Below are 117,351 nucleotides of genomic sequence, written 5' to 3'. Positions count from 1 at the left end.
ATCATGTGAATAAGCCTAAATAAGCTGTTATTCTAACTTTGGAAAGCAAAGATTTGATGTCTTACATCTTAATTTTGAGTCATATAATAATCACTGTACTACCATGAAGTTATATAGCACTCCTTATTTCCAAGAATCCCGAAACACTTTTCATATCTATCACATTTTTCTTTACAGTAAATTAGAAGACAAATTATTTCCCCTCCAGTTTACAAACAAGGAAAATCAAAGATTAAATTACATCTCTGAGGTCACATGGCTAAACAATAGCAAAAGTGGTCATTCATTTTGTTACGAATTTAGTTTGTCTCTCATTAAAGAGAGAGGTTTTTATCATACATATCTGCCTGAAGTTGAAATGCATTAAATGTTAAGTCTGGACATACCTAAACAAGTTAGCAGAATTTCGGGAAGGTTAAAAAAGTATCATCCACATCTTTTGTTTTGCTGATGAGACCTCTGATGGTGCCTGAAAGGCCAGCGCTAAAGCATGCAGTTTGCTACTGTACACACTGGCAACGAGTCCTCACAGAAGGGATTAGGATCCTGACAGCTGCAGCTCAAAGCGTCCAGTTATACAGCATTGAGATTAGAACGCCCGTGAATAAGAGGTCTGAAGAACAGTAGGAATATTCCATGTGTCTCATGAACACAGCTAGGGTTAATAGGTGAGTATAAACCACTCTTGAAAGTGACTGAAGATTATTTGGGCAAAGTGATCAATTTTTATAGTTTTGATGCCAAGAGTTATTTAAGTCTCTTTAGCTATGACGTTCTGAGAGACGCAGATCATGTATTTTTCATGTCACCTGCCTGGGTGCAAGCAATGTTTTTAGATTCAGACAACCACACCAGAATGTTTTTAAATGTGTGAAATTGGGCTCTGAATGCAGGAATCACATTACCAAGATTCCTTCCTACTCAGAATAGGAAGACTGAGGGTTATGTCCACCTGTTCACCTGCACATGTGCATGTAGAAGAGCATCTAAGAGTAGGTATAAATGTCCCTGTTTTTTTTTCTTCTGGATGGTGACCATCATTTATTTTAATTTATTTTTTAAATTATACTTTATTGATCATGCTGTTACAGTTGTCCCATTTTTTCCCCCTTCTCCCTTCTCACTCAGCAACCCCCACTACCTCAGGTAATCCCCACATCGTTTTACATGTCACATGTTTAAGTTCTTTGGCTACTTCATTTCCTATAGTGTACTTTATATCCCCATGGCTTTTCTGTGACTACCAATTTGTACCTCTTAGTCCCCTCACCACTTCATCCATCCCTCTAAAATCCCCTCCCATTTGGCATCCATCAAACTGCTCTCTGTATCCATAGTTCCGTCTCTGTTCTTGTTTGCTTATTTTTTTTTTGTTTTCCTTTTTTAAATTCAATTATTTATTTATTTATAGTTATTTATTTTTTTAAGTATATGTTATTGATTATGCTATTACAGTTGTCCCAATTTTTTCTCCCCTTTATCCCCCTCTGCTCTGTACCCCCCCCACCCTTCAGTATCCTCCCCCATTTTAGTTAATGTCCATGTGTCATACATATAAGTTCTTCGGCTTCTCCATTTGCTTTACTATTCTTAACCTCCCCCCGTCTATTTTATGCCTACCAATTATGCTTCTTATTCCCTGTACCTTTTCCCTCCACTCTCCCCTTCCCCTTACCCACTGATAACCCTCCATGTGATATCCATTTCTGTGATTCTGATCCTGTTCTAGTTGTCTGCTTAGTTTTGTTTTTGTTTTTTAGGTTCAGTTGTTGATAGTTGAGAGTTTGTTGTCATTTTACTGTTCATAGTTTTTGATCTTCTAAGTTAAGTCCCTTTAACATTTCATATAATAAGGGCTTGGTGATGATGAACTCCCTTAACTTTACCTTATCTGGGAAGCAGTTTATCTGCCCTTCCATTCTAAATGGTAGCTTTGCTGGATAAAGTCATCTTGGATGTAGGTCCTTGCCTTTCATGACTTTGAATAGTTCTTTCCAGCCCCTTCTTGCCTGTGAAGTTTCTTTTGAGAAATCAGCTGAGTCTTATGGGAGCTCCCCTGTGGGTAACTAACTGCTTCTCTATTGCTACTTTTAAGATTCTCTCTTTATCTTTAATCTTTATCAATTTAATTATGATGTGTCTTGGAGTAGGTGCTCCTTTGGGGCCATTTTGTTTGGGACTCAGTGCACTTCCTGGATTTCCATATCTATTTCCTCCACCAAACTAGGGAAGTTTTCTTTCATTATTTTTTCATAGAGATTTCCAATTTCTTGCTCTTTCTCTTTTCATTCTGGCACCCCTTGTCCCGGGACTCCTTACACTATCCTTGGATTTTTGGATTCTTTTTTCTTCTTGCTGTTCTGAATGGTTGTTTTTTGTTTCCTTATGTTCTATACCATTGTATTGATTCTTGGCTTCATCCACTCTACTGTTGATTCCCTGTAAATTGTTCTTTATTTCAGTGAATCCTTCATTTCTGACTGCATCTTTTCTATGCTGTTGAGGTCCTGACTAAGTTCCTTGAGCATCCTTATAACCAGTGTTTTGAATTATGCATCTGACATATTGTTCATCTCCATTTTGTTTAGTTCTTTTTCTGGAGTTTTGATCTGTTCTTTCATTTGGGCTGTATTTCTTTGTCTCCTCATTTTGGCAGCCTCCCTGTTTGTTTCTATGTGTTAGGTAGAGCTGCTGTACCTCCCTGTCTTGATAACATGAACTAATGTAGTAGTTGTCCTGTAGGGTCAAGTGGCACAGCCTCCGCTATCATCCAAGCTGAGTACCCAAGGTGCACCCTCTGTGTGGGCTGAGTACGCCCTCCTCTTGTAGTTCAGTCTTGACTGCTGTTGGTAGGTGAATGGGAGGGATCTACCCAGGCCAGTCAGCTGCAAGGACTGGCTATGGCTACTGACCATGAACCTCCCCCCTCCATGGAGAATCAGCTGTGCAGGGGAAGGGTGGTGGTGCTCCAGCATGTCCTGTAGCTACCAACTGGGTATGCAGCGTCTGGGGTTTCCCAGGTGGTGCAGGCCAGGGTCAGCTACCACCTGTGTTCTGCCCAGGGCCACTCAGCATGGGCAACAAAGCAATCTACAGATGGCTGCTACTTGTGCTGGGCTTGGAGGTTCCCCAGTGAGCCAAACTGTGATTTAAAGCTGGCTGCTGCTTATGCCAGGCCTGGGGCTGTTTAGCCAGAGGTACAGGAGCTGGCTCTCACTGCACATATTTTTTTTTAATTAAATGTATTGGGGTAACATTGGTTAATATAATTTTCAGGCGCATACTGTAACTCACTATCTGTGCACTCTATTGCATGCTCACCACTTGAAGTTGTTTCATTGAGCTACCATATATTTGACCCCCTTTACCCACTTTGCCCTCCCCTTACCCTTTCCTCCCTGGTAACCACCATTCTGTTGTTTCTATGAGTTTTTTAAATTTAATTTGTTAGTTCGTTACTTTTTGTTTTATATTTCACAAGTAAAATCCTGTTTTTGTCCTTTTCCATCTGATTTATTTCATCATGATAGTTCTACTCTTTTTTTTTAAGATTTTATTTATTTATTGTAAAGAGTGGCAGGGTGAAAGAGAGGGAGAGAAATATCAATGTGTGGTTGCCTCTCACACGCCCCCTACCAGGGACCTGGTCTGCAACCCAGCAATGTGCCCTAGACTGGGGATTGAACAAGCAAGTCTTTGGTTCACAGGCCAGCACTCAATCCGCTGAGCCACACCAGCCAGCCTGGAAGTTCTATTCTTAATATCCTCAATAATAAGTAATCATAGGTAACAAAAATCAAACAACATTGTAAGGTGAAATAAACTCAGGACTGTAAATACAGCAGCTATTAAGAAATACTTTACATACCATAATGTATCCAAAGTTGAATTGAGGTCCAGTTGACATATTGGATGGGACTAGCAGTCTTGGTTACCCCTGTCAAAAATCAGTTTGTGATTTTATGTATTTATTTAGTGTGTTTCGTGCGTGGCTTCCTCACCTATAAAACAGAGATATAAAAGGCATATGATATATATTTGTGGGCTGAATACGGTGTGTAAAAAAAGTCTGGAAACTGCAAAATCCTAAACAATTAAAACATTCCTAGGCAGTTAATTCTGGGCAGAGGACACTCTTTGGCTTTTTTTACAAGAATAAAGACTCATTTGGGGAATAAAAATCATCTGTCTTTTTCAAGAAGGTATTTAGAAGATTATGAAAACTCATTGCTGGATTTCTTTGTTTTATAAAAAATTACACATAAGTTTGATATGTGACAAAAAAGGATCACTGATCAGTGCAAAAAAAGAATATACAATAAGTGATGCTATGATAAATTTGTATCTGTATCTCATAAATAAATTCCAATTGGATGTTATATGCAAAAATTGAGTTTTATAATGCCTAGAGTAAAATATAAAGAATTATAAAGAATATAAAACTGAAACTCACAGACACAGACAACAGTATGGTGGTTACCAGACGGAAGAAGTGGGGATTGGGTGCTAAGGGGAGCCAAATATTTGGTGATGGAAGGTGAGTTCTCTTTGGGTGGTGGACACAATGCAATATACAGATCATGCATCATAGGAATGTACACTTGAAATCTATATGATCCTATTAACCATTACCCTAGTAAATTTTATTTAAAAAGAAAATTATACATAAAGAATTATATGTAAAAAGGCACATTGGAAAAATAGTCATGTGAGTTACCTTAAAAGTCATGAGTTTTTAAAGTAAAAACTTAAAAAATGTTATTGTGGCAAAATATACATAACTTAAAACTTTAAGATTTTAGCCATTTTCAGTGGAATTCTGTATATTCACAATGTTATGTTCACCGCTATTTCCAGAACATTTTGATCATACCAAAAACTACCCAACAGGAAATAACTCTTCTTTCTCCTCTCTTCCCCAACCCTTTACTCTATTTTTTGTTTCTATGAATTTACATATTCTCTACCTTGTATTTGTCCTTTTGTGTCTGGCTCATTTCACTTAGCTTAATGATATCAAGGATAATCCATATTGTAGCAGCATATGTCAGGACTTCATTTTATGAAATAACATTATCCATTTGTATGTGCATATCACTTTTTGTTTATTCATCTGTTGATGGACACTTGTTTACCTTTAGTTATTGTGAATAACACTATGAACATTGGTGTACACTCATTGCTTGATTCCTTTAAGGGGGCGAGTCCCTAAATAAATAATCTAAACCAGCAATTTCCCATCTCTTTCATACCATGGCACACGTAAATCAATTACTGAGTTTTGCAGCATACCAAAAAAATTTTACAATTTTCCAATCTGACCAAAAAATAGGTATAATTTTGATTCATTCACACCAGACAGCTATCATTGTGTTGGCCGTTGTCTTTTTTTTTTTTTTTTTTTTACAATCTAAGAGAAAAGAGGTCAGTGCCCCTAACTAATCAGGTACTTCATGTTTTAAAAATACTGGTGGCACACCACTGAGCCACAGCACACTGGTTGAAAATCAGTTAACTGACATGATAATTTCAATTATATTGCACTTACTAAAAAGTACAGAGACTTCTGCCTGCAGCTTTATGTAGTTTATAACTCTGCTTACATTGAGAATTAGAAAAGCAGATTTTAAATATAGGCACAGGTGTGCGCAAACACTAGAGGGCATGAGAGCTGCTGAGACAGACATAAATTCCGTACTTTTGCTGATTATTGGTATAAAGAGGCTGAGAAGCCAAAGAGAGGACAACATGAAAGGATGCCAGCAGGGTTTTGGGCAATCACACAGAACTGGGAAGACAAAAGAAGTGTTCGGAGATGGCAAGGCAGCCAGGAACTGGGGGTCCCAGATTCTTAGAAAGAGAAGCCTGACATGTCACTCCAGACGTTTGCTCAGTAAGATGCATAGGAAAAGATGCTATTTTTCCAAGTATAAAATGGGTAAAAGCAAAGCTCAAAAGAGAAACACTTGGCTGTGAGTTGGTACCCCTCAAAAACTTTTTAGAAAATGGGGACAGGGACTAGATGGAGTCTTACAAAGACTGGTGACCAGGCTTGAATTCACTCAGTGCTGATCAGAGTGAGGTGATCTTTCCCTCTGCTCCCTGCCAGAATACCTTCTGGAATCCTCTCAAGTGAAAGATCCAGAACATCTACAAGTTTTAATACACAACGCCCAGCATTCTGTCAAAATCTACTCATCACAAGAAAGAGACCATAGAAACCAACTGGTAACCCAGATATTGGAGTTGTTTAACACAGACTTCAAAGTGATGGCAATTACCCTGACTGGTGTGGCTCGGTTGGTTAGGCGTCACCCCACAAAGCAAAGGGTTGCCAGTTGATTCCCTGTCAGGGCACATGCCTGGGTTGCATGTTTGGTCCCCAGTCAGGGCACATACAATATGCAACCAATCACTGTCTCTCTCCCTCTTTCTCACCCTTCCCCTCTGTCTAAAAAATAAATGTTTTTTAAAAAGCAATTGTGATTAAAATGTTCAAAAATTGATAAGAATTATACCAGACAACTGGAATCTGTAAAAGTGAGTCAAAAAGAACTGAAAATGCAATAGATGAAATTAAGTGCTCAACAGCAGAGCTCTTTAACAGCAAATGTGGAGATAAAATATTGAGCAAAATGATAGTTATAAAAATTGTATACAATGGTCAGCATCCTAAATAAGTTATACCTACTTGCTTTGACTGAGGATAAATTTGCTCTGCTACTGTTTTAAACGGGCAATTTATTTTAGAGGTAAAACACACCTTGAATTTCAAGTTAGAAGATTCAGGTTCAGGCTACATTTTCCTACCAGATGAGTGAATTTAGTAAAGCTGGTTAACATCTCTAAACTTGTTTCTCCCCTTGTAAAAGGATATACCTTGGTTATGGGGTTAAAAGAAAAAAAAAGGATATATCATCAAACTGTTCTATAAATACTATACATATGGCATAGGGTCCTAATAGTCCTGTATACTGCTTTTCCCCCTCTTCCTGGGTACATCACCGAGGTAGAAATGGCATTTTTGAGTATTTCTAGTATATTCTGAATATGCTCAGTCCAGGTCAACACAATGGGAGAAAAAGTTTTCTAGTCACCTTTAACATAAGATATTCTCCTTGCCCTGGACTTTGGTTCTTTCCTCTTCCAACATGTAGAAATGCAGATATAACAGTGACCCAGTACAGACCACTCAAGCAAGGCAGCTGCCTAAGTAATGACTGAACCTGAGACTTGAGTGACTCAAGGTACAGAAGTGTATTACCAGCGCAGATGGGCCAGACTGTTAAGTAAGGGATAAATAATGTTCCAGGTTATTCAGGCCACTGTATATGCACATCTCTTTGTTATAGCAATTTTGCCTTCATGCTAGCTATTACATAAAAAGCAAATGTAAATTACGGATCAAAGACAGCAAAATTAACTTCTTTAGCAAAACTATTACCTATTAACACATATGCAGAAAACTCAATTTAAGTAATTTTGAGAAAGGAAAATAACATAAAACCTAATTTCCCCCTCACCCCTTAGTGTTCTGCTTCAAATACTTCCAGAGAGAAAAAGCATTAAGATTTGAGTTTATTTATGTGGAAGTTACTGTTGACATTAGAAAGCTGCCAGAGAATAGAGAAATTAGAAATTAGAAATAATGAACAAAGAGAAACAGCAGCTGTAGTCTTAGTATTTGGGGAGTTGGGCTGAAAAGTAAACATAAACAAGAGCATATAAAAAGCATCCAAGAGTAAAACAAAGATTGTTGAAAGATATTTATTTGTATTTCGTTTTCACTGGTGAAGATTTTCAACTAGTATTCGAAGACTGAGGTAAGGAAATCAAGAAAGGTAGAAATACCAAAATGCCAAAAAGACACAGACGGGAAGAAAGAACCCAAAGGCCAAAGAACCCAAGCTCAAAGTAATTGGTAATACTATCCTCACACTGTTCTTAATTCTAAGTAAGCATGCACAACTCTGCATTCAGCTGGTACTTGTTACTGTTGAGAGATGTCAGCAGGAGGAATCACAAACTAACCTTAGCTGGGCTGCTCCATTAACAATAATCCACCTCCGGAAGCCACTCCTAAAGTTAACCCACCTACATCAGTTCAGCTACAGCCCTGAGACCTGTACACATTTTCACAGAAGTTGGCTTGGGACAACGAAAGTATTTTAAAAGCAGAACATTATGGTACAGAGGTTCCCATATAGTTAAAGCTCACAGGTGGAATTGTGCACTCCATTTACATATTCTAATCACAACAGACATACTTTTCAAGTATGCTGCAGCAGTGAGGTTCCCTCCTGCTATCCTTCTAAGCAGACCCTGAGTGAAAATGGGAAGCAGTGGGGGACAAGTTTATGTAGCTGGGTATAACTGCCACTGTTGTAAAATGAAAAGTAAGGGTTTTTTTCTGCACATCTATGTTGTAAAGTCAGAGGGGTGTGTATTGAGAGTGAGCACTGCAATATAAAGCCTTTCTCCCTTTGTTTAATGTCATCAGAAAACATCAGACACTGTACATTTTACAGTAACAGGAACATGAACAAGCCTGTGAATACAAGGAAATATTCAATGAGATAGAAAACAACAGAAAAAGGTAACACATTGAAAATAAATACATATCAGGTTAAGCATCCATATATTTTAAAAACCACACACTAAATTCAAAGACTGCGCACATACATTTTATTTCCTCAAAGAATTTATTACAAAATATTAGAGAATACACATGTTTAAACTAAGTTTTTCTCCTCCTTCTTATGCTTCCCAGTTTCCCCTTCTTCTTCCCAAACACAGATCTGGCAGTCACCAGGACGGGTTTTGTTTTCTCTCTGTCATCGTCACTAGAGCTGCTGCTTGTGGAGGCACCTCCGTCCCTTACAGGATCAGGTTTCACTGTGTTGTGCAACTCTGAGAAGCTGATGTTTGCTTCTCCAGCTGCTTTTCCCTGCTGCATATTCATTAAAGATAAACACTCAGCATCTTCACCTGAGGATGTATCAGATGATTGCCAGAGGTAGGCTTCCCCCATAAACCCACCACATTTACTTTCTCCTTTAGAGCCTGAAAGCCTTGTTCTTTTCAGGCTTGATGACTCTTTCCATTTATTTGCTATGCTTCTCTTCTGGGTCTTAACTTTTGCTTTATCAGGGAACTCAAATTCTTTCTCCATGGCAACAGAAACTGTTTCTCTTTGACCGGCTTCTTCTCTTTCTTTTCTCAGCATACATGTTACAGCTCTATTAAGTCTCTGGCTCTTAATACCCTTAGCATCTTGTTTCTCCTGTTGAGCTAATCTAAAAAAAGAATCAATTCGGAGCTGGGTCTAAAAAATAAAATAAAATAATAATAAATCAGACAAGTAAAGTTTCTAAAGCAAACCTGAGAGTTCCATCTTGCTTACTAGCCTTAAATGACCCCTTCACAGGACACTAATTCATTCTCTCAAAAGCCAGTTCTCTCCCAAATGAATCAATGACAGTAAATTTTAGTGTCTAGATCATACTTAATACAGTACTTGCACCACCTCTGTCAACTAAGTCTTCTGTCCACATCTCAAATAAGAAATCCTTTCCTTGGAACTCAAAAAAAGTTAAATTATTTTACAATAGCCAAATACATCATCATCTTTTGGAGGAACAAAATTTCATGGGGTCTGTTCCTAAATTCCACTAACCTCTTCTTTATAAAATATTATCATCATACAAAACCTTTAGGAGGCAAATTCATGGTACTATACAAAAAAATAAAATTAGTTTCATTTTGAAAAGTTATATGCCTAATGTGCATCACATTATTTATGAAAACCTGAAAATTAAAGGTCCACTAAATGAACTGAAAACCAAGTAAGTTAAATCTCTTTGATGAAATGTAATCTGGTCATTTGAAATAATGAAAATTATGCAACACAAAGAAAAAAACTTACATTAATAAGTGGGGGGTTAGATATATTGAATTGCACTTAAGTATGATAAATATATGTAGGAGAGGGGAAATAAAAAAACCTGAATGTTAACATCCTTATTAGAAGTAGATAATACGTAATTTTAATTTATTTTTTTACTTTCTAATTTTGAGGATATAAATTTATATTAACTTCTACAGTGAAAAAAGGAAAACACAGCACAACAAAATTTATCTTAAATTGCCCTGACTGACATGACACAGTGGGTTGGGTATAGTTTCACAAAGTGAAAGGCCCCCGTTTCAATTCTCAGTCAGGGCACATGAGTGGGTTGTGAGCCAGGTCTCTGGGTGGGGCATCCAAGATGCAACCAATCGATGTCTCTCTCACACACTGATATTTGTCTCCCTCTCTCTCTCCCTCTTTTCCCCTCTCTCTAAAAATAAATAAAATCTTTTAAAATTTTATTTTAAAATAAGGCGTAATCAATCACTAAGTCAATTACCCTTCTTTGTGTGCTGGCGTACAATGTTTCCAGTACACAAAATTATCAAACAAATAATGGAAAATGTTTTCTGGAAATGTTGTCTCAGTTTTATGTTTTTTCAAATTTAACTAAGCCTAATGGAAAAGGATTTAATTTAAATATATATCTTACAGGATACTACCTCATACATGCATGGCTTAGTTGTATGTATGTTTTCTGGGTTGTCTCTGGTGGGTCAAAGTTTTTGTATGGGTAGGAGCATACTCATGTGTAAAACAAGATATAGTTACCTACATAAGGGAACTGAGGACCATACTAAGGCCTCTTTTCTCCTCAAAAATGTCTCCTGCCAATATACTATAATGACTAAACTTCTACCTTTGATGATTCCTCCATAGACTTAAAGAGCATTAAGAATTAACAATGAGAATTGCTTTGTACTGGACACTTCCTAGACTCGTTAAAAAATAAAAATAGCTCTAAAAGGATAAAATATTTAATTAAAACCACCTCAGTGTGCAATCCATTATTACACTGTTTTTTTAAAAGTCAGAATGAGTCAAAAGGATGCCAAAGTCCAGCCCTATGGGTGACATTAGATATGAAGACAAAGTCCAATTTTTATTTTACTGTTTTCTTCTGTTCTCATTAAATTATTTTAAAATGTATGTTACATGCCCTACAATAAAATAGTAAGGCTTTATCCTGACCTTAGGAAAAGAGCTGCCATGATTACCTGCTGCACATTCAGTTGCTTTAACACTGGGAACAGAGAGTCATCTGTCTTTGTCCTATTCCAGCCAAAATACCGCTGACAAAACATGCAGGCAGTTAAGACTTATACACATTTCTAAAGATATTTAAACAAGTGATAAATAAAAAGGTACAAAAAAACTATCCTTGATTCCATTCCCCACATCTCCAAAGATTTTCATATTTACAAAGATTAAAAGCAGTAAAAGAAGAAGTAACAAATCACTGCAATATAATCATCTGACACTATGCTCTTTTCAACATCCTCTAAGATAAAACATATCCAACTCTCATTTAAGGACATCAAACACTCGTGACTATGAAAAAAGGTTAACCTAGAATAAAAACAAGTATCATACATATTTTTTTAAAAGAAAAAAATTGTAGTTAGATTAATCCTACTGTAAACTTTAGAACATCTAATGATTATTTAAATATGCAGAGGAACACAAGTAATTAAAAAAACTATCTTTCCATTCTTTCAGAATACTTAAGTATATGCTTATATCTATGAATGTTATCACTACTTATTTAAAATAAAGATCCTTTTTAAGACTAAGGATATTAATCACAAGAGCTAAAATGTGGAACTACCCAATTGTCCAAATATGGTATATACATATAACAGAATATTATTCAGCCTTCAAAAGAAACTCTGATACTTGCTACAATGTGTATGAACCTTGAGTATATTGTGCTCAGTGAAGCCAGACACAAAAGAAAAATGCTATATGATTCCACTTATATGAGGTACTTAAAATAAGTCAAAATCATAGAGCCAGAATGTAGAATGGTAATGGCCAGGGACTGGGCCAGGGAGGAAGGGGAGTTATTGTTTACTGGGTATAGAGTTTCAGTTTTACAAGATGAAAACAGTTATGCGGATGGATGGTGCTAATGGTTGTAAAACAATGTGAATGTTTTAATACCACTGAGTTGTACATTTAAATGGCTAAGAATGTAAATGTAAGTTTTATGTGTATTTTACCGTTAAAAAAACTGAGAAAAAGGAATATCTTAGACAAATGGAAGATTAAGAAAATCCTAGTTCATGTTCCATGTTTTAAACCAAAACACATTATTTGGCTCAATGTTCCTATGTTTGAGGTAAAAGGATATTCTCTAATTTTATCAAGATCAGGTTTCCCCCACAGAAACGATCCCTTGGAGTCATCTACCACAGGTTTGAGGTAAGCATCTGCAACAGCTGCATTAGGAAAGCCAGGTGGGAGTCGCAGTCTCCGTAACTTTTTTTTCACTTTAGTGTCATAAGGATTAGGTCTTATCTTCTTATTTTTTTGAGCTTCATGCCACCACTCTCTATAAGGCAAAGGAAATAAGTCTTTATAAAGCAATAACATTACGCTAGACGCAGTACAGATAAAGACCTAAACTTAAAGTTAGGAGACAGAAACTCAATTCCTAATTTCAAAACAAATCCTATGACCTACAGAATACAAACGTTATCATTTTTAGTGCTATTAACTGTAATATATAATGATGACACTGATTAAAGATAACACTGCTAACCCTAACTATTCTACACGCCAAATCATCACATGAGCACGGGCCTATCATTATCCTCACCTCACAGACAAGGCAACTGAATTCAAACAGAAGTCACTTACTCAAGATTTCACAGGTAGGGTTGGTACAGTCAGACCCTAACAATCTCCCTCCAGGGCCTATATTCATAAAAAAAGTCGCAACTTCTTTGGGTCTTCTTCTCAGAGGTAGAATGGAAGAAATAAACCTATCTGTACTATTCACCTTGAATTAGTTACAATAATGGACCCAAGAATATTTAATAAACTTAAAAATGCCAAGAACATGTTCAATTTTAAAAATGCAGAACATAATTCTACATAGAATATGATCCCAATTTTGGAAAAATGTATAAAGTGGAGAAAGAGAGGAAAAGTAAAGATATGTAAGCAACATTATTTCACTGTATACTAGGCAATGCTCTAAGCAAGAATACAGCTGTCTGTCCATTTTCTTCTTTATACTTTATTCATTTTTCAATTTTTCCATTATGAACATCAATTACTATGGCAAGTTAAAGATAGCCACACATTCTTTGACTCTTCTCCCTTCAGGCAGCTTAGTCTATGTCCCCTACCCTTGAGCCGGCAGACTCTGTGGCTGAAGAAGTGTCTTCATGGCAACTAGTTTCCACAACCTTTCCCTTGGATAATTTGCCTTGGAAGCAGCCAACATGCTCTAAGGAAGGCCCAGCTCATAAAGAGGTCCAGATAAAGAGGGTCCTAGGCCAATGGTCCACTTTTGCCTGAGCTTTTAGGTTACAGCACTACTTGCCAGCCATGTGTGTGAGCCATCTCAAGTGAATCCTCTAGTCCAGGTGAGCTGTCCCCTAACATACATGGAACAGAGACAACACATCTAGAAATAGCCTGACCAGACTGCACGTTCATGTGCAAAATCAATGACAATGCTATTTGAAGGTGGTTTATAATGTGCCAACAGATAACCAGAAAATTTATACAATTTGAAAATATGAAGGACATAAAAGTTAAAACATAAATATAACCTTCACTGATCTATACACTCAAAAGAACCTAAAAAAAACTCCTACATTACATGTTCCACTGCGTCACATACTTATCAGTGTTAGCAACTCAGATTTGCTAGCTCAGCCAGTTTCACTTCACTGATGCAGGAGTGCCATCTAGCTCTAAAAAAGGCTAACTACAGACTTCACTGTAGGATCAAAATGGAAAAATGGAAAAAGATCTTTCTTCATCTGTTTTACAATGTCGTTTTCAACAGTGCACTGAGAAGATACCAATATTTCTCCCCTACTCTGTTTGAATTTCATCTCTGACGCAGTCATCATAATTGTGAGCAAAGACAATCAGCACAACACGCTGTGAGCTCATCAGACAAAAAGGATCACCCCTCTTTAATGCAAAAGGGCCAGACACAACACAAAGATGAAAGATGTCATCTGCCATCAGCTGAGGCATGAGGAACACAATAGGGAGCTGGTAGTGCCAGTGATAAAACTGAAAAATTTGTACCCTGTTCAGCTGTTTTGGGGCTTATCTGGGATTTGGGACTAATATTTTCAGATCTCATTTTCCTCCAAGAAAAGCCAAAATTTTCTGTGAAGTTTCCCCAAATTTAAATGTTGGTAGCCAATCAAAATCAAAGACGAGCACACTGTGTAGGCCAAATGAAGCATACCTGGGCTGAATTCAGCCTGCAGGCCCAGAGAGGCTCTACATTTATTTATTTATTTTTTAATCCTTACTCAAAATGTTTACTGATTTTACACAGAGAGAAGAAAGGAGAGGGAGAGAGAAACAGAAACACCCACACGAGAAAGAAACATCAACCAGTTGCCTACCATACACTCCCCGGTTGGGCACCAAACCCACAACCTAGGTATGTTCCTGACCAGGAAATCAAACCTTTATGATGTGTGGGACAAAGCTCCAATCAACTGAGCCACCCAGCCAGGGCAAAGCTCTACGTTAAAGGGGGTGTGACTCACTAAAGTCTGGTTAGGAGAAGAAGAAAGCAGAGAAAAACACAAAGCAACAGTCTCAATTCTATTGCTTTTCTTGTTCTTTACCTCCATATTCATCCTAACCCTCCTGATCCATGTACTGCATAGGCTGCCCCTAACTGTCAATGAAGAGCTGGAAGACCAAAGGGAGAAACTGTTAAAGCTGACTCTAAAAATGTAGACCATTCAACTTGCAACAAAAGAGTAAAAACTACTGAAGAAAAACAGGCATAACAGGCTAGACACTAACCAGAAATGCAAATTGCCAATAAACATTTAAAAAAAGTCACTCTCATTAATTATTAGGACAACAAATGGAAAACTTACGTATCATTTTCACTTATCTGAAAATAATAATCAAATAAGAAAACAAGGATAAGAACACTCAAATCTATGTTGCTTTATACTTAAAAAAATAGAAATAACAATAAGCATTTGATTAAATTAACCATTATACCTCAAAAGACGACTATGTGGCCACTAAAGAAAATGATAGAAATCTACACATTGATATACCTTGTTCTATCACCAAATGATTTACAAATAACATAAAAAGTCTATAGCATCATCTGTGTAAAAAATAATAAACACACACACATGAGTATACATATACGTGTGTGTTTATGAGTGTGAGTTTATAGTTGACCCCTGAACAACATGGGAGTTAGCAGCACCGACCCACACAATCAAAAATCCACACATAACTTTGACTCCCCAAACATTTAACTACAGTTATCCCTCAGTATACAAGGGGACTGGTTCCAGGGTCCTCTGCAGATAACAAAATCTGTGGATACTCGGGTCCCTTATATAAAATGGCACAGAACAATGCATACAGTTGGCCCTCTGCAACTGTCAATTCCCAAACAGAGATCAAAAGTACTGTTTTCAGGGTAGCTGGGGTAGAGAGGACACAAGGCAATGCAGTGGCTGGAGGACTGAGTGGGCGAGGCAGTGGCTGGCAGTCCCACATTCACATGCAGATAAATGGGGAGGAACAATTAGGGAGTATGACCAACCATGCAACCCAGGGTTCCAGTGCAGAAAAATAAAGCCTCAAAACCTCAGGCTGTAAAAACCTGTGAAGGCTGAAGCAGCGGGAGAAACTCATGGTCTCATAGGAGAGTCCCTTGGAGGGGCTCATGGGGCCCTAGAACATATACAAACCCACCCACCTGGGGAATCAGCACCAGAAAGGACCAATTCATTTGTGGGTAGCAGGGCAAGCGACTGAAAGCATGGCGAGAGCCAGACAAGCAGCACTGTTATCTCTCTGACCCTTCCCCCACATACAGCGCCACAAAACAGGGAAATGGCGAGTAGCTAAGGTTCCATCCTTTTCAATGTGACAGGTGCACTGAGACAAAGAAATATGACCCAAATGAAAGAACAGATCAAAACTCCAGAAAAAGAACTAAGTGATGAACAGATAGCCAAGCTATCAGATGCAGAGTTCAAAACACTGGTAATCAGGAAGCTCATAGAAATGACTGAGTACAGATGTAAAATAAGAGGAATAAGTGAAGGCTATACAAAGAGAAATAAATAAAAATATACAGGGAACCAAGAGTGGAGAGAAGGAAACTGGGACTCAAATCAACAATTGGAAGCACAAGCAAGAATAAACATTCAACTGGAACAGAATGAAGAAACAAGAATTCCAAAAAATGAAGACAGGCTTAGGAACTTCTGGGACAACTTTAAACGTTCCAACCTCCAAATCATAAGGGTGCCAGAAGGAGAAGAGGAAGAGTAAGAAACTGAAAACTTATTTGAAAAAATAATGAAGGAAAACTTCACCAATCTGGCAAAGAAAATATACATGCAAATCCAGGAAGCTCAGAGTCCCAAAGAAGCTGGACCAAAGGAGGATCACACCAAGACACATCATAATTAAATTGCGAAAGATTAAACATAAAGAGAGAACCTTATAAGAAGCAAGAGAAAAGCAGAGAGTTATCTACAAAGGAGTTCCCATAAGACTCTGAGCTGATTTCTCAAAAGAAACTTCTCAGGAAAGAAGGGCTGGAAAGAACTATTCAAAGTCATGAAAGGCAAGGACCTACATCCAAAATGACTTTATCCAGCAAAGCTACCATTTAGAATGGAAGGGCAGGTAAAGTGCTTCCCAGATAAGGTAAAGTTAAGGGAGTTCATCATCACCAAGCCCTTATTATATGAAATGTTAAAGGGACTTATCTAAGAAAAGGATCAAAATCTGAACAGTAAAATGACAACAAACTCTCAACTATCAACAACTGAACCTAAAGAACAAAAACAAAAATTTGGCAAACAACTAGAACAAGAACAGAATCACAGAAATGGAGATCACATGGAGGATTGTCAGCAGGGAAGGAGAAGAAAGGAATGGGGGAAAAGGTACAGGGAATAAGCAGCATAATTGGTAGGTACAAAATAGACAGGGGGAGGTTAACAATAGTATAGGAAATAGAGAAGCCAAAGAACTTAGTACCAGTATTTGTTTCTCTGTCACCTCCAAGAGCTGGGCTGCTTGAGGGTACGGTCTGACTTAGTCCTCTTTTCTATCCCAGCCTAGTACAGTGTCTCACACAAAGCAGCTACTCAATAAATACTTGAATGAATGAAGCAGCAACTCTACACACCTAGGTAATCCCACAGAACTGGCTTTGTACCCTTTAATTAGGATAAGCCTGGCAACTATAAAAAAAAAAAAGTCTCTGATTTCATCATATTTCTAGAAAAGGGAAAACACACTTGCAACTCCAATCAATACCTCTTCCTGTTTTCTTAATGAACAATGATTTATAACAGTTCATAGTGTAAATAACAGCTCTGATTGGTAATCTGGGTATTTATATGAACATTTGGATTAAAGAAATGAAGAAAGAGTTTACGAAAATTTTAGTAGAGGTTCCAGGCCGTGTCCAGGGAATTCATTGAGAATTTCCATAGCTGTAACACAACCTACAGTTGGTATTCCTTCTGTGTAATCACTTCCAAGCAAATATGCCAAATTTATTAATTTGTTCCGGTCCAATCCTATAAGAGTAAAAATATTACATATTTTTAAATTTAAATTTTATTTTAGAAACATTGCATAACATTTATAGACATTTTATTACATGAACTATATATATGTATACACATTCTCATCCAACAGCCAAAGGCATATCTTATTTACTATTTGAAATAGATTCTTTTTTTAATTGGCATTTTGTTAAGAATTTTAAAGTTTCATCCATCTTCATAGCTTTTAATACCATCTATTGAATACCATCTATACTCTCATCCACAAATTCAGCTATCTAGCTGGAGTTCTCCTCTCAGCCACAGTCACACCTATTCAACAATCACCATAACATCTCCATTTGGATATATAATGGGCATCTGAGATGTAACAGATCCAAACCTGGATCTTCCTATCTCTTCTACTCCAACTGCTCCTTCCCTGGATTACCTCATCTCATTAATAGTGAGTCCATTCTACCAATTGCTCAGGACAAAGAGTCATCCTTGACTATTCTCCTCTTCTGAAATCACACACCTAATCCACCCAGAAATCCTTTCTATAGCAAACCCTACTTGGTTTTGGTTTCTTCCTTCTTCTCTAATATGAACTCTTGCCATTCATCTCCTCATCCACTCACACTGGCCTCTCTTCCTTAGTTTGCTCAAGCAGTCACAACGAAGTACCCACACTGAGTGGCTTAAACAACAGAAATTTATTTCCTCACAGTTCTGAGGGTTAGAAGTCTTAAGGTATTGACAGGGCTAGTTTCTTCTGAAGACGTCTCTCCTTGACTGGTAGATAGCTGTCTTCTCCTTGTGTCTTCCCTTTTCCCTCTATATCCCAATCTCCTCTTCTTATAAGGACACCGGTCAGACTGTATTAGGGCCCACACTAATGACCTCATTTAATAATTACCTCTTTAAACACTATATCCCCAAATACAGCCACATTCTGAGGTCCTTGGGGGGTTAAGACTACAACATAAGAATTCTGAAGGAACACAATTCAATACATAACAATCTCTTACTTCCCTAGAACATTATCAGCCAAGCTTTTGCTTGAAGGCCTTTGCACATGCTCATCCTCAAGAGACAATAGCTATAACACTGGCTTCTGCTTCTCTTTAGATCTCAGCCCAAAAGTTTCCTATTAGTAAAGCCTTTCCCAACCAAAACTCTGCATGAAACAGTACATGTACTTCCTGTAACTCTCTCTTTCACTGCTTTATTTTTCTATAAGGCACATACCCTTAACTGCAATTATGATTTGTTTTTTTTATCACCTGTTTCTATTAGACTGTTTTATTTTCTGCTGTTTCTCTATTGCCAAGAACAACAACTGACACATAGAACAACTAGAATGCTTGTTGGATAAATGGGAGAATGAAAGACTGCTAGTAACACCAGTACAGGATCATGAGGTTCATGATTCCAGTAGGAGAGACTCCCACCTGCCTCCTATCTCTACCTCTGGTTCATTCTTGAGATACAGGTATCCAAAGTCTAACCAGGTCAGATGATTAGATTGCAGGAAACACCTAAACATATTAAGATTTTAATATCTTCATTCTAATTTTAAAATCTTATTCCTCTAATAAGCAGATTACTTATATGAAAATTTGTATAGAGATATCATTCCCATTAATGTATCAAGTTAGTTCCTCAGAAAGAAAAAATTAATACAAATTCTGATAGTAAAGTTCAGAAAGTAATCATACTCTGAAGTCTTACCTAACTGGTTGTGAAAATCCACATATTGGTAATATTCTACAAACTTGTTTTTATTAAAAAAGTTTTTATAGACATGCCGTGCTCCAAACAACCAAATATCACTATCATCAGTGATTGTTCCAGAAGTTTGATCAGTTAGATCCAGAATGGCACACTGAGCCTCTGCTTCCATTGGAGCCTCAATGTAGGGAATTCCAAACAGGCGAAGAAGCTCCTAAAGAATTACAGATAAACAATGACCACTGCTTGGCCTTGAGCCAGACATGGCAGGAGTCTTAAACATCTCATTTAATACCTTCCCTCAGGGAATCTAGTTGAGTAAAAATATTAGTAGATGTTATTAAAAGAGGCCCAAGTTGGTATACCTACCTGGCTTTCCAAAAACATCTGACCTGTAACAGTAGCAGCAATCCGTTCTTGCTGCTGTTTTTGAGCTTTCAATGAATTCTCTTCTGTTAAAAGGTTGCTCTCCAGAGTTTCCAGTTCTGCCTACAAAATAATTTCATTTGTAGATGATTATAGTAATAATCCAATTAAATTCATTTGTTACAAAAGCCTGTATTTAGTCTTACTAAAAATCACCAATAAACTTTTCCCCTTATGAAGTTTTCCACCTAGATTTCTGAGTAAATCTATTATATCTTTAGGGTTCCCTCACTAAATCACAGGGAAAGTGGAGACTTTTCCAAACAACATACATAAAAAAGGAACCATCAGCAAGAACAAGAAGATGCATGCAAATAGCTAATAAATATTCATCCGGTAACTCCTTAAAACTCAAAAGCTACTTAACAGGGGGCTTCCTTAGCAATAAAGTGCAAAGTAACATTATTACCAAATTAATATCTTGCCATTCATTGAGCAAATCATCTGCATCTTTTTCACTTTCTTCATGTGGCTCAATACCCAAGGGCTCATTTTCAGAGTTGTCTCCTAGGAAGCCCTCAGAGTCACCAGTGTATTCTTCTTTCTTAGGTCCTATCAGTTCCTCTTCACCTTGTCCAGAGGGAGGCTTGGAAGCTTCTGCTAACTCAGTCTGAGGTTCGTCATCACTAATTACACTCTTTACTTCAATGAAACTTCCTGTACCAAAATAATAAGGTCACTTTATCTACAACTGAAACATTAAGTTTATCCTGAAATCATCAATAGCTTTCCAAAGTATTCTGAAAATTGTTTAACCTAAAGAGAAAATACCTAAATGTAATATAAAATATGTGACAGTAGCATATTACTATTAAATAAATTTAATAATAGAAACCTCTAACTTCAAAATAAACCTTTCAATTAAATAAACTGGCAATGTCTTTGAAATTAGGAACCAAGTGTTCAAAGATTTGTATATTAATTTTATACAAATATATTCTTTAACTATTACTGTTGTAAAATTCAAAAAGAAGACTTACTGGGATATATAAACAATCATGGAGGTTGCAAAAGAAGTTTTCATGCAATTTCTCTATGAACATAGCCAAGAATAAAGCTTTGACGTAGTGGGAAAAAATCCTGCATAAGTACTCAGGAGAAACAGCTATTCATCTTCCAGTTTCTTTCCCTTCTCTCCTGTGTCTTTTCTTTTAAAAAATGTATTGATTCCCTTCCTTCCCTTCAGGCAGACGGGGCTGGGTCTGAGAATATAATCAGGATGAAGGGGGCAGGGGCTCTCAGGGCCTGTAGCCTAGGGTAAGGAGACAGCCTAAGCCACAGAGGAGGCTATTCATCAGGAGATGGTTACAAATAGAGAGAAAATAAGCAATATTGTATATGTATTGAAGATAATGGAAGCAAGATTTCTCTCTATCATAAAGGGAAATTACAAAGAAGGCAGAGGCTAGAATGAAGTCTGAGATGTTAGAAGGGAAGTACTGATAGCAGTGTGAATTTATGGGTTTTAATATATAGATAGACGTGTGCAAATGTACATATGTATAAATATATATCCTGGCTGTGCTGCTAAGAGGGCCTGAAGGAATGATATCCCAGTAATAGTGGGTATACTCAGTGCCCAGATCTTGATTTCCAAACACCATGCCATTACGAGGAATCAGGGCAACTTGGCAAAATGGTTGGTTTCAAGGGGAGGGCAGGGAAAGTACAAGATATACCTGGAATATCTTGGCCAGGAAGTAATGAAATCCCCAAAACACAATGGGTAATTGTCAATTACCCATTGACAATTGAGGGGACTAGCCCCAGGCCAAAGCTGAGACAATTCAAGCAACTTACTTTACTCAAGTAAAGTATGCTGGTACCCTAACTCACTAAATAAAAATAGGAGTCCCTTGGTTTTAGACTGATACAAAAATAAATAAATAAATAAACAAATAAATGGGGAGAAGGGGAAGATCTTCCTTACAGTAGGATGCCAACTAACAAAAATATAAGAAATGGAATTAGAAAGTCACCATCTGGCAACCATCATAGCATAATTTATTTGGGTAAAAACCATCAGTGGATACTGAAACAGTTGGTGAAGGATTTTTTAGTGTACTTATATAGCCCCCGATATTCCTTTCCATAAAACACTTACTAATTACAAAGGCGAAATAGCAACTTTAAAGTGTAGAAACCTGGCAGACACCAGTAAAAAATTACCATGTACATGTGCAAGTGTGCAGGATGGGGGGAATGTGTGCACAGTCATTCCTTCTTATTTGCCGCAGTTATGTTCAATAAATAAAGTCACTGAAAACACTAAATATATGAACACTGAATCTTTGCACCTAGAGAAAATATATTTATAATATTAAATCCTAGAAACAATCCATCTTGGTAAATTCTATTTTCTTTATTTTACAAACAAGAAAACGAGGTTCAGGAGTGTTAAGAGACTTGCCTGAGGCCATCCTACAAACTGGTGCCCAAGTTGGGATTCAAACCCTATCCAATTGGCTCCAGAGCCAGAGCTTCTTGGTCTACACAGCATTGCTCCCTCCCATCTCCACCCTCTGGTCTTCTCTGTAGTACAGCAAAAACAAGAAGGCAGAGTGTCACCTTACTCAACATCAGCTGCCAACAGTGTGGCAACTCAAGTTTTTAGTTGCTCTACACATGTCCACAAATGACCAGAAAGACTGTGCCATAAGTATTAAATCTGGGGTTACAAATAAATTCTGCAAGTATGGAATCTGTAAACAATGATGATTGGCTGCATAAAATTATATACAGATATAGATATATAATATATATGTATACATATAGGAACAGACAAGCAAAGAGATATGATAAAACCAAAGTGGTAAAATGCTAGTCACCGAGATACTGGATGAAGAACCAGAATGTTTTATAATATTCTTTTAACTTTTTTAAGTGTGTAATTAATTCAAAATAAAAAGTTAAAAGAAGTGAAAAGAAACTAACCTTTATGTTCTCCAATTAGGGTATTCCCTACCTTTAAAAATAACAAAAAGAAAAGCAAAACAGGAAAGGTCAAGATTCCACCACTAGCTGTTTCCTTGGGAAAGTCATTTCACCTTTCTGGGTCTGTAGGTCATCACCTGACAGAGAGGGACCTGGACCATCTCCAGACAGAATAGAAACTTGGTTCCTACAACTGTGAAATCCCACCATTCTTAAGTCTAAAAGAGAATAAACACCTACCATCAGATTCACTTTCTTCAGAGTCAATTCCTATTGGTTCCATGAACTTTGGACATGAAATTAAATCCTGGCCTGCAGATTCCATTGTCTCACATTCTTGGATGGTTTTCAGGAAATTCTCATGTTCTTTAGGATTTTCTAAACTCTTTATTGTCTCTGAAGACACACTTAATATATTACTCACTTCTTGCAAACTGACAGTATCAGTAACTTCAGAAGCAGGACTTTTTTCACATTCTGTATCATCACTTGAAAGAACAGAAGAATCGTATTTATGCTCAGATGGACAAAGATCTTGTAGCTCAAGCACTTTGGTACATGTTTCATTCCTTGCTACAGAACTTGGATTTAAAGAAGGCATTGATGTCAGTTCTCTTCTACTTTGGAGCTCAGGTGCATTCACCTGTATTTCCACTGTGTTTTCCAAAAGATTTGGATCTTTCCTATCATTAACTGTAGGCTCATCACTTGTCTGAAAGGATTCCTTAACCATGTGAATAAATGACATTTGTTCCTTTGGAATGTTAGATTCACTGCCGTGACAAAAGATAGTACTTGACAAAGGAGCTGAGCTTGCCAGCTCTTCTTTATTATTAGTGCTGGTTACATGCTCCTCTGCAAAGTTCACACTGGTTGAATGAGGCACTCTTGTCAACAGCATTCCTTTTCCATCTCTGGTTTTAAATCCATCATCAGTTTCCTCATCAAAGCTGTTCAAAAACAGTCGTCTTGCTCCTGACCCTCCTGTCTGCACATCACTCCCAGAATGTACTTTCACATCTTCATCATCATCAAGAGCTTTCTGAATAGCCAAGAGAGTCATTGGTGATACAGTGCCTTCATCTACAGTAGCAGATACGTTCCTCTTATTGTACTGCCTTTGACTGTCACTCTCCAACTCCTCTTCGGAGCTACTTCCCAGCAGGGCAGCTTGCATAGCCAGTAAAGTTCTTGGAGAAGCAGGTATAGCATCAGGCTCATTCTCTGGCTTCAGTTTTTCACATAGAGATGATGACTTTAAGTCAAAAGACATGCTGTGCATTTTGCTGGAAGATGGAAAAGACTCTGAATCCACATCTTCAACTTTCTTAGCTTGTATACCTTAAGGAAAAGTAAAATGTTCTTACTATGTAGATTTACAGTATAGTAATATACTTTTAGTAACATGAATAAGAATATACTGGTTCTCATGAATGAAGTTATACATTTTCATTTAATCAGCAATTAAGAGTTAACACATTAGTTATTTTCAAAGTGGGTTGGTACAACCCATTAAAGTAGGTAATCCATTAATTGCTTTACACAATTGCTATTATTGGGTTGGCCAAGAAGTTCATTTGGATTTTTTCTGTAAGATAGCTTCAGTAGCACTTAGATGTCTTTAACTTCATTTGAAACAATTTTGTTAGACTGTATTGTGAGAGGTGTCATATCAGTGTGCATTTTTTTAAAAACTCATCAAAATTGGTGAATTTTTGTATAGTCATTTTAATATTGAAGATGAAAGAAAATATGCAACATTTTCAGCATATTATGCTTTATTATTTCAAGAAAGATATCCCTGGCTGGTGTGGCTCAGTGGACTGAGTGCCGGCCAGCGAAACAAAGGGTTGCTGGTTCGATTCCCAGTCAGGGCACATGCCTGGGTTGCAGACCAGGTCCCCAATAGGGGGCAAGCAAGAGGCAGCCACACACTGATGTTTCTCTCCCTCTCCCCCTCCCTCCCTCCCTCCCTTCCTTTCCCTCTGTCTAAAAATAAATAATAACATCTTTTGAAAAAAGAAAAAAAAAGGTAAAAACGCAACTGAAATGCAAAAAAGATTTGTGCAGTGCATGGAGAAGGTACTGTGACTGATCGAACAAGTTAAAAGTAGTTCGCAAAGTTTCATGCTGGAGATTTCTCACTGGATGACGCTCTATGGTCAGGGAGATCAGTTGAAGTTGATAGCATCAAACTGAGACATTAATTGAGAACAATCAACGTTATACCACTCAGGAGATAGCCGGCATACTCAAAATATCTAAATCAGCAAAGTTATTGGTGAAAATGAAAAATGTATCTTTTATGGAAAATCCTAAAAGGACTTTTTGGCCAGCCCAATACATAACTAGGACTTCATTAATATTTTTCAGGAGTGGTAGTTTATAGAATTCAAAGACACAATATATTTTTGGCTTTTAACTATCAAGTAAGTGCCCAATACCTTTTATCAAAATATAATGTGAAGTATCTTCAGAGACCACTCTTCTTGATTCTACCTCCTTCAAAAAGCCCCCTTCATCTTCATATTGCCTTTGGATTTGTCCTGAATGTTGCTGATTCATTTCCTTTTGAACATTTTCTATGTGTTTGTTTAGGTAATTTTTTTTAAGTAAGCCTTTGAGCTGGTACTGTGAAAAATCATTAGACTCCTAAAGCAAAATAGAGATAACTATTTTAAATACAGATAATATTACTATATATTCATCTCTTTCCCAAAAGGCAAAGAGCAAGTGATTTTTTTTTCATTGATGTTTCTGTATTATAACATAAGTGAAACTGAATACTTAGGAAAAAACTGTAACATTATAATCTTTAAGACAAAAAGAACTGGACAAAACAAAAGAAACCATAGGTACTGATCATTCATTTAAAAAACAAGGATTAAGCACATGATGCAAGGCAGACACTGTGACATTTTGATCATGGCTCAACAAATGAGACAACTTTTTTTTTTAATTATTTGATTTATTTATTTTTAGAGAGAGGGGAAAGGAGAAAGAAAGGGAGAGAAATATCAATGTGTGGATGCCTCTTGAGCGTCTCCTACTGGGGACCTGGCCTGCAACCTAGGCACGTGCCCTGACTGGAAATCAAACCAGCAACCCTTTGCTTCACAGGCCAGCACTCAATCCATTGAGCCACACCAGCCAGGGCTAAATGAGACAACTTTCAAGAATGCAATTAAAATGGCAAGTTAAGTGCCCAGCACAGTCCCTGACCCATAAAAGACCCACAATAAATCAGCAACCACAGTTATTAATAATAATTGTTAATATTTGCAAAATATTTCCTGTGTAACATATTCTTCTAAGTGCTTTTATACATATATCTCATTTTATTCTCAACCATCAACGAGACAAATATCACCTCCAATCTAGGAATGAAAAAAACTGAGACTTAAATAGGTTAAGTATCTTACCTAGAACCACATAACTTGTAACTGGTAGATCTGGAATCAAAAGCAGATCTTTTGACTAACCCTTATACATATTGCTTCTGTTACTCTTATGATTATTACTATTACTCTTCTTACCATCATTACTATTATCAATATTTCATTTGCCCAATGTACAAATGATATAATGGCCTTATCTGTATGATTCAAAACTTCCCTTAGCTGTGAGAATTACAGATCCAATGAGCTGCTGCACCATACTACCCAAGTCTGTAGATCCCAGAGGCTCTGCGGTGGCAGAAAGTGAAATAAGTGGAGTGAATCATTTGGGACTGTCTCTCTTTCTCTCATTCCTACCCATTGTTGTTTATATAATCCAAATTCTATTTCCTCAAAGCTCAGCCAAAGATCCTTTCACACACAAGAAAGAAAGTGCTTGATTGAAAGACTGAGCCTAGATTTTTCCCCTGAAAAAAAAAAAAAAAAACCTTATTTTTTTTAATTAAATTGAATATTCTGTCCATTTCATTTTACAATAACCTTACCACTTATTTCTGTACCATGTATTTTCAATTGCCTATTTAGTGAAAATTTTTTCAAAAACCTTTAATTGTGGGCTTGTTTTTAATTTAAATTATATCACTGAATTCAAGACCCCACCATAAAATGTGTTGCCAACAACCACTTCCCAAGCCCCTAAGTAAGTATTTTGGTGGCTAACTGCAACCCCAAGAAAACAGTCTTTTTAACTTCTATAACCTTAAAATGCCAATGTCAGCAAAAGATTTGTTTCCCACTATAAAAACAAACCCTAGAATCTTTAAGTTCCCATTTGACAACATTTTTACATGTGCAAAATTCCACTAAAATAAAAGTATTTCTCATTTGTCATTTCCATTCAGCATTTGTTAATTTTCAGGGATATTTTGCTGCATTGAATATCTGAGATTTTCCTGCCTATGTTCTCCTCTAGGACTTTTATGGTATTACAATTTATACTTAAGTCTTTTATCCATCTTGAATTTATTTTTGTGTATGGTGTAAGTTGGTGGTCGAATTTCATTTTTTTGCACGTAGCTGTCCAGATCTCCCAACACCATTTGTTGAAGAGGCTATTTTTACTCCATTTTATGCTTCTGCCTCATTTGTCAAATATTAATTGACTGTAGAGACATGAGTTTATTTCTGGGCTCTCTATTCTGTTTCATTGATCTATGTGTCTGTTCTAATGTCAGTTTAAAAAAAAAATTCAGGGATATAATTTCTAAAATTAGGGTAATCAAAATAGTAAATTTTCCTGCTTTCTACTTTGATGCTTTAACTTTCCTCCAACCTAAGTTATACAATTGTGGAGGATAAAATACTCAATATTTGACTCAAAGCATGGAAGAAATATATGTATTAGTCTCATCATTTGCCAATTAGGAAAGGTGTGATGCTTTCCACTGTTACCACAGAAAAGAATTAACAAAGTACTGTTTGATGAGGCCATTCCAGATGGTTTTAGAGAAGGAGCAAAGTAGGCAAGATACCATATATCCTAAACTTGTTTTCCCATGCAATTTACTCTCCCTGAATCACTAAGCTCGTTTAAATCTGTACCCAGCACAGAGGCCTCCCTTGGTCCTTTACTGGATATAGTATCCGGAAATCAATATCAGTTGATTTCCGGTTTGAGACAGAAGAATCGGCTTTAGCGCAATCTAACTGGTAAGGAGTGCGGTACAGACCTGAGAAGGTGGGCAGGGCGCCAACAGGTGGCAGTGCCAGAAGGATATTGAAATGGCCAGTGGGATCCCCCTGAGAAGAGTAGGGTCTAAATCAAAAGCAGGGATCTCTAGCCCACAGCACCAGAGTCCAGAAAGTACACAGAAAACAGCCAGCTGCGAAAAGTGGCAGGGTTGCTCTCTGCCAGAGACAGGTGGCTGGAGATGCAAAGAGCCTTTATAGCACTGATGCAAAATTTTTATTTGGAGCCACTTACCCTGGTCTCTGGCAAAGTGGGGGCGGAGTGGGCTACAGACACCTGAGGAGAGACTGGGGAAGGAGTCTTTGGGGAGAGAACTAAGGGAGTAGCTGGCCAGATCTCGGTCCGGACTCATACCCCATGAGGCAGCAGCCTTTTTGCTCAGGAAGAGACCACTCCCACTGAGTGACACCAGCATCAAAGAACCCAATGGCCTCGCCCCCTGGTGGGATTCCACCCCACCCTGTGCTGTTTAAGCCATCTGCTGAGTGCAGAGGGGCAGCCACAGACAGTAGATCCCTGGCTAAAGGAGGTACAGAGAGGTCAGGTGACACGAGGAAAGAATGGGGACAGAGGCTTTGGGGAGAGAATGGAGTAAGTAGCTGGTGGGATCCCCGTGTAGACTCCTCCCCCTTACAGCAGCAGCATGAAAGGACCCAATAACCCTGCCCTCAGGAGGGACTCTGCCCCACCCTGAGCTGTTTAAGATGCCCTGCTGAGTGCAGAGAGACTAGATTAACAGCTGAAGGAGACAGCCACAAACAGTAGATTCCTGGAAGTCTTGAAGAGACTGCCTAAGGTCAGACAGGATCAACATCTGATATCATCAAAGGCAGATCCAGAAGGTAAAAACAGTGGTCTCCAACCATAGAAGTTCACACCACAAAGTCAGAAAATCAAGACAGATCAACTTAAGAAGCAGAAGCAAAAGAGAAGAGTCTCACAAATAATGAGAAGACAAAGAAATACTCCCTACTCGAAGGGAAAGGAGGGATTCCCCACAAGGAGAACAAAATGAAATAGAGGCAAGTGAACTATCAGATACTGAGTTCCAAACAACGGTTCTAAGGAAGCTCAATGAGCTCAGTGAGCTCAGACAGAATGACAACAAACTGCAGGGAAACTATAAGGAACTTACTGCAAACTATATCAGCATAAAAAAGGACATAGAAACTCTCAATAAGAGGCAAGAGGAAATGAAGAATACAATTTCTGAATTGAAGAACACAGTAGAAGGAATCAAAAGCAGGCTAGGTGAAGCTGAGGGCCAAATCAGCAAGCTGGAGGACAAGGTAGCAAAAAGCTCCCAGAAAGAGCAAGAATATGAAAAAAGACTCAAAAACAATGAAGAGGCATTGAGAGGAATGCAGGACAACCTGAAACGCAATAATATCCATATAATAGGGATACTAGGAGAAGAGGATGAGGAAGGGATAGACAACCTGTTTGAAAAAGTCATGATGGAAAACTTCCCTCATTGGAGGAGAGAAAAAGTCACCCAAGTCCAGGAAGCACAGAGGGTCCTATTCAAGAGGAACCCAATGAGGCCCACTCCAAAACACATCATCATTCAAATGGCAAATAGCAAAGACAAACAGAGAATCCTAAAGCAAGCAAGAGAGAAAGAGGTAATAATATACAAGGGAGCCCTGATATGGCTGGCATCTGACTTCTCAACAGAAACACTACAAGCCAGACGGGAATGGCAAGAAATATTCCAAGTCATGAAAAGCAAAAGCCTGCAACCAAGACTGCTCTACCCAACAAGGTTCTCAATTAAAATGGAAGAGGAAATAAGGAGTTTCCTAGACAAAAGACGGCTAAAAGAATACAGCTCCACCAAACCAGCACTGCAAAATATGCTAAAGGGACTGCTTTAAGATAAAGGAAAAGTTTCTATGAATACCCAGTTCCTCTCAGAGTTGCCAATACTTGATATTACCAATATTTTTAATACTCATTAATCTGATTGTGACCATTTTGTTATTTTAATTGTTCCTTTACTATTTGTTGAAACTAAACCTGTTTTTGTATATTTCTTGCCTATTTCTATTTTTTTTAATAAAAAGCTTTAAATGACTTTTTGGTATTCTTTACCCATTTATTGATTAAAAGTTTGTAGAACTTTTTTCCCCTAAAAAAAAGAAACAAAACACCTATTAACCATGATTTAGATGTGTTGCAAATACTTTTCTATTCTGTTTCTTGTCCTTTAACTTTTTTTATATGTATATTACTATATAGCCTTAAATATTTAATATAGTCCTATTGTCAATATTTACTTTATAGCTTCTGGGGTTGAATATTTTACTTCAGATCATGAAAAATATTAGTTCTATTTTCTTCTAAAACTCCTTAGATTCTACATATTGATTTTTAACTCACCTGAATATTTCTTGTATAATGTGTGAAACAGGGTTCTATATTTGTTTAATTTAAAGTAAGAGTGGTCCATGCACCTTATTTGTTGAATAAGCCTTATTTTCCCCATTGATTTGAAATATCAACTTAATCATACATATATTAATCAGATATATACATTTTTCTCTAGAATGTTCATTATATTTCATTAATCTACTTGATTATTTCTGTGCTGGTGTCATGTTGGTTTAATTGCTGAGACTTCACCATGGTTTTAAATTTTTTTTAATATTTTATAATTAATTTTGACATTTAAAAGAAATAAATAAAATCAATCTACATTTACGAAAGAAAGAGAGAATATGGATGGAACTGGAGAATATTAAGCTAAGTGAAATAAGCCAGTTGATGAAAGACAATTACCATTTGATCTCACCTATAAGTGGATTCTATTCAACAAAATAAACTAACGAACAAAATAAACCACAGCACGGCAACATGGAGCAGACTGAAAGTGACCAGAGGGGAGGGGAAAGAGGACAATGGTGGAAAGAAGGAGAAAGGACTAGACAAAGAACATGTATGAATGACCCATGGACATGAACAACAGAGTGGGAATTGACTGTGGGCGTGAGGGGTAGGAGTGCAAGGGGTGGGGGGTAAAGGGGGAAAATTGAGACAACTGTAATAGAATAAACATGATTTATAAATTAAATAAATAAATAAATAAACTTGATCACAAAAAAAAATACTGGATTTCTCTGCACTACCAGATGTTGCTTCAGAACCTATTAGCTTTTTAATCTTAGCTGCCATTGTCATGAAAGACTGTTCTACATTGTTGTTCTTAGCACTGGTTTCCAAAATGAAATTCCAAGGGAATCAGCAAATACCTTTGCTACTGTGTAGTCTGCTACTTTCTTCCTGGTCAGATCATACTTGTTCCTTACCAACAGTTTGTAGACATTTTCACTGGCATAAAGATCGATTTCCTGCAGCCACTATTTAACATTATTGAAAGACTCCTGATCTGTCACATCATACATAACTATGATGTCATGTGCTCCTCTGTAATAGCTGGAGATGATTATTCGAAATCTTTCTTGGTCTGCTATGTCCCATAATTGAAGTTTGATTGTTCTCCCATCTAACTCTATAGTTCTTATTTTGAAATTCACACCAATAGTGCTAATATGGCTTTCTGTGTATGTATCATCTGCAAACCTAAGAAAGAGGCAAGACTTTCCAACTCCAGAGTCTCCAATCAGAAACAACTTGAATAATCATATTCAGAATTCATTCTGGACACGTCACTGCAGTTGTTGCTGCCACCATCGCCTTTGGTACTGCAGCAGCCACCCTGATTCTCCCCGCCACAACTAATGGAGAGGAATAAGACAGGCTTGTTCTGGGAGAGCAAACGTCTTCCCCTACTCTATCCACATAGGACACAATCAGCAGCCACAGCCTCTCAGCTATAGCTTCCATCCAAAATAAAAAGACTTCTGTCCTACTTCCTGTATTCACATTCTTCATGGAAAAATAGAAAGGAGTGATGGAAAAAGAAGTATCTTTTGCTTTTTCCATGTTTTGCTATCAATTTAAGAAATTTTCAAAAGTTTGTAGAAAAAAAAATCACATCCATTCATTAGGAATAATAAAGCTGCTAAAATTTATATTCTGCCTACAGAAAGTTAATGGAGTAGAAGGTTAGAAATAATAGGTGGTAGTAGGAGGTAGAGGAAGAAAAACAAAACTCATTTACCAACTAAAGACAGTAATAATTAATGGTGTAGCATTACTAGGAGACATGCTGAACAAAACCTGGCTCTGCATAAAACCCCACTCAAGGTTGCTATGGCTGAGGAGCCACTATCAGATGCTCTAATTTGAAAAATTCACCTCTGAATTCCCTACTACCACTTTCCAGAAAGAGGAAGAAGGAACATAAAGATACAACTGCATTCCTGGCCTTGCAGCACAGGAAATACAATACATGGAATTTCTAGTTAGAACAAACTTTTCCATTGTGATTAGGTTCTCTATTATTAGTAGTATTCTACAGTAAATAGTAATAACTTCAACGAACTAAACTAAGAATTGAACCACTAAGCACATACGGGCCACTTACTATGTCAAAGATACTGAGCTAGGTGCTGAAAATAGAGAGAAGAGCAAGATAGGCACATCAGAATTCTAAAAGCTATAAAGAGAAGTTATAGGATACTATGAGAACACAAAGCAGGAGATAAGAATTGATCTTGGGTGGCAAATCAAGAAGCACTTCTTTCAGTAATTATTTATAAGTTCAAGCTTACAAATGTATGATGCTTCACAGGATCTCTGAGATATACAAATGCATTTTATTGGAAACATATTGTATAAGTAATGCATATCAATTTTCTTTTTTCTAATAAAAAATGTGGCTGCAGTTCTCAATTCTACACATTAACATGCTGTTATATATTTTACCTCTGGCATTGCTTCAAATAATGTTCTTCTTCGCTTGGTAAATTCTTTCATATCAGTCAAGATTTCATGCTTTATTTCAGGAGGCAGGCTGCTGAAGTCTTCAGACTCAATATCTACTGCATGAGGATTCTGAAATAACTCTTCCTATAAATCGTAAAACATAACACCATGAAATTAACATTTCATACGCTTAATGCTATTCACCATGATAGATATTTTTTGTGCTTATCTCATAAACAGAGTTATATATAATCTACAATAGGCTAAACACAATTGTGCATAATCTGCAATAAACATCAAAGTGAATGGCAGATTAGGGAATGTATCCATCCACTCATTCATTCATTCAAAGGAAAATATGCTTACCAAGGCACATAAAATGTTCCAAGCACTGTTCTAGGTGCTAAGGTACTATAAAGACCATGCCAGACGAGGTTCCTACTCTTGTAAGTGAAGAAAGACATATAAATGAATAAACAAACAAGATAATGATGAAAAAATAAAGCAGGGTATTCTGATAAGTGAATTAGAATAGAAAGAAAAAAAACTTGATAGAGAAGACCCCCACTAAAAAAGTGACCTTGAACAAGGACCTTGGACAAAGTCAACAAAAAAGTCTTCTCAAGGACAGCATTACAGCCAGAGGGAACCAAGTGCAAAGGACTTGAGGTGGGGATGAGCCTTATGAGTTTAAACAATATTTATTATTTCCTTAATTAGATTAATTTTATTTTGCTCTTAGCCTAAAATTAAAATTGATAAATTTCATACAGAAAACTCTAAAACATTTCTAAATTTTAACTAATTACCAAAAGTACCTTAAAACTCTTCATCAGTAAAGAAAATAATGTAATTTGCTCTCCTGTATGTATATACTCCTATGTTGTAAACCAGTGAGCACTTAAAGCAGACCAGCCATTATGCTCAGAGCTTCCCATGCTTTCCCTCACTAATGCTCCCATCACCTCTATGAAGGCTTTGATATTATTTTGTTTATTAAAAAAGACAATAAAGTCTTGGAGAAGTTAATTTGTCTAGGACCAAACAGCTAGTGAACAGAACCAGGACTTAAATGAAGACCTCTCTGATCATGAGGTTCATGATCTCTACCAAGATTCCTATCAGTTGAGGAATCCCACAATTTTAGCTCAAAAGTCTTCATTCAGATGTATCAAAGTCATATGAACATACAAGAAACAGTAAACTTGGAAATCAAAGAATATTACCTGCTATTTTGAGAAGCTTGTAAAAAATGTCAAAAACTTGTATATATAGTAGCTCAATTTGTAAAGATGGTATTTATTAAAATATGTACGGTATTAAGACATATTTTAATACCACACATATTCTAAAACACGTCCACAGGTTCTCTGACCCACATCTTGTCTAATTTCCCTCACATTAAATATGGGCTGCCTTAACTAGACTGTGATGAACAAAATGTGGTAGAAGGGATGCTGCGCAACTTCCAAAGCTGACTAGAAAGGAAACGCATGTCCTGCCTGGCACTTCTTGGGATGCCTGCCCCTAGAACACAGCACCATCCTGTGGAAGAACTCAGGCCATGTAGAAATGCCACAGGCAGGTGTTCTGGCTGAAAACCAGCATCAACAGGTGGACAAGCAGACATGCAAGTGAGGAGGCCTTTCAAGAGACTCCACCCCCGGCTACCGTCTGACTGCACCTACAGAGGAGACGCTGAAAGGGAACTGCCTCAGTGAGTTCATCTACCCCCTAAACAGAAAGAGATGAATAATAAGTGATTGTTTTCCCACCACTAAGTTACAAAGCAATAGATAACTGGTGCATATAACATTAATGCACTGGCATACATTTACATAAATATACGAGGGAGGACCCAAAAGAACTGGAATTATTTTCTGGAGGGTGGGCCCCTTGTATTACAGGCTTACCCCTGCTAGGTGAGTGTTCTAGGAACCCATCTATATCAGTGTACCAGCTGGCATTGTTCTGAGACGCTGCATTCAGCTTCAGTCAATTTTTTTGAAGACTCTTTCAACGTGTTTGCCCATTTCATGATAGGTGATTTATGAATGCACCTGCCCACACTGCACTGAGTGTTTAGCAGTTTTTGACCAAAAACGGTATGACCCCTGTGTTCCACCCTCCCCAATCACCTGATTTCACCCTGAGCAACTTTTTTTGTTTCCCCAGATGAAAAAAGTCCTCAAAGGGAAATGTTTGCAGATGTGGAAGAGATGGGGGAAAAAAGGCAGAAGCACTAAAAGGTATCAAAATCAATGAGTTCAAAACTATTTTGAGCGGTGGAAAAAAAAGTCTCAGTAGGTATCTTGCATCAAATGGAGAGTACTTTGAAGGTGACTGAAGATTAAACATGTAAGAATAAATACACAACTTTTTATAATAAATTCTGGTGTTTTGGGGGTCCCCCCTCATATGTATACATGTACACATACCCATATACACACACACTCAACCATATCAACTACACAAGGGATAGTGGATGAACTAATATATACCGAAATGTTACTATAAGTTATTTGTGGGTGGTATGTGTTCTATATTTTATACAAAGCATGTATAACTCTTTATGTTTATTTATTGGCTGGTAAGTGTAAAAGAAAATGGCTTATTTTGAATTCTAGATATGCCTAATTCCATATATATGTGTATGCATGTGTGTTTTTTATATATACATACATACACATGAATGTATATATAACACACATACAAACACACACAAAAAAGACATCTATTATTATCAGAAACATGTCATAAATTCATACTACCTCATTAAAAGTATTCATTTTAATGCCATTCATTTCAAATAATAGCATAAATTTTGAATTTGAAAATTATTTAAATACCTGGAATGCTTGTTTTTGATTCATTCTTTCTTGCCATTCTTTTTCATCTTCCTCTTCTGAACTGAAAGTCAAATGTACATTTACAATACCTGTGATTTAATGACTACTTACAAAATATTTCTTGAGTTAGGGGCTACAGTGATGAATAAGAAGGCAAGATACATGTCATCACTGGTTTCACAGTCTGGTGGGGACACATGTAAGTAAGAAATCACAATATGATCTAAGAATTTCCATCACAAGGGAAGAGCAGGTAGCAAAAGTACGATAGTCACCTCACCCCAATTTGGGATGTCATGAAAGCGTTCTGGAATCTCCTGTAATTATACTGTTTAGAAACACATGTGACTAGATGGAGACCATGATGACAGCTGGGGGTGGCGGGGGGGGAGGTTAGAGGATGGAGAGATTGAGCAAAAAGGAAAAAGGAAGCATGGACATGGACATGGACAACAATGTGGTGCTTGCCGGGGGGTGGGGGTACACGGAGACTAAATGATAATGGAAATAAAAATACAATAAAGATTAAGTCAAGAAAAAAATGAAAAGAAAAGCACGTGATTAAAGTGTTGAAGTTTTATCCTAAGGAAAAAAAAAATGAGAAGCTAGGAAGTGTTTTAAGCAAGGAAATGACAATATCAGATTTGGGGTTTAACAGAGTCAACACCACAAAGCAGGGATTCGGCTTGGCAGAAAGGGGTTCCTAAAAAGGGTAAGGCTGGAGCCAGAGAAAGAAATTTGCAAGCCAGTACAGTAACCTACCGACAAGATTATGGTAGCAGTGATGAGATAAAGAGAACTGGGCTGAGCCCTGGCCAGTGTGGCTCAGTTGATTAGAGCATCATCCTATAAACCAGAAAGGAGAGGGGCCCAATTCCCAGTCAGGGCACATGTCTAGGTTGTGGGTTCAGTCCCTGGTCGGGATGCATACAAGAGGCAACTGAACAATGTTTCTCTCACATCAATGTTTCTTTCCTTCTCTCTTTCCCTCCCTTCCCCTCTCTCTAAAATCAATAATCATGTCCTCAGGTGAGGTTTAAAACAAACAAACAAAAAAAAGAACTGGGCTAATTCAAGTTACCTAGCCTCTCAGGAGCACCTACAGAAAGAAATGAAGCCGTAGAGAGGACATAGTCAAACTGGTCCTCTACCTGTACTTCAACCACAGAAGCTGCTGATGATTAACAGCCAACCAGAAAAAGTCCATAAGGAAGGCTGAAAAAGAGTGGCCAGAGAGGTTCTAAGCAGGCACCATGTTAAACTGAGAACTATAAATCATCTACCGTATTTAGCAAGAAAGTTGTTGTATGTGGTCTTTTAGTGTGGTGGTGTGAGATAGAAGACATAGGGCTGAGAAAGAGGTAGAGACAGCATGTGTAATCAAAGTGTAAGAAAAACAAAATTTACATCTTCATGAATTATAAGTCAACAGTCCTAGCACAAGCTCTTCAGAAATAAAAAAGAAACCATCACAAACCACAAAAACACCAAGATAAGTAACTAATAAAGAATTTAGTTTATGAAAAACATTCTAAATGGTGTCAAGAATGCTTATTTTAGATGCATTAATTCCCATATGCCTTAACATGTAGACAACACATAAAGGTTTAAATTTGTCTGAACACAGTGATAATAAATAAACACTTACCTATTTTTTCCTTCCTCTTGTAAAGGTGGCAAAGCATAGATGTCATCTTCTCTTTGAACTTGGGTAAGACTGGGTAGTGCTTCATCTCTAAAAAGTACAGACATGCTTAAACAGATGATAGGTAATAGTACTTTGAATCAACAGTGCTCCCCTACATTTCATATACCACACTAAGGAGGCAAGAAAGGGAAAAACAGAGGGGCAATGGGTTTCTCCCCTGCGGGCCTGGCTGCCCAAGCCACAGCTGTGAAAAGTACAGCCTTCAAAGAGGATTCTTGCTGCAATTCTTCCCTGCCTGGACCACAGCCTCAAGTGTAGGCACAAAATAATAGCATTATAAAAGTAAATGTAAGAATTTTTAAAAAGTAAAATGTGTATGCAATGCAACAGCATGGCTTTTCTTTCACTTTATCAAAGCTAATTCACACAGAACAGAGAATTTTCACAATTTCAAATTACTAAAGTGAAAGGGACATCCCACTTATTCTTCTCATTTCACCCTCTATTTTCTGCTGAGAGTTAAAACTAGGAAAAAGCAGCCACAGGAACCCAATGCCAAATGAAAAAGGCTTAAATTAATCTTTAAAATTAATGTAATTTCCCTCTTACCTTTTGCTTCGTAAGGCAGTTTTGATAGCTTGTCTTTTCAAAAATGTTTTCAAAAGCTTCTCTGTAGTTTTTTTTGAGTCATTGGTTGCCAAATCCTTTTTGTGCCTTCTCTTAGCCTGTGAAAAAAATGGGCACAAGATTTTACTTCAAGAGTACATTAAAAACATTTCTGTGATTTTTTTCCCCATAGAATTTGGTTTTATGGATTGTTAGACTACAGCTGTTTTATTCAATAGTATGTTCTGTAATTGCCATACCAGTGGATATCTTCAGGTTTCTCATATGTAAAGAACACCTAGTCTCTATCCAGCTATTACTTAATGGACTGGCTATTACACACTTGGAAAACTATTAATTTACTTTCAGTTTATTTTTAATGTCCTCAGGGAGCCTAAAACTTAATTAAATATAATTAAGTAAAGACTTCCCAAAAGGGATTTCATTAACTAACTTATTCTTTAAAATGCCAATGTTATACCAAAACCAATTTCTGATATTGGTTTTTATAAAAATACATTACTTATATGTCAACTCTGTCCTTCAATATTCAAGATTATGTCATAAGAAATCCTAAAATGTATTGGAATACCTTGTAAGAAATGTCCAAGTAGGGAAAAATGGAATAGTTTCCATGCTTATGGTTGAATATAAGGAAGAAATACAAAAACATCTTTTCCTTTTTTGAAATTGAGATTTAATTGACATGTAACATAGTTTAAGGTATACAATGTATTGGTTTGATACACCTATATATTGTAATGTGATTGTTAAAATAGAGCTAACTCCTTTATCAGAAGGTGGAGAATTGGAGATATGTTGTATAAAGGTACATACAAACCTGCAAGTAGCAGATAAGTAAATTCTGGAGTTCTTTTTTTCTTTTTTCTTTCCAATTCTTCCAAAGACTACCTGATACAGAGTACACCTTAAATAATTAACAACTGCAACATTCAGGTTTACACCTTTTACTGAGGCAACAAATGTCCCCAAGTAAGCACAAATCTTTACTTTCATCCTATGTCCTCACTTAGATAATTATCTGTCTGAAACAATTACAAGGTGATAAGCTTACATTTGCAACATAACAAGGTCATATATCCAATTACTCCAAAGTTCACAACATTGTTCAAACTTTTTAAACTAATTTCAGAATAAAGAAACTCATTCTCATTCTTTTATATATTCAAAGTTGGCAACACATAACATTGCTCACTCCTAAAATTCAATTCCCCTTTTAAAGAAGGCTATCATGGAGGATTTTCAATCTCAGATTCAAGAAGGCATTTCCCCTACAGGTTTTCTATAATGTTTCAGCAATAGCAACATAACTGGAACAAATGCAGAACACCTAAGAAGACACTCTAAAGGACACACTCTAAATTTTAGCTTTAGTTAAAATTTAGTTAAATTTTATCATTGTACTCATAATACAGTCTTATATATACACCTATTTTTATTTTTTTTTTATCCTCACATGAGGATATGCTTATTGATTTTAGAGAGGGGGGAGGGAGAAAGGGAGAAACATCAATGTGAAAGAGAAACATTGATGCCTCTCGTGCACACGCCAACCAGGAACTGAACCTTCAACCTAGGCATGTGCTGTGACTGGGGAATCAAACCCATGACCTTTCAGATCATGGGACAATACTCCAGCCAACTGAGCCACACCAACCAGGACATCATATACAAACCTTTTATAAATGAAAAAGTATTTATTTGTTCAATATAATTTAAATTAAATTGGATATATGACCAAAAAAGTCTTGGTTTCCAAATTTCTAAAAAGAAAATTAAAATTTTATCTGAACTTTCTTTCTAAGACCGTGCAAAGAAAAAAAAGTGATAACTCTTACCAAAGTCTGTTTCTTCAATAGTGGAGTGTCACCATCAAAAACAAAGATAGGACGAATTCGAAAAAATAATAGTTTGCAGAGCCGATGAAACAAAGTGAGAAGGTGAGCATTTTCTATTGAGTTCCCATGGCGATCTCGGACTCCTTTAAGCGCTTGGTTTAACCAAATGCTAATATCTAAAAGAACTGTTAATGAAAAACATTTTGGAATTTCCTTCCTTATCCTCCCAGTTTCAAATTCCTAATAACTGAGAATCATTCAAATGTTGAAACTAAAGATTCATCACAATTGGTTTGAAATTATAAAGTGTTTAGCTCTGACAGAATCTACATAAAACCAATTAATTTTACTTGAACCCTTATTACTATTCACATACTGAATTTTAAAATCTTACATAGACACACACGTATCCTTTAAAAAGTCTAACTGTAAAAAAATACTATTTTAGAAAAACTAATAATCTCTACAGAATTGTAGCAAATTAGCACAACTCTTTAGGAGAAAACCTTGGCAATTCATAGCAAAAAAACTTGTATTCTATTTTACCCAAAAATTCCACTTCCAGAAATTTATCCTCAGGAAATCATTATAGGTTTATAATAAGAGTTACTTATAAGAATTTTTTATAATAATAAAAATATTTTAAAATTTAAGGTTTCCAAATAGGTCTTTTTAATTAAATTATGATATACTCATTTACTGGAATACCAAGGAGCCCTTAAAGATAGAAGTTGCAGAAAACAGAATCAGAGACAGAAAGAAGGAGAGGGGAAGTAGGGGGTTGGGACTGGTTGAAAGGTGAAAAGATTAGGTAAAGAATGTATATGCATCACCCACGGACAAAACAATGGTATGGGGATTGGTTGTGGGAAAAGGGTAGGGGGCAGGAGGGAGAGGGACAGAGAGGGAAAAATTGGGACAAAAGTAATAGCATAAACAAAAAAAATTAAATTTAAAATGATGAAAGCTGCAGAAGCACATAGTGAAAAGACAGTTACAAAACATTATTAAAGGAAGTTAAACAGGTTCTGAAAGTATGGAAAATATAATTCCATTTATGTAACATGCATTGTTAACTATAAAAAACTAGAAATTTGGACATCGAAATATTAGGAGAACTTTCCTCTGCTGTGATTACATGTAATTTATGTTTCTTTCTTGGAGTTTTCTTGTATTTTGAAACTTTCCTAAAAAACTGCATTTTAACAAATTATTTTCTATTTGTCTATAAGACAAACAGAGGAACATGACACTGCTGGTTTTCCTGTTCTCAATCTCTTTGCCTGCTCTTCTAACTCACCATAAAAGTGTTGACTTCAGTAGCAATCTCTCTCAGGCATTCTCCTTTCCTCCCATCTACACTAGATACCAAGGCTACCTCAGCTACCAACACCACACCCTCTCCCCATGTGCAGGTCTGCCCCAGAGCTCTACCCTGACCCCAGAACAATAGTTTTGTTAACATCTCTATCTGATGTGTCACAGACAATTCAAACTGAAGAGAACATAAAATTTTGCTAACAGACTTCAATGAATTTTACAAATGTTAAGGCCCTTAAGAGACAAATGAAATTATTATTATTTGACACAGACATTTAGATTATACAAACAAACAGGAGATCCAAAATGGCAGAGGAGTGGAAGTTACACTAAACTCCTCCCAGGAACAATCTGGAATTACAACTAAAATGTGGAGAAATCACCCAGAACAAACAACTGAACAATAGTGAGACAGAAGCCATATGGCCTCGGACAGACTGAACAATCAGCTTCAGCACAACATGACTGGTAGGGAGTGAGGCAGAAATGTGAGAGGGTTGGCTGTGCGCCGACAGGTGGCAGCTGAAGGGCCGAAGGGATATTGAGGTTTCATCTACTTGAGAAGTGTGGGGTCTAAACTCTCAGCTAGGATCTCCAGCCTAGAGCACCAAAGCCTGAAAAGTACACACACTAACATCCAGTTGCCAAAAGTGGCAGGGTTTCTCTCTCCCACAGATGGATGGCTGGAGAGGCAAAGAGCCATTTAAAGGGCCAACACATAAATTCTGATTTGCAGCTACTTACCCTGGGCACCAGCAAAGTGGGAAGGCAGGGTGGGCTAGAGACACTTGAGGAAAACTGGGGACAGAGGCTTTGGGGAGAGAACTAAGAATAGCCACCAGAATCCCAGTTCTGAGTCATCCCCCATATAGCAGCAGCCATCATGCTCTAAGTGGCAGCAGCCTGAAGGGAAACAATAGGCCCAACCCCAGGAGAGATTCTGCCCCATCCTGTTGTGCTTAAGCCAGAATGCTGAGTGCAAAATGACTAGATTAACAACTGAAGGAGTCACCACAGACAGTAAATCCCTGGTAGCCTCAAACAGAATGCCTAAAGTCAGATGGGATTACCATCTCACATCACCTGAGGCAGATCCAGAAAGAAAAAACAGTGGTAAATACTACATGATACTGAGACAAAATCCACTGTGGTCTTCTCCATGATTTGCGGTATTTTCTTTGCTGCGTAGAGTTTTAACATTCATTTCTTGTCCTTCAACTTTGTGCATATTAAGTCACTAGATTTTATACTATAGTTTATTTCAATTCACATATTTTGCCCTTCCCTTGTCTTACCCCATTTTATCTTCTTCTTTCCTCTTACTATTTTCGTTTTAAATTTTGTTTTCTCTCATGCTACAACTTGTTTCCATTCTACACTCTGTTTCTCCCCTGTACAGCCTCTCAAAACCAATTTTCTCCTCAATGGTCACCTCACATTTTTTTTCCCATTATTAAAATACCTGGATTCTCTGTCCACCTTTAGCCACCTTTGCTCATTGGTTGTGGATAGGATAGTTGTGGCTGCATTTTTTCAATTTTCTCTCTAGATCTTCACTAATTTTGTATTTCAAATCTCAAATTTTACTGTTCTCCTCTCCTACATTTTTTGTCTCAAATTTTAATTTTGCCTGTTTTTTTCCTCTTTTACCTTGCCCTTTTTTTTTTTCTTCTTTTTCTTTTTGTCTCAAATTTTAATTTTTCCATCTTAGCCTGGTTTTTCTTACTCATACTTAGTATTCCCTCTCCCTCTATCATCTCAAAGTCACTTCCCTTTCCTCTAACATCTCTTAAGCTTTCCTTTCTTTCTTTCTCTTTTCCCTCTTATTCCCATCCCGCCTATATTAATTTCAGCTCATTTGTTGTTGACACTGCTGTGGTGGATCTTCCCCTCCAATTTTGCTCCTATTCTTTTAATTATTTATTTACTTTTTTGTCAATTTCCTTTCTCTCTCTCACTTTAATTTCTGTATAAACCTAATACTATATGCATCCTTTCTCTTATTCCATTCTGTCTGCTTTGTTCCCTTTTTTATTTAAGATGTAAATTTTACTTTCTCCCTTTGCAGTGCTGATTCCCAACTCTTCTTAAGGGCTCCTCCTTCTACCATCTCAAAATCATTTTTCTTTCAGTAGGTCATCTCATATTCACTCTCCATTCTTAAAATAGTCTTAATCTCTTTATACCCATATTAATATTGGTTCATTTGCTGTTGAAAGGGGGATTGTGGGTGGGAGTTATTTTTGCAGGTGTGGGTTTGTTTCCTGGGCTTTGTGGTTTTGTTCTGACAACTCCTGCACAACATCACACAAGGCATGGTGGGTCGAGTGACTCACAGTCAACCAGATGGAGGGAAAAACACACCAAAAAAATGACCCCAAAACAAAAAAACCCAATTACATCCAAAGTGACAACATAAATGGCATAAAGGGCATTGCAAGAACATCAAGTTCAGAAGATCAGGAACACTGCACCACTGAATCCCACCGATCTCCTACCACAGAAGTTCACAACACAAAGACAGAGTCAAAACGGATCAATTTAAATATCAGAAGTAAAGAAGAAGAGTCTCCCCAAAAATTGGAACACAAAGAAACAAACCCCAATCAAAAGTAAAGGAGGAATCCCCCAGGAAGAGTGTAAAAGAAACAGAGGCATGTAAATAATCAGACACTGAGTTCAAAACAATGGTTGTAAGGACTCTCAATGAGATCAGAGAAAATTACAAAAAAACTAACGGGAAGCTACAAGTAACTTACTGTGAACTACATCAGGATGAAAAAAGACATAGAAAATATCAACAAGAACCAGGAGGAAATGAAGAGTACAACTTCTGAATTGAAGAACGCAGTAGAAGAAATCAAAAGCAGGCTAGATGAACCAGAGGACAGAATCAGCAGGCTGGTGGACAAGGTAGAAAAAAATTCCCAGAAAAAGCAAGAAACAGGAAAAAGACTCATAAAGAACAAAGAGGGGTTAAGGGAATTGCAGGACAACATGAAACACAATAATATCTGTATAATAAAGATACCAGAAGTAGAGGAAGAGCAGCAAGGGATAAAAAACCTGTTTGAAAAAGTAATGATGGAAAATTTCCCTAATTTGGTAAGATAAAAAGTCACCCAAGTGCATGAAGCACAGAGTGTCCCAATCAAGAAGAACCCAATGAGGCACACTCCAAGACATATCATGATTAAAATGGCAAATTTCAAAGACAAAGAGAGAATCCTAAAGGCAGCAAAGGAGAAACAGGAAATAACCTAAAAGGGACCTCCAAAAAGCCTAGCAGATGACTTCTCAACAGAAACATTGGAAGCCAGAAAGGAATGGCAAGAAATATTCCAAGTGGTGAAAAGCAAAGGCCCGTAACCATGACTACTCTACCCAGCAAGTCTCTCAATTAAGATGGAAGGTGAAATAAGGAGTTTCCCAGACAAAAGAAGGCTAAAAGAATACACCACCCCCAAACCAGCAATGCAAGACATGCTGAAGGGATTGATTTAAGAAAATGAAGAAAAAGAGTGAGAGAAACACAGGTACAAAGGGGAAAGAATGGCAATGAAAAAGTAACTGTCAATAATAACCTGAAATGGAAATGGATTAAATGTTCCAAAAAAAGACAGAGGGTTACAGAATAGATAAGAAAACATGACCCGCCATAATCCTTCCTACAAGAGACCCACCTTAGAACAAAGAACATACACAGACTAAAAGTGAAGGGTTGGAAAAAATATTCCAAGCAAATGGAGAGGGGGAAAAAGCCAGGATACTAATACTTATATCAGACAAAACAGGCTTCAAAACAAAGGCCATAAAAAGAGACCCAGAGGGACACTTCATAAAACTCAAGGGAAGAATTCATCAAGAAGAATAAACATTGTAAACATATATGCACCCAACACAGGAGCACCCAAATATATAAGGAAAATCTTGGAGGACTTCAAGAAAGAGATACACAGTAACATGCTGATAGTAGGAGATTTTAACACCCTATTGTTAACAATTGCTAGATCTTCCAAACAAAATATCCACAAGAATACTGTGGCACCGAACCATGCACTAGATCAAATGGACTTAACTGATACATATATAGAACCTTTCGTCCCAAAAAGGCAAAATACACAATCTTTTCAAAGGGACATGGAACATTTTCAAAGACAGACCACATGATAAGACACAAAGCAAACCTCCACAAATTCAAGAAAATTGAAATCATAACAAGCATTTTCTCAAACCACAGAGCTTGAAACCAGAAACCAACCTCAAGGAAAAAACTCAAAAACATGCAAATACATGGAGACTGAACAGGATGCTACCAAAAGATGAATGGGTCAATAATGAGGTCAAGGAAGAAATCAAAAAGCTTCTGGAAACAAATCAAAATGAGCACACAACAGTCTAAAACCTATGGGACACAGCGAAAGCAGTCCTGAGAGGGAAGTTCATAGCAATACAGGCCTACATAAAAAACATAGAAACACTTCAGATAAACAACCTAACACTGTATCTTCAAGAACTGGAGAAACAACCAACAAAACCAAGCAAGTAAAAGGAAGGAAATAATCAAGATCAGAGCAGAACTGAATGACATAAGAAACTAAAAGAACAATACAAAGGATCAATAAATCTGGGAGCTGGTTCTTTGAAAAGATAAATAAAATTGACAAGGCTTTCAGCAGACTCATCAAGAAAAAAAGGGAGAGGAACCAAATAAATAATATCAGAAATGAAAGAGGAGAAATAACAACTAATACCACAGAAATACACAGGATTCTACAACATTTCTAGAACAGTTATATGCAAAGAAATTTGAAAACCTCAGTGAAACGGACAAATTTCTAGAAAAATATAACCTTCCGACACTGAATGAAGAAGAAGCAGAAAGCCTGAACACACCAGTAACAGCTGGTGAAATATAAGCAGTACTCAAAAATCTCCCAGCACACAAAAGCCCTCGACTGAATGGTCTCACAGGAGAATTTCACAAAACATTTAAGAAAGAGCTAACCCCTGTCCCTCTCAGACTATTCCAAAGAATCTGAGAAGAGGTAAGACTCCCAAACTCTTTTTATGAAGACAGCATCATTCTAATCCCAAAACCCGATAAAGACACAACAAAAAAAAGAAAACTGCAAGTCAATATCGCTGACGAACATAGATGCTAAAATCCTCAACAAAATATTGGCAAACAACATCCACCAATACATTAAAAAGATCATACACCATGAACAAGTGGGATTCATCACAGAGATGCAAAGATGATACAATATTCACAAATCAATGAACATAATACATCTCATAAACAAAAAGAAATATAAAAATCACAAGATCATATTAATAAATGCAGAAAAAGCATTTGATAAGGTACAGCACCTATTTATAATAAAAACACTCAGCCAAGTAGGAGTAGAGGGAGCAAACCACTAAGATCATGAACAAGTGAGGGTTATCCTCTCTCACCACTTCTGTCTGACATAGTGTTGGAAGTCCTAGCCACAGCGATCAGACAAGGAAAAGAAATAGAAGGCATCCAAATTTGAAAAGAGGAAGTAAAATTGTCACTATTTGCAGAAACAAGACAGTGTACATAGAAAACCCCATAGGCTCCACAAAAAAAACTACTCAGCCTAATAAGTGAATTTGGCAAAACAGCAGGATACAAAGTCAATATTCAGAAATCAATGACATTTTTGTACACCAGCAATGAACTATCAGAAAAAGAACATAAGAAAAAAATCCCATTTGCTATAGCAACAAGAAAAGTAAAGTACCTAGGAATAAACCTAACCAAGGACCTGTATTCAGAAAACTACACAACACTGGAGAAAGAAATTAAGGAAGACACAAATAAATTGAAGTATATACTGTGTCCATGGAACGGAAGAATTAACATCATAAAAATGTTTGTACTACCCAAAGCAATTTATAGAGTCAACGTAATCCCTATTAAAATACCAATGTATTTCACAGATATAGAACACACATTTCAAAAATTTATGTGGAACCATAAATGACCCCGAATAGCTGCAGCAATTTTAAGAAGAACAAAGCAGGAGGGATCAAAATACCAGATATCAAACTATATTACAAGGCCACTGTAATCAAAACAGTACTGGCATAAGAACAGGCACAGAGATCAATGGAACAGAATAGAGAACGTAGTAATAAACCTATTTCTCTGTGGTCAATCAATATTAGACAAAGGGGGCAGAAGCATAAAATGGAGTAAAAACAGCCTCTTCAACAAATGGTAATGGGAGATCTGGAAAGCAAGTGCAGAAAAATGAAATTTGACCACCAACTTACACATACACAAAAATAAACTCAAGATGAATAAAAGATTTATATATAAGTCATGACACCATAAAAGTCCTAGAGGAAATCATAGGCAGGAAAGTTTCATATATCCCACACAGCAATATTTTCACCAATATGTCCCCTACAGCAAGGGATATAAAGGAAAGAATAAATAAATGGACTATCTCAAATTAATAAACTTCAGCACAGCTCAAGAAAACATCAGCAAAACGAAAAGGGAACCAACCATATGGGAAAATATATTTGCCAATGATAGCTCAGGCAAGGGTTTGATCTCCAAAATATATAAAGAACTCACATGACTCCACTCCAGGAAGACAAACAATCCAATTAAAAAATGGGCAAAGGACCTGAATAAACACTTCTCCAAGGAGGACATACATAGGGCCCATAGACATATGAAAGGATGCTCATCATCATTAGCCATCAGAGAGATGCAAATTAAAACCACAATGAGACACCACTTCACACAGGTCAGAATGGCTATCATTAACAAATCAACAAACAAGTACTGGTGAGGATGTAGAGAAAAAGCAATAGTACACTGTTGGTGGGAATGCAGACTGGTGCAGCCACTGTGGATACCAGTATGGTATTTTCTCAAATACTAAAAATGGAACTGCCTTTTGATGCAGCAATTCCACTGCTGGGAATATACCCCAAGAATCCTTAACACCAATTCAGAATAACCTATGCAACCCAATGTTCATAGCATTATTTACAATACACAATTGCTAGAAACAGCCTAAGAGCCCATCAGTAAATGAGTGGATTAAAAAAAAGTGGTATATTTACACAACAGAATATTATGCAGCAGAAAGAAAGAGGGAATTCCTACCCTTCAAGATAGCATGGATGGAACTGGAGAGAATTATGCTTAGTGAAATCATCCAGGCGGTAAATGACAAATACCATATGATCTTACCTGTAAGTGGAACCTAATCAACAAAACACACAAGCAAGCAAAACAGATCCAGAAACATGGGAATAAAGCACGAACTTACAGTGACCAGAGGGCAGGGGTGAGGCGGGTAATGGGAAATAAGGGGAAGGGTCAAGTTAAGGAATATGTATAAGGGACCCACGGACAAAGACAGGGGATGTGGGGGGTGATTGAATGTGGGAGGTGGGAGTGGATAGGACAAGGAAGATTAATGGGGGAATAATGGGGACAACTGTAACTGAACAACAATTAAATAAATAAATTAATTAAAAAAACAAGACTGTCTATAGATGGTAAAATGACCAGTTTATTTTAGGGATCTAAGAGTAAATTATGAACCTAGTATGTCTTGGATAATATCTTCATTAACAAAACAAATCTAAATGTACTTCAGATATTTGAATTTGATTCCCATGAAAATGCATAAAGCAAAATCAATTAATAGAACCAAAGATACTCAAATTATAATAATCTCCATACACATACATATATATGAGTTTATCATTTTAACTTGAGTATCTGTGACAGTCCATTTTAAATGATTCATTATTTCAGAAAAGCCTCAAACCCCCATGAAAATGACTTTATTTTAGAAAAGAGATTCTGAGACTTCTGAAAATAGAAAAAGCGGTACCTCAGGATTCATCGTTAATTCATTCCAGAACTCATGACAAGTGCTAAAACCTACGACAATCAAGCAAGCATGTCCTCTTGCAGCGTGGCCCTGGCGGCTCAAACAAGTTCTAGCAAGTGCAATGAGTTCCGATCAAGTGCCAAGTGCTGACATATTTTTTTCTGGTCAAAATGAGATCAGTACAGGGTTTGACAAGTTCTGAAGCTGACAAGTACTGAGGTATGACGGTAATCTGAATAAAATGCTTTCCCTTCCCTTACTTTGGACAACTTCCTAAAAACATGGAATGCTAAACTTCATGCGTCATCTCAATGATTTTACAAATAATTAATTCTTCAGTCGGAAAGATGGCGGAGGAGTGAATGGGAGTCACGCTGACCTCCTCCCAAAACCAAACTGGTATTGCAACTAAATAATGGAGTAATCACCTGGAAAGCAGTGGAGCAATAGTGGGAGAGGAGTCGTGGTGCCGCGGACAGTGGATTCTACTCTCACACATCCCAACGGGTGAGAATTGCGGTGGAGGCTCGAGAGGGTGGGCTGGGTGCCCACGGGCACTGGCACCAGAGGGACATTGAAACGGCCAGTTAGCTCCCCCCGAGAAGAACGGGGTCTGAATCATAAACAGGAACCCCTAAACTACAGCAGCTAAAGCCGAGAAAATACAGACAAAACGCAACCCCAAAAAGCTTAGGGGCGCTCTCTGCCAGAGACAGGTCGCTGGGGATGCAAAAAGACATTTAAAGGGCAAACGCAAAAGTTGCAGTGGCAGCCACCCTCCTTGATCGCTGGGTAGAGGCGGCAGCAGGGTGGGCTGGTGCCTGGGAAAAGACTGGTGAGGAAAACTTTGTGAAGAGAACTGACACGGCGGCCGGTGGAGCCCGGGTGATAACGCACTTCCCACTCTGCAGCTACCACCTCGCTCAGGCATAAGGGAATCAATTAACCTGCCTTTTGTGCGCTCTGCACACAGCTTGTAGGCATGTGAGCTGCGGGGCTGAGTGCAGACTGGTTGGGAGAGCCTTGAGGAGAGACTGGAGACGGAGGCGTTGGGGAAAGAACGGGAGGAGGAACCGGGAAGTCCCGACTCCTTCTTGCCGTAGTCTCCATTGTGCGGGAAGAGGCACACCCCCAAAGAGCCAAAAGCTGAAAAGCAAACACAGACACCCCCAAAACACCCAGAGCAAGCGCGCACACTTGCGCCGAGTAACCGGCGAGGGTTGGCGAGCGTGTGTGTGACCCACGCGGGCTGGCGAACGCTTGCACCTACCGGCAAGGCCTCACACAGACTGGCATCCATAAGGCCTGCAAGGGAGTGCACAGAGGGGCAAGGGCAGGCATAAATTGGTAAATTGACCTGCCCGCCGCGATTGTGGAGTGGCCCACAAAATAGGTAGAGCTGCCCAGAGTCCCTGGAGGAGAGAACAGAAACAGGATTAACCAGAGAGTCCTAGAGCTGATTTCCTCCCATTTCCGTAGTCCCCATTTGGCGAGGGCAAGCAATGCACCCAAAGAGACAAAAGCGGGGAAAATACACAATAGAAGACCCTAAACTGACCAGTGCCGCGAAGCTTGCGTGCCAGGGGGGCCAGATGAGTACATGAGGTCGGGAATAAGCCCCCTGGTCGGGGGCAAGCACATGCAAGCCAAGGCAGGTGGGGGACCCTGCCGCGCTGGGAACGCGCTCAAGGAGCCCGTGTGAGAGCTCAGAGAGATCCCAAAAAATAGCCCAGCCCTGACCGAAGGGGTCACAGAGCTGCTCCAAGCAGGAGTCAGACACAGGCATTAGACTCCTGGAAGGCTCAAACAAACAACTCAAGGCCCTATAGGGTCAACAACTGACATAATCAGAGGCAAGCCCAGAAAGAAAAGTAAAGGACAAAAATACTTAACAGACTCTCACAAAAATGGGAAGAAAAAGTTCCCCTCAAATGAGTGGAAAAGGGGACTCCCCACAGAGAGAGCTCAATGAAATAGAGGCAAGGAAACTATCAGATATGGAATTCAAAACAATGGTTCTAAGTAAGCTCAATGAGCTCAGCCAGCTCAAAGAGAACTATGAGAAACTGCAGAGAAACTGTCAGGATCTTACAGCAAACTATATCAGCCTGGAAAAGGACATAGAAACTATCAAGAAGATACAAGAGGATATGAAGAATACCATTACTGAATTGAAGAACACAGTAGAAGGAATCCAAAGCAGTCTGGATGAAGCTGAGGATCGAATCAGTGAGATGGAGGACAAGGTAGAAAAAAGCTCCCAGAAAGAACAAGAAATGGAAAAACGGCTCAAAAAGAATGAAGAGGCATTTAGGATAATGCAGGACAACCTGAAATACAATAATATCCGTATAATAGGGATACCAGAAGGAGAAGAACAGGAGCAAGGAATAGAGAACCTCCTCGAAAAAGTAATGATGGAAAATTTCCCTAATTTGAGGAGAAAAAGGCTCTCATGGATCCAGGAGGCACAGAGGACCCCACTCAAGAGGGACCCAAGGAGGTCCACTCCAAGACACATCATCATTAAAATGACAACTATCAAAGACAAAGAGAGAATCCTCAAGGCAGCAAGGGAGAAGGACAAAGTAACATACAAGGGGGCCCCGAATCGCCTAGGAGCTGCCTTCTCAACAGAAACACTACAAGCCAGAAGGGAATGGCAACAAATATTCGAAGTCATGAAAAGCAAGGGCCTACAGCCAAGGCTACTCTACCCAGCTAGGCTCTCCATTAAAATAGGAGAAATACGGAGTTTCCCAGACAAAAGAAGGCTAAAAGAATACATCTCTACCAAACCAGCACTCCAAGATATGCTAAGGGGACTGGTTTAAGCAGATGAAGGAAAAGAATGAGAGAGAGAGGAACACAAGTACAAAGAGAAAAGATAAGTAAGTTTCTATCAGTAATATCTCTCAATGTGAATGGACTAAATGCCCCAATCAAAAGACACAGGGTAGGCTGAATGGATAAGAAAACACGACCCACACATATGCTGCCTACAAGAGACCCACCTCAGAGCAAAAGACCTACACAGATTGAAAGTAAAGGGATGGAAAATAATATTCCAAGCAAATGGACATGAGAAAAAGGCTGGCGTTGCCATACTTGTATCAGACAAAGTAGATTTCAAAGCAAAGGCCATAAAGAGAGACCCAGAGGGGCACTTTATCATACTTAAAGAAAGAATCTATCAAGAAGACATCAACATTGTAAACTTATATGCTCCCAATATAGGAGCCCCCAAGTTTATAAGGAAATTGTTGGATGACTTCAAAAAAGATATAGACAGCAACACACTGATAGTAGGGGATTTCAACACCCCACTGTCAAAAATGGACAGATCTTCCAAACAAAACATTAATAAACATATCGTGGCGCTGAATGACACACTGAATCAAAGAGACTTCACTGACATATATAGAACCTTACATCCCAAAGAAGAAAAATACACATTCTTTTCAAATGCTCATGGCAGTTTTTCAAAGATAGACCACATGATAGGACACAAAGCAAGCCTCACTAAATTCAGGAAAATTGAAATAATACCAAACTTTTTCTCAGACCACAAGGCCTTGAAACTCGAAATCAACCTCAAAGAGAAACTTCAAAAACTTGCAAACTCATGGAGACTGAACAGTACACTATTAAACAATGAATGGGTCAATAATGAGATAAGAGAAGAAATCAAAAAATTTCTGGAAACAAATGAAAATGAACAGACAACAGCCCAAAACCTATGGGACACAGCAAAGGCGGTCCTGAGAGGGAAGTTCATAGCAATACAGGCTTACCTTAAAAAGATAGAAACATTTCAAATAAAAGACCTAACACTACAACTTGAAGAACTGGAGAAACAACAACAAATAAATCCCAGAGCAAGTAGAAGGAAGGAAATAGTCGAGATTAGAGCAGAACTGAATGACATAGAGACGAAAAGAACAATTCAGAGGATCAACAAATCCAGAAGCTGGTTCTTTGAAAAGATAAATAAAGTTGACAAGCCTTTAAGCAGACTCATCAAGAAAAAAAGGGAGAGGACCCAAATTAATAATATCAGAAATGAAAGAGGAGAAATAACAACTGATACCACAGAAATACAAATGATCATCAGAAACTATTATGAACAATTATATGCCAAAAAATTTGAAAATCTTGATGAAATGGACAAATTTTTAGAAAAGTATAATCTTCCAACACTGAAGGAGGAAGAAACAGAAAGCTTGAACAGACCGATAACAGTTGGGAAAATTGAAGCAGTCATCAAGAAACTCCGAGCACACAAAAGCCCAGGGCCAGACGGTTTCCCAGGAGAATTTTACAAAACATTTAAGGAAGAGCTAACCCCTGTCCTTCTCAGACTATTCCAAAAAATCCAAGAGGAGGGAAGACTCCCAGACTCCTTCTATGAGGCCAGCATCACCCTGATCCCAAAACCAGATAAAGACCCTACAAAGAAAGAAAACTACAGGCCAATTTCGCTGATGAACATAGATGCTAAAATCCTCAACAAAATATTGGCAAACCGCATCCAGCAATACATTCAAAAGATTATCCACCATGATCAAGTGGGATTCATCCCAGGCATGCAGGGATGGTTCAATATACGCAAATCAGTAAACGTGATACATCACATAAATCAAAGAAAAGACAAAAACCACATGATCATCTCGATAGATGCAGAAAAAGCATTTGACAAGGTACAGCACCCATTTATGATCAAAACACTCAGCAAAATGGGAATAAATGGGGCATTCCTCAACGTAATAAAGGCTATATATGAAAAACCTACAGCTAATATCATACTCAATGGGCAAAAACTGAAAGCTTTCCCACTAAGATCGGGAACACGACAAGGATGTCCGCTCTCACCGCTTCTTTTCAACATCGTATTGGAAGTCCTAGCCACAACGGTCAGACAAGAGAAAGAGATAAAAGGCATCCAAATAGGAAAGGAGGAAGTAAAACTATCACTGTTTGCAGATGACATGATAGTGTACATAGAGAACCCTTTAGACTCTATCAAAAAACTCCTCAACCTAATAAGTGAATTTGGCAAAACAGCAGAATACAAAGTCAACATTCAGAAATCAAAGGCGTTTTTGTACACCAGCAATGCAATAGAAGAAGAAGAAATCAGAAAAAAAATACCATTCGATATAGCAAGAAAAAAGATAAAGTACCTAGGGATAAATTTAACCAAAGACGTAAAAGACCTGTACACAGAAAACTATACAACATTGAAAAAAGAAATTAAGGAAGACACAAATAAATGGAAGCATATACCGTGCTCATGGATTGGAAGAATTAATATCCGCAAAATGTCCATACTACCCAAAGCAATTTATAGGTTCAACGCAATCCCTATTAAGATACCAATGACGTATTTCACAGAAATAGAACAGACATTTCAAAAATTTATATGGAACCATAACGACCCCGAATAGCCGCAGCAATTTTGAGAAAGAAACACAAAGTAGGAGGGATCACAATACCGGACATCAAACTCTACTACAAAGCCACCATACTGAAAACAATCTGGTACTGGCACAAAACAGACCCATAGACCGGTGGAACAGAATAGAAAGCCCAGAAATAAGCCCAGGTCTCTATGAACATCTAATATTTGACAAAGGGGGCAGAAGCATAAAATGGAGCAATAACAGCCTCTTCAACAAATGGTGTTGGGAGAGCTGGACAGCTACATGCAAAAAAATTGAAATTGGATCATCAGCTGACACCATACACAAATATAAACTCAAGATGGATGAAAGACTTAAATATAAGTCGCAACACCATCAAAATCCTAGAGGAGAACATTGGCAGGAAACTCTCAGATATCCCACGCAGCAATTTTTTCACCGATATGTCTCCTAAAGCAAGGGACATAAAGGAAAGAATAAACAAGTGGGACCTCATCAAAATAAGAAGCTTCTGCATGGCAAAAGAAAACATCAGCAAAATGAAAAGGGAGCCAACCGTATGGGAAAATATATTTGCTAATGATACATCAGGTAGAGGTTTGATCTCCAAGATATATAAAGAACTCACTCGACTCCACTCCAAGACGACAAACGATCCAATCAAAAAATGGGCAAAGGACCTGGGCAGATGCTTTTCTAAGGAGGAGATACAGAGGGCCCAGAGGCATTTGAAAGGATGCTCTGCATCACTAGCCATCAGAGAAATGCAGATCAAAACCACCATGAGGTACCACCTCACACCGGTCAGAATGGCCATCATAAACAGATCAACAAACAACAGGTGCTGGCGAGGCTGTGGAGAAAAGGGAACCCTAGTCCACTGTTGGTGGGAATGCAGACTGGTGCAGCCACTATGGAAAGCAGTATGGGTTTTCCTCAAAAAGCTGAAAATGGAACTGCCTTTTGATCCAGCGATTCCCCTGCTGGGACTATACCCTGAGAACACCAAAACGCCAATACAAAAGAACCTGTGCACCCCAATGTTCATAGCAGCACAATTGACAATAGCCAAGTGTTGGAAGCAACCTAAATGCCCATCAGTAGATGATTGGATCAAAAAATAATGGTACATATACACAATGGAATACTACGCAGCAGAAAGAAAAAAAGAACTACTAAACTTCGCGACAGCATGGATGGAACTGGAGAGCATCATGCTAAGCGAAATAAGCCAGGGGGTGAAAGACAAATACCATATGTACTCACCCTTAAGCGGAACCTAACCAACCATACAAAGATGCAAGGAAAATATGACCAGCAACACTGAAAGGAAAAGAAATCAACAGAGACAAGAGGGAAGTGGGGGGGCAGGGAAAGGGAAGGGAAGGGGAAAGTCAAGGAACATATAGCAAGGACTCATGGACAAAACCAAAGGGGAAGAGCTGAGGGAGGGAGGGAGAGAGGGGGCAAGGGAAAGAGGTGGGGGGGAGGCAGAGACAAACGTATTTAAAAAGTAAATAAAAAAGAAAAAATAATAATTAATTCTTCATATGAACTGCAGTGTAAAATGGCCTAAATCTTTGCTTACGCTTTAAGGTTTCCATGACTGAAAACTGCTTTCACTCACATACACTTCTATAAGAAAATCTTTTTAAAAAGCTGTGATTTCAGGAATCACTAGAGGGTAGCGATATAGCACATGCTTAAGAACAAACAAAAAACCTTTCCTTTTCCCCAAGGTACACTGCATAAAAACTTTTAAGCCCAAATCCATTACAGATGTATTTCAAGATTATTCACATTGTAAAAAATATGACATTAATTATATTATGTATAGGTTCTCACTTAGGGAGCTGGTGTAAGGTACCACCAGCGTCTAGAAAAGAACAATTTTGTTAAAATGCTTCAAAAGTAAAAAAAAAAAAAAGAGAGAAAAGAATTTCAGAAACCGCATTCAGATGCTGTGATAACGAAGGAAAAACAATTCATTCCAAACACACGAACAAAATCAGACAAACATGTACAAAAATAACAGTCCTTAAAAAGTCCATCATAGGGGCTGACAGGAAAATGATGGACTGTACATCTTTTCAATTTTTTTCAGTGCAGTGTAGTATCATATAAATGTCCTATTCCAAAATATATATATATATATTTACTTATATTTATATTTTAGGGTCAAACACCTGACCACACTATCCTTCCTCTAATATAAATGGTGCAACACTCAATACAGCAGGGAACACTATTGGTAGGAAACCCACCTCATTTTCTCCATCTTGACTTCCCAGCAGTTGTAATACTTTACCATATTATCAGTGTCAGACACTATTCTAAGCTTCCTTCATTTAAATGCTCCCTTTATTCTTCATACCAACCTTCTGCATGTAGCTACCATCACCTCCACTTTATAGCTGAGAGAACAAAAGCATTGAGAAGCGTAAAGCACTGCCCCTAAGTGATAAAACCGGGATTCCAATTCAGAGTGGTACAATCGTAAAGCGGAAGTGTGGGGGGTAGTGCAAGAGATTCTACAGCTCACCCCTGGATGACACCGTCATCCTACTAACATCACTCTGCGCCCAAGGGAGAGGGAGTACTCGGGACACGAATCACAGCATCCCGAACACTGACGTTGCGTTAAGGATACCCACGGCAAGGATCTTCCCTTCGAGCATTTCCGGGCTGATCTGCCGCCCGGAGCACTCCAACAACTTCCAGAGCCCTTGGACTCCCATGAGGCAGTAGTGTCTTTAGAGCACAGCTCGGTGATGGGGCCACAGATCTTTTATTCCAATTCTTCTACAACTGGCTGCACCACCGCCCCGAACTCCGAAAGAGTTGCCCTGCTCCAATTCAGGAAAGGCGGTTCCCAGCGGCTGTCACCGCCTCCCTGCAGAAAGATGGAACCGTAGAACCGAATAAGGCCCACCTTGGGAAGGAGCAGGTCCTCTTTCGAATACCGCTTTGTCCCAAACGTTTGAACGCTTAACGGAAGACTCGCTTGAGGGAACAGCGCAGGCGAGATGAAAAGCCTGAAAGCGTCCCTCCGGCACACCCTTTTTCTGGGTGGGTACGCAAACCCACGCAAATGGGACCTCTCGGATTCCGTCTGATACGATGCGCACGCAGGGCGGAAGTCTTGCTTCAACGCGCCTACGGTGTATTTGCTGAGCCGCTCTACTCCGGAAGTGAGGGTTCAATTCCGCCCCTACGTTTGTGGTGTTTTAGCTATTTCCTCCGTGCTGGAGTGCTGTCGCGGGTAAACCTCAAAACGATGCGCGGTGTCTGCTTGCTGAGGTGATGATTTTCTACGCGCTTTTTCGGTGTCAGTTTCTCCTCACCGGCCGCCACTAATATTAATAGTGAAAACTTTTAACACTAAGTATTGTTTTCACCTGAAGCGACAACAGAATGGTGGATGCTTTGCTGGTGTCTTTAAGTATTTGTTGGGTAATTTGTAGTAACTAGATAGATAACTTGTAATAATACGCTGTAAAGCCTTAACCCTTAAAATAGGTTCCTTTTCTCCGGCATGTAAAATTTTGGATTCCACAGCTTCTGGGTCAGAAAGGACGAGAAACTAATTGCCAGAAGGGCCTCTGGAAATGCAGTGGCTCTGGAACCCTTAAGCCAAGATTCAGGTCCCGACCACACATCGTAGTGTACAACATTGTTCAAGTAACATTTATTTAGAGCCTGTTTCTTCATCTGTAAAATGGGCATAAAATCAGTCTTGAAGACTATTTTAGCGAAGACCAGAGCTGACTATGCAAAGTGCTTACACTACTGGTTATTCAGTAAATGATAATCTTAATACATATTGGTTCAAATTTGAACTACTGAAACTAGATTCAGACTCAGTGAAAAGGCTGATTTAAATAAGGAGGTAATTTTGTTAAAGTTTTATGACAAAATCAAAAATTATCTTAAAATCGTTGCTGTCCCCAGATGTTTCACAGTAGCCATGTTTAGTTGACCTAGTAACAACTAATAGCCTATTGGGGATAGTCCTGACAATGTGCTTTTCTGCATATCCACTATTTGTAACAATTCCCAGAAATTGTTCTTAGTTGTATTTTACGGAGATTAATATAATTGCCTATTCAGTTTTTGTCTCCCTCCACTGTAGACTGTAAAGTTACTGAAGCCAGGAACTATTTTTTGACTCTTACATCCCTCACTCCTTACACTTAGCAAGGATTCCGTAAGTATTGCCTAAATAACCTTTTCTGCCTCTAGTCTGAAGCTCTACAGTGCATCTTGCACCCTGCTGAATGAATTTCCTCCCAAGTCAGGCAGACATTAGTCCAGATACAACCTCAGTCAGGTAACTCTGTGTTAATGGGATGCGTTGTGCCCTCCTCCAAAATTATGTGCCCTCTTCCAGTAACTCAAAATGTGACTGTATTTGGAGATACAGCCTTTTAAAAGTTGATTAAGTTAACATACACCCCTGAGGGTGTAAGTCAGAGCTAACCCACTCTGACTTGGGGTCCTTATAAGATGAGGAAATCAGGACACAAAGACACCAGGAATGTGTGTACAGAGAAAACACCACGTGAAGACACAGTCAGGAGACAGCCATCTGCATGCCAAGGAGAAAAAACTCAGTGAAACCGAACCTGTTAAAACCTTGATCTTGAACTTCTAGCATCCAGAACTGTGAGAAAATAAATTTCTGTTGTTTAAGCCACCCAGTGTGTAGTATTCTGTTATGGGAGTCTTAGCAAACTAAGATACCCTATGATCCTAAGCAAGTTTCTTCACCAATAAGAGTCTGTGAATAAAATGGAGATGCCACCATCTTCTTGAGGATGTTCTGAGCTCAGCCATTTAACCTGAAACACCTAGTGGGTAATAGTACGCAATTTGTTGAGTGAATGACTAAGGGAGAAAACACTATAGGTAAAAATTGAAGTACAGAATGTGATGTATGCTAGAGCACCTTGCCTGAGCTCCTTCAGTGTCTGGGAGAAGGCATGTGGGAAAGTGTTAAACCTGCTCCACAAGCTTGGCCTAATAATAGGGAATCGTAGTGGAATGAGGAATAGTTTCAGGATTTTATGTAATTGAACATTTTTTTACTCTGTGAGGTAGGTATTAAAAAAAAGTAGCCAATGTGGGCATGTGAATACTGTGTTTTTAAAACCAGAGCAATATTTCTTAAAATACAAAATACTCTTTGGAAGGGACAGCAACTAAGGGATGACTTAAAAGGAATTGGCTCCTTGAGATGCTGTTTAATGGGCTCTCAAGTTTCTGAACAGTAAAATACACATATTCTGGAGTAGTAATAGTAGTGCACCCACTGTGGAAAACAGTTGGAATTTCCTCAAGAAGCTAAAAATGGAAATGCCTTTTGACCCAGCAATTCCACTGCTGGGATTATACCCTAAGAATCCCAAAACACCAGTTCAAAAGAACCTATGCACCCCAATGTTCAAAGCAGCACAATTTACAATAGCCAAGTGCTGGAAGCAACCTAAATGCCCATCAATAAATGAGTGGATCAATAAACTATGGTACATATACACAGTGGAATACTATGCAGCAGAAAGAATGGGGAGGGAGGGAGGGAAGGAGGGAGGGAGGGAGGAAGGAAGGAAGGAAAGGAAGGAAGAGCTACTACCCTTCCCAACAACATGGATGGAACTGGAGAGCATTATGCTAAGCTAAATAAGCCAGGGGGTGAAGGACAAATACCGTATAATCTCACCTATAAGTGGAACCTAATCAACAAAACAAGCAAGAAAAATATAACCAGCAACATTGAAAGTAAAACAAACTGACAGTACTGAGAAGGAAGGAGGGAGGGGGGTAACAGGGAAAAGAAGGGGAAGGGTAAAATCAAAGAGTATGTATAAAGGACCCATGGACAAAGCCAAAGTGGGGAAGGATTGAGGGTGGAAGGTGAGGGTGAGGGGGGGCAAGGGAAAGTAGGGGCAGGAAAATGATGACATATCTGAACAACAAAAAAGAAAAAAAAATAGCAAGCACTCAAGTAGCAATTCCTATTCACCAAGCACTGTTCTGAACACTTTACATGTATTAACTTAATTCTTCAAAACAATTTATAAAAGATACTACTATCCCCATTTTATCAATGAGTAAATAAGCACAGAGAAATTCATCTTAATTTGCTCAAGATGATATAGCTAAAGTGCAGAGCCAGTATTTAAACCTTTTGTTAAGTGATCCTGTATGTCAAGAGTTGAGTGTTTATGGCCAATAAGCAATCTGTATAAACTCATCCTCTTAAGTGTCTTGCTACTCTATTTTATGTTGAATTTGTCTCCTTTCCTCTTGGCTCCTTTTCTCTGAAATATCCAAACTCTGTGAAATTGCTGATATTCAACCATATTTGACCTACAAAACTCACAACTTCATTTGTTTCAAGCTACGAAGAATTAAATTTCCTATTTCCTATTATAAAGAGTTACACAAATCTAAAATTATAGTTATAATGAGTATTATTTCATTAATAAGAGTCTTTGAGAAATAACTGATGAAGTCCCAAGAAAATTCCTCTAGTCAAGTTCTGATCCAGCCATGTAAAAAAAAAAAACAAACAAAAAAACTATTAAAAGTCTAATACAAGATGTTTTCTTATAACACACTTAGCATTAACAAATTATGTCTTCAAACAAAATTATTCCCTAAAACAAAATATTCACGATTAAAAGTAGAAAACAAAATTTTATTTGATGAAAACTTCTTAAAAGTTCCAGTATGTAGTAACAAAATCAACACCCTACAAATCTTTTAGTCCTTTGCATTTCAAGCAAAATAGTCCTTTCAGAAAAATGGCGATTTCATAATATATGTCCCCTTCTGTAGGCTTAGGCATGTCTGAGTGGTTTAATGGATATAAAATTCAAAAGAGAAGAAAATTAAAATATTTTAAAAGTAAAAATCTGAACCTTCTTGAGATGTATTGCAATATGGTACCAATGTATTCAGCACCTTGTAATAATCAAGTCACTGATTTGAGTTCTGGAACAGCCCCTGATATGAAAGAACAAGAGGTCCTAGTCATTTGTGAGTGACAAGTTGACAGCATAGAAAACACTAACAGCCAAATACAGAGGAGCTCAAATATATGAAGTCCACACTTCTGAACTATTTAACAGTCACTTCAAATAACTAATTGTCTACATGTTTTTTAAAAGAGGATACTTCAAGAGTTTGGAATATGGATAGTTGCCCTCTGAGTGATGAGGCATTCTGAATGCATCTTTAATGTTGTTATCAATATATGAGTCCATGTTGAGAGACCAATCAAGTTATCAGTATCAGATCTCATTTCACAGATTACCTTGGATATAGGAACTATATCCACTTGTTCTTTTACTCTATCCCTAAGACAGGGTTTATTGTAGACTTACAGAAGTCTTTCAAGACCTAAAGTTCTTGTCAATATTTGATAGTAACATACCAAGTCAAGAGAGTCAAGAATATCCTAAAACTGCACTAGGTCACCCATTTGCACCAACTGAAAGGATTAGTTTCTTGAGCCTTCTCTCTTTTGCCTCTATTGAGAATCCTGAGAAAGTTAACCAGGAAACAAATGAGACAAGCAAGATACTTCAACAAATAAAAGAACTACTAGACTCACTGAAAAATTTTAAATGACTTTAACTATGAGAGAAAACTCAACAGCCCCATTTTTTTCCTAAAGGGCTGGTGGTGCCTTACATAATGAGCTTAGGAATAAAACTATCTGCAACAAATGCCTTGGGATCAAGTCATAAGCAATCATGCCATGCTTAACTATTTCAAATCATATTATTAAGTAAATTTGCATTTGTTATTGGATTTTGTTAAATTGTCCAGAATGTTTATATACTCAAATTTAAAACAATTATCTGTGTTTATCTGCTTATATATCTGAAATCAACCATCATAATCATATGCAATCTTATATACTAGAGAACTACAGGGTTATGTTTTGTATCACAAAATCTGTTCCTATTTAGTGTAGACTTAATCTTCTCCTGTCTCAATGGAGTCCTGTATAGACCAGTGCGTAATACAAGTTTTTCAGTACCCAGCATAGTCAATCATTCCCACCATACTCTCTGTATCCCTGGTATCCACTGTTCCTTCTCTCATGGATACTGGACATCTTTTTCCATGCCGAATCCTGATGGAAACCAGCACTGAAAGACCGGCCCAGACGCCCATGATGCTTCTTGGAGATATTGTCTTCACTCTCAGATTTGGCAATTCCCTGGCCATGTGTTGGAGGTTGTGACTCTTGTCTAATGGTTCCAAATGGAAAGTTCCAAAGGCCAAACCTTTGCCAATTAAGTCTCTGGAATGCTATAATACAATGCAAATTTCCCCCAACCTGAGAAGGAAAAAATGTTGAAAAACAACATTTGGGACACAATGTTGGGAAGACAATGATGGAAAACAAATTGCTCCTATGAACTCCCTTATTTTTTTTTCCCCCTTTACCTTCCTCACAACAGTACTTACCCATTCAGACATCATCAGATCACATTATCCTGCATCTTCCCTGAGCAGCTGCCATTACGAAACTATAACAATGCCCACATCTTTGTCAATATTTGACAGTAACAAACAAAGTCAAGAATATCCAAGGGAGATAAAGGGGAGAAACAAATGGTACAACTGTAACCAATAAAATAAAAAAGAATATCCTGAATCAATACACTTAAGTCACCCATTTGCACCAATAGAAAGGATTAGTTTTCTTAAGTCTTTTCTCTTGTACTTCTTTATTGAGAATCCTCAGGAAATAAATGAGCCAAAACATCTTTCCCCTATATGCCACTCACACACTGTAACTTCCCCTTCTGTCTAGGTCAAATACCATCATCCCTCTTCCTGGCCTACACTTGTTAGTAGAATTCTTCACTTGTTAGTAGGACTCTATCTATGGGATGTCTACTCGGTCCATAGAATCTACCTATCTCTGAGAAATATCCCCAGAAGTTTTGTGTGTACACATGACTATCCCAAGGCCACAGTTAATATGGCCCAGGAGTGAACACCTGACCCAAACTGGGTCAAGACTATGGAACTAGGCCTGAAGCCAGCCAGTCACAGTCTAGACTGCTCATCTGAAAGGGACATAAAGATGATGATGATCTTCAGGAAGTAAATAATCAGGCAAAAAGATAAAATCATATAACTCCCAAAAGAATGAGAAAGGCTAGCTACTTGGTCCCTGCTAACATTCTTTTACATGGTACCAGTCCCATATGAATGCAGGCTACCCTCCTTACCCTTTCATTTTAAATATACCTGTGGCCTTAAAATAATTTTCACTTTTCTGTCTAAGATGGTCTGATCTTGGCTTATATTATTTCCCATGTAGAATACTGAGTAAAACTACTGCATTTTGGCCAGTTGGGAAATACCTTCAAATACAATGGTGTTCTTACCTTCTTGGTTTTTCTATACTGCAGCCCCCTCTCCAAGTGTCGAATATCTAGAAATTCTGGATTTTGAGTATTTAGATCAGTTACAATATCTGCCCATCTACAGTTAAGAAGGAAGAATAAAGCACAATTTACTTTTTAGTACAAAAGACCATTGTAATGGAACTTTTCATATGAGCAATATTCTGTAATATTACCATGGCAATAAGCCTCTATCTCAGGATTGTTCCACCCACTAACCTCTAATAAACTCATTTTTATAACAATTCTGTTTATACAACTATTGCCAAGGTTCTCAGTTTAAAAATGGTCAGTCTCCCTATGAAATAAATATATATCAACCTATTAGATGACATCCTGCAGGTTAGAGACATTCTTAATTAGAGTCAAGTGCATTTACAAAAGACTTTAAAGTTAAGATGCCTTTAGAGACAACTTGATTGTGTGGAAAATATAAAGCAATTATAAATTTCTTTGTAGTGAATATCTGCTAATAGAACTAAGAAGTGAATTTGGTAAAAATGCATGATTTAAGACTTATATAGAAAAGATAATTATATTTCTGTACATAACCAGAAAATAACTGAGAAATGAAAAAAAAATCAATTTACAATAGCATCAGAAAATAGAGAAAATTTTTAACAAAATACATATAAAATTCTACATTGAAAAATATAAAACATTGCTGGAGGGAAATTAAAACTCTAAGTGGAGGTAAAGTCTATGTTCACTGGTTACAAGAGTCCATATTGTTATGATGTAATTCTCTACAAAATAAACTATGGATTCTCTGGATTTTATTCTAATCAAAATTCCAACAGAATTCAACAGAAACTGAAGAAGAAAGTAAGTTAACATACTTTTTACAGTGAATAGCAGGATGTTTTCTACTTGATTCTCCAATTAAGATCCAATATTCTACTTCTTGTGGTGAGAGTGGACCCCTGCTAGATTTAAAATACATTCACAGCAAACTTAATAAAGATCATTCGTTCCTTTGAAAATAGTACTTCAATTATATATTAATAAAAGATATATAAAAGTTTATTCAAAGAATGCATTCATTACTGCTAGAATAGATATTGGAGTTTAGGCTTGAGCAAATATCTGCACACAATTAAAGAGAAAACATAAATTTTGGGCTTGATCCCCTATTACAAAATCTAGGGTTAACAAAGTTGACATATACTACCTCTCAGCATTTAACAGAAAAAAAAAATCTTAGCATGCTACCAGAATTCTTCAGCTACTCTTCTCCTTTTACTATACGTTCAAAAAGTTTCAAAATACATCCTAAAAACAAAACCCTAAGTAATGATTGACCTGTGAAACTTTTAAACATACTAATGCCCTAATTCCTCCATGGGAAATTCTAATTTAAATACATCAAGAGTGGAGCACAAGCAAGGATTTGCAGTTTGAAAAGTATCTCAGGTGGTAATTCTTAGGTACAGGCAGGGATGACAAACTCTCCTCTAATGGGCACAAAGTAGAAGTACCTACTTTTTTATGTATTACATGTGATAGATATCTGGAGTAATGTAATGCTGTGGGATGAAACCATAGAAAAAACAACAGGAGTATACCTCACCTCCAGAGAGATGAATGAAACATTTCAGGATTTGGAGAAACTCACTAATTTTCCTCTTGCTCCACATTCACGAAAGTACAACGTCCAGCATCCTAATTCTCACAGTTTGCTCCTGCCTGTCTCAGGATCCCTGCACACCTCCACCCCTGCCCAAGCTCCACCAAATGCTTTGAGTGGGATACAAAGGTCCCCTGGCCTCCAGCCTCAAAGAATCCATCCTATCCCCCAGATGACCTTTGTTCCTGTGTGAGAGAATAGTGCTACCTCTTCCTCCTCTTCAATTACCAATTCCACCAACCTGGGGGTGAACAAACCAGAAATTCAGCAGGCTGAGGATAACCATGCCTACCAATACTTTTTCTCAAAAGTATTCATGGTTTCTGCTTTCACCATTCTCAAATAGGACACTTCTTCCTTTGCTTTTAACTATCTTGGCATTATCTCAACCCAGCATGAAGAAAACTTGCTAAGGAGTGAAAAGAGTACTACAATTCAGTCACCCAAATAAATCAATTTTTAAAATAAATAATGTTTTAAATAAATAAATAAAATTTAATCAAATACAATTCTGCAAAAGAGTGAGCACAAATGTTAAAAGCATAATCTTCGTGTAAGGGAAGCAAATCACTAAGTCTTCCAATTTCTAAGCACTAAATATTTCTTAAATACTTTCTATAACACATTTTATGGTAAAGTATCCATAAAACATAAAGAAATGCTTACCTGAATGCTCTATTAGCTTTAACAGGAGTTGCTTCAAAGCCAATTGGACAAAAGTAATGATTTTGGCAATGATAGATATAAGCCAATGATTCATCTTTTAATCCATGAGTTAACTTTGACAAGGCCCCTGATGCTACAAAAAACAAAAACAGAGACCATGAAGCACTATCTATGCTTTATACAAAAGACTAGTTGTCTGAAAGAGAGAAGAGACATTACTCGGAACCCGTTGACATTACTGGGGAAAAATGGGAAGCTATTGATGACACAAAAAAAAATTAATGAATGTATTTTCAACTTTACCCTTTGGACTAAAATTAAGATAAACAGAAAAGCAAACTAGAAAACTGAAATATGGCATTGCTTACCAAAGCCTTCTAATAACACACATACTTGCCTATGAAATTTAATTACCATATAAAACCTAATACCTAGTGCATATAGCAATGGTCTCAACTGTTTTGGCTGAACACATCTATCACTAGAAATTTCTGAATAAACATGCTCATTATAAGCATTTTATTCATAAACTATGTGCATATACTACTATACTACTATACTAATTTATTTTTATAAAATACACAAAAACTGGGAATTTTTAATTATATTAAAATATAAACATTCTAATATATTCTTCCCATACTATGGTGATCACCTTGCACAGCTACACCATGTACATCCCAATTTGAAGACCACTGAGATATAGGAATATAAATTCCAGATGATAAAATTTCCCCCTCTAATATAAATTTAATCTTTCTACAAAAGTTACACAGACTAGAGGAACAGCTTTCACAAAATGAAATAAAAGTACAGCATAGGGAACATAGTCAATAATATTGTAATAACTGCATGGTTCCAGATGGATACTGAAAATACCAGGGGAGACACTTTATAAAGTATATGAGTATCTAACCATTATCCTGTACATCTGAAAGTAATACAAAATAATATTGAATGTAAACTGTTATTGAAAATTTTTTTGAAGAAATGACTGAATGAGCCTGGGAAAAATGGGGACATTTAGGAAAAAATATCCCCACCAAAGACCACCATTGTTTTTTACACAGTTTAATGTGATCCATACACATATTAGATAACTGGCTGAGGAACTGTGGTTAACCCAGTTCTTTTTACCTTACAGTTCAAAAAAAAGTATAGAGATAATGGGGTTTTGCCCTGTAATTATTTTTTTGTTCCTCATATTTATAATAAAGAAGTCATTTACTAATTTTTTTAAAAATCAACATATCTAGAGGCAGACTGATAGTACCATGTCATCCTCCTGCAATTACTCCTCCTTGTATATTTCCATGGCTATATTAGTTGTGAGCTAATTTCAAAAGTATTGCCATAAGCAACAAGTTTTTACCAGCAGTCAGTTCTTAAAACCATTAGCTGAAGTTTCAGTACCTTGCATCTCCTAGAAGAAACTAATCATTAACAAATAACCTATTAAAACTGGAAATTCTAAAAACAGATGAAAGCTTGCAAGTCAGGGTTTCTCTGATTGACTTTCTAGCCACTGAAATAGCTAAAAAACACCAAGAAGAGCAGGTCAATAGATGTCGCAAAGCCAAGGAGGTGAACCTTATCCCACCCTTACAGACACACACAATTTTTAAGTTCCATGGAAACAATAACATTTCTATCTTAAACTCTTTCTCTAAGGTTTCATCTAGACGTTTCCCATAGATCTTTGCCTCATGGCCTACCATCAGAACACACATGCATAGCAAGGTGGTCTTTTCTGCTAAAATCTATTTTATAATGATAAATAAACCTTTCTGGTTGAGTTCCCTAAATAAACCTTTCTGGTTGAGTTCCCTTGACAATTTAAAAATTGACACCCAAGGAAAGCTCTAAATGAAAAATTTTAAGAACTAAAATTCAGAAGACACACAATATTTCATTTACATAGTTGAATTTAATTGTACAATAGATAGGTTCCAGGATAGTGAGCAAATGTAAATATAAATAGATTTATACTCCTCATAAATTCAATAAGTGCAAAAAAAGTTTATACATATAATTGGTTTAGGAAAAACTCTAGATATCTTTTACAAATTGTGGAAATTCCAAATAAAGTTTTCCTAAAGAACTGAAATGCTTAATGAAAGAAATTTTGTAACTTTTTAATGGAAATCTGTAAATATTTCATGCTTTCCTCCTTTCTAAAGTCAAATGTAATACAAAACAGCTGACTTCTTTAGTGTGACTATGATTAGCAATTACTTTTTTTTAACACATATTTATTGAGTCCTCCTGTGTGTGAAGCAATGGTAAGAGAGGTGGGAATAGGACAATCAGGCTGGGTTCTTGGCCTTATGGAGCTTACTGTCCAATGGAGGAAACCAACAATAAGCAAATAAAATAATTATTAATGGTAATTTGTACTTAAAATGAATCAAAATAGAGTGCAGAATTAAAGAATGGCTCAAGCATCAGACTCTAATATTCAGGGAAGGCCCCTTGGAGGTGGTGGCATTTAAGCTGAAACATGAAAGATGAGAAAGATATGGTGGAAGTGAATTCTAAGGGATAGAACAATCCAGAAGTAAACAGCAAGTATATTGTGGCTTCCATAGATGCTGTCTCATTCTGGACTCCCTCAATAGTCTTGTGAAGTAAGCGTTTGTGGTAGGACCTTGGTTAGCAACTACTTTAATGTCTTGGAATATATTCCAGATTTCCTATCAATGGAAGACTAAGCTCTTGCTAAAGAGGTCAGATAACAGCTCTTTAGAAAGGCTATATCTGTAGCTCTCAAACTTGAGCATGCAAGGCTTGTTAAACAACAGATCACTGGTGTCTGACTTAACAGGCCTGGGATGGGGACTAAGAATTTGTATGTCTAACAAGTTACCAAGTGATGCTGACATTGGTCTAGGGACCACATTTGGAGAGCCACCAGTCTAGAGTTAAGAGGAAATTTCACTTAACTCAATTCAGTAAGCAATTTATTAACTATATTAGAAACTGCAGGGGAAAAAAAAAGTAGTATGTCAAGCTGTCCACAAAGAGAAGATAAAACAAGTAACTTTAACATAGGGTATAATAAGACAGTGTCACAATAAAAGGTTACATTTTAAAGAAGAAAGAGCACATCAGGTCTAAGAAATCAAGAATGGATGGTAACTAAGATGGAATTTATTGAAGGGGGAGGACTGCAACGATCCAGACAGAGGAAAGAGCATGAGGAGAAAACAAAATCACTGGAGGGGAAGGATATAACCAAAGAACATCAAGTAGTCTAGATTGGAATATAGAGTATGATTGTTAGTATAGAGAAGCAGCCCCAAAATTTCAGGACAAGGCCATAAAAAGATCACCCTCTGAAATAAAAAACAGTAAATACAGTATTTAATACATTAAAATAGTCACCCAAGAAAATAATTCCATTTAGCAGAAGACATATAAATGTGTTACAGAAAGAAACTAAATTCAGAATGATGTTCACTCTAGACCATCATCTGGAATATATCTAAAACACCAGAAACTTAATCAACAAAGCAGCCACTACCAAATGCACAGCCATAATCTGTATGGTATAAAGAAAGGAGAAAAAACTACTAGGATTAGCTGGTCTACCATACTGTGGAGAGGAGTATATGTCCTGAGCAGCCAACAAGAGAATTCTGGTATCTCTGATATTATATTTATCACTCTAATATATCAACATCCTGATACTCACTAAGTTTAATATGAGTTTGTTCTATACAGCCTGATCATCTTACAGAAGAACTATAGAGAACTCAGGAACAATTTATTAGAATGTATTTTTATACCTTCAGCAACAAGACCAGATCTGTAACCCAGCAGTATAATATCCTGCAAGGCTCTCATTTCCTTGAGATATTTTAAATACAACTGGTTCATGTAGGACAACAGTGGAAGGCCAATATATATTTGTTTTGAATGATGCTAAAGAATTTATGCTTTAAGCAAGCACTAGAGAGCTCTTTAAAAGGAAGGAGATCTATTAGCACTGCACATTAAAAAGATTTATCTGGCCTTGTGGCCATTATAAATTGGAGAAAACCAATGAATGAGGAAAATGAAATCTTAATGTAGAGTCTACCTGAGATGTACTAATGCACTACAGCAAGCTTGTAGCAATGGCCAGTGCGGGTATATATGAGTTATGTTGGGATAGGGCAAAAGTAGCTATTCTCTGTTAAGCAAAAATAATGAGTTACAATACCTACTGGAAGAATAAAAGTGAAATACATGAACATTAGTGTAATTTTTAAGCTATCTGATTAAAAAAATCAGAAAACAATGAACCTAGACTCCTCTGGCACAAATGTTGGTAGCTAAGTGAACCAACAGTTTGAAGTTACTTGAAGAATAATAAATGAATAATAATCGTAATAATAATAATGGTAAGTGAATAATAAGAAATGAACCAATAGTTTGAAACTAATGTTAACAACTTCTAGCACAAACTTTTATTATAATTGCATCTCTGAAAAGTCATTGCATATTAACAGTTAAATCTGTTAATTTTGTCAAAATCCCTGGATTTTATTTTTATTCCATGAGTGAGCTGAGGTCCAGTGGAAATGAGAATGTCAGCAAGAACAGGGAGTTATATCAAAGAAGCATAGCCCCAGGAAAGCTTAAAGCCCACTGTGGAAAAAGAGGCCTAACAGTCCTTAAAAAATAACTGAAACAAAAATGGAAAATATATTTTTCAAAGTACTTTTTAAATGACTGGCAACAAGTGACAATGGTTTTCACTAGTGTATATCAGAGACAAATGAGAAAAACCTATTTCTCCAACTGCTTCTTTCACAAAGGGAAAGAACACAAAAAAATGTTTGCTTGACATATGTACCACTCCTCCTCTGAATATAATCAGAAGTCCTAGGGTAACATGTGTGAGGTCCTATAGTATCATATACGGAATCAAAGGGCTACTAAGGGCAGTCACTGTGATCTAGAAGCTGGACAGACACATCAAAAAGACACAATATAAGTCTGCATATGCCAAATGCCACATGACAGGCACAAATAGTCATTACTATAGGGATTGAGAGGAATCAGCTTCTGCCCTGGCTGGTGTGGCTCAGTGGACTCAGTGCTGGCTTGTGCACCAAAGGGTCACTGGTTCGATTTTCAGTCAGGGCACATGCCTGGGTTACAGGCCTGGTCCCCAGTAGGGGGCCGCGAGAAACAACCACACATTTCTCTCCCTCTCTTTCTCCCTCCCTTCCCATCTCTCTAAAAATAAATAAATACAATCTTTAAAAAAGAAAAAGAATAATTGGCTTCTAAAGTGACAGGGAGAGCTTAAAGATAAAATAGGGCTTGCCCGAGGCCACTGACTACTGAAGAGGAAGACAAAATTCCAAGATGGGGGAGGCAAATCAATCATCCTTCAGGAAATACACATAGAAAAAGAAACAGTGAGGAGTCAAATACTGCAATAGGAAAATGAAAATAGGAGTAACACTAGGAAAATATAGCATTAAAATTTAATTAAGAAATTGCAGAAATCACTCCTCTCCCCTGCCGAAAGGGACAGACAAGGAGTATAAGTAGTCAGTCCAATTCCTCAAATGAGAAAGGCTTATACATATTGGAAAGCATGCCCTTTCTTAGTTTCAATTGCCTGACCAATTTTTCTTTACTTTCATGAATTTTACTGTACTTTTCCCATTACCATTTAGTCCCCTTATACCCTCTTCCCCCCAGCAATCCCCACACTGTTGTCCATGACCATGAGTCCTTTTTCCTTTTTGCTCAATCCCTCTATCCCCTAACCTTACCTATCTCCCTTAGCTGTCATTCTGCTCTCCATCTATGAGTCTGTCTCTATTTTCCTTGGTGGTTCAGTTTGTTAATTAGATTATACATGTGAGTGAAATCATATGGTATTTGTCTTTCTCTAACTGTCTTATTTCACTTAGCTAATGCTCTCCAGGTCTATCCATATTGTTGCAAAGGGTAAAATTTTCTTCTTTTTTATGGCCCAGTAGTATTCCATTGTATAAATGTCCCATTGTTGTTTTATCTACTCCTCTACTGATGGACACTTGGGAAGGAGTGATTTCCTTATCCTGGTGATTGTAAATAATGCTGCCATGAACCTAGAGGTGCTTAGGTTCTTTCAAATGAGCGTTTTGGGTTCCTTCAGATATACGAAGTCAGCCCAGAAGGTATCCAGCCATGGTATAAGAAAAATAAATACATTTATTGGAGAAGATACAAGATACAAGAAACACTGTACACAGGACAATGACACCTCAGTCCCCTTCAAAGTAGGCACCTTGGGTCCTCACACAGTTCTCCCAATCGCCATCAGTTGCCCCATTGTAGTTTCCTGAATCTCATCAATATTCTGAAATCTTTTCCCTTTCAAAGGTGATTTTAGTTTTGGGAAAAGCCAGAAGCCATAGGATGCCAAATCTGGGCAGTAGAAGGGTGGAGTCACCTGGATGATTTGATCTTTTGCATCAAATCTCTGCACAAGATGTGATGCATGAGTGATATGTTGTCATGATGAAGCTGCCAGTCACCTGTTGCCTATAGCTTGGGTCTTCTGAGTCATCTGAATAGTTTCTGTGGAGCAACGTTCAGGCTTAATACAAAATTTGATGCAGATTTGTTGCTCTACTTGCTCAGTCATTTCGAATGCAATGGCCACACAGTACTCACTCAACACCCTCACTGACTAGTACAGTGAAGTTGTCACTGTTCATGCATGCCCATTCCAGTCCACTCTCCTTGGCTGCCAAGTTACATCAATGTCGTGCAAACCGTCCTCCTGCTATTAACTATGACTGGACTTTTACTGGACAGACTTCATATTCCCAGAAGCGATACTGTTGGGTCAATTGCCTGATCAATTAGTAAGAGAAGTGTGCTTACAGTCTCACTACAGAAAAAAATACTAAAAAACCATTTAAAGCTTCCTCTTCCACAGGGACAGGCATCCTGCACAGAATTCAGTCAGTAAGAATGAAAGCTAACATTTAGAGTCCTTAGTCTGTGTCAAACAAGGAAATAAATGTATTACAAACATGTCTCCTTTTATCTTCATCACAGTGACCCTTTAGTAACAGTACAAATATGGAAAGACAAAGGTCTACATTGGCCTTAGTAAGTGTCTAACTTCATTGTTCAAGATCATAAAACCAGTGTGTGTGGAAACCAATGTGTGAATTCCAAATTTCCCTGACTTTTATACCTGATATAGTTCAAGAGAAATATATCCTCCTCTGTGTTCAATCTTTAACCTTGGGAAACTATATATTCTCTCTGTTGACAAAGACTCTCTCCTTGACCACATGTTAGTTAGGCTTCTCTGAGCCCTCTTCTTAATTAGGCCTCGATCTAGGGCTTCTGTGCCCATCCTTGCTGAATTCAGTTTTAGTAAGATTCCTGCTAAGTCAATTTAGATATTTATCACCCTTTATATCTGATAAGATATCATCCCCAACTCTTGAGGTCTAAGTCCTTAACTTGCCTGTTATAAGAACCCTGTCAGACCAATCTAGCAAGAATTCCACTGCCCTTGGTGCCTCCTTTTAGTAATTCTCCATCCACTAACCCCTCACTTTGCTAGTTGTCTATAAATTCCCAGCTACCTTTGTTACATACAGGATTGAACCTACTCTCCCCCAGTGTGATACTTCCTTATAATTTCAATGTCAGAATAACTTTTGTTTACACTGTATTACAATTTTTGACTGGTAAAGTCAAAAGATTATTGTCAATTAAAAAGTGAAAATTGTCAAGTAATGCAAATTATTTAAATTAGCACCTAAAGCAATCCTTAAAATCAACTCCATTACTCTCTGTTATGACCAACACTATTCCATAATAGAACTCTGTCACTTTCATAGTCCATGTTATTATGTTATTATGCAGGTTTAACATCAACTATTCTAAAATCCTTACATTCCCTTTTAGGAAAAGGAACTGCAATTTCCATGCTGCTTTCTTTACATGCATGTGTGCATGCACACACACATTCACACACCCTATGGAGCCAAATAATGCAAACAATGAATTAAAGTAGTATTTATGACATGCCTTAAAAGCCTAAAAGCTCTACATGCAAAGATGAGAAGAACTAAAAATATTACACTGTATATTGAAAAGTGCCCTAGAGATTACTATTATGATTTTCCCCTTGGATAAAGAGATATAAAAGTAACAGATTATGTTTAGCATTCAGATAATCAAAGCAGCTCATCTTTGAGACTGTCTAAAGCATATATATGCACATGCATGTACATGTGTATAAATCTTTTTAATTTTTTTTCCATTGTCATTTAGTTCCCTTATATCCCCCTCCCCCCAGCAATCACCCCACTGTTGCCCATATCCATGAGTCCTTTTACCTTTTGGCTTGATCCCTCTACCCCTTAAAATCCCCCCATAGTGTGTATAAATCTTCTATATGTTTACCTACCAGTTTCTCCAGCTGTTTTATTCTTCCCATGAGGTTTATATAGAACATACGAGCATCCTTTCACATGGAAGTGGTCATTAATTTGTCTAAACCATCTAAAAATAAAAAGATTTGCTCACAGCAACAATTCTATAACAAAGATGGTCTCATTCCAATTCTAGAGAAATTCAAGCAGAGCCCATGTTTGGCATATCTACTAAAGGCTGGGGTCTGGCAGCTGGATACATGGTTTACTATCAACACACATCTACAGCATTATTACTTTGCAGAACTAGAAATAAGGTATTGTCTCTATGTGAAGGCTTCATACCTCATAAGTGTTGTATTTCCAGTGAAAGGGCCAAACCTAATATCTTCAAATGGGGGTTGAAAGCCCAAAATGTGTAATGCTTCTTCTTGGGTAATAGGTGGAAGGCTACAAAAAGAAATATTGCTTTTCATTTTACAATTCCAACCATATGCAAATATAACCTGTTTCAATGTTAATATGTCTGTCTGATTTGCAAATAATTTTAGCAATATTTTTTATTTTTATTTTATCAAAAATAATGTGTGCACATATTTGTGCATATATATTTTAAAACAAAATGCAGCAGTTTTTTTCTCAATTTACAAGAAATCCTTAAAAACCTTCCATTACGGAAAGAGCAACACCAAATAATTTTGAGTTTAGAGTCACCAATAAATGAAATACTTGCCCTGGTCAGGTGGCTCACTTGGTTAAAGCACTGTCCCCACATGCCAATATTGTGGGTTTAATACCCAATCAAGGCACATACAAGAATAAACTACCGAATGCATAAGTGGGTAGAAAACAGACAGATGTCTCTGTCTCTCTCTGTCTCTCTGTCTCTCTCTCTCTAATCAATTTTTACAAAATTAACATACTCACTTTCCAGCTCCCATTGTGCTATATAAGAAATTCCAACAAGAAATTAATGAGGTGATACCACAAGAAGTCTTATATTGTGGTCGGCTTATGCAGTACCTGGGAAAACAAGGCTTTTTTTCACTTAAATGAATACAAAATAGGCATATAAAAATATAACACTCATGGCAAGTAAAAGTGTTAAAATAATGAAAATTTTGATCATTTAAACCAATATAAAATCTTTATTCACTTAAAATATTTTTATATTTGCTAAGTGCATCACAAATACATAACAACAATAAATTATTTATTTTAATGAAGATGGCTAAGTATGACTGACTACTAGTTAAAGTGGATGTTATCCAAGTGAATGAAAAAAATCATGGTATATAAATTTAAACACCAACTGCAAAAATTCCTAGTGGAGCTGCATATATAATCATTTGCAACTTCAATTCCAAGAGTTCTTTTATATATTTTAGATATTAAACCCTTATCAGTTATATAGTCTACACATATCTTCTCCCATTCTATATGTTGCCTTTTCACTTTGTTGACTGTTTCCTTTGATACACACAAGGTTTTGGCTCTTTTTTTTTTTTTAAGTTTGATGTAGTCCCTTTTGTCTATTTTTGCTTTTGTTATATGTGGTTTTGGTGTCATATCCCAGAAATCACTGACAAATTCAAAGTCATAAAGCTTCTCCCCTATGTTTTCTTCTAGGAGTTTTATTGTTTTAGGTCTTACATTTATGTCTTTAATCCATATTGGGTTAATTTTTGTGTATGATGTGATGTAGGGGGCCAACTTCATTCTTTTGCATGTGGATATCTGCTTTTCCCAGCACCATTTTCCAAACAGACTGTCCTCTCCCTATTCTGTGGTCCTCACACCATTGCCAAAGGTTTTTTTTTGTTTTTGTTTTTGTTTTGTTTTTTTGCTCACTTACATGAGGGTTTATTTCTGGACTCTCTATTCTGTTCCATTGGTCTATATGTCTACCTTTACTGCAGTCCCACATTGTTTTAATTATTATATCTTTGTGGTAAGTTTTGAAATCAGGAAGTGTGTGGCCCATGCTCAACTCTTGCAATCACCTCCTCCCCAGTAAATCTCTGGAGGCAGTGTCTTCAGCTGGAAGTGGGGAGTAAGATAATCAAGTGGCGATCAGCACGCTGTCTCTTTCTGCAACCCTCCATGCACTTCTGTAGTGTTGACCTTGATTCCACGAAGAACTCCAAAGCTTCAGCACAGTTGCAACTTCTCACATCCCTAGATTTAACCAAATGGTCACTAGATGGTTTAGGACCGTCACATGAACTTGAGGGAAACCTGCGTTGTTTGAGACCATCAGTTTATGCACAGAATTTGGTAAGTAAGGTTTAGGGACTTTGCTATTTCTTTGTTTCAACAAAGAAAGAATTTTCTGTTTTTCATCTTGTTATTGATTTTCTGAATTTGAGGGAAGGAATAAAGTAAAAAGACCTTATTCTACCATATTTAAACAATTCTTCACAAAATCTTGGGTTCAACTTTAGGCTTCCTTAAGATTTTTTTATATTTCTTCATCAATCCAAACTTGTGTACTGGTCTTTTTCATGGCAGCTTAAAACTTTTACTGACATTCTTCTAGTTTCTGAGGGTCTTTCTATTCCAACACTATCCTGTATAATACTCTTAATGGGAAATAAGGTTGTCGTCCTGGTAATTTTTCTCCTTAGGTTATTTCTCCCATCTGTCCGTTCTCACCCAAGCCTTTATGGCCTCATATGTTACACTATGAAAATATAATTATTCATATTTATTGTTAAAACAAATATTAAGTCTAAGGGATTAGAAGCAAAAACGGGCAAAGCTTTGTTCCAAAGAAACACTGTTTTCAATTCTAGTGTTTCTTCTCTAGTACACTTTTCATACTAACTACTTCCATTTTATCTTTGTAAATATCCTTTTGTTAAGAAATCAACGGCTTATCTTTGCACCCCCAAAACTTAAATTCTTCACCTAATATCAAAGAAATAAATTATAAAACATGTTTTAAAGAACGAACATGGACTTTGGCCCTGGCTGCTGTAGTTGAGTTGGTTGGAGCATAGTTCCATAGCCAAAAGGTTGAGGTTCAATCCCCAGTCTGGGCATGTATGATCTCTGGTCTGGGTGCGTAGAGGAGGCAACCAATCGATGCTTCTCTCTCATAGATGTTTCTCTCTTTCCCTTTCTCTCTCCCTTCCTCTCTTTTTAAAGAGCAATGGAAAATGTCCTCAAATGGAGATAAAAAAAAAAAGAAAGAAAATAGAAAGAACATGGACTTTGGAGTCTGGCTCTCTTCGGTTTCAAGACATCTACTTACTCGCCATGTGATGTTGGGCAATTTTCTCAGCTTCTCTGAGCCTCACTCCAGACAAACTAGTTTACCCTTCATTACCAATATGCCAAACACTTTCTTACCAACCATTCAAAGACCTCCATCCCCTCAGATTTCCTCTCCTTAGACCCAGCTTTTCAATGAAGCCTTCTGGTGTTCATAATTCCTCTGATATTGTTTCTTTATTCACACCCATCATCTGACAAATTGCCTCCTTCAGTATTTTGAATTTTCTGCTTAGTCTCCTCTCTCAACTAGATTTTAAACCCTAAGAGAACAAAGACCACGTTTTATGTATCTCTGTATTCTCAGCCCATAGTTAAAGGCCCAATACTTACTAAATTTAAGTGGAAAAAATCTAGTGTTTCTGAAACCTCACACAAAAGACTTTTAAAAACTTCAAATCAGAGATTACCAATTTTACACCAATGATGAATTAAACCTTTCTTTTTGGAACAGGAACTGTATTTTAAAGTAACCAAATAGACTTAACTGATAAAGGAAAGCTCTCCTTGTTAGAAAGAAGGCCAGCAAATTAAAAAAATAATAATAATATAATTTTGAGATATCACCATTTCCCAACAAGGATTCAAGCAAGGATCATCAATAGATTTGGCTCAAACCACTAGGTGAAAAGTTGATAGGAAAAGGATATTAGCCTAATGCCACTGTCACCCCACTGATAACTTGATGGTTGCAGAGGAGAAAAAATAACTTGACAATGTGGGTTAGGCCATTACCTCCTAAATCCAGTAACCCCTCTTAGTATCTCTGATGTTGGATGACCAAATACTGTGTACCTCCTAATGTGACACAACATGAAGCACACAGAATCACTTAGGCAGTATTCTTACCTAAAATGTTCTGCCAGAACCTAATCAAGTCTTTATATCTAATTTCCAGTTTTCAGGAAATACTAAGGTTATAAAAATAATTTATACAACTTATAGGGAAAAATCAGACAAATCCAGAAGGTAGGGCATTCTACAAGATATCTGGCCAAGCCTTGACCAGTGTGGCTCAGTTGGTCAGGCATCCTCCCACAAAGCAAATGGTAGCCCCAGATGGATTTTCAATCAGAGCACATGCCTGGGCTGCAACTTCAGTCCCAGGCTTGGGCATGGACGAGAGACAACTGATCGATGTCTCTCTCTTTACATCGATGTTTCTCTCCCTCTCTTTTTCCCTCCCTTCCCTTTCTCTAAAGAAATAAAACCTTTAAAAAAGAGATATCTGGCCAAGCCTCTTCAGTAAGTCAATTTCCTAGAACTGGGGAGAGAGTGATGTGGAGATTGTTCTAGGTTAAGAGAGACATATGGACCACAACAAGCAAACAAAAAATATAGTTCACAGTTGAGTCCCACTTTGAAAAGCTAGGAGTGAAGACATTTTCGGAACAATCTGGGAAATCTAAATTTAACCCAGGAATTAGGTATAGCAATGGTATTGTGGTTCATGAAGAAAAAAAATCAAATCTTTGAAATTACCATCGTCTGAGGTCTAATACTTTCCGCTGCTTAATATCTTCAAGAGGAGAATACTGAGGCCACTCCCTTTGATGTCTTCCTTTTTTATCTGAGGTTTTTTTCTTGGAAATTTGTTTATTTACATTGCCTAGAATATAAGAGTATAAAATAAGCAAAATACTTCAGATGAAGTTAGTTGCCAGAACAATGAAATTAATTATGGAACAAAATTAAAAAGTAACTGCCACTAGTTCTAAAAATGATACTTGCAAACAAATTGAAGAAATATATGTATGTTCAAAAATACTGTCCCACCACCCTGGCCTGTACGGCTCAGCTATTTGGAGCATCATCCTGTAGACTGAAAAGTCACGAGTTCGATTCCGGGTCAGGGCACATACCCAGGTCGTGGGTTCCATCCCCAGTAGGGGTGCGTATGAAAAGGCAACCAATCGATGCTTCTCTCTCTCTCTCACTCCCCTTCTCTCTCTCTAAAAGCAATAAAAAAAAAAAATGTCCTCAGGTGAGGATAAATAAAAAAATACTCTCCTACCTTAAGTAGAGAAAATAATAATTTTAAACAACCATGAGTGTTATTTCCTATAGATTTGTATATTCCAGTTCCTAAGCTAGTCACTTAGCTAGTAAAAGAATCAATCACAAAGTCTTTAATTTAGAAAATCAAATTGTCAACAGTAAAATATTTAAGTAACCACTTTCCAGAAAATGAATCCTTTCTATAAAACAATAAAACCACATTAATGTAACTCTGTTAAAAAGTAAAAACGATAGATCCACTAATGCAATGATGTGATGTTTAAAAATACCTCCAGGCCTACAGAGACCACAAAATGGATTACAAATGATAAACATATATGCATTATTAAAATTGAGACTTTAGCATCAGGAACTAGAATGGAAAAGGGTCTCTTCACTGAGAGTGTATATTCTCTCACCGTCTCTCTCTCTCTCCCCTCTCCTTCCTCCCCTCTCTCCCTTCACTCTCTACCCTCTTTGTCTCTTTCTCTCTTCAATGACACATAAGACAAATAATAGTGGTTACCTATGGGGGAAGGAGAATTGGGAGCTAGATAGACAGAGGAAGACAAAAATGAGAGTTAAACTTTATAGTGTTTAATTTTTATGTTCTTTATTTCTAACCCATGATAATGGACTACTCAAAAAATTATATAAATTAAAATATGAGTAACATTCAATTCTCATTTCACTAAAATACAATTAACATTTCAGATAGCTATGCTTTACTACTTCAATAATGTCACATAAACTTGAAAAAATGATCAAATCTGTTACAAAAGCTAATATTTTTATGAGTTATTCATTAATTATGAAACAAATTATATAGATATATGGCCAGAAAACAAACATGGAAAAGGATCCATTTTATCATTTAAGTAGCAGTGCAATGTAATCGTCTGGTATCCAAAACCAGCTGGAACTCAGAAAATATTGTTATACAGGAAATTTCTCTAATTTTTCTAAAATATCATAACAAACACCATAATGTCCAGAAACAAATTACCAGCCCCCTTCCCTATAGTTATTTTAACCCTTCAAAGAACACAAAGTTTCTCACAGAGCTAAATAACCATGGACAAACATGAGATTGAAAAAAATGAGGAAAAAATCTCATTATGACAAATTTCCTTTAATAATATATTTACAGCTCCAAAAAATGTAAAACCTACATTCCACCATTTCTTGAGATGTGTTCACTGCCCAATAATGCCTTAATTCCCCAAATAGTTTTCCCAGCCACTCAATTTTAGAGATTAATGAAGCATGATAATCATGACCTCAGCAGCCCAGAGTGATCTGTACCCACACACTTTCCTCTAATGTTTATGTAAGCCTGCTCTCTATTCTTCTTTGTTCTGAGCTTACTTACATGAGACCCTGGGGATAAATAAGGATATATGTTCCAAATGAGCATCCTTCATAACATCTCACGCTGCCATACTGAGAACTGGTCCCACAATAAAACTCCATTCAATTTGAGGAAGAAAGCTCTGTCAAAGTGGAAGCTAAGTTTGAGAGGGGAAAATAAAATGGTGATGCCTGAAGACTCTGTCTCCTCCATGTCATCAATCCAGTAACCTCTTCCCATTGTCCCTTGTCACTGCCATATTCCTGCTTCCATACGTAACCCTACCCACAACACACCCATAGAGCCCTAACACCAAATACACATACATATTGTATATATACCTCTATTCACCACACTGGCTTTTTAAAAAGGTAAAAGGATAATAGATGAAAGTAGAATGCCCACCATCTTTTGACTTGAAGAACCACAGGACAGAGTTCTGAACAACCACAGTCACAATGCATTATCATAGAAAAAAATCAGGAAAATTAGAGAATAGTTTAAATTAAATGATAATAAAGTATATCAAAATGTTTGAACTATAGCTAAAACAGATTTAAAGAGCAATTTAGAACATTAAGTACTTATAGTAAAAATGTCTTAATCAAGAAGTTAGAGAATTAAAAACAAAATAAACCCAAAGGAAGAAAAAGAGGGAAAAAAGAGCAGAAATCAAAATAGAAAACTGGGAATAACAAAGCTAAAAGTTGGTTACCTCAAAAGATGAACAAAACCAATAAAGCCCTAGCAAGAAAAAAATAAATGACCAGCTGAGGAATGAAAGAGTAATTACTACAAAAGATCATACAGTTTTTAAAAGGATAAATGGACTATTAGAAACAACTTTATGCCAACACCAACAACTTAGATAAAAGGGACAAAATAAAATTTGACAGAATGGAAATTAAGACAACATATCAAAGTTAGAGACTTTTAATACTCCTCAGAACACATGAGAATATTTTCCAACTTGTCTTAGGAGACCTGCATAACCCTAATTCCACCACCTGAAAAAAACACTTAAAAAATTATAGGCCAATCACTCACTGACACAAAATGAAACCCCCTGACACCCTGAAAATTACAAATTTACAGAACATTCTGTAAAACAATTTGATTTTGCAAATGAAAGGGTATACTTGGTGGTTTCGTAAAATGATCAGAGAAGCCTAAGAGTAAAATACAAATCCTAGTTCTACTACTTCTTACTAGCTGTGCAAATTTGGGCAGGCAATTTATCCCCTCTATGCCTCAATTTCTTCATCTATGAAAAGGGGACAACAGTACCTACCTCATAAAATGCCTGTATTACTGTGAGTTCGATAAAAAGAGGTGAAAGAGGTAAAAGCATGAGTATCTGCCAGAAGGCACTGCACCTGAGGTGAACTCCCTAAGTAAACAGCACCCAAACTGGGTGGTACACAACCTACTCAGTGGTACCTGGAGACCCTGTGGGGTACTCAAAAATTGTTAACAACCAAAAAGTCTCAATATTATATGGTAGAAAAGAAAACTAGGTATTTAATTGGGAAATATGAATTCATTCTCCTGCATAACTATAAAATAGCATGTTATTCTACCCAACTCATTAACCATTTCTAAGTCACAATGTACTTATCTGTAATACCTGTATTGCTACAGCATCCTAGATTTATTCAAAGCTCTCAAAATGTAAGGGTAATGTCTGAAGTTTCCAATAACACCACATTAATGAACGAAATGTCTCATGTCCAAGGTTATCTTTTAACTATAATGATAGACAAGATGGTAGCAATGTTCTCTATTCAATATTATAAAAGAAAAACACATTTAATGGCAAGTTTAAACAAGATACATTGTTTCCTTATTATTTTCAAATATGAACTTCACGTCTCCTTCCTTACCTGATTTGTGTTTCAAATTTGTGGTCACCCCATCAAATTCAGATTTATCAATTTCCCATGCAAGAGGTAGCTTGCCCAGACTATTGGATAAGTTTTCCAAGCTATTTTCCTCATTGTAGATGATCTCTGATGTACTAGTAGGGATGCCAATGTATCTTGATGAATTATTTCCAGCAGATAAAGAGGTACTATCAGGGCGGCAAGAAGAGTGGGATGGATTTGGAGTTTTATAGATTGAAGTTGCCTGGTTGAGAAAGGCATAGTCTGAACAGATGGCATAAATTTTCTCCCGAGTATGGGTCACTGGACAGCTCCACGGATAATCACCATCTCCTTTGGGACCCAAGGGTGCTCCTGAGGCACGTGTGCAGAAAGACTGTACAGCATCTTGTAGTTTCCCTTCAGGAGATTTGTGCTCACCATTTCCAGAATCATGTGCCCTTTCTGCTTCTGCAATGTTAGGCATTGAATGCAACTATAAAAGTTCTATTAGGAGGAGGAAATTGTAACTGTTCCTTGAAAAACTATGACAACTGTTTACAGCATTCTACAAAAACTTGAGAGCTGCAAAATAGTTCCTAAGAAAAGAGGGAGGAGAAAGAGAGATCAACAATCCACTAGACACTACAAACATCCCTAAAAAAATGTACCAAGTGTCATATGCCTTCATTGAGTATTTATTTTACAATTACGATGTGCCCGGAGTTATAATCATTGACCATCTGTCCTATTAAAGAAATTATTTTAAAATAATGCATTGGAATAAAAAGGACATATGGCCCAATTAAAAATTTGCAAAGCATATGAATACTCACTTTTCCAAATATGATATAGAAATGGCAAGTACAAGAAAAGCTCAGCATCCATAGCTATCACAAAAATGCCAATCAAAACCACAGTGAGATACCACCTGACACCCAACAGTACAACTATAATCAAAAAGACAGATAATAATAATGATTATCAACAATGTGGAGAAATTGGAACCCTCATTCACTGCTAATGGAAGTGCAAAATGGTCTAGTCACTTTGGAAAAGTTTTTTAAACATTTATATAGAGTTACCATATGATCCAGCAATTTCACTCCTAGAAATATATTCAAGAAAAATGAAAACTAATGTCTACACAAATATTCATAGCACCATTATTCATAATAGCCAAAAAATGAAAATAATCCAAATGTATCAATTAATGAATGAATAAGTAAGATGTAGTATACCTATACTATGGAATATTACTAGGTGATAAAACTAAATGAAATAATGAAACTTGCTACAACATGGATGAACCTTGAAAACGTTATGCTAGGTAAATGAAGCCAGTCACAAAGGAGCAGAGAGTGTATGATTCCATTTATATGAAGTGTCCAGAATAAGTAAATCCATTCCAAGAGAAAAAAAGTAGAGTAGTGATTACCAAGGGACAGAAGGTAAGAAAAGTTGGGGGTAATGGTATTTCTTCTTGAAGTGAGGAAAATATTCTATAACTGTTGTCATGACTAATGCCTTTGTGAATATAGTAAAAGCCATGTAACTGTACACTTTGAATGGCTGAATTGTATGATTTGTGAATTGTATGTTGATAAAGCTGTCTAGAAAAGTAAGGCACTAGCAAGGTTATTTTTAAAATATATAGGCATAAAGGATATATAATGAATAATAAGCATACATTTAAATCAACAATAACAGAATTAAATATCTTTAAATGAAGCAGTCTTGATTTATTTTATTTTTTATTGCTTACTCCTTCCTTCAGTCCTTTTCTAAAAAAAAATTATTGAATTTATTGGGGAAACATTGGTTAATAAAATTATATAGGTTTCAGGTATATTGATTCCATAATGCATCATGTGTATAGTATTGAGTGTTCACTACCCCAAGTCAAGTCTCCTTCCATCACCATTTATTCTTCATACCCTCTTCTACATCACCCACAACCTCCTTTCCCTCTGATACTTACCATACTATTATCTGTCTTTGAGGTTTTTTTCTTTGCTTAATCCTTTCACATTTTTCACCCAGCACCCCCAACCCTCTCCCTTCTGAGTTTTCAGTCTGTTCTCTGTAACTATGAGTCTGTTTTTATTTTGTTCATTTATTTTGTTCATTAGATTCCACATATAAGTGAAGTCATATGGTACTTGCCCTTCTATGACTGGCTTCTTTCACTTAGCTTAATACTCTTCTGATCAAGCCATGCTGTAACATTAAGAGTTCCTTCTTTTTGATTATCCACCATGATCAAGTGGGATTCATCCCAGGGATGCAGGGATGGTTCAATACACGCAAGTCAATAAACGTGATACATCACATAAATAAAAGAAAAGACAAAAACCACATGATCATCTCGATAAACTCAGAAAAAGCATTCGATAACGTACAGCAGATTTATGATCAAAACACTCAGCAAAATGGGAATAAATAGGACATTCCTCAATGTAATAAAGGCCATATATGAAAAACCTACAGCCAACATCATACTCAACAGGCAAAAACTGAAAGCTTTCCCACTAAGATCGGAAACATGACCAAGATGCCCGCTTTCACCACTTCTTTTCAACATCGTATTGGAAGTCCAAGCCACAGCGGTCAGACAAGAAAAAGAAATAAAAGGTATCCAAATAGGAAACGAGGAAGTAAAGCTATCATTGTTTGCAGATGTCATGATAGTGTACATAGAAAAACCCTGTAGACTCTACCAAAAAACTCCTCAACATAATAAGTGAATTTGGCAAAACAGCAGGATACAAAGTCAACATTCAGAAATCAAAGGCAATTTTGTACACCAGCAATTCAATAGAAGAAGAAGAAATCAGAAAAAAATACCATTCAATATAGCAAGAAGAAAAATAAAGTACCTAGGAATAAATTTAACCAAAGAGGTAAAAGACCTGTACGCGGAAAACTATACAACATTGAAAAAAGAAATTAAGGAAGACACAAATAAATGGAAGCATATACCGTGCTCATGGATTGGAAGAATTAATATCATCAAAATATCCATACTACCCAAAGCAATGTATAGGTTCAACGCAATCGCTATTAAGATGCCAATAATATATTTCACAGAAATAGAACAGACATTTCAAAAATATATATGGAACCATAAACGACCCCAAATAGCTGCAGCAATTTTGAGAAAGAAAAACAAAGTAGGAGGGATCCCAATACCGCACATCAAACTATACTACAAAGCCGCTATACTCAAAACTATCTGGTACTGTCACAAGAACAGATCCATAGACCAGTGGAACAGAATAGAAAGCCCAGAAATAAGCCCAGGTCTATATGGGCATCTAATATTTGACAAAGGGGGCAGAAGGATCAAATGGAGTAATAATAGCCTCTTCAACAAATGGTGTTGGGAGAGCTGGATGGCTACATGCAAAAAATTGAAACTGGATCATCAGCTGACACCATACACAAAAATAAACCCAAGATGGATAAAAGACTTAAATATAAGTCGCAACACCATCAAAGTCCTAGAGGAGAACATTGGCAGGAAACTCTCAGATATCCCACGCAGCAATTTTTTCACTGATATGTCTCCTAAAGCAAGGGACATAAAGGAAAGAATAAACAAGTGGGACCTCATCAAAATAAGAAGCTTCAGCACGGCTAAAGAAAACATCAGCAAAATGAAAAGGGAGCCAACCGTATGGGAAAATATATTCACTGATACATCAGATAGAGGTTTGATCTATAAGATATATAAAGAACTCGAGGAGAGAGAAAGATGGCGGAGGAGTGAAAGGGAGTCACGCTGACCTCCTCCCAAAACCAAACTGGAATTACAACTAAATAATGGAGTAATCACCTGGAAAGCAGTGGAGCGATAGTGGGAGAGGAGCCTTGGTGACGCGGACAGTGGATTCTACTCTCACAAATCCCAACGGGTGAGAATTGCGGTGGAGGCTCGAGAGGGTGGGCTGGGTGCGCATGGGCACTGGCACCAGAGGGACATTGAAACGGCCACTTAGCGTCCCCCCGAGAAGAACGGGGTCTGAATCATAAACAGGAACCCCTAAACTACAGCAGCTAAAGCCGAGAAAATACAGACAAAACGCAACCCCAAAAAGCTTAGGGGCGCTCTCTGCCAGAGACAGGTGGCTGGGGATGCAAAAAGACATTTAAAGGGCAAACGCAAAAGTTGCAGCGGCAGCCACCCTCCTTGATCGCTGGGTACAGGCGGCAGCACGGTGGGCTGGTGCCTGGGAAAAGACTGGTGAGGAAAACTTTGTGAAGAGAACTGACACGGCGGCCGGTGGAGCCCGGGTGATAACGCACCTCCCACTCTGCAGCTACCATCTCGCTCAGGCATAAGGGAATCAATTAACCTGCCTTTTGTGCGCTCCGCACACAGCTTGTACGCCTGTGAGCTACGGGGCTGAGTGCAGACTGGCTGGGAGAGCCTTGAGGAGAGACTAGAGACGGAGGCATTATGGAAAGAACAAGAGGAGGAACCGGGGAGTCCCGACTCCCTCCCCGTTCGGTAGTCTCCATTGTGGGCTGGAAAGGCGCAACACCAAAGAGGCAGAAGTGGGGCGCGCATGAACCAGACTGCCTGCGATTGAAACGCAGTCTGCACAGGGGTTGGATCCTCGGCCGAAGGGGTCACAGAACTGCCCAGAGGCCCCTGAGTGGAGACTAGAAACGGAGGCATTGGGGAAAGAACGGGAGGAGGAACCGGGGAGTCCCGACTCCTTCTCCTTGCCGAAGTCTCCATTGCGCGGGAAGAGGCCACACCCCCAAAGAGCCAAAAGCCGAAAAGCAAACATAGACACCCCCAAAACACCCAGAGCAGGCGCGCACACTTGCGCCGAGTGACTGGCGAGGGTTGGCGAGCGTGTGTGTGACCCACGCGGGCTGGCGAATGCTTCCACCTGCCGGGAAGGCCTCACACAGACTGGCACCCATACGGCCTGCGAGGGATTGCACAGAGGGGCAATGGCAGGCATAAATTGACCTACCCGCCGCGATTGCGGAGCGGCCCACAAAATAAGTAGAGCTGCCCAGAGTCCCTGGAGAAGAGACCAGAAACAGGATTAACTGGCGAGTCCTAGAGCTGATTTCCTCCCATTTCCGTAGTCCCCATTTGGCGAGGGCAAGCAACGCACCCAAAGAGCCAAAAGCGGGGAAAACACACAATAGAGGACCCTAAACTGACCAGTGCCGCGCAGCTCGCGTGCCAGGGAGGCCAGATGAGTATGGGAGGTCGCGAATAAGCCCCCTGGTCTGGGGCAAACACATGTGAGCCCAGGCAGGTGGGGGACCCTGCCGCGCTGGGAACGCGCTCAAGGAGCTCTCGTGAGAGCTCAGAGAGATCCCAAAAAATAGCCCAGCCCTGACCGAAGGGGTCACAGAGCTGCTCCAAGCAGGAGTCAGACAAAGGCATTAGACTCCTGAAAGGCTCAAACAAACAACCCAAGGCCCTATAGGGTCAACAACTGACATCATCAGAGGCAAGCCCAGAAAGAAAAGTAAAGGACAAAAATACTTAACAGACTCTCACAAAAATGGGAAGAAAAAGAAGTTCCCCCCAATTGAGTGGAAAAGGGGACTCCCCACAGAGAGAGCTCAATGAAATAGAGGCAAGGGAACTATCAGATATGGAATTTAAAACAATGATTCTAAGGAAGCTCAATGAGCTCAGCCAGCTCAAAGAGAACTATGAGAAACTGCAGAGAAACTATCAGGATCTTACAGCAAACTATATCAGCCTGGAAAAGGACATAGAAACTATCAAGAAGACACAGAGGATATGAAGAATACCATTTCTGAACTGAAGAACACAGTAGAAGGAATCCAAAGCAGGCTGGATGAAGCTGAGGATCGAATCAGTGAGATGGAAGACAAGGGAGAAAAAAGCTCCCAGAAAGAACAAGAAATGGAAAAACGGCTCAAAAAGAATGAAGAAGCATTTAGGGAAATGCAGGACAACCTGAAACACAATAATATCCGTATAATAGGGATACCAGAAGGAGAAGAAGAGGAGCAAGGAATAGAGAACCTCCTCGAAAAAGTAATGATGGAAAATTTCCCTAATTTGAGGAGAGAAAGGCTCTCATGGATCCAGGAGGCACAGAGGACCCCACTCAAGAAGGACCCAAGGAGGTCCACTCCAAGTCATATCATCATTAAAATGGCAAATGTCAAAGACAAAGAGAGAATCCTCAAGGCAGCAAGGGAGAAGGAGAAAGTAACATACAAGGGGGCCCCGAATCGCCTAGGAGCTGCCTTCTCAACAGAAACACTACAAGCCAGAAGGGAATGGCAACAAATATTCCAAGCCATGAAAAGCAAGGGCCTACAGCCAAGGCTGCTCTACCCAGCTAGGCTCTCCATTAAAATAGAAGGAGAAATACGGAGCTTCCCAGACAAAAGAAAGCTAAAAGAATACATCTCTACCAAACCAGCACTCCAAGATATGCTAAGGGGACTAGTTTAAGCAGATGAAGGAAAAGAATGAGAGAGAGAGGAACACAAGTACAAAGAGAAAAGATAAGTAAGTTTCTATCAGTAGTATCTCTCAATGTGAATGGACTAAATGCCCCAATCAAAAGACACAGGGTAGCTGAATGGATAAGAAAACACGACCCACACATATGCTGCCTACAAGAGACCCACCTCAGAGCAAAAGACCTACACAGATTGAAAGTAAAGGGATGGAAAATAATATTCCAAGCAAATGGACATGAGAAAAAGGCTGGCGTTGCCATACTTGTATCAGACAAAGTAGATTTCAAAGCAAAGGCCATAAAGAGAGACCCAGAGGGGCACTTTATCATACTTAAAGAAAGAATCTATCAAGAAGACATCAACATTGTAAACTTATATGCTCCCAATATAGGAGCCCCCAAGTTTATAAGGAAATTGTTGGATGACTTCAAAAAAGATATAGACAGCAACACACTGATAGTAGGGGATTTCAACACCCCACTGTCAAAAATGGACAGATCTTCCAAACAAAACATTAATAAACATATCGTGGCGCTGAATGACACACTGAATCAAAGAGACTTCACTGACATATATAGAACCTTACATCCCAAAGAAGAAAAATACACATTCTTTTCAAATGCTCATGGCAGTTTTTCAAAGATAGACCACATGATAGGACACAAAGCAAGCCTCACTAAATTCAGGAAAATTGAAATAATACCAAACTTTTTCTCAGACCACAAGGCCTTGAAACTCGAAATCAACCTCAAAGAGAAACTTCAAAAACTTGCAAACTCATGGAGACTGAACAGTACACTATTAAACAATGAATGGGTCAATAATGAGATAAGAGAAGAAATCAAAAAATTTCTGGAAACAAATGAAAATGAACAGACAACAGCCCAAAACCTATGGGACACAGCAAAGGCGGTCCTGAGAGGGAAGTTCATAGCAATACAGGCTTACCTTAAAAAGATAGAAACATTTCAAATAAAAGACCTAACACTACAACTTGAAGAACTGGAGAAACAACAACAAATAAATCCCAGAGCAAGTAGAAGGAAGGAAATAGTCGAGATTAGAGCAGAACTGAATGACATAGAGACGAAAAGAACAATTCAGAGGATCAACAAATCCAGAAGCTGGTTCTTTGAAAAGATAAATAAAGTTGACAAGCCTTTAAGCAGACTCATCAAGAAAAAAAGGGAGAGGACCCAAATTAATAATATCAGAAATGAAAGAGGAGAAATAACAACTGATACCACAGAAATACAAATGATCATCAGAAACTATTATGAACAATTATATGCCAAAAAATTTGAAAATCTTGATGAAATGGACAAATTTTTAGAAAAGTATAATCTTCCAACACTGAAGGAGGAAGAAACAGAAAGCTTGAACAGACCGATAACAGTTGGGAAAATTGAAGCAGTCATCAAGAAACTCCGAGCACACAAAAGCCCAGGGCCAGACGGTTTCCCAGGAGAATTTTACAAAACATTTAAGGAAGAGCTAACCCCTGTCCTTCTCAGACTATTCCAAAAAATCCAAGAGGAGGGAAGACTCCCAGACTCCTTCTATGAGGCCAGCATCACCCTGATCCCAAAACCAGATAAAGACCCTACAAAGAAAGAAAACTACAGGCCAATTTCGCTGATGAACATAGATGCTAAAATCCTCAACAAAATATTGGCAAACCGCATCCAGCAATACATTCAAAAGATTATCCATCACGATCAAGTGGGATTCATCCCAGGCATGCAGGGATGGTTCAATACATGCAAATCAGTAAACGTGATACACCACATAAATCAAAGAAAAGACAAAAACCACATGATCATCTCGATAGATGCAGAAAAAACATTTGACAAGGTACAGCACCCATTTATGATCAAAACACTCAGCAAAATGGGAATCAATGGGGCATTCCTCAATGTAATAAACCCCATATATGAAAAACCTACAGCCAATATCATACTCAACGGGCAAAAACTGAAAGCTTTCCCACTAAGATCGGGAACACGACAAGGATGTCCGCTCTCACCGCTTCTTTTCAACATCGTATTGGAAGTCCTAGCCACAGCGGTCAGACAAGAGAAAGAGATAAAAGGCATCCAAATAGGAAAGGAGGAAGTCAAACTATCATTGTTTGCAGATAACATGATAGTGTACATAGAGAACCCTGTAGACTCTACCAAAAAACTCCTCAACCTAATAAGTGAATTTGGCAAAACAGCAGGATACAAAGTCAACATTCAGAAATCAAAGGCGTTTTTGTACACCAGCAATGCAATAGAAGAAGAAGAAATCAGGAAAAATATACCATTCGATATAGCATGAAAAAAGATAAAGTACCTAGGGATAAATTTAACCAAAGACAGAAAAGACCTGTATGCAGAAAACTATGCAACATTGAAAAAAGAAATTAAGGAAGACACAAATAAATGGAAGCATATACCGTGCACTTGGATTAGAAGAATTAATATCCTTAAAATGTCCATACTACCAAAAGCAATTCATAGATTCAACGCAATCCCTATTAAGATACCAATGACGTATTTCACAGAAATAGGACAGACATTTCAAAAATTTATATGGAACCATAAACGACCTCGAATAGCCGCAGCAATTTTGAGAAAGAAACACAAAGTAGGAGGGATCACAATACCAGACATCAAACTCTACTACAAAGCCACTATACTCAAAACAATCTGGTACTGGCACAAGAACAGACCCACAGACCAGTGGAACAGAATAGAAAGCCCAGAAATAAGCCCAGGTCTCTATGGACATCTAATATTCGACAAAGGGGGCAGAAGCATCAAATGGAGCAATAACAGCCTCTTCAACAAATGGTGTTGGGAGAGCTGGATGGCTACATACAAAAAACTGAAATTGGATCATCAGCTGACACCATACACAAAAATAAACTCAAGATGGATAAAAGACTTAAATATAAGTCGCAACACCATCAAAGTCCTCGAGGAGAACATTGGCAGGAAACTCTCAGATATCCCACGCAGCAATTTTTTTCACCGATATGTCTCCTAAAGCAAGGGACATAAAGGAAAGAATAAACAAGTGGGACCTCATCAAAATAAGAAGCTTCAGCACGGCTAAAGAAAACATCAGCAAAATGAAAAGGGAGCCAACCATTTGGGAAAATATATTTGCTAATGATACATCAGATAGAGGTTTGATCTCCAAGATATACAAAGAACTCACTCGACTTTACTCCAAGAAGACAAACGATCCAATCAAAAAATGGGCAAGGGACCTGGGCAGATGCTTTTCTAAGGAGGAGATACAGAGTGCCCAGAGGCATTTGAAAGGATGCTCTGCATCACTAGCCATCAGAGAAATGCAGATCAAAACCACCATGAGGTACCACCTCACACCGGTCAGAATGGCCATCATAAACAGATCAACAAACAACAGGTGCTGGCGAGGCTGTGGAGAAAAGGGAACCCTAGTCCACTGTTGGTGGGAATGCAGACTGGTGCAGCCACTATGGAAAGCAGTGTTGAATTTTCTCAGAAAGCTGAAAATGGAACTGCCTTTTGATCCAGTGATTCCCCTGCTGGGACTATACCCTGAGAACACCAAAACGCCAATACAAAAGAACCTATGCACCCCAATGTTCATAGCAGCACAATTTACAATAGCCAAGTGTTGGAAGCAACCTAAATGCCCATCAGTAGATGACTGGATCAAAAAACTATGGTACATATACACAATGGAATACTACACAGCAGAAAGAAAAAAAGAACTACTAAACTTTGCGACAGCATGGATGGAACTGGAGAGCATCATGCTAAGTGAAATAAGCCAGGGAGTGAAAGCCAAATACCAAATGATCTCACCTATAAGTGGAACTTAACCAACAATACAAAGATGCAAGGAAAATAAGACCAGCAACACTGAAAGGAAAAGAAACCAACAGAGACATGAGGGAAGGGGGGGGCGGGGGAAAAGGAAGGGAAGGGGAAAGTCGAGGAACATATAGCAAGGTCTCATGGACAAAACCAAAGGGGAAGAGCTGAGGGAAGGAGGGAGGGAGGGAGGGGGCAAGGAAAAGTGGTGGGGGGTAGGCAGAGATAAATATATTTGAAAAAATAAATTAAAAAAATAAAGAAAACAGTTCTTTTTTACAACCGTGTAGTATTCCATTGTGTAAATGTACCACTGCTTTTTTATCCACTCATCTACTGATGGGCACTTGGTTTCCTTATAAATCTTAGCTATCGTAAATAGTATTGCAATTAACATAGTGATGCATATTGTCTTTCAAATTAGTTTCAGGTTTCTTCAGATATATTCCCAGAACTGGAACTCCTGGGTGAAAAAGCAGTTCCATTTTTATTTTTCTGAGGTAACTCCATACTGCTTTCCCTAGTGGTTGCACAAATCTGCATATCAACCAAGAGTGCACAAGAGTTCTCTTTTCTATATATATCCTCACCAAAACTTATTGATGACATTATGACAGGTGTGAGGTTGTATCTCATTGTGGTTTTAATTTGCATCTCTCTGATGGCTAGTGATAGTGAGCATTTTTTTCATGTCTATGGGCCACCTGTGTATCCTTTTTGTAGAAGTGTCTACTCAGGTTCTTCTTCCATTTTTTAATTGGGTTGTATTTTGAGGGTTTTTGAGTTGTATAGTTCTTTATAGATTTTGGATATTAACCTCTTATCAGATGCATCATTGGAATATTTTTCTCGTTCTGTAAAATACATCCTTGGTATCTTAAAAATTGCACTTAATCTATAGATTGCTTTGGGTATTATAGACACTTTAATGATGTTGTATCTTCCTGTCCATGAACACAGTATATGCTTCCACCTATTATAGCTTCTTCAATGTCTTTCTTTGGTGTGTTATAATTTCCCAAGTACGGGTCTTTTACATCGTTGGTTACATTTATCCCTAGGTATTTTTATGGCATTATGACTGTTTTCTCAGTATCTCTTTCTGATAGTTCATTATTGGTGTATAAAAATGCAACTGATTTCTGGATCTTTCTTTTATATCTTGCTCCTTTATTGTATTCATTTATGAGTACTAGTAGTTTTATGTTGGAATCTTTAGGATTCCCTACGTACAGTTTCATGTCACCTGTAAATGATGTTTTACTTCCTTTAAAATTTGAATCTTTTATTCTTTTTCTCGTCTGATTGCTGTGGCTAGTACTACGTTGAATAAGAGTGGTGAAAGAGGATATCCTGTCTTGTTCCCAATATCAAAGGGAAATGCTTGTAGTTTTTGCCCATTGAGTATGTTGATGCGGGTCTGTCATATAAGACCTTTATTATGTTGAGGTATGTTCCATCTGTTCCCACTTTGCTGAGTTTTTATCATAAAATGGTGCTGGATTTTATCGAATGTTTTTTATACATCTATTGATATGATCATGTGGTATTTATCCTTCATTTTGTTTATGTTATGTGTCACATTTATTGATTTGCAGATATTGTACCAACCTTGCAGCCCAGGAATATAAGCCCTTTGTTCATGGTATGGGATCTCTTTTAATGAATTGCTGGATTCAGTTTGCTAATATTTTGTTGAGGATTTTTGCATCTATGTTAAACAAGGAATGTGACCTATAATTTTCTCTATTTGGAATGTCTTTATCTGGTTTTGGAATTAGGATAATGCTGGCCTTAGAAAATAGCTTGGGATACTTTCCTCCTCTTGCATTTTCTTAAGTAGTTTGAGGATAGGTGTTCTTTGAATGTTTGGTAAAATTCACGTGTGAAGTCATCTAACCCAGGACTTTTGTGTACTGGGAGGGGTTTTTGTTTGTTTTGGGGTGTTCTGTTTGTTTGTTTTTTGGTTTTGTTTTTTTTTACTGCTTCAATATCATTAGTGGTAATCTGTCTATTCAGATTTTCTGATTCTTCCTGATTCAGTTTTAAAAGATTGTATGTTTGTAGGAATTTATCCATTTCATTCAGATTGTCCAATTTCTTAGCATGTATTTGTTCATAATTATTCTTACAACCCTTTGTATTTCTGTGGTATGAGTTTTTACCTTCCCTCTTCCACTTCTGACTTTACTTATTTGAGTCCTCTCTTTTTTTCTTGATGAGTCTGGTTGAGGTTTGTCAATCTAGTCTTTCTTTTCAAAAAATCAACTCTTGGTTTCATTGATCTGGTGTATTCTTTTTTTTAGACACTGTTTATGTCTGTAGTGATCTTTGTTATTCCCTTTCCTTTACTTGCCTTAGATTTTCTTCTTTGTTCTTTCTCTAGTCTCTTTTAGTGGAAAGTTAGATTTATCTGAAGTTTTTCTTGTTTCTTGAGGTAGACCCTTAATGTATGAATTTTCCTCTAATGACTACTTTCACTGTGTCCCATAGATTTTGAGTTGTTTTGTCTCATTTTTGTTTCTTGCAAAGTACATCTTTTGATTTCTTCCTTGATCTCATTGTTAACCAATTTATTGTTTAGAAACGATTTTTAGCTTGCATATCTTTGTGTTTTTTCAGTATTCTTGTGATTGATTTCCTCTTTCATATCATTCCATTCAGAAAACATGCTTGATTAGATTTCAATCTTCTTAAATTTACTGAAACTTGTTTTGTGGCCTAATATGTGGTCTATCCCAAAATGTGTTCCATGTGCAATTAAAAAGAATGTATATTCTGCTGCTTTAGGGTGAATTGCTCAGAAGATATCAATTAAATCCATCTGATCTAGTGAGTCATTTAAGGCTGTGGCTTCCGTGTTGAGTTTCTACCTGGAAGATCTACCCATTGATGTTAATGGAGTGTTAAAACCCCCTACTGAGACTGTATTATTGTCAACCTCTTCTTTTACGTCCGAGATTAGCTTTATATATTTAGGTGCTCCTATGTTGGGTGCACAAATATTTACAAGGATTATATCCTCTTGCTGGACTGCTCCCTTTATTGTAATCCAGTGTCCTTCTTTGTCTCTTATTATACCCTTTGTCTCTTATTACAGCCTTATTATAGCCTAAAGTCTATTTTGTCATCACAAGTATTGCTACCCCAGCTTTTTTTTTTTTCCTTTTCCATTTGCATGAAATATCTTTGTCCATCCCTTTACTTTTAGTAGCTTTATTCTAAGGTAGGACTCTTGTAAGCAGCATATGTATGGGTCTTGTTTTCTTATCCATTCTGCTGCCCTATATATCTTTTGACTGGAGCATTTAAGCCATTTAAAGTGATTATTGATAGGTATGTATTCATTGCCATTTTACTCTTTTCACTATATTTTTGCTTTCTCTTTCTCCTTCTCCTTCTTCATCTTCTTCTCCTCCTCCTTCAACTCCTCCTCCTCCCTTTCCTTCTTATTCTTCTTCCTCTTCTCCTTCTTCTTCAAGAAGGCTCCTTAACATTTTTTTGTAATACTGGTTTAGTGGTAAAGAACTCTGCCTTTTTCTTGTCTGGGAAGCTCTTTTACTTCCTCAATTTTAAATAATAGCCTTGCTGGTTAAAGTAGTCTCAGTTGCAGGTTCTTGCTTCTCATCATTTTGAATATTTCACACCATAGCCTTCTGGCCTGAAATGTTTCTGTTGAGAAGTCAGCTGTCAGTATTATGGGAGCTCCCTTGTAGGTAACTGTTTTTCTCTTGATGCTTTTGAGATTATCTTTTTCTTTAACCATTACTATTTTAATTATGATGTGTCTTGTTGCGGGCTTCTTTGGGTCCAGCTTTTTGGGGACTTTCTGCACTTCCTGGACAAGTGTGTCTTTTCCCTCTACCAGGTAGGGAAGTTTCTGGCCATTATTTCTTCAAATAGGTTCTCAATCCCTTGCTCTCTCTCTCTCTTCTCCTTTTGGTAGCTCTATGACACAGATGTTGTTATGCTTCATGCTGTCCCAAATGTCCCTTAAACTATCTTTCTTTTTTATTTTTGCTGCTCTGATTGGATGTTTTCTGCTACTTTGTCTTCAAATCCTGTTTCAACCATCCTATTGTTTATTCCTTTTGTGCATTTTTCATTTCAGATGTTGTATTCTTCACTTCTGAATGTTTATTTTTTGTGGTTTCTATGTGCTTTATGCTTACTCTTTGTTGAAGTTTCTCAGTAAGTTCCTTGAGCATCCTTATAACCATTTCAGTTAGTTCTTTTTCTGGAGTTTTCTCCTGTTCTTTCATTTGGGGTGTATTTTTTTTGCCTCCCCATTTTGGGTGCCTCCCTGTTTCTATGTATTAGGTAGATCGGCTATGACTCCTAGGCTTGGTAGAATGGCCTTATGCAGTAGGTGTCCTGTGGGAGCAGTGGCCCAGCTTCGATTACCTGATGTGGGTACTCTAGGAATGTCCCTTGTGTGAGTTATGTGGGCCCTCCTGTTGTAACTGAGTCTTGATTTCTACTGGCCTGTTCATGCAAGGGAAAAACCTTCAGCCTACTTGACTATGAGAATCAATCTGTGCCTCAGTGTACAATCTGCTGTGCAGGTGCTGACCACATGAAGCAGAATACACCTCTGTCATGCTTGGTGCCTGCTTGGAGATCTTGGGGCTCTCCTTCTGGATATGCTGGTTTTGAAACTATTTGTATCTTGCTCTGACACTGTCTGAAGCTGGCCACTCAGTATTGTTTCTGAGGCCTCTTTGGAGGTACTCTGGTTCAGACCAATGTCAGACACTGCCTGTGACTGGCCCTGGGCAACCTATTTGGAGGTACAAAGTGGTCCACAGTTTGTGGCTGCCTCTGCTGAGCCTGGGTGTTTTCAGGAAGGACCAAGCTGCACACCACAGCCAGCTTTTATCAGCACCCGGTCCAGGGACATTTCAGCAAAAGTCCCAAGGGACCCCAAAATCCACCTCCACCTGCTTCTGGCTTCTGGCTGCTGGCTGCCTGTTAGGCTGTCAATGAAGGGCCTCTGGAGGAACTCAAGTTGCAATGAGGTTCTCAGTGAGTCACTAGGTAGGGGTAAATAGTGTTCACCAGATCAAAACAGGTTCAATCTTGGTTGCGTATGAGGCTACACAGCTAAAGTCACATCAAGAGTATATAAACCTAGCTGCCACCCACTGGGTGTTTTGCAGACCTTTGTGGAGGAACAGTCTCAGGGAGTCATCAGGATAAGCCAACAGAGATTATGAGGCCCAAACAGACCAAGGTTTAGTTGTGTGAAGGGAGGGCTCTGCATTGTTTGTGTATGCAAGGGGAAAACAGCCCCTGTCCTAGAGCTGCACAACTCAGTCTGTCCCAGATTATACCAGGAGCCCAATGTCAGCAGAGTAGGGTTACCAAGAGTCAGAAGGATGAGGCTAGTGGATCTCCTGTGAGAGGGAGGTACCAGTTAGGTTCCTGGGAAAGTGGTGGGAATGGCCCCCGACTCCAAAACCACAAAGCTCAGTCACTATATCCCCTGAGTCCTCCCAGACCTCTATACCTCAGCCCAGGCAGCTGACTCCTCAGCAGGGTGCAAGCTTCACAGGGTAGAGCTACAGGGTGTCCAGGGAGCAGGTTTTTTTCTTTCCCCCAGGCTGATGCCATATGGAAGGGAGAGCTCTACCCAAGAAAGATGGTGTCTGCAGTGTGGAACAGTCACCCAGCACAGGTATCCTGGTGACTGTCCCTTCACTCTTCTCACCAAAGCCACAAACCCCCGTTTCTCCATGCAGCTTTAGTCCACTCCACCCACTCTTTCCTGAAGTCCAAGGTCAGTGGCTCTGAACAAGATTTTATGTGTTAGCCCTTGAGAAGGGTGCCTGTTTTTCCAGCAGACTTCTGTCTCTCCCTGGAGAACAGAATCCCTGCTGATTTTCACAACCAGATGTTACGTGGCAGCCTTTTCTTGGCTCTGGTGCTCTGGGTTGGGCAGCCAAACTTGGGGTTGAGATCCAACAACCCCAGAGGGAACCTTTCCAGCTGAGATATTCCTCCAGAATCTCAGCTACCATCCATGGGAGCAGGGCCAGCCCTTTTCTCTTCTACACCCTTCCAACCAATCTCAATGTGGCTTCTGTAAATCCTGGGTTATAAGGCTTCTCTTCAGTCTTCAGTTGGTTATTAAGATTGACTGCTCTATATTTTAGTCATAATTCCAGTTTGGTCCTGGGAAGAGATGAGTGTAATATCCAACTACTCCACCACAATACTGGATCTCCCCAGAATTTAAATTTTTTAAGTATCTGTCAACTGACAAAAAACAGGATCAAATCCACGTGGTCACCAACCTCTAATCAGTCTCTGGAAAAAATAAACTTCAAATCTAAACTGATTCTTTTGGGGAAGAAAAGAGAAAAGTTTAAACAGCAACTGAGAGCATCAAGGAAGCTGCAATTTATACCAAAGGAAGACATGAGTGAATGAAACCATTACAGGTGGTGTAAGACACAACCTGATGCAGGTGCCAGAGCAGAGCATGCCCACTTTGCAAGGCTTTAGTGAAGGAACAGCAAACTGGATACCAGTTGGATGTTTACCTGTTAATATCTCTGCCTATTTGCTTACTTAAAAAATTATAAATTAAAGTAACTTTCACAGATTACAGGAAAATGATTATATAAAATCCATCATACAAATACTAAATGACAATACCCATGACTAAGATAATATGAAATAACAGATGATTACCCTGAGTTTGTGAGGAAAAATTAATGAAGGTACTGCATATCCTTCATCTAATTTAAGGAAACAGAACCCTGTACCAGGAGGACTCCATATATCCTAGAAAAATTCTATTTTCTTTATTTTTAATGAATACTTAAATGTCCTCTATCTAAATCTTCACGTAATTTGTCCAGAGTTTATAGTTAATTGCAGGAGGGTCTGTTTGGCAGGAGCTTCAGCAACAATGGAACCTTTGATGGTTTCAAAACTTTCCCCCCTTTTTTTTTCTGGCCAAGAAATCATATGGGTACATGTAGTGGATCTCTAGAGAGGAATCTGTTATGCTTTCTCTCTCCTTTTCCCTCAACTCCTGGCATGATGTTGACAGTGGAGAAAGATGCAGGAGAAGCTGAGTACCTCAAGTTGTGCAGACCAAACTCTGATTTTCTGAAGAGCTGGTTTCACTGATCCTTACCAGATGTCCTAGAGCAGCATTTTCTACTTTTTAACTCTAATCCTCATGCCTTTCTCTAAAAGCCGTAGTGTGGACAGAGGTATTATTTGTAGCGTTGGGGTTGTGGGTGGGATGCCCTAGGATGGGGCAAGAAAGAGAGCAGTATATGGTCATGATAAAGGACAATTAGCAAAATGTACAGAAGTTAGTCTGGTGGAGAAGACAGAAATGTTCTAGGTGCTGCCATTGTTATCTATTCATCCCAAGCTTAGCTTCCACTTTGCCAGAGCTTCCTTCCTCAGAATGAATGTAATTTTACCTGTGGGACCAGCTCCCTGTGCGGCAGTGTCAGGATTCTACGAAAGATGCTGATTTGGGACCAATATAGGAAAATGTCCATATCGAAAATATAAGCAAAGGGAAATTACTAGGTATGCATGCAAAGGGGGCTGAGCTTCCGGAAGCTAAAAACAAGAAAAAACAAAGCAATTGATTAATAACAAACTTAAGAGTCTGGTTTTGTTGTTTGTGTTTTGGGTTTCAATGCTTTTAAACAGCGATCAATGATGAAAAATGATGCCTTTGGTTGCACTTTTACCAAGAGAGAAGTAAAGAAATAGCAAACATCATCAACATAAAAGCATATTTTATACTGATCATCAATAAAAGCCAAGAGTAAATTTAGAGAGGTTTGCAAACTTTCTCACTGAACCACTGTTTACAGAAATTTGTCTTTGAAAAACTGTTCTATAGATTTTACCAAATAAGTAAAACATATCAGAGAAAACTATCGCAAAGTACCACAAGATACTACGAAGTAAAAATCATCTAAGTCCCATGACCCAAATTACGACTATATTGTTATTTTCTTTCCTTATTATCTGTCTGATCCTGTCTTTTCTCCCCACTTCAGTGAGATTTCCATGAAGCCATGGGCACTAGTATTATTGTGTCCTCAGGCTTTCAAACAAGTGAAATAAGCACAGATTATTACTGATAACAGAGACTTTATAGATGCCAGTTATTGTATTCTGTTGCAACTCTAACCTCAGGAGATAGTGCGGTACAGAGAAGCAGTCTGTACCTCCTCTACGTAGCCCATAGCTTTCAGTTTTCTCATACCTTGTATCTGCTGTATCATATTAACTCCTCTGCCTAAAACACTCTACTGTTAGAAATAAAAGCCAATTCCTGATCTGATCATCCTCCCTCTCCCCCTTCCTCTCTGCAATCTCTCCACACTGACCAACTTTCCATTTTCTGAATGCTATTTATTCTCAATCACCCTCCTTTGTTCAGTTAACTTCCACTTATCCTTCCAATATCCTTCAAATGTCACTTTCTGGAAGGGATGATTTCTCTCTTCTTCAAAATATTCCAGGTCACCCTGTACATGCTATATGCTCAGGTACCTTTCTGTCACAGGTCTTAGCCAGGGTAAAATTTTACATTTATATGTTTGTTTATATGATGAATGTCTGCCTCTTGCAAGTCTGGTTTTCCTGACTATTGTATCCCCATGGCCCAGCATTTGTAGATGTATCATTTACAAATACATTTTAAATGCCTAATCATGGCAGGCATTACTGTAAACCCTGGTTTAAGAGCCTTGATTACAAGAGGTCTTACCAGGAATGGCCTTACTAATCAAGAGCTGGAGTTTTAGCCAAGGGACCTCTTCTTCTACCTATTTCTCACCTGTGAAAATTAAAGTTCCCTAATGCAGGTAAATTCCCTAATCCAGGTAAGTGAGGCAATGCTATTTAATATTTACTAATAAGAATGATTGCAGGATGTAAGGCTCAAATTAAAGATTTACTCATAAGATCATAGCATAAGCAACAACAGTATTGTTTACTTGTGTCCAAAACTGTACACAAAAATTTCATAAAATGGCCAGCTCTAAATGCACCGCTACAACAATGATTTGAACTGATTTGCAAACTAAACGTTCCATTTGAAAGAATACTGCCTAGGTTACATTCTTTTTCAATTATATTTTAAATCTTAGATCAGAGAACTTAAATCGGAGAACTAAACATCTTGAAGAGTCTTTTCAGAGAAGCTTTCCACATATGACAACTGTTATCTATATTCTATAAGTAAGACCACTGAGACAGAACCTGGTAAATGACTTATTAAGGGTGGAATGCTGGAGGGCCAGTCCAGACACACCAGACGCCCCAGCGCTTCTGGTCTACATTCTCGGACCCTTTCCCTTGCCCTCTCCACCGCCCCCACCATGGGCCCCGGCCTCTCTTCCTCAATCACACCTGAAACCCTCGCGCGCGGCAGAGGCTGCCGGCCCACGACGGACACCGGCGTCTTCCCGCGTACCGGCCAGCGTGGAGCCCAGGCTCCCGGGGAGGTGAGTGGAGTCCCCACCGCCCTTCTCTGCGAAGCACGGCTCCGGGGTGAGGGGTGGGGGCGGCTCGGGGGCCTCCGAGTCGGAGTAGACAGTCGCGCAGGGCGGTGTTCGCCGCGCCGCGCCGGTGTGTGCGGAGATGGCTCCGGCCCGCAGGAAAAAGGCTGAGCCCCCTGCCTGCGCGTCTTGGGCTGCCTCCCCGGCCCCCGTGCGCTCCCGAGGGCCGAGCATCTACTTCCGTCAACGCAAACAGGCCTCCTGGCTCCACCTCCCGCCCTCCGTCCGCGGCCGGAAGCCGCAGCGTGCCACCGCGAGGGTAGGCAGAGGCTGGCAGGGTGACCCCTTCCTTCACTCCTCAGGACGCTCTGGGTGCTCGAGGGGCTTGGGTGGGTGAGACTTGGGCAGTTGTCTCAGAGCCCCCGACTCCGGCTTTGGAATGCACGAATTGATATCATTACTAATATCAAATACAAAAAAGAAAATAGAAAAGGATACCCCCGACGTGGACCCCGCCCAGGCCTGATTTGGCCGGCTGAGCCACCAGCGGTCTGGATTTTCGGGACAGCTGGCAAGAGGGAGGGAGGGAGGGAGAGGAGGAGGCTTCGGGGCTGACCGTGACTCCTCCTGGTGACCATCTTGGACGCACGGTGGGGGTGCAGGGGCGAGGGGATGGCTAAAGCGTTCTTGGGACCGGAGCCGTGCCGAGCGTGGCAGGGAGACGGGCTACAAGACATTAGCCACCGGCATATGCTCGAGCTCCTCCAAATCAGGCTTTGTCCCCGAGAAGACTCGTCCCTTGCTTCCCTAGCGCTTCCCTCCACCCTGCGGCCCAGCTCGTCACCCCACTTTTTCCTGTGAGAACGAGCACCGACGCTGTGCCTTCTACTCAGACGACCACTGGACTCCGGAGAGGCCATGGCGCCTGGCAGCCCTAGCGGCTCTAGTGGCGGCTAGAACAGGCGAGCCGCACTAGGCCGGTCCGCGGCGCTCGGGGGCCTGGTGCAAGACCAAGCGAGAAGGGCGCACAGTCGCAGGCCGCCACTTAGGTTCTTCCCACATCCGGGGGTACCTCTCTAGCCTGTCCGGTGGAGCTGGGTCGCTGCGGCCGCGGCGAAACTTTACTACGTACGTGTCACAGCTTCCAGTGCGCGGCCTACGAAGCTCTCTGAGTTACCCTGGGGCTGATGGCTCTTGTCCCATCGAAGAGAGGGAACATGCCCTGGTCTGCTGTGTCTGGAGATCAGTCGTGAGATATGATTGACAATACCTCCCTTTCATAAAGTTTTATTCCTGACCTCTGCACGTGCGGAGGATAAGGTGACAATTTAAAGAAAAAAAAATCTTAGCTGTGCCTCCAGACTCGCGTGCCCTTTCATTGGACATCTAGTATGTACCTGTTCCCTGAAAGCGACTACCGCAAAGTAAACAAATGAGAGAGAGAGAGATGGTAAAACCTGGCAATTTCCGCTAGTCCTGTCGCGAACTACATATCCCAGGAAGCCACGGCGCCAGGACGGCGTCCGCTCCGGCACCCACTAGGAGAAAGCCTTACTCAGACCGGTCCTGTGCGCGGGGCCAATCCCCTCGCCCGGCACCTTGGGCTGGAACCTGAGACGGATTCGCCCCCCAGTGATGTTCCAGTTGCAGGAGCAACGCCAAGTTTATCACTGTCCCGAGAAAGAGGAGCAGAGTGGCTCTTTCCCATTTCAGCAGAACGACTGGCATTTGTCAGCTGTACAAGCCCGCGCTCGGGTTGTGATTTTCCTGGAAAAGTGGAGACCTGAGCGCCTGCCCTGCACAGCAAGCAACACCTCTTGGAGTGTTTTTTGCTTCTGCGATTCGCCGACGTGCTCTTGCCTAAACCACGGCTCTTTCCGTCCACCTCTTACGTTTCATTTATCCGTCGATCATTTTGATAGTCCGTCTTGTAAATGTTTAGCATTTTGCTACTTTACTACTTCTTTCTGGGGACAGTTCCAGCCTTTGCCGGAGGAGAAAGGCTACTGAGCCCTGAGAAGAGTGAAATATGGGGACCAGGGCTAAAAACAACTGTTGTCCTTCCTGCGCGATATTTTTATATTCAGGCGGTGGATACATCAGGAAATAAGTAAGTTGAGAAACAGCTGCCTAACTATTTCGGAATCCAGTTCAAGTTTATGTTTCTTCCTTCAAATACTATCCGCCCAAGATTTGCTAACCACATCTGGTTGTAACTTTCTCCGCCCCAACCAATCTTTCTCATAGCTTTAGAAATAATTCCGAATTAGCTCTTCTAGCTTTATTAATAGGGATTCCCACATGACTAAAGAGACAAAGTCCCTGCACTTTGCTAGAAGTATGATCTCTCACTACTTTGGCATAAGCTGTTATAAGGAATTTAAATACAGTTGTTAGAAACTTGGTTGCCTTATCTTTCTCTGTTGCTGCCCTCTGATTCCAGGTAGACATCTGCAAATAAACACACTTTGAAACTGAAAAAGAAAATTTAAGCATTAATTGAAACTTTAGAGTTTAGAGGGAAAATATCACAGTATCTCCCATGTATCTGCAACAAACGTTTATTTCACTCCGTTCAGTTCAGCGATTGAAATTATACTCAAAACTTATTTCTAGAACTCACATACTTCTGAAATGGTTTCCTTTTTTATTGCTGACCATGTATATTTTGTAGGAAAAAAATGGGAATACATTTTTCATAGCAAAAATTAAGGTTAGCAATAGTACAATTGGAAAAACTAAATACAATCTTAACAGGAGGAGCACTCAAAAAAAAACTTTCATACAACGTCACTTAGATGATACACTACCATCTGGCTTTTGCCCATGCTGGGCATGATATATAATACTAATTTTTACAAGAATCATTGAGAGAGGTTTTTCAAAGGATCTTTAGAGGCACCATTTGATCACAAATTTCCAGGTTTGATGGGCATGAAATAAATAGTAGGTTGATAAAAATATTTGTATATATGAAATGCATAAATGTATTCTATGTTTACATTATTTGTCTTAACATATTCCAATTTTCTAATGAAACTGTTTTATGTTATCTTAGCCATTGTCATCCTCTTTTAAAAAAAAATCTCTGATCCATCATATTCTTTCTGATACTAAAAATAAAAGAGAGCAAATAAGTGTATGTTAGGGGGAGAACATGGAGGAGAAGGGTAAGATTCACAGTCTGGAGAGCATAATCTTTGTGCATTTGTTCCTTAAAATAATCTTTGTATATTATTCTTCTGCCCATCACAGGTTCACATATTCTCCAGGTGAAAAGGTGTTCCAGATTAAAATCTCAGCACCAGATGAGCAGTTCACTAGAGTTGGAGTCCAGGTTTTAGACCGAAAGGATGGGTCCTTCATAGTCAGATATAGAATGTACGCAAGCTACAAAAATATGAAGGTAGAAGTTAAATTCCAAGGTCAACATGTGGCCAAGTCTCCATATATTTTAAAAGGTAATTTGGAATATAATTTCTTAAAAACTATTTTAATACAATGATATGTATATTTAATCAATAAAAACAAGTTAACATGATTTTTTTCTCCCGCTGGAAAAAAAAAATGTAAACATTTCATACTTGAAAACTAAATAGAGAGCCCTGGAGAGAAATGCAAGATTTGAATGGAACTTATAATTCACCAAAAAGGAAAGGACATATTAATAGAGAATTTGCTTGCTGAAGACACAACATTAGCAAGAATAATCCAGCTATATGCAATATCATCATAGATAACACTTAATTGGAAATATATGACAAGTAACTGCTAAGTTATTAAAATTTGATCACTTCAGAAATAGGGCTTGAAGCAAAGGGGGGGAAGTTGACTGTTGGTTTGTTGGGTTTTTTTCTTTTTGTCTTTGTTCAATATTATTTTTCCAGAGAAATTCTCTCATTTTTATATATATAATGAGAGTGCAGCTCCATTACCTAGAGCTGTATCCTTCCATCTCAGTGGAGGTAGTACCCTAAAACAATCAAAAACTGTATATACAGAGGCACAAGTTTTTCTTGTTCCCCACCTCCAAGAGGCAAGTGTTTTTAAGTGTCTAGATTCCTTTCCCACATTCCTCCACACGGTACCTGCTAAACCTTAAAAGAATATTCCACTGTCGACTACTGCCTGGGTCAGATGGGAATCTGAGAATTACACGAGAGGAATGACAATAAAATCTCAATCGAGGTTCTGCTATATTGTGTTAGTATTTCTATAAGCGTGATTCATTATAATATTAATGAACTATTTTGAAGATTACCTCTGTTTTTGTATAAATCATGAAAAAATAATAAGCATTGTAGGGGTTCTTAGTTTACTTAAATTGTTAATTATTTACCCATTAAGGGAAATACCTTAGACACATTAAGAAACTTTCCATAAGAGATCATTGAAATACTAATTTCATTTCACTTTGTCTTTCATTAAAACAGGTGTACTCCTCTGATATCTTTTTTACCAGTCTTCAGTTATTTTTAAGTACACAGAACATAAAGAATGATAGTCTATAATAGCCACTGTGAGCAAAAAATAGTACCCATTGGCTTTCTTTTGGATTCAAGCACAGCAGACCTGACTGAAAATATCACAACCTTACTGTGAAGAACTGTCAGAACAGAAGACTTACTAGTGATGCCCCAGTGTGATAAAAATGTTTTTCTTTAAAAATTTGTCCATGAAAATACCCTTCCTGATAACCTAGGCAGAACTTGTGGAGCCATATTATGGAATTTGTTACATGTTTCAAATGCTGAATGACATCATTACTGTATTATTTGTTGCTCGTGTATAATTAGGGCCAGTTTACCATGAAAATTGTGACTGTCCTTTGGAAGATAGTGCAGCCTGGCTACGGGAGATGAGCTGCCCAGAAACCATTGCTCAGATTCGGAGAGATCTGGCACATTTCCCTTCTGTTGATCCAGAAAAGATTGCAGTAGAAATCCCAAAGAGATTTGGACAAAGGCAGAGCTTGTGTCACTATACCTTGAAGGATAACAAGGTATACTTTGTGATTGAGATTTGCATGTTTGTCCTAGTGATTTTTTGTTTTGACCATTTGGCTACAACTAGCTATGTAGTTTTATTAAAAGTCATTCTGAGGATCAATGTAATAATCTTTATCTCAATGAAGCCTGCCAGGAGTTTTGACTTTAATAAACATTCAATTATCTTTTAGGTTTATATCAAGACTCAAGGTGAACATGTAGGCTTTAGAATTTTCATGGATGCCATACTACTTTCTTTGACTAGAAAAGTAAGTATTTCTTTTCAATTATGTATAATAGATCATTTAAGCCCAGGGTTTATAATACAATTTTTCAAACTAAAAGTAACAATATCAGGGAAGTTCTACTTTGGGGTCTTATGTAATACTATTTTGAAGTTCATGTGGGATGCCTGTGTTAATTTCCTAGGGCTGCTGTAACAAAGATCTACAAACTGGATGGCTTGAAACAACATAAATTCATTCTTTCACAGTTCTGGGGGGTAGAAGTCCAAAACCAGGTGTCAGCAGGGTGTGCTTCCTCTGAAACCTATAGAAGATAGGCCTTCTTGGCTCTTCCTGACTTTTGGTGGTGCCCAGCAGTCAGTCCTTGGCATTCCTTAGTTTGAGGCTGCATGGCTCCATTCTCTGTCTCTGTCATCACATGGCATGATTCCTGTGTATCTTTATGTCTTCACCTCTTCTCACAAGGACACCAGTCATATTGGCTTAAGGACCCAATCTACTCCAGTATGGTCTTATCTTAACTAATTACCTCTGCAAAAACCCTATTTCCAAACAATGTCATTCTGAGATACTGGGGTTTAGGACTTCAGCATGTCTTTTGGGGAACACACTCAACCCTATGACAATACCTTAGAGAGGGAAATGCCTTACAATAAAATTATTTTGTTTCTACCCATACCCTTTGCCCAAAGGAGACTTGCTGTATTTTGAATCCTGTTCCTTGGTATAATATTCTCTAACAAGGTTCTAAAGAAGTACTTGATAGCAATAGTAAAACATTTGATAAGAAAAACTATACCATGATTTTTACCAATTGCTTACTAGCTATTTATTGAACAGCCTATGTGCATATCATGGTTAAGTTACTCATGGAAAATCATAGTGCCTTTCTTAAGATTGCAAAGCATTTACAGTGAGTTAATTCTGAACATGGGTAGTTATGTAGCACTACTATTATGCCTCCTTCAGACTAAGACATCACAGTGCCAGCAAGTATTTTTTGCTCATCTGTATCAATTAATGGAAAAATAAGAATGTTCTCAGGACTCCAGTTTCTCAAAATACTTCTCAAAGTGATCAGCCATTCTTGCCTTAAAAAATATATATTTTGTTTTATAAATACCTTGAACATTTTCCCATGGCTAGGTTCTTTCAACATGTTTGTGCCAGTAGAAGCAGCCTAGCTTGGAAGTGACTAATGTTTGGCATTAGTGTTGGGCGCTCTAAATTCAATTCCTGGTCCCATCACCTACTTGGGGTGTGTTTTTTTTAAAGATTTTTTCTTTATTTTTAGAGAGAGGAGAAGGGAGGAAGAACGAGAAGGAGGGAAACATCAGTCAGTTGCCTCTTGCATGTCCCCAGCTTAGGACCTGACCCACAACCCAGACATGTACCCTGACTGGGAATTGAACCGACAGCCTTTTGGTTCACAGAGTGACACACAGTCCACTGAGCCACAACAGTAAGGGCAATCTGGGGTGTATTTTGAAATAGAAGTACCTGGTTTATTAACCAAGAACTAGAGTTAGAGTCCCAAGTACTGTGTGTTGTCATTATTTTCCAGTAATTCTCTTTCCCGCTGATCATCTTATAGTCTCTTGGCAGTATGAGAACAGAGATTATCATTATCATTTCATCCCTATTGAAGTAAGTCATGGCTACCCTAAAAAGGAAATCAAGTATGCTTACACGTATGAAAATACTCTGAAAAGTCACCCCCACTATTCTAATCAAAGTAATTATTACCTAAAGCTTGGCCTTTCATTCAGCACACTTTCTAACTTTTATTGTGTTTCATTGCTCACTGTGTATTCAAGTTGTACTGCAGGATAGAACGAGTGTGGCCAAAGTTAAAAGGCAGGGAAGTGCATGGTTTCGAGTCACTAAAAACAGGGTCAAGTGGTCCAGCATTTACTCAGAGCAGAGGAAAGAGAGTACACAAGATTCAGCCCCTTTCAATGTGTCCATACCCCAGGGTCCACTCCACAGCCAACCACTGTCCCCCTTCCTGCTGCATTAGAAGCTTCCTCACCCCTTCTTATGGTGTCTGAATACAGCAAGCTGGGGTATGCCTTCGGGCTCCCTCACTAGAAGATAAGCCTAGCACAAACTGTGAGAGTTCTCTATGTTTTGGTAACGAAGTGTAACAGGCCCTAAACTGTTCTTATTTGGCCAAGGAAGACTGCATGCAGGATACACCTTTCCCAACAAATTGATGAACAGAAGGCATTATATGATGCAGAAAATGGGAATAAGCTCTTTGTTTTCTGTTTCTTAGGTGAAGATGCCTGATGTAGAGTTTTTTGTTAATTTGGGAGATTGGCCTTTGGAAAAAAAGAAATCCAGTTCACACATCCATCCAATCTTTTCCTGGTGTGGATCCACAGATTCCAAGGATATTGTGATGCCCACCTACGACCTGACTGACTCTGTTCTAGAAACCATGGGCCGGTGAGAGATGGATCACAAATGACCCAGAGACTTGGGTTTTTTCCTGTGCTAAGTGCTGTCAAAACAACCTTTGTGATATGATGGTTTGGAAGGAAAATGTGTTGTACTTTCTGTCTTCCAGAGTAAGTCTGGATATGATGTCTGTGCAAGCTAACACGGGTCCTCCTTGGGAAAACAAAAACTCCACAGCTATCTGGAGAGGACGAGACAGCCGCAAAGAAAGACTTGAGCTGGTTAAGCTCAGCAGAAAACACCCAGAACTCATAGATGCTGCCTTCACCAACTTTTTCTTCTTTAAACACAATGAAAGCCTATATGGTCCTATTGTGAAACACATTTCATTTTTTGATTTCTTCAAGGTATGATGTCATCTGACCAATCCTTTTTGTTTTTCCAAATACATTTGACCCTTGAACAACATGGGATTGAACTGCACAGGTCCACTTACAGGCTGGATTTTTTCAATATACAGTCAGCCCTCTATTTCCCTAGTTTTCACATCCATGGATTCATCTAACCACAGATCAAAAACAGTACTTTCATCTGAGGCTGGGAATCCACAGATGCAAAGGACCAACAGTGTTCATTGATCTATGCCATTATATATAAGGAACTAGATCATCTGTGGATTTTGGTATCAGTGGGGATCCTGAAACCAATCTTCCATGGAAACCAAGGGACAGCCGTTTTGGAGGAGTCAAAAGTTATATGCCGGATTTTGACAGTGTTGGGGTGGGGGGAGCCAGTGCCCCTAAACCCCATGTTGTTCAAGGGTCCACTGTATCTTCATTGAGGAAAGAGAAATCAAGGCCTATAACTTACAAGGGGTGGGAGAGGTGAGCATAAAACTCAGTGACTTATCAATGCATGGGGCCTTGGGCACTAGTTTGGCAACATGGATCTGTACTCAGTACCCAGCTGTGTTATTAAATATACATCAGGGAGCTTATAGGCTGGGGAGAGATCATTTCCCCCCAATTGATTCTCTATTTAGAGCACATTTCAGCTACAAAACTTTTTTATATTAATAAATGCATGTAAGTGATCTTACAGATAATTTCCCGCAGAGCCACAGCTTGACAACAGACTAAACAGGATATAAACCAGGTGTCTCCTATCTTCTGGTGGGGAAATGACTTGAAATCTATCCAAGTGGTCTGCCTGGGAATTCTGGAGATTAGGCAGCACTTTCTGTGTCTAGAATGTGGATTGCTCATATTTTTCGGGCAGTGATCCTCTTTTTAACAAGTCCACTTTTCATTCATTAGGACACTGCTATATTCTCTAAACCACTGAGTATTTTTTGAAGTCCCATGTGGTAAGGAAAAAGGTGAGCAAGGGAAGTGATTAGCAGGCTTTGTCTGTGCCGTACATGGCCAAGGTTGTTGTTGTTTTGGGGGGGGGGGTTTGTTTTGTTTTGTTTTTAATGAGTCTCTTCCTCTTCTATTTTCTGGAATAGTTTTAAAAGGATAAGAATAAATTCTTTTTTAAATGTTTGTAGAATTCACCTGTGAAGTCATCTTTTTTTTTTTTCCCCAAATACATTTGTCTCTGCCTTCCCCCCACCACTTTCCCTTGCCCCCTACCTCCCTCCCTCCCTCAGCTCTTCCCCTTTGGTTTTGTCCATGAGTCCTTGCTATATGTTCCTTGACTTTCCCCTTCCCTTCCTTTTCTCCGCCCCTCCCCTCCCTCCTTCCCTCTTGTCTCTGTTGGTTTCTTTTCCTTTCAGTGTTGCTGGTCTTATTTTCCTTGCATCTTTGTATTGTTGGTTAGGTTCCACTTATAGGTGAGATCATTTGGTATTTGGCTTTTGCTCCCTGGCTTATTTCACTTAGCATAATGCTCTCCAGTTCCATCCATGCTGTCGCAAAGTTCAGTAGTTCTTTTTTTCTTTCTGCTGCATAGTATTCCATTGTGTATATGTACCATAATTTTTTGATCCAATCATCTACTGACGGGCATTTAGGTTGCTTCCAACACTTGGCTATTGTAAATTGTGCTGCTATGAACATTGGGGTGCATAGGTTCTTTTGTATTGGCATTTTGGTATTCTTAGGGTATAGTCCCAGCAGGGGAATCACTGGATCAAAAGGCAGTTCCATTTTCAGCTTTTTGAGGAAATTCCATACTGCTTTCCACAATGGCTGCACCAGTCTGCATTGCCACCAACAGTGTACTAGGGTTCCCTTTTCTCCACAGCCTCGCCAGCACCTGTTGTTTGTTGATCTGTTTATGATGGCCATTCTGACCGGTGTGTTTTCTTATTTGTTTTTGATGGGTTACATGGCAGCAGGTAGACCTAAAGAATGCCATAGTTGAATTGTCAGTATTTCCATATGCATATTGCAGAGATTTTTGGAGTATGGTTAAAGCCAAAGAAAGCTAACACCAGCCTCCTCAGGATATTCTGTCATGCCTTTGCTTTATTCCTACCTATTGAATTTGCTACAAATAAAGGCTATTGATTAAAGACTGTTGATTACCACAGTAATCAATATAGTAGTAGAGACATAACAAAGTCACCATAAATCGATCTTTCCTTAGGTTGTAGCCTGAGGGCAACAGTTACTTATTATTTTATTGGTTGCCTCAATATTAGACTTACGGTCGTCTTTGTGAAATTTAGGAGAGCATCAAAATAAACCATCAACTCTAGGTCAACATGTTATACAGTAGCACTTACTAAGTAGTGAAAGCAGTAGGCAAATCTGGCCAAATCTGAAGATGGTGAGGCTTTTTGTGTGGAAATGGGAAGGGAATAATAAGAGTATAAAAAAAGGAAATTTAATGGAAGTTCTTATACATTACTGCTGTTTCACAGCATAAGTATCAAATAAACGTTGATGGCACTGTCGCAGCATATCGCCTGCCATATCTTCTAGTCGGTGACAGTGTTGTGCTGAAGCAAGATTCCATCTATTATGAACACTTTTACAATGAACTGCAGCCCTGGAAACACTACATTCCAGTTAAAAGCAACCTAAGCGATCTTCTAGAAAAACTTAAATGGGCAAAAGATCATGATGAAGAGGTAAGGTCATTCTCCTTGTACCCAAATATCATAAGTTCATTTTAAATGTCTGTTCAGTATGCTTCAATATAAACCCTTGCCTAGATATAGGCAGCCCCATGAACAGCAAAATTCCATTCAGGACTAACACAGGCATTGTGGCTTGTATTAACGGTCCAGTCTGCACATGAAACAGAAGGCTAACCTTGGTCTTGACTATGCTCTCTCTTTGAGTCAGGTTGATCTGGGCCTCAAGCACTCCTTCACCTCTACTAGGAATATGAAAATTAAGATAGCTAGCCTGTCAGGAGGAAACACTAACTGTGCTATGGATTTAAATGAGGGATTGCATGAAATAAACTTTGAACTAACCCCTGAAAAATTTTAAGGCAATGCATTAAGCTTGATCCTACGTTAACTTTACAAAGTTATGTTACCTTTTTTACTGTATAGCTTCTCTCTAAGTGAGGCATAATTGAAGAAGGTTTAATATGACTTCTCAAACTTTCAAGTCTAAAAAGCCTTCCTTTAATTTTAACATTCTCTGTTCTCTGTTTCCTATATCACAAAAGACTACCTCCAAAGATGTTTTTCCCACTATTGTCCCACAAAAATGCACTCTGAAGATCAGTTTTCATATGTCTGCATGGGGAAAAACACATTTCATTAAAGGATTCTTTTTTGTTCCCATAGGCAAAAAAGATAGCAAAAACAGGACAAGAATTTGCAAGAAATAATCTCATGGGTGATAACATATTCTGTTATTATTTTAAACTTTTCCAGGTCAGTATATTCTAGAAAATGATATCTAACTTATAATTGATCATATTAGTAGCAAATAATATTTCACTTAACAATGGCTGAAAGTATATAAGGAAATAAATATGCACCTCTCAGTATCATGGACAAACATTAAATAATCATGAAAACAGTAGTAAACCAAAGGTTAGCTAGTGGATAATGCTGCAATATTAAGGGAAAAGTATTAAAATTAGAACAGTGTAATATGCGGTTAGGAAATTGTCATCTGATTCTGCAAAATTACTGTGCATGGATTTGTATTTTCTCTTTGTACAGTATTACTGCTGCCTTACCATTTCTTTGTCTATATAGTGCAAGGTCTATTTGGAACGGTTGTGCTGACTCCATATGAGCCATGATTTCTTTTGTAAATCATTTTCATGGACTTAGGCATTTAGGGATCATATTAAAGCATATCTGACAATCTGAAAGGTTTTTAAAAAAAAATGCAGTACTAAGCAAGTAGTTGTCTAATAATAATACTAGATATAAAGTAAGCTATTTTTAAATCTCAGAATTGCAGATATTGCGCTGCATATCGCAGGCTCTGCTACAAGACAGTCTTTTTTTCTGGTCTGCACTAGTCTCTTCCCCTTTATAACCTTTCTTAAAGAAAGGTGAAGGGATAGAGAGGGTGAAGGTGTAAACTGAAGGAGCAGGGGGATTCACTACCTAAATTCCTGAAGATCTACAGGGTAGTATTCATTCACTCAACTCACATATACTAACCTGTAAGCATTTAGCCTGCAGCCTGGCACAGAGGGAGCATGTAATGAATGATGATGGTGACTGATTCTGTACAAGTCATGGTGCATAAAACTGAAGTAGTCTCTGTACTCAAATTCTCAGTTTAGGGAAGATCATGTGCACAATTATTTTCACTGCAAGCCAAAGACAGTAAAAACTAAGTTAAAAAATAAAGTCATATGAATAAAAGATGAATAAGGAAAGATCTCTTAGAAATAGGCAGCCAGTGTCCAAAGCACAGCTCTGTTGCTGAATGTTTAAGGGGAGTATGGAGGACTTTGTCTATTGTAACTTGACATGTGAGTTAAATGGGACCATAGTCTAGCAAATTCCGGCATATCTAATTTGGTAAATATACTTTAGGCATTTTATAAGGAGTGCTTTTTCTATTGTTGCCTATACAGGAATATGCCAATTTACAAGTGAGTGAGCCCCAAATCCGAGAGGGCATGAAGCGGGTAGAACCGGAGACTGAGGATGACCTCTTTCCTTGCACATGCCATAGGAAGAAGGTAACCAGAACTAGCCAGTGTCAGAGTAACAGCTAACTTTGATCCACCTCATTTATTCCTTTAGTCATTCAGTCAGGCAACAACTATTTGAGTTTCTCCTGGAGCCTCCAGGCAATTTATTCTACCAGGGAGATATAATAGATAACAAGAAGGCAAAAGAAAGGATGCTAAGATGTAATTAACTGGGAAGACGTAAGAGCTTCCAGCGAAGTGGAGGAAAGTCTTTTTTTAAAGTGAGAATTCAGGTCACATGACATTTGAATGGATGTCTATCTAATCTTTTAAAAGTATTTTCACTTGTATTATCTAATAGCCTCATCTTCCCATGAGATAGGTTTGACAAAGTTCATCATTCCAGTTTAGAGATGAAAAAATACATAAGCATGATTATTCATGTTAGCAGATTATTCACGAAAAGCAATCTTTGTTGATACCACTACATAGTGATTTTGTTTATAAAAGGCAGATTCACATAGGAAATTTCAGACTGAAAAAGACCTTAGAGGTCATCTAGTAAATGCCTTCATTTTATGGTTAACAAAACTGATCCCAAAGAAAAAGTTAGTTCAGAATCAGCTACATTGATTACAGCTAAGCAAGGACCAAAAACCAGTATATTATCTCCAAGTTGTGTGCCTCTTTGTATATAAAAACAAAAGGCAGAAGGGAAGTTGTTTTGATCATAGTTGTTTTTTGTTTGAAGGAATGTATACTGTATAAAACTGAGATTTATATACATGTGGCATAATATATATTGACATTTTTAAAGCAACATCATCATAATAGAGTTTTGGTTGTATTGTTTTTGTTTGGTTTTGTTGAGAACTGATTTGCCACCAAATAGCCCTTCAAAGTGGTCCATCATCAATCACTGTTAACTCCTCTCAATGCTGCAAAACTATAAAATTAATTAAAGCCAGTGATAAAACAAATTGCCAGAATTGAAAAGTACCCTCTCACAAAGTTAGTGATTTGGTACCAGAATGCTTCTGTGGGCTCCAATTAAACTGGGCAGCTTCCTCTATGCACTCCTTTTTTTATTTTTTATATTTGTTTAAGAGTTTTGAGGGGTGCCAAATGATTCCACTGATTGACCATTTATAACACAAGGCCCTTTACAATTATACAAACTCTTAGATGTTTGGGTTCCACATCAGTAGCCATCTAAAGCTCTATCTGTGGGTGATTCTAAAAACAGTTCTTGACCCTACAAGTCTATAGTAGTAATTTGGCTTTTTTTTTTCCTTCTTTCATCTTAGAGAAAACAATTCATAGACTAAAGTAAGTTTTCCTAACTTACAAAGGACTTCTTGATGGCTCTAAATATTTTGCTTCTTCATTTCAGACCAAAGATGAACTCTGATATGCAATACACCTTCCCTTCAAATAATGGTGCTCTGAAGACTCTTCTTGACTGAAAAGATTTTTTTTTTAATATTAATATCCATGGACAATATAAACTCTGCTATGTAATTGTCTGGCTTATGAAGATACATTTCTTCTTCTTATTATTATTATGCAGTATTCCCATAACTGTTCTTTAAAGCACAGTTTTTAGAATTTTATAATAAAACCACTATTATTTTAAAGGCCTGTGTTATGCCAGTTATTGTCTGTGTTTGGATCATGGAAGAGAAAAAACAAAGGGAGTCTGGGTCCAAGACTCAGGGTGGAACTTCACTGCAGCTACCACTTATCTAGACATGTGGTTTACATGACAAAGCAATCAACCTCTGCCCTGTTTACACTACTATTTTGAATTTCAGTCACTCACAACCAAACCTAATTCTAACAAATACAATTTACAAAGCCTTTCATTATCTTATCTCTGCCTG

General features: G+C 38.2%; 2 protein-coding genes, 1 non-coding gene and 1 pseudogene across 11 annotated transcripts; 2 read left to right on the top strand and 2 right to left on the bottom strand.

The window, feature by feature from the left end:
* Positions 1-8,683: 8,683 nt before the first annotated feature.
* On the bottom strand, positions 8,684-103,979 carry BIVM (basic, immunoglobulin-like variable motif containing). 7 transcript variants are annotated; one of them, XM_054574375.1, is made up of 24 exons: positions 103,895-103,979; positions 82,962-83,539; positions 79,212-79,338; positions 75,381-75,476; positions 74,799-74,903; positions 74,489-74,583; positions 66,064-66,196; positions 64,610-64,696; positions 63,753-63,849; positions 62,458-62,689; positions 39,699-39,874; positions 37,843-37,958; positions 37,234-37,320; positions 35,586-35,646; positions 32,737-32,880; positions 25,203-25,410; positions 22,999-24,099; positions 20,234-20,481; positions 19,768-19,887; positions 19,399-19,612; positions 17,553-17,697; positions 12,264-12,464; positions 11,128-11,212; positions 8,684-9,325 (listed from the first exon to the last, which is right to left on the bottom strand). In XM_054574375.1, the coding sequence occupies exons 2-24, from the start codon at positions 83,425-83,427 to the stop codon at positions 8,738-8,740; spliced, it is 4,932 nt and encodes a 1,643-aa protein (XP_054430350.1). In that variant the 5' UTR covers positions 83,428-83,539; positions 103,895-103,979; the 3' UTR covers positions 8,684-8,737. The 7 variants fall into 7 exon arrangements, with proteins under 7 accessions (XP_054430350.1, XP_054430343.1, XP_054430344.1 ...); XM_054574368.1 differs by lacking the exons at positions 62,458-62,689; positions 63,753-63,849; positions 64,610-64,696; ... (5 more) ...; positions 82,962-83,539; positions 103,895-103,979 and adding an exon at positions 56,987-57,390; XM_054574369.1 differs by lacking the exons at positions 8,684-9,325; positions 11,128-11,212; positions 12,264-12,464; ... (9 more) ...; positions 37,843-37,958; positions 39,699-39,874 and adding an exon at positions 79,592-79,681 and having other exon boundaries at positions 61,113-62,689.
* LOC129071164 (ras-related protein ORAB-1-like) lies at positions 26,125-31,691 on the bottom strand (annotated as a pseudogene).
* On the top strand, positions 60,804-60,886 carry LOC129071234 (small nucleolar RNA SNORD20). The gene has a single exon (XR_008529233.1). It is a non-coding gene; the product is annotated as a small nucleolar RNA SNORD20 (small nucleolar RNA).
* Positions 103,980-104,313: 334 nt separating the features above from the next.
* On the top strand, positions 104,314-117,052 carry POGLUT2 (protein O-glucosyltransferase 2). Of its 3 annotated transcripts, XM_054574377.1 has the most exons (10): positions 104,314-104,872; positions 106,018-106,223; positions 107,559-107,764; positions 107,942-108,019; positions 110,274-110,446; positions 110,568-110,805; positions 113,268-113,477; positions 114,150-114,239; positions 115,409-115,516; positions 116,862-117,052. In XM_054574377.1, the coding sequence occupies exons 1-10, from the start codon at positions 104,697-104,699 to the stop codon at positions 116,877-116,879; spliced, it is 1,503 nt and encodes a 500-aa protein (XP_054430352.1). In that variant the 5' UTR covers positions 104,314-104,696; the 3' UTR covers positions 116,880-117,052. The 3 variants fall into 3 exon arrangements, with proteins under 3 accessions (XP_054430352.1, XP_054430353.1, XP_054430351.1); XM_054574378.1 differs by lacking the exon at positions 113,268-113,477; XM_054574376.1 differs by lacking the exon at positions 116,862-117,052 and having other exon boundaries at positions 115,409-115,552.
* The last annotated feature ends 299 nt before the right edge of the window (positions 117,053-117,351 follow it).

This window comes from Pteronotus mesoamericanus, unplaced genomic scaffold (assembly GCF_021234165.1).
Source record: "Pteronotus mesoamericanus isolate MK-2021 breed Mesoamerican mustached bat unplaced genomic scaffold, CSHL_Meso_final contig_26, whole genome shotgun sequence".
Taxonomy (NCBI): Eukaryota; Metazoa; Chordata; class Mammalia; order Chiroptera; family Mormoopidae; genus Pteronotus; species Pteronotus mesoamericanus.
This window is presented reverse-complemented; position numbering and strand designations above follow the sequence as displayed.

Bases quoted from the DNA above. Each gene is read 5' to 3' on its own strand.
- BIVM (XM_054574375.1), bottom strand. From the start codon at position 83,427: ATGCCTAACATTGCAGAAGCAGAAAGGGCACATGATTCTGGAAATGGT. The intron at 32,881-35,585 runs GTATTTAAATAA...TACGATTTATAG, and splicing joins ATCAAAAACAAGCATTCCAG to GAAGAGTTATTTCAGAATCC. The intron at 25,411-32,736 runs GTAAAATATATA...ATTTTGCTTTAG, and splicing joins TATTTGAAGCAATGCCAGAG to GAGTCTAATGATTTTTCACA.
- POGLUT2 (XM_054574376.1), top strand. From the start codon at position 104,697: ATGTTTAGCATTTTGCTACTTTACTACTTCTTTCTGGGGACAGTTCCA. The intron at 106,224-107,558 runs GTAATTTGGAAT...GTGTATAATTAG, and splicing joins GTCTCCATATATTTTAAAAG to GGCCAGTTTACCATGAAAAT. The intron at 110,806-113,267 runs GTATGATGTCAT...GCTGTTTCACAG, and splicing joins CATTTTTTGATTTCTTCAAG to CATAAGTATCAAATAAACGT.